The sequence below is a fragment of the Hyperoodon ampullatus genome (assembly GCF_949752795.1).
Source record: "Hyperoodon ampullatus genome assembly, chromosome: 8".
Classification (NCBI taxonomy): Eukaryota; Metazoa; Chordata; class Mammalia; order Artiodactyla; family Ziphiidae; genus Hyperoodon; species Hyperoodon ampullatus.
In genome coordinates, this window is record NC_136921.1 from 34788009 (window position 1) to 34924200 (window position 136192).

Here is a 136192-nt window from a genome sequence, read left to right on the forward strand (position 1 = left end):
TTAAATATTGAAATTAAAATGGCTTTCCTGTGGGGTTATTTCCATTTCTTTATCTGTAAATAAGGAGCTTTAAGGTGATCTCTAAGATACCTTCCAGCTGCCAAGACTGTGATTCTTTTTTGTAAGATGGGCAAATGTGTGAGTCCTTCTGTGCCGCCACACAGCATGCCATCATTCGAACCCAAATACTAGTTATTTCATTCATTAGCTTAATAAATGCTGTTGAGTGAGGGACTGAATTAATTAATGAATGTCTACTGGGTTCCCAGCCCCAGGGAACACGCAGATAAATAAGACAGTTTCTCCCGCTCTGAAGGGGGAGACAGATGTGTAAACAGATGTGCTGCTCAGTTCGACTTTCTTTGTTTTCAGTTAGTTTTACCTATTATGATAATAAAAACTTTAACTTATTTCATGCCTGCTCTGCGTCAAGCACTCTGCTGGGTGTTGTACAATGAGTCCTCATGTTCATTCTACAAAGTCCGTATTATTGACGCTATTTTAAAGATTAGAAAACAAAGGTCAAATATTTAGGTCTGGTTAACTCCTTGTCCACATTTTAATAGGAGCTACATGAGCTTTACTGTTTCTGGAAAGAAAAGCCAAAGGACACCATGATTCCATCTCAGTGAAAGGCAGCAAGTGTGGTTGATTTTATTTTCAATTTATTCACTTAAACAATGTTCATTGAGCATCTTCTCAGTGTCAGTAAAATTTAAAAGCTAAGTATTCTTCTGACCTGCTCCTGGTGCAGACAGTTTTAGCAAAGGAGAAAAAGAAGTGTCAACTAATGATTATACCAAATGGACCAATACTCTCATGTAAAAGCAACAGAGGGCTCTGATCCCAGAGGAGAGAGAAACTAACTCAGGGCTGGAGCAGTCAGGGAGGGTGACCTTTGAGTTGAGTTTTGAAGGACAGATGGGAATTTATCAGGCAAAAGGAAGAAGGATGCTCCTAGCAGAGGGAACAGAAAGTACAAAAGCCTAGTGATACGAACAGAACACTGCATTTGGGGAATGATGAGCAATTCTGGGTGGCTGAGTGTAGAGAGAGTGAATGAGCCTTGAGGATGGAGGAGCCAGATGGAGAGGTCGAGTGGGGCCATGTTGAAGGGTCCTGTTCAGAATTTCTCTTTTGACTGATGAAGTCTTTTCTAGGGGGGATGGTGACATCATCTGATTTGCTTCAGTGCAGAGCAGTGATTAGCAGTCCTGGCTACACATCAGAATAACATGGGGAACTTTAAAAAATCCGGATGCCTGATGCTGTACACCAGATCAATTAAATAAGAATTCCTGGGAGCAGGACTCAGGCATTTGGTATTTAAAAGAAAACGCTCCAGGTGATTCCGACGTGCAGCCAAGGTTGAGAACAACTGGTGTGGAGAAAACTCCAGAGAAGAAAGAAGTTGGTGACTGGGAGGCCAGTTAGGGGACTACTGGAGGCCTGGAGAACCCCTCCAGGGCAGTGGTTCTTGAACTTCAGTGCATCAGGATCACCTGGAAGCCTTGTTAACTTGCTGGGCCCCAGCAACCAGCTTCTGATTTGGGAGGTCTGGGGCGGGGCCGGAGAATGTGCATTTCTCACCATTTCCCAGGTGGTGCTGATACTGCTGGTGCAGGGACCCCACTTTGAGAACCACAGGTCTGTGGCCAGGCAGTGGGATGGAGAGGAGAAAATGGGCTGGGTGGTATTTTGGAGGCAGGGAGAAGGGGATCTGGCAAAGGGGTGAATGACAATGCAACGCAATTAATCAAAATGGAAACGGAGAAGACATTTTGCTCTGTTTATGATGTGGGGGGAGAAGATTTCAGACATGTAGGACTAGACATATTTGCTGGAAAGATCTAAGTGAAGGCACCTAGTCAGCAGCTGGGAATACTTCTCTAGCTATCTGGAAGAAGTGAGACAAATTCTGGAACAAATCAGGACCTCGGATTTAGCCTAACTCAAGATAGACATGAACTGTTGACTGTATATAGCTTGAGAATATATCAATATATTACTTCTATTGCTGCCATTTTTTTCTGATATGGTTAATCAATAAAAGATGGTGGTGATATCTTTGTAGCCGCTCTGCCAAAAAAAAAAAAAAAAAAAAGAGAGATCCACATGATACATAAGCCATTAAACCTGGTCGTTAAGTATACATAGGTCAAAAGTTAAAACTGCCTCCCCCAGTTTTTCCCATTTATCTTCACACATGAATTTGAAAAGCAAAAATAACCTCTATTTCTCTATTACATTGGTAATGATTACGTTTTCCGCTTATTTGTGAGAAGAATCCAAGGCATTTTGCTGAGCCTCAGTTTCCCCAGTGGGTTGGATTTAGTAACTGCCAAGTACCCTTCCAACTCCAGCGTTCCATGCCTTTGACTTGGTGTCAGTTTTGCCAGAAGGATCTCCAGGAGCTGGTAACACTGGAAAAGTGTTTTTTTTTTTTTTTTTGCTCATTTGAATTTAACTTTTTTAGAGTACATTTCTATCAAAAAAATAGTAAGGCCCTATTGTCAGAGCTCTGTCCTTAAAGGTATTTCCAAACTTGTTTCTTATTCCTCATTTGACAAGTGCTGTCACAGAGCTCCATCACTCCTGCACGAACAGCTACCAATAAACAGAAAATTATTTCCAACCAGCTAACATGCTGTTTACTTACCAGAAAAATTGCACTTTCCTATCTGACAGCTGATCAAGGGGTATCCCGCTGCTGTCAGCAGGGAGAAATGTTTAAACACAGGGATGGGAGTTTAAACATTTTCTCATTATCACAGAATAAGGGGAAAAAACCCCACAAATAAATAAATAAGTAAAAATGGCATCCAGACTCTCTAACCCCCTGCTGGGAGCGTAATGAAGCTGTGTCATGTGACCCAAAGGAGTGGGCTTTCATCTCTGGCCCCAGTACTGTTACTCAAGTGACACCTGTCACATGACCCAACTTTGGTCTTTTATCTGCCTTCCCCAGGCACCCTTGTGGGGAATTGTCTTTTCCAGAGATGTGTGGCCTGTGGTGGCCATTGTAGTGGGTTCTGTTAGTGCCATTAGCCTGGCCCTTTGCATTTCCTGCCTCAAATCCCCTGCACCTCTCCTCAAACATTGTTTAAACATAATAAAGTATGAAACACCTGCAAAACTAAAATAAAGACACACAAAAAAAAAACTCAGAAAGGACCAAAAAATTCAGTGCCATTATTATATTTCATGCAAGTTCGCAGGAATTGGAATTTGGAGAGAAACAAATTTTAAAGCACTAATATTCATGTCCGAATGTTTATTAGAGCAGGTGGTTGATAAAACCCGAGTACACTTCATTATAAAAATGCCTGCAATTTTAACTAGCCAGGCTCACCAGGGAGAACCACAAACAACCAGCACCAGGTGTTGTGGCTTTTCCTTCCCCAACTTCATTCTAAACCCCAGTCTAACCCTTTTACTCTTTTGCTTTGTTTCTTATTTTCCTCCTGGCCTCCTGCCTCCCCTTGCTAGCTAGAACCCCATGGCGCTGAACCTTTCATTTTCCTGGTCTATTTATCTTCCGCTCTCCTATGACGGCTACCGACGTCCGTCATGACCACCACCTCCATAAACATCACCCACCACCACAAGTTAGCTGATGTTCATGGTGCTTACTATCTTCCAGGCACTATTCAAAATACTTTAAATGTATTAACTCATTTGATCCTCGCAAGCAACTCTGTGACACAGATATTATCATCATCCTCATTTTACAAAGGAGGAAATGAGAGCACGGAGAAGTGAAGTAAGTTGCCCAAGGTCACACAGTTAGTTAGTGCAAAGCCAGATCCAAAAGCAGTCTGGATCTTGACCCTGCTCAGCGCTGAGCAATCTTCAGAACTTTTCTAAACTTTTACCCATGTACTTTTCTTTTTTCTGATCACAGAGGATACGTGTCTCTCATCCTCTTCCAGGCAAACGTGAACTCTTAATCTCATTTCCTTCAATCTCTGATTCTTCACTGGTTCATTCATTTATGTATTCCACAAATGGTTATTAAACACCGATTATGTGTCATGCACAATTCTAATGCTTGTGATATATCAGTGAAGAGAACATTAAAATTTGCTCCTGTGGGATTTACTTTCTAGGAGGGGGAGAGAGCAAATACACTTGACCCTTGAACAACATGAGTTTGAACATGGGTCCACTTATATGCAGATTTTTTTTCAGTAGTAAATACTACAGTACTACAAGATCTGCAGTTGGTTGAATCCATGGATGTAGAGGAACCACCAACAGAGTAACGACTGTAAGTTATTTTCAAATTTTTGACTGTGCAGAGGGTCAGCGCCCCTAATCCCTGAGTTTTTCAAGGGTCAATTGTAAACAATAAATATAAAACATCAGTATGTCATATATGAAAAAAACAAAAAAACCCAGATCAGGTCAAGGGAGTAAAGGAGTGTGGGGTTGCAATGAAACAAATGGCAGAGGAGTTCATTCACTCAAAAGATATTTATCAAGGGCCTACTATGTACAAGGGACTATTCAAGGTGCTTGAAATACATCAGTGAATAAAACAAAGTTTCCTATCCTCAAGGAGCTTACATTTTAGTAGGGGCGAGAAAAACAATAAACATTGTAAATCAGTAAACCATAAATTATACAGCATGAAATCCAGCAATAACAGGATTTAGAAAAAGCCTGTTCTTTGGGAATCACATCTTTGGGACTTCAGTGACATGTATGTAGGTGATGCCCCATATAGCCAGTCTTCATTTCCTAGTCCCAGGTCAGCAGTTCCAATTGTCTGATACACACCTCCAACTGAAGATGTCCAGAAATGAGTGCATAGCCTCCTCTCCTGAACTAATTGCTTGACTAAAAATGATATAACAAGTCATCCAGGCCCACAGACTGGAAACCTTACAGCCATTCTTCATCTCCCACCACTCCCTGCACCACTACGCCCCACAGACAGTTGCCGTGGCAGATTCTTTGGTCAACTGTTCAACAGTCATTCCTCACTTCTTCCCCAGTTAAGAGAAAACTGATTATTCAGGAACTTGCCCCTCAGGAAAGTGATTCCCACTTCAGATCAGTAGCAAATCCTGACCCTTCTAAAGCAGTCATCTAATTTCTCTTGCTGGCAGTTTAGGAGTGGATATGTGACCGTCTGTTCAGTAAGATGTGAAGAGAAGTATGCTTTCTTTGAAAAATAAGAACACAGGAAGAGACATCCTCTTCCTCTACCGGACATTGTCATACCCGTATGTGATGCCTGGGGCTGTGGCAGCATCTTGTGACCATGATAGGAACCAGCCTGAGAATTAAGACAATGAAGGACACCAAAGATGCAGTGAAGAAAGACGGAAGGAACCTGGGTTGTTGATGATGTCTTTGACCCATCAGTTAATTAATCCTGGAACCAGGTACTTCTAGATTTCTTATGTGACCTAATATCCTCATGGATTAAGCCACTGAATGGGGGTTTTCAATTTCTTACAGCCAAAAACCATCCTGTCCTTTCTTTACTTCCCACACACAGGGCTATCTTCTTTTCACCCGCCTCCCCACGCCCCCACCAATTGCCCGCCTGGAAAACTCTCACTTGAAGACAAAGATTAATTGTCATCTCCTCTATGACAGGGAGGACTGAAATGTCATTGGATCTTGTATTTATTTCCACCTAATGCCCCAGTTGACTATAGGATCCTTGGGGGAACGTTTTTATATTTCTACTGCAGATGTTTGTGGACTAAATTAATGAATAGATGGGAAAGATTATTTTATATCTTGGTTCAGTTTTGGGCTCCCGCAAGATTTTTCTTGTAATATCCAATGACAGTTCTTACAAAAGAAACAATTGTTTACAAGAATGCCAATAAACTTGGATGAATTCATTACCCAGCACCTCAGATCTTATACCAGGTGCCTATTAACCTACTTAGGGATGCAGAGGAGTTAGAAGTAGAAAATGTGAATAGATTCAGAGAGGATGGACTAAAATAAAACTGTTCTGGGAATTCATTTATGAAAGGCATTGAGAGTAACAAAAAGGTGTCAGTCAATGTAACCTTCAGGAAAGTCTGAGCACTTTGGTTCTAAGAAATGTAACTGCTCAGAGTAATTTATTTTCCTCCAGAAAGTAACTTCCATTGGATGTTCCCAGAGATTTCATTATAAAAAGGCAAAAAATTTTGAGAATAACTCCAAGGTGGTATTGGATGTGCACTTAAAATATCAAGAAATGTTAGAAGACAACGTTACCAACCCTCATAAAAATCCTACCACTCCATGTCAGCACTGTTCAGCGAAACTTTCTGCAATAATGGAAATGTTCTATATCTGCATTTTACGTTATGGTAGCCACTAGCCCCATGTGGCTATGGAGGCCTTGAAGTGTGGTTAGTGTGACTGAGGAACTAAATTTGATCTTGATTAAATTTAAATATAAATAGTCACATGTAGGTAGTAACTGCCGTGTTGGACAGTGACCAACATATTTTATGTGACCTAGAATAGTCAGGATAGGCTAGGTTACACTGCAGTAACAAATAATCTCCAAATATTAATGGATTAAAACAAAGTTTTATTTCTCTTTCTCACTATATATTCATTATACATCATCTGGGAACTCCGTTCTACATCCTTTCATTCTGGGACCATCTTGAATGCTGCTGGTCACTGTAACAGAGGGAAAAATAAAGAGAGATCTGGAGGGTCTTGCACTGGCAATCAAATAAATGCTTGATTCAGAAGTGATACATAACACTTCCACTCACAATTCATTGGCTAGCGCTAATCATACAGCCCTATTCATCCACCAGAGAGCCAGGAAGTGTCATCCAATTATGGAGTCTGGGAGACAGAAATACTAGGTGAGTAGCACTAGTGACTGAAAAAGTAAGCATTATTAAATAACTAATACACCTAATTGAACAAAAATAACTCATGTTTTTTGGGTTTTTTTGCGGTACGCGGGCCTCTCACTGCTGTGGCATCTCCCGTTTGCGGAGCACAGGCTCCGGACGCACAGGCTCAGTGGCCATGGCTCACGGGCCCAGCCGCTCCACGGCATGTGAGATCCTCCCAGACCGGGGCACGAACCTGTGTCCCCTGAATCGGCAGGCGGACTCTCAACCACTGCGCCACCAGGGAAGCTCCATGTTTTTTAAAGTCAGGTATATGCCTATACAAAGGAATCAACAAAAACATGGGAGGAAAAAAATATGCACAAACAGGAATGCTCCTTTGATAGAATCAAGGAAGAAACGAAGATTAGAATAATGTTTTGGTGTTTCACACATAATTTTTATTAAGCTTTTGAATAGGCAAATCCATTCATTAAAGGAGAAAAAGAAGGAAACACAAGCATGATTTATCTTCCATTATAATTAAAGAGAATAATTTTGTCAATTTTTACTTTTTAAAAAATCCCCAAAACAAGCCTACCTGTTCTTACAACAATAGGATCTTACTATAATTCCAAGTATAGTCGGTCCACAGCTCTTCAAAAGCCCTTATTAGACATCTTTGAATTAGATGGGAACTTAGGGGTCAGCTATTCTAATTTCCAATATGGGAATCCCTCCTACAGCTTTCTATCTCTTTGGGACCACAAAGGAAGTCCACTACTGCTGTGGGAGCTCATTTCATTGGTGGACAGGTGAAATTTTTGGAGAACTCTTCCTGCTGTATCAAAAATATCATCTCTGAGCTTTCAATGTACGTATTTGTCCCGGCTCTACAGCCACCCAGCAGAGAGCCAGCCCCTTTGCTCCACGAGAACCCTCAGTTCCTTGAAGGGAATTTCTCTGCCCCTGGGTTTTCCCTTTTTGGAGTATTCCTTCTTGTACCCTGGTCTCTGTACCCTCTGTTCTCCTAGCAGCCCTCCTTGGAGCATGCAGCCCAGACTTTGGGGACAGAGTCTGAGCATCAAATCCTAGATGCTTAAATTAAGTTCTGTGTTCTTCTCTGCAAGGCAGGGAATAATTACACCTACCTCTTACTTGTTAAGAGGATTAAACAGGATTAAATCTGTAAACTAATAGATGCACAATAAACATTTACTTCAATATGATGTTTCTTTTAAAGTGTGATGGGTAGAGTGAAATTTAACAATAATTTAGATGTGATCTGACTAATTCCCTTCTCTGGGACACCCTCTTATTCCTTCATTTATATCACCCACAAGTATTAGCATTATCTTCTGTGGGCAGCCAGACATACTATTAATTCATATTATACTTAAAAGTGCCAACTTCCACTAAGCCTTACTTAACTTGTTGACATTTTAAGCCCGAAGTGTAAGAAATTAAACCAGATGAAATTTGATAGGAATGTACTGGCTGTTGCTCATCAGCTTTTTTTATCTTCTGGGTTTTTTTTCTTTTGGTTTGGTTTTAATAGACTTTATTTTTCAGAGCAATTTTAGGTTCACAGCAGTATTCAGCAGAAGGTACAGAGAACTCCCATACACCCCTCCCCCTCACATGCACAGCCTGCCCCATTACCAACGCCCTCCACAGAGTGCTACGTTTGTTACACCGTATGAACCTACACTGACTCATCATTATCATCCAAAGTCCGTTTTACATTAGGATTCATTCTTGGTGTTGTATATTCCATGGGTTTGGACAAATTTTTGATGAATGATGTATATCTGTATCCACCATTATAGTATCATACATAGTTACCCTGTCCTGAAAATCCTCTGTGCACCATCTATTCAACATTCCCTCCCTCCCCTAGCGGCCACGATCTTTTACTGTCTCTATAGTTTTGCCTTTTCCAGAATGTCAAATAGTTGTAATGATGTAGTATGTGACTTTCAGATCGGCTTCTTTCACTTAGTAATATTCACTTAGGGTTCCTCCACGTCTTTTCATGGCTTGATAGCTCCATTTCTTTTTAGTGTTGAATAATATTCTATTGTCTGGATGTACCACAGTCTATTTATCCACTTATCTACAGAAGGACATCTTGGTTGTTTTAAAGTTTTGGCGATTATGAATAAAGCTGCTATTAACATCTGTGTGCAGGTTTTTGTGTAGACATAACTTTTCAACTCCTTTGGGTAAATACAAAGGAGCATGACTGCTGGATCTATGGTAAGAGTATGCTTAGTTTTGTAAGAAACTGCCACACGGTCTTCTAAAGTGGCTGTACCATCTTGCACTTCCACCAACAATGAGAGTTCCTGTTGCTCCACATCCCTGGCAGCATTTGGTGCTGTCAGTGTTCTGGAATTTATCATTCTAATAGGTGTGTAATGCTACACATTAGCTTTTAGCAAGATCTCAGCCTTTTGAATCATGATCCAATGCTAAATATCAGCTGCCTCTTCAAGAGTTGTGTATTCTACAGATTTGATAGGTATGTGATTACTGGAAAGATCATAGACATTGGAGACTGCCAGACCTCAGGTGTGTACCTTACCTCTGCTGTACTACCACAAAGGAGTTAATTAACTTCTCTGAGCCTCAGTTTCCTCTTTTGTAAAATGGAAGTAATAAATGAGTAATAACAGTACTTACTTTAATGAGTTATATGAATAAATTGTGTGCCTTCTCTAGTTTTATTCAAGTGATTAATAATAAAAACATTTGACCAGAATAGGACTTAGGGCTGAAACTTGTACCACACCACTGCTGGCCTTTCTCCAGTAAGGCCACTGTTCTTTGAGCACATATATCTGCCTCATCATCCAGCCCACACAGTTTCATCTTTCAGGTATATCTGGACAGGCTTTGTCAAATGCCTTACTAAAATCAAATACTCCATAAGGTAGATTTCTTTGGACTATCTGTGTACATTTTTCCTCCTTCCATCTCAGACTCTGAGTGCATAGGTACTATTTTTAAATTCTCTCTTAATTAGTTCCTCCTTGTTCTTCTAAAGGCTATATAGCGGTCTCTGGTTTCTAGGCTACTACATTTCCTGAGTAGATCATCCCCAGATGAAGTAATTTGAGTTTCCCCGGCTTCTTTTAGAAGGGCCCATTGTAGAAAATGAAACACATGTTAGCCGAGACAGATCTCTCATTTTATTTGAGGCTTATGTGTGTGCACACAAGCATGTGTATCTCATGGTGCAACAGGACTTGAATTACAACTTTGGAACTCTTTGCTCTTATCTATCTATTCAGTATCTCTGCCATCAAGTCAGAGCTGAGATTACTCATCACTTTTGCTGTCATCACAGACAATTAGGATTCAGTAGAAGGAGACAGCCTGAAATTTAATTCTAACCAGCAGCTCAATCCAAACTCCCAAAATCTGGCTGGGATGGGGTGGTAATGTGTTTTGACAATCCAGTTAGTGAAGGAAGAAGCGCCCCCTAGGAAATCATAACAAAGAGTCTTAAGCAAGACTCCTTTCGTTGACAACTTTATCCAAGAAACCACCTTCCCTGGAGACTTTTCTAAACTTTAGACTAATCCTCTCCTTGCCACAGAAGTCCTTTTGTTGCGGGAAATTGTAAGTGACTACAGGAGTGACAGGCCTCTGCAAGCACCACCTCTGTCTCCAAAGTCTTTCAATTGTTGTCTCCCGTCTGTCCTGTCCTCCTTCTGGCCCAGGGATCACTCTATCAAATAACGAAATGAATGAAATTGTTCAGAAGTTCTCTTCTCAGATGATTTCAATCTATGTCTAAATTTTGAGCCAATCACTGTTAAATTCTAGGCAAATGACAGCAGCTATAACCTTTCATTGCTTTTTCCTCAAGTATCATGCACTGTTGCCTTGGACATCATATTTAAAGTATTCCACATCACAGGTGATGGTGTAAAAAACCCTTGGTCCAATGTGGAGTTAGATTTGAAGCTTCTTAGTAAGTAGAAGCAAATTAAAATGGAAACAGCAATACAGTAGCCCTGGAAGTGAATGAAGAATAAAAAAAATCAGAATCATGAATAATAGATTGAGTAAGGAAACCTGTTAAATATTATAGCAAAGTTATTGATGGAATTATATATAAATATAGATGGATAGATAGATAGAAAAGGTGATAATAAATTTTAACAGAGGCAGCATCTTACCCCTGGTAATCAAAATCTATCTCCAAATATACAAAGTATCGTTATACCTCACCACACCCTAACGATTCAAAACACACCAAGCTTTGAAATAATATGCATAAAGTGCCTGGCACATTGGTATATACCCAGTAAATTTTAGTTCCATTTCTCTACTGTAGACATTAGCATACAGTTTTTCCACACCTGAAACTGACATTTTGAGGATCTTTTAAGAGTCTTAATTTTCAGGCATTGCTGCTAGTTATAAGTCCTAATATCCCAATTTACATTTTGAATCTCCTGAAAAGTGAATATTTTAACATAAATTCAATTTAGTGGAAAAGATTTACAGGCCCCAAGTGTCCATGTGATTACCACTTTTAGTCCCTAACTCCAGCACTCCCAGATTTTGCTGATCCCAAGCCGTTTATTAAACAGTTTAATTGCTCCAGCTTCTCCCTGTTGTGGTTCATCTCCTGTGGCTTTTATCTCCTTACATTAGTACCAAGGGCCCAGGGACATCGGGAGATTACTCCAGTGCACATTCCGCCGGCCCCTCCCTTCCTCAATGGCTGGCACAGACGCCAAGTTTGTCACGCTGCTTTTAATTGATTTTCTATTGTGACCAATTTACCTCTACAGGTAATGAATGATTCTTTGCGGAGACTGACTGTGGTTCAGAGAGGCAGGGTAAGCTCCCGACCTTCTGGCGGCTTTAGTAAAACAAAATAACGACAGAAATAATTGTAATTTCTTATGGGGCACCACCATCTGAGACCATTTCCATCAATGTCTCTGATAATTTTATGAAGGGCAAATCCTAAAGTATACCCTATTCTCATAACTGGTGGGTTTAAAATGCCATAATTACACAGTAAAATTTCTGCTCTAGAAAATATTTTACTTGGGAAATACCATGTTATTATTGTATTGCCCATTGTAATTCCAATTTTATATCGTCAAAATATAAACTTCAGTACATCCTAAAATGCTCTGACGAAGACCTATAATTCTCAACTTCCCTGATCTTTCCAAATTTCTAAATACAATGATCTTAGAAGATCCAAAAGGCAGACGTTCTTGATGTGTATATGCCTTTAACAGAGAAACTGGCAAAGAGCTGAATCCTGCCATGTGAATGACGTTGGGGCAGGGGTGGTGCAGGGAGTATGCCAGTCATTACCATCTAGGCCCCAAAAGTTCTGCTAGGAAGCACAGCAAGCTGTGGTTGCCAGATGCATGGCCAAATCATAGGTTAATGACTGTGGTCTGGGATATAGCCAGGGTCACTTACAGGGCTGGCTGGCTGGCTGTGTGCATGGGTCTCACCTTGATTCCTCTATCTAGATTGCTGTCCCCTCTACCCACCATGGAAGGCCCAGGATGAGTGCTCCTGTAAGATCTAGGGATGTCTATACTATGGTGGCTTTTGGAGTTGTCCCACCTGGCTTCCTGTGCCTACCAGCAGAACTCTTTAGGATATGGTAGCTTTGGGGAAATCCTCTACAGCGCCCCTTCCTCTTCAAGGTTACCTTGGAAGGCTGGGCTGCCCTGGGCTGATGGAGGAGACTCCTGAGAGCAGCTGAGTCTGTGACGTTTGTGGATGGGTCCTCCCTCCCTATCAGGTCCTCATGGTTCCCAGAGCTCACCCTGGAGAGGACTCCCTGTAAGCAATGGTGCAAAAAGGTGCAGCCTAAGAAGCCTGTAGCAGCGATGACTGGACACTCATAGGCCTCCGAAACCACCTCCTGGGTGGGGCTGGACTGAACCAGGTCTGCACTGGCACCTGGGGGTAGGCTAGGTGGTCATTTGCAGCACTAGGGTGACCAACCATCCTGGTTTACCCGGGACTGTGTTAATTTTGGCACCGAACATCCCACATCTCGGGACACCCCTTGGTCTCGAGCAAATGGGAACAGTTAGTCACCCTGACCTCTGATTTTGTCCTATCAGCTGACAGGGAGAACTAGGTAGTTAAGGGAATTTAACATGTCAGTGGAGTCCTATATTCCAATGTGTCAGCTCAAGGCCTTACAGGGACGTGTAAGGGTTGTCTCAGGAGTCTTGTCAGTCCCCTGGCAGTGGGAGCTGATACACACTGCCATCCTCCTTTCACAGCCTGTGAGGCCTAGGCCTCTGTGCCCAGAGTGGGAATGAAGAGCCGGGCACAGGAGAGAGGTGCTCTGAACCCATGAACCAGGTCTTCACTGGACAGTGGTTGATTTTCAATTCCATCCATAAGGAGCCAAACAGTTGGAACCACTTACCTGGAAAATCTTGGTGATCTCGACCTTTCTTTTCACCAGCATTTGCTAAACGCGGCTAGGTGGTGACCTTTCTGGTAGGAGACCAAAAGGTCACACATTTCTGGCTTTAGCCTCACTCCTGAAACTGTAAATAAAGACTCCACTGTAGGGAAGAAAAGAGAAAAGCACCAACATATTATTTCCTGGGATCTTTCACGGTGTTTTTTTTGTTTTGTTTTGTTTTTGCGGTACGCAGGCCTCTCACTGTTGTGACCTCTCCCGTTGTGGAGCACAGGCTCCGGACGCGCAGGCTCAGCGGTCATGGCTCACGGGCCCAGCCACTCCGCGGCATGTGGGATCCTCCTGGACCGGGGCACGAACCCATGTCCCCTGCATTGGCAGGCGGACTCTCAACCACTGCGCCACCAGGGAAGCCCCACGGTGTATTTTTTATGTCTGTTGTAATATTTGTCACCCGAAGAGACATCAAAATGTGAGCCAGACTCATACATCAATAATTTATACTGACTCATGGATAACTCACTTTACTGAATAGCTGTCAAGTGCCTCCTATTCAATTCACTTCAATTCAATTCACTTCAATGCATATTTACCAAATGAACCTTGGGTAAGGCACCTTGGTGCTGAAGGTGGTCAAAACAGGAGTAGAACTGGGAGCCACACACACACTAACAACAAGGGCCAAAATCAAGCCAAGGAGTCTGGACACGGGTCCCAGTGATGACAGGCAGTGAGCATGGTGCTGGGCTAGATAATGTTTTGGAAAGTTTCAAATTTCTGTTATATTAGATACATTTGGCAATCCATTTAAATAGACTCTAAGGTGCAACTTTTGTAGATTAGAAAATGTTTTTGAAATATATGTATATTACCTATGCCCTCAGACTCATGTATTTGGTTAGCTCAGAATGCTGACAGTTTGCATTTTTATAAATGCCCGTGTTTGTTAAATGTGTGCTGTCCCTGGGTGCTTTACTATGCTAAACTTATGGGCCATGTCCTCTAAAAGTTAACATGTTAAGGGGCTCATCTGCAAAATGGGGATAAGAAAACTTGCGGGCAGATTGCTCTCAGCTTAGAGAAGATAATACGTGCCAAACGTCTTGGGTTGCTCTGATACGCCATATATCTTTAATAACCAGTAGCCATTGTTACAAGCATTAGCACAGATACCACCTGAGAAAAACATCCGGGGCAACAGCCATATCATCACCAAAGCACATCCACAAAACCTGCTCAGGACATCCTTCCACTTGGGCACTGCTTTTCCAAAGCTCACAAGCTGCACAAACTGGGTTGCTCTAAATACCACAGTTTCACAAAAAAGAGAAGCTCCAGCTTTGGTGCACCGAAAGCATAAAATGGCGTAATAATATTGTTTGCTGGAAGCTATTCACACCCAAAGGGAAGAAATAAACCTGCAATGCTGACTCTGTCTTGGCTACCTTGGGTAAGCTGTGGCCCTGACTCCTTCAGTTTGGAGTTACATATTTGCTAGACTGGAAAGGGGAGACCTCAAGTCTTGTTGATATGCATAATGTATTTTCTCAGGTACATTATAACGCGCAATTTTGTAGTCTACTTTCTTTTAGCTTGGGTCATAGTGTAAACAGTCAAACAGTTCAAATAAACAGTGCATATTAAACTTTACAGATTACTCTCAAATCGACTCAAGTTCAAACCATTCTGGGAACGTCTCTCAGGAAGAAGTGTCCTCTTACCTTGGGGACAGTGGCATGAAGATGTCCCTCAAAAGCAATAGCTCCTCAATAGCAATGAGGGAGGCGGGGCGGGGAGGCGGAGAGGGAGAGGGAGAGAGCAAAAAAGAGTGAGAGAGGGAGGGAAAGAGACAAAGACAGAGAGAGGGAGAGAGGGAGAGAGAGAGAGAGAGAGAGAAACATGTGGCAGAACAGTGCTGGGAAAGCAACCAGTTAATCAAAGAGATTTCAATTTGGCCATGGACTGCCTGACTCTCCTTCCCAACTCACAGAGAAAGAAAAAGAAAACAAGAGGAAAAAAAAAAAAAAGAAAGAAGGAAAAAAGCAGCCAAGTGGTTCTCCTGTAGCAATCTCACAAATGCAAAACCCTCCATTTGCTGACTCCTCATTAGCTTTCTGAATCTGACAGCATAATTATTGCAGCTGCTTTGCGCTTAGAATAAATAAATACAAAAGTGGGTGTTTAAAAACTTTTTGAGAAGGGAAATTCAGTCATCTAGACAGTCAGTAGGACAAGTTTATTTAAAACTTTGAGATTCTTATGTATTTAGATCATTTCGGAATGAGATAATGAGATAGTTGTCTTTCAGTCTAATTGAGTTCCTAAGCTCCTGGCTGTTGGCTGTCACCGCTTTCAAACTTTGCTTTAACTTTCCTTCCTTTAGAAATCCGATCCTGGTGTCTCCATTTACTCTTCCTGGGCTGATAACCTGCTGAAGTCTCAGTGCACTGGAGTGCAGAAAGTGACTTAATGGCATTGAGGAGCTAAATAACCTTTCACAGGAAACAAGACAATCAAATCTCTTCTACTTGCCTGTAATGGCTGAAAGAGAAAGCACAAGTTGAAAAGAAAGCTTGGAAATTAAACCATCATTTCAAAATGTCTTGTAATTTTCCTTGTCACGTGGTTTTCGCGCTACTCTTGCACATCATCAATCCATCAGCTGGAGTTGCTTAGTGCATTTAATTATTCATAGTGCACACAGCCTCTGTGACTGAGCGGTAATTTTAGCTCATGTGTATGTATATAGGCTTCATATCTTCAAAGCCCAAAGGATCACACAGTACTTTAAATTGAAGTTGCTAACTAACATGGAGTGCACTTAAAACTCTGACTAGGGGCACAGCACACATGCATTTCCGATTAAAGCAGATGATCTTTCCGTTTAAAATTAATTAGTGCCTATTTATCTTTTCCTCTCCCTCCCTCCTCTCATTCTCCCAGGAGGGCATTTATGTGAACCCTTGAAATCAGTGAGTTAAAAGCTTTATAAAATAAACATTCTGTCAATCTGGGGTGCAGGAAACTAGTGTTAACCCATTGTGCAGACTGAGAAATTGAGGTTTATGAGGGCCAATAATGCATGTGATGCTGGGGGAAAAAAGAAGAAAACTCAAGTTTTTTAACTCTCAATCCAGAGCTTGAACTCCCTGTACCATTTGTCTTACTTTATTCCTTTAAACAATAAAGGCAATATAACATCAACATGAAAGAAAACTTTGAAAAAAGGAAAAAAATTACCCACAATTCCCCTCAACTAGAAGAGCATTTTTATTTTTGTACTCTACTTTCCAGTTTTGTTGATATGCATAATACATTTTCACAGGTGTATTATAATATGCAATTTTGTATCCTTTCTTTTAGCTTGTGTCATAAGGTAAACATTTCCATACTACCCCACACTCCTGTGAATTATCATTTTAAATGGTTACATAGTACTGTATGCTGAGTCAATATAACAATATTTATCCAATCAGTTCTCTTGTGTTGAATATTTAGAGTTTCTTTTATCTTTTAGAATTTAAAAAAATTATAGACAACACCACAATGAACATTTTAATGCATCTAGGGTTTGGTTTTTTTTTTTTTTTTTTTTCTTTTCTGTTCAATTGTTCCTTTGGATAATTTCCAGGAACCAAAGTATAGGGTTGAATGTTGTTAGCATTTTTATGGCTCCTGATAGGTATGGCAAAATGCTTTGCAAAGGTTGCCCCAAATTACACCACCATCTGCAGAGAATCATTTTACCACAATCTTCCCAGCACTGGGAGTTAGGAGTCACTAAGTTGAGGGGAAAAAATAACTACTTTAACAGTTATTTGTATTTATTTAATCACTAGTTAGACTGCCTATTTATCCCATGTGTTGGTATGTTTTTTTCATTTCCTTTGTGTAAGTTGCTATTTTGTGCCTTTACCCAATTTTCCATTGGATCCTGATATTTTTCTTACAAAACTGAATAAGTAATAGTAAGGAAAAAATAATAACCAGCACTGATTAAGAAATCTTAAAACCCAAGGGTGACTGTGTTACAAACAAAAAAAAAAAAAAAAAAAGAAAAAGAAAGAACAAACTAAGACCAGATGACATTAAGGATTAAGGAAGAGGTCAGGGGCTTGAGTCTTTATTAAACATAAAATTGAGCCCTCTTAATTGTGAGATATTGAACATGTTACCTGGGAACATGTGACATATTTCCTGGGAAGGCTTTAAAATAAACATAGGGCATGACGAGAGAGTGGAAAGGTCACAGGGCTGGGAGTCAAGATCTTGGTTCTAATCCTGGTTGTGTTACAGTACTAAATTTTCTCGTGATCTTTAGCAAGCAGTGATGAGAAGTGGAAGACAGTGGCTTGGGAGTCTGACTAACAGTCAAATTTTGCCTCTCCCACTTACTAGCTGTATGACTTTGAGCAATTAGCCTCTCTCAGCCCCAGTTTTCTAATATGTAATATGAGGATAATAACTCTAGATTTGACAGTTAGTATCTAGATTAAATGAGAATTTATGTAAAACACATAGACGCCCAATAAATGGCAGCCACTATTCTTCTCTGGGTATTAGGGACTCATCTATATAATGAAGACATGGAATAATGAGTCCCAAGGTCCTTTTCTTGTCAAAGGGTCTCTAACTCTTTCCTGAAGTATTTATCTTTATTTGGAGATTCTTTCAGTCCATGATGCTAACAAATTTAACCAAGTTAAGGGGTTGGTAGAGCTGAGGGACTTGGTTTACCCAGACTTTTGCTACCAACGTTAACTCTACGCAACATCTTAAGCCATGTCTCAACCCAACCTCTTGTATTCTAATGTATTAGAGTGGGTTGAGGACAACACTGAGCATAGAAGGTAAAGAAGTGTGTTATGGAGGACACTTCCTAACTTGCTTCTTAAGTACTGATTAATAGAGGATTTAAAAGGTAGACAGAGTGGTCTGAGTTAGGTTATAAACTCCTAGAAGCAGAATAGGATTGAGAGACCTGGCTCAGAATCTCCCTTCCCTCTTCCCTACGAAACCCAACCTCCGAAACCTGGCCTGTGGAATGACAAAATATTCTGGTTAAACTTTGAATAGACTAGACAATAAAAGCAATAAACAGAGTAGATTTGAAATCATTAGCACACAAAGAGCTAAACTAAGCTTTGCTGGTACATGTTAAAGAAGGTTTAAATTGTTGCAAGAAGGCATACAATGATGAGGAGTAAAACCTAGGATGGAATATGAGTCAGGATTGTACTACTATTAAAGAGAAGATACCTTCAGATAATATTAGACGGCATTCAGAGGAGGATGACACTCCTCTCCCTGGATATCCTTCCTCCCCAACCATCCAGACCCCAGAATCTTTCAAGACCCACTCACAAAGCCATCCTGGACCCCTACAGCTGGAGTTTAATCTCACCTCCTTTGAATTGTCAGAGCACTTCACACTTGGTCTACAGCCGTTTATATACTTGTATCCCTCAATCTCATATCTAATAGACCCTCAGTAAATCTTCCATGAATGAACTGGAAAATAACTCTCCCAGTATGTTAGAAACCTGAGTCTAGGGTGGGTCCATAGTCTCAGAGATAAGCAACATAACTGGAATAGGTTCAGAATAGAATAATGAAGCAAAATAGTTAAAAGGTAAAATAAACAATATATATTGGGTATGTTTGGTGGAGGTCAAAGGAAGTCAGACTAGAGAAGTGAGCTTTAGAAAGTGATATCAAGGGATCTTCAAATATATTAAAGAGATATTATTGAAAGAAGGCCTGAACTTCTTTTATTGGAGCAAAACAAAAAATTACTCAGATTTTAATGGAGCAATATGAATCAGGCCTGCTGAAGAACTAGCAGAGTATAGATACTAGGGTGATGTGATGAAGGGTAGACTTAAGTGCCATGCCTTCTTCCATCCCTATAGGTACCAAAGTATATGATGACAGGAAGGACTCTGGTAAATTATTTTTACAAAATTACAAAATCAATTGCAAGCTTTTAAGTTGTAGGGGTTTTTTGTTTTGTTTTGTTTTTTGTTTTAAGATGCTGAAACCTGTTTTAAAGGAGAAGGGGGATTTAGACCAGGAAGGCATGGGAGAGACTCACGTCTGGGATTTAGAAAGCAAAATGGGACCAACCCACAGAGAGAGACAGCCTTTGATGTCCTGACGATCAAGGACCATGGCTTAAGGACCAGACTCTTAAATCACGTGGCATTTACTGCCCGAGATAAAAAATACTTTTGTGGATCAGTGTCTGTGATTCAAAATGGCTAGGTTCCAAAATCAGTCTTAACTTTCCAAGGGAAACATTTGGAAGGCTCCTTGCAAGAAAGGAGCGGAGCCAGTTTCTAGAAGGGGCAGCTTAATAATCTTCTACTCCCCTCACTCTCAAGTCTTTAAGCAGCGTTCCTTTCCCAGAGCCCAAGTTCACGCTGAGGGCAAAGGGAATTAAAGGAAGAAGCTGAACCTGCAGCTAAGATTAGAGAGTTGCCAAGAGCCTAATTTTAGGTCCTAGCTGCCCCAGCTGATGTCCTGCACTGCTGGCTGAGCCGTGAGGACCACAAGTGTGGCCGTAGGCAGATGACTTGAGTGGGTAGCGTGTCTCCCAGGCCATCTGCAAAAGCAATTAGCTTGCTGTTGGGTGTGTTTAGAGAGAGACGACCAATTATTTCTCCTTCAACTAATGTTTCTTCAGGTGTTCAAGAGTCAATAAGGGAAAATGTCCGCGCTTGGCAGAAATTCCCACATGCTCGCCATTCTAGTATTCATGCTTCTCCACTTAAGAATGTGCTCCGAAAGGGAACTAAGCCCAGAACTCCTGGATTTTTGTGGCAAGTGACCCCCCGATTTCCTCTGGCCATAAGCTTACTGCCACAAACTAAGGACAGTGTTGTTTGGGACCTCTCGGCTTCGTGAAAACAGACATGGATGGATGAGAGCAACCCTTGCATTTTGTGGGGGAATTTCTGTGCCCTGCTTCCGCTGGGATTTAGGCTGTCTCTCCACTCTTCACACGGTTCCCAGCCTCAGGTTTCATGCTTAAATTGTCTTCGTCAGAGGGCAGACAATAAGAGCTGGAATCTCCCAGATCAAAGGGGAAACAGAATATATTTTAAAGTGACAACTTTGTTATCCTGCAACCGGAATAAAACCAGAATAATAAAATAATACAAATATAACCCCATAAGTAATTCCATCCTGCCACCAGAGAGCAAAATTTCTTGCATAATTATGGAAGGGAAACTCTCTTTACACACCACTCGCAAGAGCATGTCTTATTTTTGCACAGTTCTTATGCCTGGGGCAGCCCACCCCTTGCATGGAGACTGTGTGTCCCTGAGGGTTGGGAACTGTGATTACCGGCCGGTTCTTCCCGTCTGCAAAGGAGGCTCTTAATAAAGGCTCATTGCCATGGACAATGAAGAAGCAGGCTGGCACTGCCCGGCCAAGGGAGTGCACCCTTAGAAGACGTGCCCTTGGTGAGGGCCACTGTTCTCAAGGTGCACAAACTGGCCCCAGTGGCTGCTCTGTCTTACTCTATTTTTCTTTCCAATTTTCCTGGTACCTTTGCTTTCCCTGTCTTCTTGTCCATGTCCTATCTGTCGATCTGTCTCTAAACCTATTTCTGCACCCCCCCCCCACACACACACCCCGATCTGCCCCCCTTCCCCTGTCTGTTGGCGCTGGCCCTTTCATCTTCTCCCTCGGGGATTCGAGATGTCGCTGCAGGAAGTGCTTGTCGGCGGAGGCAACAGCAGCAGAGCCCTGTGGCTTTGACAAACCTCATTTAATTGGGAGGAAGCCAGGAGAATTTGAAAGAACTGAAACATCCACGAAACTCCTTTTATCAGGCATAATTTAAACTCTGCATGGAAAAACCCCTATATGTATAAAGAAAAGTCAACTTCCCTCCTGCTGTGAGCACTCCTTGTCTCCCCGACAGCACAGGCAGGCTCCTGCAAGATTCCATCTTTTCATTTTTCTAAAAGTGTCAAAGTAGATTTGGGCTCTGTGGCTGGGTGAACAGAGAAGGAATACAGATTGGTCCCTCTCCTACACCTGCATGTGCACGCACACGCATGCACACACACACACACACACACAACAGAGTCCCTCTGTTGGTGGCTTTGCTTCAGATGACCAGGATGAATCAAAACCCAGGTTTCTAACAACACATCAGTTTGCACAGTGATTTTCTCCTAATTACTCTTCATCAAGGAAAAGCTGGTGCCCAGAAAACTTTGAAGATCCCCAGTGGTTCTCAGTACACAGAATAATAAATCCTGGAGGAGGGCCCATGGGAGAAGTTTCTTTAAATGGAGAGAGGGAACGTGAATGTGTGTGTGTGTACACCCCCAGCGTGTATACTTGCGTGAAGTGGTAGCTGGAAGCCCCAAGCCCAAGAGGAGAAAGCTAAGAAGGGGGGATCTAGGGGTTCAGACTGGGAAGAGGGGATTGAGATGGGAGCGGGGGAGCGGATGGGGATAAAGCTCGGGGTGAGGTACCAGGAAGGGCGTAAGAATTGTAGGTCTGGTGGAATGTCCTTTATTCCACCCATATGCCAAGCCACGTCCCTCCCCTCCTTCCAAATTCTACTCCAGAGTCACCTCCAGTCTCATCCATCTTAACTTGAGTTATTCTAGTACCTCCAAAGAATTGCCTTTAGCGCACACGTATTCTCTGAACATCTGCAGCTGATTATGCACAGACTTTAGCTGTTTAGATATGATTTGTGCTAATATGTGTATGAGGGTGTCCTGTTTCCTCTTCCTCACCCTCTTTTCCTCCCACTGCATAGGATCCTTGAGGTCAAGGACAAGCCTCTTCTTTTCCTCAAATTTTATAGTACTTAATATGTTCTTGACACTTGATGGCAACTTAATAAATACTGATGACCGACTCTTCTTACAGGGTTAAGCAAGACATTAACCCCGGTTGTATGATTATGGTTATTTTTGGAGATCCTAAATGACTCACTTTAATAATAAAATACCTCAAAAAATCCTAAACTAAGAGCTTCGGGCTGTTGCAGGACAATGTCCCAGTTACAGTGGAGCTGCGTCTGCAAACCCTGGAGACTTTGGCCAGACCACAGGCCTAAGCCTACTGAACAGCAGCTCCCCACCCCATGCCCATCCTCGCCCCATCACACTCCCCAGCCCAGGACCCTCCCCCACCCAGTCTGAGCCCCTAGACCTTCCTTATTAGCTTTCTTCTCTCTGGCTTAGGACTTCTAAAAACTGTTTTCAGTTGAATGCTGGATGTTTTCAAAGAAACTCCACCTAAGGATAGTCCCCCGCAAACAGCCGGGGCCATGACTGCACTGCCCACAACTTCTGCACAGCCTTTCCTGGCCACGTTCTGAGAAACATGAGGAGCGCTCCAGCCACATGATCTCTCAGCAGTTTTCAGATTTGGAGGATGACTTCAGGCCCAGGCAGCAAAGCTGATCTCAGGGTAACTTGTGCTTCCCGTGAGCGTCCAGCCCGGGGGGACGCGCCCTCTCCCCAGGCCCCACCCCGTACTTCCTTGGGCAGCATCAGGTTCCCAATCAAGACAGGCCCAGCTCTCCTCTCCTGATACATCCGTGTCACCTATCATCTTACTCTACGGAAAGAGAAAAGGGGGTTGTTAGGAACTTTGGTTTTGCTTCTCCTGGCAGATGCTAGTGAAAGCAAACTCAGGGGCAACTTTCATCTCATCCAATTTCTAAGAGTAAGTGAGTACATGGGAAAAGTCTGGATCATTACAAGGAGATCTGTGTCACCTCAACCCTCAACTTTGGAGTTTTAGAAAATCGCAAAAAAAAACCTCAGGCAAGATTTGAACCCATCTCGCTTCTCCCAGCTCTAAGCTCACTTCTGGTTGCAAATTCTATCATTCTCCAGTGCACTGAGAAAATACTTAGACACCGAGACTTACATGTGTACATTTACACACCACACACACACACACACACACTCCCTTGCTCACCATCAGGAAGTTGGTGCAGCTGAGTAGGCAGGGCCCTGAAATAATTGTGAACCAGTGCTTCCTGGGCGGAGACACGGTCTCTTGGAAAGCCTTTCAGCATTTGGGAGGCCAGGTCTTCAGCTTCCGGAGCCCTGCCTAACCTGGAAAAGTGAGAGAGAAAAAGAGTTTCTCCAGAGGCCTCACTTCTGAAAAATCAAGGGGGAAAGAAGAAAAGTAAAGAAAAGGAGATGGCTAGGAGAGTTTCAAATAGAATTTTCCTGGGACTAGTAAAGTTGACGGCAAGTTGAAACTCTTACCTGTCCTGTTACTAAGATGAAGGGAAATTTCCAGCATTGCCACCACTCAGCCCCGCCCCGCCCCCTCCACCGTGGCTCTGGGTACCAGGTGCACATAAAGGACCTGGAATTGTAATAATAGAAACAGAAATAGATAATTAAGGATTCTTCTCTGAGGGACACAGCAGCCTCTAGCAAGCAGAAAAGCCCAGATGGAAATATGTTCCAAGGGTGAGAAGCACAGAATCCTGGGAGGGGAAGAGGGAAAGAGGAGACTCTGGAGGGTGAAACTTGGGTGGAAAAAACCCTTATTTACAGTGTTTCTGAAGCTCAGCTCCCAGGGTTTGTCTCTAAGAAGCTCTATTGGTTTCCCCTGAGATGGAGCATAGGCAAGAAAGATAATTAAGTATCCAAATGACAGTAAGGACAAATCCTCAAGTTGACCTTATGTTGAATGATAAATTTGGAGTTGAGCAAATCCATTAGCTGAGCAACTACTATGTAGGCGGTTGGATCTGGGAGATGCAGGGAAGCTGTCTTCTGGCAGCTTAATCTCGCAGAGGAGTCAGACACTAATCAAATGGTCATACAGATGCATAAGCACAATTGGGAAGAAAAAGGTCCAGACTTGGGAGGTGGTCAGGGAGAACTTTCTTGAGGAAGCAGCATTTGAGCTGAGAGCTGAAGACCTGGGGCAGGGGAGGGGCAGGCGTTGCAGACCCCCAGGGTGGGAGGGAGAAGAGTGATTTTAAAGAAAGGAAGAAAGGCCAGTTTGCTGGCCTGGGACAAAGAGGAGAGGGGCCTGATATGAAGCCAGGGAGGGTGGCAAGGGGCTGACCCTGCAGGCCCTGTGAGTCTTCCATGCTTCCTATTTACTTACAGTGGCTGAAAGTCTTTGCTAATCTAGTGCCAATCATTTAAGTACACCCATCTCTAGAGACACAGACAGGTTTACAAGTGGAAAGCACAAGACAGAAAACTGTGCTGATCCCGAGACACAGTTAACTTCCGAACTGATGCCTGATGTTCAGAATTCAGTTGCATGGCCGTGCAACTCCCCAATTAAGCAAAAACAGATGGGCTTCCTTAAGGTTGAATGTACATATCAACCTGAAGCCACAGATACCCTTTCCCTCCCCAGGTGCCATGATGCAGGGATGCAGGAAGCCCTGGCCCAGAGTTGGAATTTGCCTAATTTTTGCATAAGATTTGCATTAAAAACTTTCAGGTATCTGATTCCCATGACATAAAACTGTTTCTGCAAACAGATAGCTAACTCTACCCTCAAACTCAAGAGTAAATGCTTCACAGACTTAAAATAGAAAAGAAATCTGCAAATCCCCGGTCCTTACAAATTTCCAGGCCAGCTGGAAGAGAAGGGAACCTGGGGTGGAGGCCTGCTTAGTAGTTTGTGGCCTGAAGTGCTGGCGGGTCTTTTCTCCATCTAGGGTGACCTGCCCAGGCGCAGATTTTCAGGGCCAATGAAATAGGAGTCCAGAGTGCGGAAGCTGGTTCAGATCAGCAGGACCCAGGACCAGTCTGGAAGGAGACTCAGGGAAAATCTCGTGAAAAAGATTTTAGCCAGTCCGTTTTCACGACAGGGTGGTGGAGTGGGATGCGTGCGGAAATTAGGGCCTGAAACCTCTCTGAACTTCCGGGGGTGGGCGGGTGGACAGGTGGTTATGGGGGGGAGGGGAGCGATGCATCCACCTCCACACTGCACCCCAGTCAGAGATGTGTTTTCTCTGCACACTCCCACCCAGCTTGCTCTTAACAACTGAATTGTTACAGAACTGCTCTGGAGAAGGGGCTTAGGAGCTGCGATCTGATTGGGCAAGGAAGGCTAGGGGACTTGTTCCAACCCGTGTTAGCCCGGGCGTACATACTGGTTTTATTTAGACTGTATCTAGGTGGGGTGGCTGCCGAAGCCAGGAAAGGCTGATGGAGCTTACGGGGCTTGTGGGGACACACAGAAGCAGAGCAAGGCCACTTCCGGGGACAAATGAAAGAAAGGAGAGTGGGAACCGGTCAGTAATATGGGGACTTCTTCTTGAGGACTTTCCTCTTCAACTAACCAACCTTCCCCCGACCCCACCCCACCCCCCGGTCCCCGCCCTTCCCACGAGGTTGTGTCAAGGCTTTTAGTGGTGTTGGGACTTATTTCAATCTCACGGCCTCCAAACTGTGACCGCCACCACCTACTTCTGCTCCTCAGCTGGCAGAGGCGGAGTATACGCATGAAGCCTTTTCCTCGGGTGAGACAATTTCACGTTGGTCTTCCCTGTATAAACCAAATACGTGCCCTCCTGACTACGAGCCTTTACTCGTAGCATAGTAAAGGCTTATAGTAGGACCACCTGATCTGGACAAGCATCCTAAGAATCTCCACCTTGCTATGATCTCTTATTTGGGAGCTGAGAAAAGAGCCCTAGGGATACAGACGTTGCTTCTTTGGGCACAAATGTTAATTTACCTCCATGTTTGTATAATTCTGCTCCTTTCTGCCATCTATAGTCTTGTTTACTATCCATTGCCTTTATTGGCAACTTTCTACAATTTCCCACTTCCTCTAACTCCTACCCGAACAATTCTTCACTGGTTACAACCCCTGCTTTGGAAATGAAAGTTGACATGAAAAGCGAACATCGCAAAATTAATTTGCCGACTAGCACATTTCCATATAGGCTAAATGTTAATAGATATTATTTGTTAGGCTTGTGATATTAGCTATGGAACATGCCAGGAGTATCTTGCAAAGTTAAGAGAACCTACCACCCAATTAATGAGAGTCTGTTAATCAAGACAAAGAACCCTCTGGTGAACCTCTCCTACTAGTAACATTTCCAGAAGTGAGAAGTGTTCCATTGCCAGAATAATACATTTGCTGTAGAACACTTAGAAAATGCAGAGAAAGAAAACTGAAGCTATCTCATCACTCTGAGATGATCCTTTTCACTCAGATAATCACCATTGCTTTAGTGTTTAGTTATTCTTTAGTCCTTTATTTTTATACAGATATATTTTTTGTTTTACAAAAATATGGGATCATACTCTACATGCTGTTCAACCTACTTTTTGCACTTGACTGTCTTGATCATCTTCCCAGGACTTTGAATAGCCTTCTGGGACATAGTTTTAATGACTGCAGAGCATTTCACTATGTAGCTATACCATAGTCCACATAGCCAAACGCTTATTGAAGTTGTTTCCTTTCTTGTTGGGGTGTAAGGGGCTACTATTAAAATCATGCTGTGACAAATATCCTCAAAGAGAAACCATTGTGTACTTGTGCAATAATTTCCTTAGTATAAATTCTGGAAATTGAAATTCCCAGGTTGAAGGATACTATACAACATGTTACATTTTTTGATTATCAGCTAGTTGTCCCAATTTCCATTTCCATCAGCATTCTGGGAGAGCTCCTGTCTGTGTGTGCAAAGAAAACAAATTCATTCCAGCCAACCTGAATTGCCACGGGCCCCACTGCTCATGAAAGTGGTAAAAAGGATTATAATTGTAAATCAATCCTGAAAGATGTGCTGGGTGCGAGGACATCCGCATTTAATTTTAGAAGTCCAGAATAGAAACATGAACAATAAGAAAGAGTCACTCAACATATCTGGAATCTGGTGGCTCTCAGGGGCCTAAGGCAACAGCCTTGATTTCTCTGCACAGCCTGGCGCTGAGTATAGAACTCTCCCACTGCCATTGTTGCCAGCAGGTGGATGGGGGAAGGGCTTTATCTGTTTGCAGCACAAGGCTGGTCACGGTGAGTTCAGCTGGGTTCTTTGTTGTTTTCCCCTAGATCCATAGAAAGAGAAAAAGGGCAGGGATAGAGCGGTCACTATCTTTTTTCCAATTTTTCAATTTGTTTTTATTTTGAAGTGATTTTAAGTTTACAGAAGAGTTTCAGGAGTAATACTTGTATGTTTCACTAGCTTCCCCTAATGTTAACATTTTAGATAATCATAGTAAAATGATCAAAACTAAGTAATTAATAGGCACAATATTATTAACTAAACTGCAGACTTTATTCAAACATCAAATATTGGTTTTTTTCGATGGTGACCTTTTTGTTGTTGTTGTTTCAGGGGAGTGGGTACTTTTTTAGTGCTGTCAGTTTAGGATGTGGTAAAGCAGATATGCCCAATAAGAAATATCTCCAATAGGGCTTCCCTGGTGGCGCAGTGGCTGAGAGTCCGCCTGCCGATGCAGGGGACACGGGTTCGTGCCCTGGTCCGGGAAGATCCCACATGCTGCGGAGCGGCTGGGTCCGTGAGCCATGGCCGCTGAGCCTGCGTGTCCGGAGGCTGCGCTCCGCAGCGGGAGAGGCCACAGCAGTGAGAGGCCCGCGTACCGCAAAAAAAAAAAAAAAAAAAGAAATATCTCCAACACTAGAAAGAAACAGCATCAGAGAAGCTGTCCTATGATTTCCTAATCAGTCTAACGAGTGAGTGTGCACTTACTAGGCCCATGTTAATCGCAATCCCATCAAACCCCACAAGGCCTCGAGGTGCGTTTCCAGTCCGCTCACAGTTCCTCTGCTCCTTGGCAGAAATATTGTAAAAAAGCCCGTGACAACAAGGCTACTCTTTACTCATCACATTTGCAACTTGACTCAACTGACAAAGCCACAGAGACCTGGGTACCAGATGAAGCCCAGTCCTACCGCTTACTTAGCTTGATGACTTTGGCCAAGTTACTGAACTTCTTTGAGCTTCAGTTTCCTTCTCTTTGAAATGGGAATGAGATTTGTGAGGCATAAGTGAAATAACACGTGCAGCCCCCTACTAGGCACACAGCAAGCATCCCACCTAACCTTAGTCCCCTTTCAATGACAAAGCCCTTCTCAGAGCCAAGAGTTTTCTCATGTGATAACTTAGGCCAGTGCTGTCTAATGGAACTTTCCGTGCTGATGGAAATATCCTATTTCTGCCCCGTCCCATACGGTAGCCACTACTCACATGTGGCTATTGAGCCCTTCAAATGTGGCTACTGCAACTGAGCAGCTAAATTTTTAAAAATTGAAGTATAGTTGATTTACAATATTGTGTTTGTTTCAGGTGTACAGCGTAGTGATTCAGTTTTGGGGGTTTTCTTTTGCAGATTATATTCCATTATAGGCTATTACAAGATATTGGATATAATTCCCTGTGCTATACAGTAAATCCTTGGAGTAACTGAATTTCAAATTTAATTTTAAATAATGTAAATTGAAATAGTCACATGTGCTTAGTGGCTATGGTATGAGACAGCACATCTCTAGCCATTACTCCTTGCTTTGAGAATCTGAGCAAAGAGAAGCCAGGAGTCTGAGCTAAGGCAGAGGTATTGCTGGGAACAAGGCAGTGGGCCGAGGTGTTGCCTATGGTCAGAAAAGCCAGCGGGATATTCAGCGACTCCACGTCCTGCTCAGCCTAGAAGGAAGGGCTGGCTGGGCGGCTGCAGGCGCTTTCTCCTGCCGTGCGACAGTGCCAACAGCAGCAGTGCAGGGTAGTAAGGCGGTCTGCAGGTTTGGAGTTACCGTTTATTTTGGAAGCCAGTGGTGAAATGGAAGAAAGCCACAGGGCAGCATGAAAATCCAAATCCCCCTAGTTAGGGGTTAGGGAGCCTGACTATGCGGGCAAGAGGAAGTTTGCACGTCTTGCATGAAATGATAAACAGCAGTTCCCTGGAACCTGTCTCCAAAACAACGGGGAGTTTCAGGTGATACAGCGCGTTTGAAAATGAGAGTGCAGCGTGCGGACGCCCTGGGGAGAATCGTGTCCCTCCCAAAAAAAGATCCTTTGCTAGTTCATAGTTCTGTGTTCCGACCTATTTCACTCTTTGTGCTCTGATATCCACTCTCCGTGGAGGCTTTTTAAAGCACATGAACAGTAAGTATGGGAAAAAAAAATCAAACAAACTTTGGTTGGGTTAAACCCTACCACATTTTCAGGGAAGAGCAACGTTCAAACGTTCACTGAGGGTCTCTTTCTCTTCTCCCCACCTGCGGGAGGGTGTTTTTCTTTGACATTTGAGCCCCTTTCCCCTGTCTCTGATGTTTTCCTCACTGCCCTGTTTGTCTCCTCACTGAAGCAAAAAGAACAGAGCCTTGGCTAATTACTCTCAGATCAAATAATACTGGTTATTGTAATTGGTCATTGTCCGAAAACACTGAGTTCTTCTTAGCTCTGAGGTTGCCTGGCACGGCTTAGTTAGCTAACTATTCCGGGAATGTCTCTATTATCTGTTTTACTTTGCAAAAGAAACTGGGGACTTGTTGAAAGCTGGTAATAAAAGTCTGCCCTGGTCCGAGCCGAGGCTGCGTAGAGAGGGCCTGGGAAAGCGTGGCCTCCGTGAATCACGTTGCCCCCCAACAGCTGCTCAGTGACGTCATTTGGTTTCTGTGTCGGAGAATAATAAACCCACTAGGTCTTCTTACAGGCCAACGCTCCCTCGTTCTCAGGGCCTCGGGCAGGGTGGAAGGGCACAAAACAATTTTAATGACCAAACTCACAGGAAGTAAAATGGTTCACAGAGAAAAACTAACAGACTCACAGGTGGCTGCCTGTCCAAGAGGCGTCTTCCTGGGGCTGAGGGCCCCCAGATCAAGGTGCTCAGGGGCTGGATGTTCATCAGTTTGAGACCCAGGGAAATGTCCCTTCAACCCTGCTGCAAGATAAGCTTTCCAAGGCGGTACTCACCGGTTGCAGACATTCTGAAGGCTCTGAGGCTTAGGCAGTGGGAACCATTCTGGAAAGCATACACAGACACGTTAAAAGACAAAAACAACCCTAAAATCCTGTGGCCAAAAATATTATTAAAATTCTAAATGCTCTTCTTGGCTTGGGGTAACAGGGAATTCAGTTATCAGGTAGGCAAACTAAGTGAGTTTAAGTTTAAATGGAAGGTCACTATTCTGGGTTGAGTTGTGTCCTTCTCCCGAATTCATATGTCAAAGTCCTATAGGCCCAAGTACCTCAGGATTTGACCTTATTTGGACACAGGGTCATTGCAGATATAATTAGTTAAGATGAGGTCATTAGGGTGGACCTTAATTTAATATGACCAGGGCCCGAATAAAAAAGGAAATTTTGGACATAGAGACGGACATGTATAGGGGAAGACAAAGAATAGACAGAAGGAGAAGACAGCACGTACAAGCCAATGAGAGAGGCCTGAACAAATCCTTCCCTCAGAGCCCTCAGAAGGAACCAATCCTGCCAACACCTCAAGTTCAGATCTAGCCTCCAGAAGCGTGAGACGATAAATTTCCGTGGCTTAAGCCACCCAGTTTGTAGTACTTTGTTACAGCATCCCTAGCAAACTAAAATAATACAGTCACAATATTTAATGTCTGCTGGGTGCAGAACATGTGCCGAGTGCTGGGAGAATACACAAGTAATCACGAGAAGCTTCCCCACTCTTACAGAGCTTACAGTTCATTTGAGAGAACAAAACGTGCTTGCCCCGCCCCCCTCCAAGAAAACGCGTGACAAATGAGGGGGCAAAGTCTTAAAAACTCAGAAGTGGTTAAAAAGTTAACGGGACTAATTTTATATGTCACTTACCATAAAGGTGGAAGTGAATCCTGGCTTGAATAATCCAAAATGGATGATAATAAGATTTGTAATTTTCTTTGGAGCACTCTTTACAACGTTACATGTGGATACATGTATTTCTATTATTATTTTTTTTTATATTGACACTATTTAACCCAAAATAAAACCACTATAAAAGGAGACAATTTCTTATTCATTCAAGAAATACTAATTAAATGCTTACTCTATGTAAGGGTGCTAAAAGAGGCTGCAAGGATGTAAGCTTATGCTACTTATCAAATCCTTCTATTTCGACTCCAAATTGAGAAAAGAGTATTTCAACTCTCATGTAAAAGGATGTTTTTGCTTTATATTTTCCTTGGGCCTGAAGTATAATTCTCTTGGTTTTAAAACCTCTCTTCTTCCAGCTCCTATAGGAATGGAATACAGCAAGACTGTTTATCCAACAAAGAATTTAATCATAGTTGGGCAAAAAATGGTTTTGATAATACTGACCTATTCATGTCTGTATGTGTATGTAAAAAGCCCTGGAAGACCACTCACCTGATCGTGATAATGGTCACTAGGGCTTACCCTTCTCACTTCTATGCTAATTTTCTTAAATTTATTTATTTTTAAATAAAAAGCACATATTACTGTGTAACTTCAAAAATATGTTCAATTAAAGATGGACATTATGGTGTTAAGAGCTGTAGAATGAAAGCTGTGATCGAAGAACATAATTTAAGCTGAGTTTTCAAGGTCAGATGCAATCAAATGTGAACTACTCTGCTGGCAGTTTTTTAAAAAAAATTATTTATTTATTTATTTATTTATTTATGGCTGTGTTGGGTCTTCGTTGCTGTGCGCAGGCTTTCTCTAGTTGCGGCGAGCGGGGGCTACTCTTCATTGCCGAGCCAGGGCTTCTCATTGTGGTGGCTTCTCTTGCTGGGGAGCATGGGCTCTAGGTGCAGGCTTCAGTAGTTGTGGCTCGTGGGCTCTAGAGAGCGCAGGCTCAGTAGTTGTGGTGCAGGGGCTTAGTTGCTCCGCGGCATGTGGGATCTTCCCGGACCGGGGCACGAACCTGTGTCCCCTGCATCGGCAGGTGGACTCTCAACCACTGCGCCACCAGGGAAGCCCTGGACTTGGGTTTTGAATACACACTATGCCACTTAACCAGCTGTATGACTTGAGGGTGTTGCTTAACCTCACCGGGCCTCAGTTTTCCCATCTGCAGGAGCGAGATAATTATAGCTCCTACTGCACAGGGTTGTTGTGAGAATTAGAGCAGTGAGTGAAGTATAAGTATTTCCTCATCCTTTGCCTTTTTTCTTTCTGCCTCTTTCTCTTGTTTGATGTACCATGTATTTCTCCTCTCAGGTTTCAATAAGGTTTCTGCTTATTGTTCTCCTTGGAAATCCATAATTTGCTGTTTCATTCTACTGAAATTCTAACGTGTTCCAAGCTTGAGTTCTTACAAGCCTAGCTTAATTTCTTTTGAGTTTTCAGTGTGGGCCAGAGGTGTGTGCCTTAGCTCTGTGGTGTAGTAACATGAACACAAGCCCAGGCTTAAATCTTCTTTCTGCCACTTATGAGCTCTGGGCTTTGGGGGAAATTACTTCACCTCTCTGGTTAAGTAACTCAGAAGTTTCTCAATCTGTAAAGTGGGAACACTTTTCCAGTTGCCTGGGAGGATTAGATAAGATTAAGCACTTGGCCTGTAGTAGGGGCTCAATCAATGTTAGTCTTATTCCTTTTTCTTTTTCTTCTTCTTGTTTCTACCTCTCATTTTGGAGAAGCAACCTGGTCTCACACAAGTGGTCCTCAAGCCAAGCAGCACACTAGCATCACCTGGGAGAGTTTTTGAACAAAAAGGAGGTGCTGGCTCCACCCCACAGAGTCTGATTCAACGAGCCTGGGGAGGGCCCAGCATTGGTCGGTTGTTGTGTGGTTGTTATTATGTTTAATGGTCTCCAGATGTTTCTAGAATGGCACTAAATGAGGCAGAGGACACTGGTCTATCAAGGAGGGCAGGGTCGACCAGCAACTCCCAGCAACTCCCACACACTTCTCTGGGGCTCATTTCCTCAAGTAGGCTTGTGAAAATTCAGTTAATCAATGTACATAAAAATCGCAGAACGCCGTGTCTGATGCATACTTCACATGTTTTTCAAGGATGTGAAAGAGGAAGCATGATGAAGGAAAAAAATCATTCCTCATAAATTCTACCAGTAGAGGATGACTTGTAAGAGTTGGCCCCAGGGCTTCCCTGGTGGCGCAGTGGTTGAGAGTCCGCCTGCTGATGCAGGGGACACAGGTTCGTGCCCCGGTCCGGGAGGATCCCACATGCCGCGGAGCGGCTGGGCCTGTGAGCCATGGCCGCTGAGCCTGCGCGTCCGGAGCCTGTGCTCCGCAACGGGAGAGGCCACAACAGTGAGAGGCCCGCGTACCGCAAAAAAAAAAAAAAAAAAAAAAAAAAGAGTTGGCCCCAGGAGGCAATGTGACAACATTGAACTTGAGGTTCCGTGTCTTGCATAGACTGTGCCTGACTCTCTTCCCACATCTATTTTGTAGCTACGTTAGCCCAGATAGCGGATTGATGTGTCCAGCGTCAGCCAGGTTGCTGGTTATGAAGCGGAGCCAAAGCCCAGCGCCCATTTGTGGCCAGCCCTCTGCTCTTATGCAGATAACCTGATGCTGGGTGACCTTGCCTCGTTCCCATTGATTTTTCCCAGTAGTTAAACCGCAAGCGATCAATGAGAGAATGATCCACAAACAGGCATTTTACCCAGCGCCATTTCAAGAGAAGTCTGTTTCTCTGGCTTCAGTAGCCTCTCAAATCGTAGGTCTGTAGGTAGCTTATTTCCCTTCTCCTTCCAAAGCTGATGGTTAATCATTAGACCAGATTCCTCTCCATCTGCTCCTTCTGCAGTTCTCTTTAAAGGGGTTCTCGTTTGAGTTCAGTTGGAATTTGAGGCAGGAGGAGCAAAGTAAACTTCGCTTTTGTAAAAGCCAAGTTTAAAAGCTGAACATTTTAATTTCCCAACTGAACAGAGTAAAAGTAAAATGAGGGCCAAACTGTTGCTACCATAGTAAAATAATGCATTTTTTCATAAACCTTTAAGAAAGCTCATTTCACAACTGATTCAAGTCAACAGAGATTTGTTGGTTGGTTGATACAATATCACCAGGACCATTTTGAGCCTTAGCTCAAGGTGAAACATTTTCTAGTTACTATAGTCTTTACCACAGTCCCCCTAAGGTTATCTTATAGTGCGGTCTGCTGAACGACACCTCTGGAATTTCCCGAACACAATGCATTCTTGAGATACCACATATTTAGATAGTTGATAATGCTGTTAGCCTTACTGCGCTATCTCAGAGCAGGAACTTTGCAAAAACCTGTAGCTCGTCTAACTCACCCCCAGCCTCACCCCAGATATACACACTCAAGCCCTCACAGCTGCTCGCCTCCCTCTTCCTCAGGTAGCTGGCTTAGTCTTTTGCTCAGGGAGTCTGAACTTGGCATTCCTGTTGGAGTGTCATCGGGACACCAAAAGCCAGTGCTGTCACGGAAGGCGCTCCTTGGCATTTGAGCCTGGCACTTCAACGCTCACTGGGGGCTTATCACTTTTCTAACCCTGCATCAAAACTTTTTGTGGATTCTAAGGAAATATCTATCCTCGGAAGCCTGTTCCTAAGGTAATGGTCTCTGGAGAGGAAGGGGAAGCCAGGCCTGGCTCCCGGCGCGTGGATGGAGAAGGTGGAGGTGATGGGCTCGGTCAGGAGTCTCCCCTCTCCTGGGGGCAGTGTTTAATGTCTCTCCACACCTACAGACGAGGTTTGAGCTATAGCTCGATCATGCCATTCGGTGTTTATGGTATTTAATGACACATCATTTGACATTTATCACTCCCCTGTAGCCTCTACAAATGTTTAAGGGCCACACGTGCAGGTGGTGTGCTCAGCACTGGAAATGCACAGACATGGTACTGGGTGCTCCCCCAAGTTTACAGCCGTATGATTTCCATGGGATGATGATGACGACAATGATGGTAATTATCGCAATCTTTTGGTCTTTTCCAGCCTCTCTGACCCTTCCTTCTCAGCTTCCAAAGAACCCTTTCCCTCTACTGGATCCTTCAGCACTGGTCCCCCTGGGTGCCATCATGGTCTTCTTTCTCCACACGGTCTCCCTTGCACGATTGAACTCACACCTGGAGCTTTAAATACCACTTTAAGCAGATGACTTCCAATTTCGTATTTCTAGATTAGACCCCTATAATCACAGGCTTGTATTTCTTTTCTTTTTTTTTTGCTGCACTGCATAGCTTGTGGGATCTTAGTTCCCTGACCAGGGATTGAACCCGGGCCCTTGGCAGTGAGCGAGGAGAGTCCTAACCATTGGACCGCCAGGGAATTCCCCACAGGCTTGTATTTCTAATTGCTTTTCAGATATCTCCATTTGGTGGTCTCACAGATATCTTCATCTTGAAATGTTCAAACCTTATACTCATTACATTCTCCACAAATCTGTTCCTTCCCCCTTTTATTTCCTGTGCCAGTAAATGGTATGATCATTCTCTCACCCACTGGATTTAGGTTTCTCCTTCACAAGTCAAATCCAATCAGTTACAACCTCCCCTTGACTCTACCTCCTTCATGCTTTTTAGATTTGCCCCAACATTCTTCATCCATTGCTACTGCTCTAGTTGACACTTCCTATTTATCTTCTAGAATCTAGAGCATTGCCACACTGACTAACACCAATTTAATTCTACATATAGTCTTCCAAGCAATTTTTTCTAAAATTTAAATCCTGCCATATCACTTCCCTGCTAATAATCATCCGATGCCTTCTCTTTGCTTATTAGTCGAGTCCAAATCCTTAGGATGATTACAAATCACTTTCCAATCTGTTCCCCATCTGTCCTTCCAGGTTAATCTCCGACAATGGTCTGCCACAAAGCCAACATTCTAGCTTCCCTGAGCAATTCACCTGCTTGTATATTACCAGGTACACCAGCTTTCCTACTCCTCTGTGTCAAGTTCCTTTGTCTGGCATGTCCTTCCCCCTCTTGCTCACCTGGAGAAAGCCCACTTCATCATGCCTGAAACCGAGCTCATGTCTCTTTCTCCCAAACAGTCCCTAAATTCCCCAGACAAACCAAGGCCTTTTTCCAAGTGTTCCTAGAGGTCCTTAGGGGATCCTGCTATAATAATACTTTCCACATTGCAGAATTTATTTGTTTCTCCCTCTAGACCGTATGCCTTGAAGGCAGGTATCAATGTATTATTTATTTTTGAATCTTAGTCTCAGCACCTAGCATTAAATAAATATTTGTTGAATGAACGAAAAATTGATGCTTAGGTGAAAAATAGAAAATGAAATTTACTAAACCTTATTCTTAAGAGGTAAAAGTGACTCAAGAGAGCCCACTTTTTTTTTTTTCCACGGTATGCGGGCCTCTCACTGTAGTGGTCTCTCCCGTTGCGGAGCACGGGCTCTGGTCGCACAGGCTCAGCGGCCACGGCTCATGGGCCCAGCTGCTCCGCGGCATGTGGGATCTTCCTGGACCGGGGCACGAACCCGTGTCCCCTGCATCGGCAGGCGGACTCTCAACCACTGCACCACCAGGGAAGTCCTAGAGAGCCCACTTGTGATTCCCACTCTGTATCTTACAGAGATCGATGATGCCAGGCACAGGCCACTAAGGTGTGGAAGAAGTCTCTGATCTGACCCAGATCCATGATGTTTGCGACCTTAAGGCCTTTTTCCTGAACTGGGAAGAAACGTAGCAGGGTTTACTTGAAAAAAATTTCTTTTAACCTGCTTTCCTTCATTTGTAATTTTTCCTAATCTTAACTACTTTAAGATTATCCAGTCCCCCTCAATAAAAACTAATAATTGCTACCAAATAAGGATGAGAAAACTAAAAATAAATGTAGAAACTATTAATGAAGATCAAAGTGGGCCATGTATCTAAATGAATTTCACTGCTTGATGTGGGGGATGGGTTAATAAAGGTGTTAATAGTAACTCCCACGAGCTTTTGCCGAGCTCCAGAAGTGGGACAGCAACGCGCCTGATGGTGGTTCATAGATTCGGTGAACATCGTGGCTTCATTACCTGAAGCAGGTGGGGTTGCCTGCTGGAGTCCCAGGGCGGGAGCTCCACTCACATTACACTTCAGAAACATGTCACCAAGCTCACAGATTCTAAAAGCAAGTCTGGGTTAAAGGACATAATCATTTGGGAATGAACTTGGAAAAGTGTTATTGGCTGATGCCAGCCTAGGGCATTGTTTTATTACCAAATTATATTTGCCCTTGGAAGGTACTGTGGAATTACCTATGAGCACCAACTTGGAGTTCAACAGGCTGGATATTCTGGGTCACCCCCTTCCTGGCCAGGTGACCCTGGGCAAGACACATACCTCCCCAAGCCTTAGCTCTCTCGTCTATAAAGTAGGAATGATAACGTTGCCCCTGTTGGATAGAGCTATTGTGAATCCAAGTAGTATGATGTATGAAAAGTGCCTAATTCATAGTTAGTGCTCGATAAACGACCGTTATTTTACCCAGCAATAAGGTGAATAATAACTTACATGTACCTTCTTGGCAAAGCAGGCAGAACAAGGATTATTAGTCCAGAAGGTGCTAGAACCTGGAACTAGAACCCAGGTGGCCGTTGATTTCATCTAACAAATATCTATTTACTATTACGTGCCAGTTATGGAGGCAGGTGTAAAATACTAGAAACACTGGAAGTGGTCAGGTTTGCTTTGTAGAAAACCTCAGCACTCTTTCCGCTGTACCATGCTTTGGGTGAAACCAACAATGACAACATGAATACTGTCTGTGATTCAGTGGCCCTTACTGGACACCATTATGTAGATAATGAGGGTTCTCCCAGGGAAGAGGCCTGTGGCCACAGCGTGGGCAGGCATCTCACAGCAGTTTAGGACGGGCAGCAGAAAGGAGCCTTCACCAGAAGGGGCAGCTTTAACAGGCGCTCACACTGACTCAGGGAGGTGTTTGAAAGCTGCAGGTCAGCTCTTAGGGTATGTGAACTCAGGCAGTGTTTAGGCCCAAGCAAGTAAAAACCAAAGTCAGTTCTGGCCTAGGAGGTGTGCCTGACATCTATAAGGAAGCCAAGAACTCTAAGGGAGCTAAACAGGAAGAAACAGACATTGCATCAGCTCTCATACAACTACCGTTGAGTCTGAACCCTGATGAGTCACTGAGCAGCTGAATGAACTTCCACCCTGTATAAAAAAAAAAGGATGGGAACTAACTTTTATGGGGCATTGCCTAAAAGTTAGGGACTGTGGATGTTAACTATTGTTTTATAATATATACATATATCAAATCATTATGTTGTCTGCAAAATGAGACAGAGGGACATAACATGGTTAACACAAGGAGAACAGGTTTGCTGTGGACTGACCCATCTCCAACCTAGGAAATCCCTCTGTGTGGAACTGGGAGAAAGCCTCGGTTTCCTCAGGTGTAAAACTGTGCTACTCCAACCGGCATGGACCCTAGCAGACAGTATAAGGATTAGCTATTATGTATGTCCTGTGCCTGGCACACAGCGGACACTTTTTAAATGATAGGATTGCTCCCATTTTGCAGATTAGGGAACTGGGAAAGAAATCACTTCCTCAAGTACCCCCAGAGAGTACAAGGTGGAGTGTGGATCTGCCGCTCCATGAATTGATGCCAATAATGAAAACCTCTCTTATCAGTATCCTTTCCCTTAGTTCAGCCCACTGATTAACTCACTTGGCTAATAGCTCATTCTATTGAGTGGATGCTGATGCACAGCTTAGATTGTGTTCACAGCAGGCACACAAAGACACGCTCAGAATTCTTTGAGCCCAAAGCGTGGTAGCTCTATGTAATCCCAACATGGACAAGGATCATTTTAGATTTTTAATTATCATCTGTCCTGTAATGATGTCAGATGAAGTGAAGCTCTCACACTAGATTTCAGGTCAAAATAAAACGTTCCCAGGGTAAGGCTAGATTGCTGTATTGTGAGCCTGTCTGATGCCAGTATTCCGCCCCCATTATTTCTTGCTTCCACCTGGTGGTCAAAAGTTGAAAAAGCAGGCATACTGAAAATAACTAGGTGTCAGCAGGATCCATTTGCCTATCGTTTATAGGACATCTGAATCTGGGTCGCTGCAGGGCTTTTAGTACTGCTTTCCTGCCTTTTGATTTCTACCAAGTTCCTCCAGTGGAAAATCTTTCCATGTGCAGTGTTCTTTCCTGGGGCTGAAAGGACCAAGATAATCCCGGATGCTTCCCTGCAGCTGAGCTCATGTCACAAATCAGGCATGATTTTCAGCAGATATTTCTTTAAAAGTTTGAAGGCCTCTGTGGACTCTATTCCCTTCTCAACGGGAACAGGCATCAAAGAGACAGGAATAAAATGCTTTGCACTCACATCACGAACTAATTGCCAATTTGGCAAATGCATTGACTAATGTCATGCACTGTTATTTCTAAATCCTCTCCTGTCCTTGACCCCCAGTATCTAGATGTAAACTTGGGACCATTAGTGGAGAAGGATAAAGTCTTCTGGTGCCTCAAATGGAATTGAGAGGGATTTAAACTAGGCGCTTTTGAGTGTGGTGAAATGAACCCAGCAGTACATTAATGCTAGGATTTGAGCTCACACAGCATGAGTGCTTTCAAAAACCGTGTTTAAGGAAGCAAACAGAGCCACGACAGACCCTTTCAGTGGAGCAAAAGGAGTTGGATGAAACAATCAATGACACATTAAAAAACCACAACTGGGCTGCAATCATGTGGGCAGAAAAAAAAGTTTTTCTTTATCACAGGATCTTTGCATCTAATGAGATGGTGCCTGGACAACCTCCAGAGGGGTAAGGCCTCTGTTTACTTTAGCTGAGAAATGTCTAAATATTTAGTTGGTTCTCTTAAAAGCCTTACACCAGTCTGTAGCAAACTGGTCTTTAAGGTATGATCTTATTGGGTCTATATTGCCATCGGGAGAGCTATTTAAAGGGAATTTGGAAAAGTCAGAAGATATTACCACTGAAGGTGCAAATGTTAACTTCCCCCCCCGCCTCAAAATTAACTCTTTTTAATGTCCTCCAAATATTTAGTTTAGGACCAATACCTTGCCAGTCAATACTTTCTCTTAATTCATCCTAAATGGTTCTCTGCTTCTTACATACACTTTATTCTTATTGGTTCCAGTTGGGCCGAAGTGCTTGAGGCTAAAAAGGGGAGGGACTCCTGAGCGCATTTTCTTGGGAGCGGGAGGGGAAGCTAAGAGGGCTGAGAGAGCTTTGTAAAAATGTCTGTAGGGGTCCATCCTTTAAATTCACACTACTGTCATGTATCAGCAGATTTCAGTCAAGACCAATATCCAGTTTGCTCTAAGCTTCTGGGATCCTCTGTGTCACAAACACAGTGCATCCCAGATATGGCATCAGTTGGGGCTTTAACCTTTTTAGACTTTCTGATAGTAGAATCCCCTCCAGCATGCCTTCTTTATTATTGCTTCCTGTGGACTCTCACTAAGGATCCCCGAACTGCTTCCCTCCCCCGCTGCAGGAGGCCAGCACAGACCCTGTTCTGCCCGTTTGATGAATGTGTCTTGGCTAATTGTGTGCAAGATGGCAGGCCTTTAGCAAGTGTGACCAGTTTATTGTTCAGCCAATCACAGGCGCCTCAGTTAGCATGTGAAAAGGGGGTGTGTTGCCGGGGAGGGTGAGTGTTCTGGCGGCTGAGTCAAAGGAGGAGCGTTTTGGGGGGTCACAGAGCAACACCCACTTCTTTGAGGGGATGTTACTATGCTCTACTAAACCTGTAAACCTCTTACTCAAAGCACTTTTTTTCGCTTCCCTCTTTTTTCAAGGATATCTTTTTTTCCCATGGTTCAAGCAAGGCAAGACACTGGCTACTCTACAGATGGAGCTCACGTTCCAGGGTTTTTAATATTTCACTTTTATATTTCTGTTAGAGAATGATCCTGCTGAGAGTCTGGGAGTCCGTGCTCGTCAGAACCCCTCACTGACACTTGGATATATTGCTCTGAAAGCTATCCCAGGAGAGAAGATTAAACAAAAAAAAGCCTACTTTTCAAAGCCTACCTCTCAATCTGCCCACATCAAAATAAGACAACTGGCCCTTTGAAGTGGGAGACACAAGAGTTCTCAGCCAGCTTGCTTAAAGCAGGGGGTGGGGCTGGGGGAGATAAGGAAAGAAGGAAGGAAGGAAGGAAGGAAGGCAGGGAGGGAGGAAGGAAGGAAGGAAGGAAGGGAGGGAGGGAGGGAGGAAAGAAAGAAAGAAAGACCAGTGTCTAAAATTATATACCTTTCTTCCCTCACCCAGATTTAATCAGGCACAGGAGTCTGAATTGCTGGCGAGAAAACTTACAGCCCTGCTCATCAGCGTCCCAAGAAAACAGGTAACTGGTCAGAGAAACCTGTCCAGCGGGGTCAGCACCAGGTGTTTTTTTTAAAACCTGTACAAACAGAAACTGTGTTGTTCATACATAGTCGAGACAAGACCTGGTAAGGGCAGCGTGGGCACAGATGGCCACTGGATGGTCCTCTAAGTTCTGAGCTCTCCAGCTCCCTCAAAGTTGTTGTGCAGCTGAATTCAAAGTTTGGGGACTCTTAGAGTGAAAAGGAGAGGAATGAAAATCTCATCAAGAATGGCTTTAACAGTTCTCCTCTGTGACATTCTACTGGCTCCCATCCCCTCTTCTGGTCCCTTAATCACTGGAGCTCAAGTCCCTGGAAGCAGCAGCAACAGCTCAGGGAAGGGGGTGGGTGGGAGGCGGCCTGAAGGAACTTCTTAATTCATATAAGGGGATGTTCCTGGAACACGGATGTGGGTGACTGTTTTAAAACATAGTCCTTGTAATTGAGTTATCAGTAGTACTGACCCCATGCCCAAGATATGCTGGACTTTTAAGATTTACAAGTAAAAGTTGAGATATCTTGGCTGTGACTAAGGTTACAATGCCCTTCCCTTCGTAAGCCTAGCCTGGCCCACAGCTATACACTGCCCAAGCCCGTGGAAGTTGGGCTCACAAGTGAGCACCCCCCCCATAAGGAGAGCTGGTGAAAGAGTGTGGATGAATGAATACAAACCCAACCTCTTAGAGATCCATGAATGTGCCGAATTCATCTATGCAGACCCAGCACGTTACACAGTGCCTGGCAGATAGTAGGTGCTCAGAAATTTTTGACTTATTTGAATTAAATTGAATCCTTACTAGAAAAACAATGCAAAGTATGAACCCTATTGATGTTGGGCCTGGAGAATTCTCTTCATAAATAAAAAATTGCATATTACTTTGAAATGACAGCAAAATAAAAAATGCAACATATTTCTCGATGTTTTATTGGAACCCAGTTATCTTATTTAGTACAGAATCTGGCAGGGAAGCATTCTGGACAAGTTTCTATCATTATCGTTCTCATCAAGGATCACTGTTTATTGCCTGAATCAACCTGAAACCCAAACATTTCAAGTTTGGGGGAACAGCATATGCTCACCATGGCAGCTTTGTACTGAGATCATTCAAATTCTTTTCTACAACCCATCTGTGACCCTAAACTTCTGCTTGCATCCATGTTAGGAAGCTGAGGGGTCCCATTTCACTCAGAGAGTGAAAGGGAAAAGGCGTTATTCCAATCCCTGCAGCGAGAGGGTGGCATTTTGCTCAAGTAGTAAACTCAAGCAAAATCATTAGAAATGATAAACTATTTGGAAATCCGAACATCATTTAGCAATGCATACAGGTCATTCACAAAGCAGCTGAAATGACTCTACAGTCGGTCTTTAGCTGGTGTAGGTTTTCCACAGTCCTGGTCAGTTCAAGGTGCCTGAACCGTATGTATAGCTGTTTGAGCAAAACTATTAGATGCTGGAGAAAAAAGTAAAAAAATTCCCATCCTCCTATGTCTTTTGTTTTCCTTTTTTTTTTTTTTCTTTTTCGGTACGCGGGCCTCTCACTGCTGTGGCCTCTCCTGTTGTGGAGCACAGGCTCCGGACGCGCAGGCTCAGCGGCCATGGCTCACGGGCCCAGCCGCTCCACGGCATGTGGGATATTCCCAGACCAGGGCACGAACCCGTGTCCCCGGCATCGGCAGGCAGACCCTCAACCACTGTGCCACCAGGGAAGCCCATGTTTTCCATTTTAATTGTCTTTGAAATCTCCTTACAATTTCTTGCTCTCATAAAACCCTTCCAGGATAACCTCATACCAAAGTTAGTAATGACAACAATTTGGGGAAATTCCATTTTTAGTTACGGGACAATGGAATAATATAGAGACTGGAAAATCAGACTTGGGCCACATTCTCCCTAATTTGTACATATTTATACCTCCCCTTTAATCCTTCCTGCAAGAGTCCAGCTCTGGTATGGCCATTACTTGCTTCTCAACCTCTGATATGGTCCTTCATCCTATAGCTCATTGCTTGCCTCCTCTCTTCTGTCTCAACATCCTTAAAGTGACAACTGGGTAATCTGACCTCTCTGGCATGTCCTTGGGACCATTTCTCAAAGACATCCCCCATGGCAACACTTCCACCCCCAGGAGCCAGTATTGGAGGACAAAATGTGTGACAGAAAATGACCAAGTGTTAGGTTTAGAGACAATGGATGAACTCTGATACAATCTAGAGACATGTTACCTGGCTTGTCCTAGGCCCATTGAGCCTCTACTTCCCCCCTATTGTATTAGCTTTCTTTTTATACTTTATGAGATACAATAACCTAGCAAATAAACTCAATGATAGTCACTGGGCTCAAAAATGAGACCATCTTTTGAGTTGTCCTTTTAAGCCATTGGGTATTTGGAAATGGTTGTGGAATCCACAGTAACAGTCATTCCAGATTGTTATTCAGCTTGTTACTTGTGTTTTACAGAGTTGGAGAACTGATCTAACCTCAACTACTATTTCAGTGATGTCCTCCTTGTAAAAAGATTAGTCAAGGAATATGAGTCTAAAGATCTGTCTAGGGCTTCCCTGGTGGCGCAGTGGTTGAGAGTCCGCCTGCCAATGCAGGGGACATGGGTTCGTGCCCCGGTTCGGGAAGATCCCACATGTCGCGGAGCGGCTAGGCCCGTGAGCCATGGCCACTGAGCCTGCGCGTCCGGAGCCTGTGCCCCTCAATGGGAGAGGCCACAACAGTGAGAGGCCCGCGTACCGCAAAAAAAAAAAAAATCTGTCTAGAGCTATCTACACTGTTAACAATTAAAGAGGGACACCCTGTTTGTGTGGCCAGTGCTCTCACACTGCGAATTCTCAGAGCTTTCGGAAGCTCAAGCCAATATTACCTGGATTGTAGTTAGGTAGCTTGGAAACTCCAGGCCAGCTATCCTCTGTAGGGACTCCCAGCACCTATATAAAGCCAAAGAAAGACAAAGAAAGATGAGGGGGCGATAAGGTGGATGGAGCAGGTATGGAGACATGAAGGACACATCAGGGAGGAAGAAGGAAGAAATGAATGTATATCACATTATGCCAGCTGATGTGTAAGAGAAAGAAACTTTAGTGTTTCCAACATTTGCAGTTTCGTGGGCAAAACTGCAGTGTATTTCTACGGTCCTGTGTGTCAACATGACTGGGCTAAATGATGCCCAAGATAGCTGGTAAAACATTATGTCTGGGGTGTCTGTGAGGGTGTTTCTGGAAGAGATTAGTATTTGAATCGGTAGACTGAATAAAGAGATTGGCCCTCACCAATGTGGGAGGCATCATCCAATTGATAGAGGACCTGAATAGAACAAAAAGGTGGAGGAAGGGCAAATTTTCTCTCTTTCTTCTTGAGCTGGGACATTGTCTTCTCTTGCCGTTGGACATTGGAGCTCCTAGTTCTCTGGCCTTCAGATTCTGGGACTTAAACCAGTGGTCCCCTTAGACTGAATTATACCACCAGCTTTCCTGGTTCTCCAGCTTGCAAAGGACATATCTCAGCCTCCATGAAATCACATGAGCCAATTCCCATAATGAATCACAAGAGATACACACACACACACACACACAAATACATACATATCTCCTATTGGTGCTGTTTCTCTGGAGAACTCTGACTAATACAGATCATAAAACCTTGCTTAAAGTCATATTCTCATCCCAAAATATCTACAGACATACCTCGGAGATATTATGGGTTTGGTACTACAATAAAGCTAATATTGTAGTAAAGTGAGTCACACAAATTTTCGGTTTCCTGATGCATATAAAAGTCATGTTTACACTATACTGTGGTCTATTAAGTGTGTAACAGAGCAATGCACATACCTTAATTTAAAAAACCAATGTACATACCTTAATTTAAAAATGTTTCCTCACTAAAAATTGCTAACCATCATCTGACAGCGCAGGGTTGCCACAAACCTTCAATGTGTTAAAAAAAAAAAAAAGCAATGTCTGCAAAGTGCTATAAAATGAAGCACAATAAAACGAGGTATGTCTGCTGTACTGCATGATCACCATACATTAGGATGCTGCATTGGGAGTTAGGAATATAAAAAGACAGGAGTGGTAAAGTGTCCCTTTGCCTTACATCAGATGACTGTATTTATATATATATGTCTCAACAGGAGACACTTGACAATTTAAATTATGCCTCAGCATGGGCATTCAGCTGTTCCCCGATGTGCTCAAATTAAAAAGGATTCAGATTACTGACCTTTAAGCAGTGGAATGTTGGCTAAAAATGATCCCAAACCTAACTCTAGTCTTTTCTACCAAATTCATCTCATCTGCTTGTTTTCTCTGTGGCCCAGCAGCTTGGAACATGGTATTTGGTTTTTAACTGGTGGATAGTGATATTAACACCATCACTTGAAAAAGAGCCCACTTGTACTTTGGATTACCAAACTGAAGCTTTAGTTTTTAATTACTATAAAAAGTCTTTGGGAGTATAAAGACAAACACTTCAGATTTTAGATGGTGCTGTTACTGTGAGTTCCCTTGTAGGCAAAATCTTACCGTTCTTTTAAGATAATCATAAAAGCCCAATGTCAGTTATATCAAGGAGCCAGAATAATACTGTTTTGTGAAATATTAATAAAACACTAGTAGTTTTCATACACCACTACAATATAACTCTTCTTAGAAGCATATCTCAGTACAAGTCTTTATAGAAGCATCTCTCATAGAAAAAGCCTAGTGAATCCATTTGTAAAATGCTGGATACAGATGCTGGCCCAATTGTTATGGCAGGAAGTCAATTGCCCAACAATGACTGATAATAATCAATGAGGAATCCAGTAGGCTCTTAATATTTACCAGCTTGCTGACTAGGACTCTAGCCGAGAAGTACACGTTGTGGTGTCTGTTAAGCTTGTCCTCAAACAAAAGACACTGAAGCGCCATTTTCCCTCACATAATAAAAAAATTAAGCCACCCAGTAGAAGCTTCTTTCTTTGATCCATTCCCTAAACAAACTGAAAAGCCACTGAGAGGATTACAGGCTTTTCCTAGCAGCCACCCTGAGCTGGAGGAAACACTAAGAATCCTGGAATCCATTTTGAAAAACCAACTGGACTAATTCTTCTTTTGTGGGAGAGAGCCAGAGGATGGGAAGCTAATTCTTCTTTGTTAGCCTACCATGTTATGTATTTGCACAGATGTGCATGTAAACAGGTGGGTGGGATGATTCACACGTACCCCTACATCTTCTGTTGCCTGGCAAAGCACAATGAAAGAAAGTAAAGATAATGAAGAGAAAGCGATAAAGGAAATAAATAACGACCATATCCATATTTTCACTAAGGTGAAAGTTACCAGAATGGTTGGTTACTTTGTATTATTGTGTAATTAAAGCCAACAAAATGGGTACCAACAATTTTGGAATATTGTGCTAAAAGCTTTAAGCCTGAGATTTTGAAAGTTCAAACAAAAATTCAATATCCTTTATTTGGAAATTTGATGCTCAGTTTTTATTTGAAAGTTATTGAATTCATTTTCACTTGAGAAAATTACTCAATCTCCGCTTCACTGACTGGGAAACTGAAAACCAAAAATTGTTGATTTACTCCCTCCCTGAAGGCTCTTAAAAGGCAGCTAGTGAGTGCTGTGTTTGAAACCACAGTGGGCTGCAAGGGCTGTTTTCTGCCTTTGTTGGAATGGAAACTGAAGGCATTTTGATTAATGGCTTTAAAGTCTGCATCATTTATTTTATTCTGATTTTAGAACCACATCTGGTATTATTTGCTAAAAATACTTATTGAAAGAATTAGATTTCTAAAAAATTGATTAAAAATCGATGACAGCCATTCAGATGTAAACACACACACACACACACGGAGGCATTTCAGAAAGATGGTAAAATAAAAATTCAGGACTTATTATTATGTCTTTATTCCTAAGTGTGAGATCTCAGAATAAATGTAAAGAAAAGTTGTGATTAGAGGTTGGGAGATGTAGACTAGACCATTACTTTCAAAGAAGCAATTCCTACATCAAGTATCATAGAACCCGAAATAGACCACCTTTAGTAAAACACAACTCAGGAGCCATTTGTAATGTTTGAATTTCCAAGCTGCTTGGGATGTAGTAGTGTAAGAGATAACACACTGTTGAATGTGGTTCTCTCTTTGTCCTCAGAGCATGGAACTACAGATGTGGTAACAAAACTGTGGCCTCTACCTGCTTGGACAGAACCAGGGGGGAAAAGAGATGTAATGAATCTGACCTCTTGGTGCCCATAAAGGAGAACTAAGCAATATGGAACTATCTCCTGATAAGCACAGATTGAAAATCAACAATGAGCTATACAAGTCAATAAACCTGAGAAATAACCATGGGGCTTGTGGGGAGGGGACAATAAACAGAGAAGAATATTATGATTAAAAATGATAGAAGCTACAATATTCTCTTAACACTTTGTTCAAAGAGGTCACAAGTTCATGGAGTCAGAAAATCAAATATACTTTAAGATGCTAGAGACCCAGGGAGATAAATTATGAGACTTGCGTTACCACCTAACCTGAAGTTAGGGCTGGGTTCAGAACTCATGTCTACTAACACCAAGCCAGTGTTATTTCTAATGTGTTTACTTGTTTTATATTTGTAATGAGTTGTCATAAATGTCAAAATAAAGTCCTTCTGATTTATTGCAGTGTGATAAGAATAATGGTAGACGTGAACATGGCTTCCTGGGCGGGACCTGTTGGACCCATTTGTTAAGACACATTTGTTTTGGCTGCATCACTCATGTTTTTTTGGTACTTTATGTCCAGATACAAGTCCAAAATTTTCACTTAGTGAATTACCTAAAACATCTTCAGATGGCCAGTGTCAGCCACCAAGACCAGTCCCAGAAACTTGAACCAATAGCTAGAGAGCCATCAGGTCCTGGGAAACGTCTAACTCATTCTTTCTGTCCCATGATTTCTAAGTGCTATGCTAAATGCAAAGAACTGTAAAATGATTGCTTTTAAGAACACGATCATTTAAAAATAGGAAGTAATGTAAAAAAATCAGTTTATATATAACTCTTCAAATATCCTAATAGCTTACCTTAGCTCAGTATTATAATTTTTATTAACTATCTATATATACATACATCATTTTGCATCTATACATAGTTTATGTTTGTTTTACATATATTTACTTATATTCCACCCATCACCCCACCTAGACTGAACAACAGGTGAAAGCATAGATCATGCATTTTTCCTATTCTTTCCATTTTTCCATGCCTTGTAACATCTTATAAGACAATGAGTGTCCAATAAATATTGTGTCCTGATTTAATGGCTAGGAAAAACTTTTCAAATGTGTAAAAGATCACTGCAGGGTCTGGTCTAGGCAGTGCTAGCTAAGCTTCCTCTAATGTGGACAAGAAGTGATATTAAGTGGAAGAACAGAACAATTAGGTGAAATATTAGGAAATGCCTGTTAACGGTTTGGTCATTGAAACACCTCTATGAAAATAATTTCTATGAGAGAGAAAGCAAACATTTATCGAGCACTTATGGCACATGGGGCTTGTTATGCATTTGATCTTATGAAATTCTCACAGCAAGGTTAGAAAGTCATTATCACTAGCCCCATTTAACAAATGAGGAAACTGGAGTTCAGAGGGACTACATAACTTGCACACGTCCGTCTCGCTAAAAAGTGGCTAGAATTCAAATGCTGGTCTTCGACTCTAAAGCCATTAATTACATTAGGCTGCCTCCAGTTTAGATGATGATATCATCCAGTGATACTTTTTGAAGGTAGCAGTTCTTGGTCTTGCAGGGTAGTTGTTTTTTTTTTTTTGCGGTACGCGGGCCTCTCACTGTTGTGGCCTCTCCCATTGCGGAGCACAGGCTCCGGACGCGCAGGCTCAGCGGCCATGGCTCACGGGCCCAGCCGCTCCGCGGCATGTGGGATCTTCCCGGACCGGGGCACAAACCTGCATCCCCTGCATCGGCAGGCGGACTCTCAACCACTGCGCCACCAGGGAAGCCCCGCAGGGTAGTTTTGAGAGAAAACAAACAAACAAAACTTTTGGCTTGAAAAATGTTTTTTTTTTTTAGTTTGTGAATGCATCCCAATTTTTCCTATGTTCCTCCATAATATCCCCAATGTTTCCAAAAGAAAGCTTAATGGCAGTGATTAATCTCTATAAAATGTCTTAATTTCACAAAGGACATTTTACTTTATTTTGACATTCACAAAGCACAATGTTTTCTGGGTCATGAATCTGTAGCACTAGACTGGTTTGCACAGAATATCTTCATAAAGGTGAGCCATTGACCCTCCAGACACTAGCAACTAACTCTTCCCTTTTCCTAAATGTTCCCTGAGGATTTTCCTCACCTTCATGTGTGCATTAAAGATAAACTCAGGTTTTTTTTTTTAAATAAATGAAGGACTCCACAGTGGAGACACAATTCAAAAATGAAACTTTAATACCATTCCTGGAAAGGCAAAATATTTGGGGCCACTGAATCAAAATCATAAAGAAGTTTGAGAAAAGACAAGTTTCCTCACCTGCACACAAAAATCCCACTCTGCAATAGTTCCCAAGATACCTGATTGGGAAGCTGTTAGCAAGTATGCTCTAGATGCCTGCTTGAAGCAAGCAAACTTGAAAGGGAGCAGAATCCAGGATACAAGCGATACCCTCCCCCCACCCCAGTTTAAAGCACTTGACACATGCTACAATGTGGATGGATCTTGAAAACATTACACTAAGTGAAATAAGCCAAACACAAAGGACAAATCCTGTTAAGATTCTACTTTCATGAAAACCTAGAATGGGCAAATTCATGGAGACAGAAGGTCGATGAGAGGTTACCAGGGGCTGGGGGCAGGGAAAATGGGGAGCTGGCTGAGTGGATACAGAGCTTCTGTTTGGGATGATGAAACAGTTTTGGAAATGGATGGTGGTGATGGTTGCACGGCAATGTGAATGCATTTAATGCTATGAACTGTATCCTTAAAAATGGTTAGAATGGTAAATTTTATGCTATATATATTTAACCACAATTTAAAAATCATCAAAAAAAAAGACAGCAATATATAAATGACTATAGTACATGGCATACAAGCTACCAGGGACATAAAAATGAAGTACATAATGGTGCAAATGAGGGAGGGATAAATAATGAATAAAGAAATGGAACCACACACACAAAAGCACCCTGTTACCTTAGGGATCTGGTTTTGGAGGAGCATGATACACAGCATACTTCTCTCACACTAACATGGGAAGCCTTTGTTTTATCAGGGTTCTATGAAAATTCAGTGTCTTGTCTTCAGTTGACAAGGATCCAGGGCCAAATATATGGTAGACTTAGAGCTGGGGGTGGCCGGGCAGGGATGTGTTTAATTAGTAATGGCAGAAATTGCCCTGGGAGGTTGAGACCATAATCACCAGAAGCAAGTGGATTCATGGGCTGCCACGGGACAACGGGGGGGTCCTGACCACTCATTCCCAAGGTACTCATGCCCCTGGCAAATACCACAGTTTCCACAACCCTTAAAATATGGCTTACTCTCTCAAAGCAGGTGGACTGCTTCGTTTGTCTCTAAGGAAAATTTGGTTCAAAGTTTGTGATGCATATATTTTTTTCTTCCTAAGAGGAATTCTTCTCTTACCTCCCAGATCTTCTCCAGCTGTTCAAGGATGTTGGAAACCCCAGGAAACAAGGGTTGACCCTGGAACATTTCAATAAAGATGCAGCCTGCACCCCTAACAAGGAAATAAGAGTCAACCCAATGCTTTCAAGGAACCCATACATGCAAAACTGAACTACTAGCATTTCACCTCCCAAGAAATACTCTGAGGACAATTAGATAGGGGCCACATACTATGAAAAGTCTTGGCAGAAAAAGTCCCTATGTTAAACAAAAATAAAAACAGCATGCAGCTTTTTGTTAAAATGGAACGCAATGGGCATTTAGGAACACAGTATAGAAAGCAAACATTTGAGTTCATTCAAGCTCATTAACAGTCTATGAGAGGAGGGGAAAGTACTGAATCTCCAAACTGAATACCCTCTTTCACTGAAACTAAGATGCTATCATTGTAAGAAGCATCATTATTGTATGTACTTTTAAGAAACCAAGAAACAAACAAACAAACAAAAAACCCACAAGTTAAACTGTGATGATCAGAATGTTTCTTTCATATTCATTGAAAGGGCTGTTACAAATTTAATTAGACAGATTATTTCACCATATAGCATACTTATACATGCAAAAAAAATGGAATATTAAGTGGAAGAAATTGGTTTCGGTACTCATCAAACTTTTTTTTTTCTTTTTTTTGTTTTTGCGGTACGTGGGCCTCTCACTGTTGTGGCCTCTCCCGTTGCGAAGCACAGGCTCCAGACGCGCAGGCCCAATGGCCATGGCTCACGGGCCCAGCCACTCCGCGGCATGTGGGATCTTCTCGGACCGGGGCATGAACCCGTGTCCCCTGCATCAGCAGGCAGACTCTCAACCACTGTGCCACCAGGGAAGCCCTCATCAAACTTTTTGACATTCAGCATTTGACTCAGACTCTTTGATGTCTGTATTTATCCATGGTATCGTCCTTTGACGGTATCGTCAGCAGTTTGATGATACAGCATTTCTTAGAATAATCCATAAAACAACCAAGAGTCATTGGTGCTGGGGCTCCTAAGCTGACCTTGCAGTTATGTGTTAGCCCACTTTTGACTCCAGCTTAAAGAATGTTGCTAAACATGTCTGATTCACACCTTCTCCACAATCATTTTGTTCCTAGGGGTTAAAAAGAAAAAAAAAAGAGGTCTCCTGTCTTCCAAGTTACTGACACCCATTCTGCAAGTTTTGATGCTGCCATGTTTGGTGTCCACACATGTACAATGGTAACTACAGTCATAACTGAAGCATGGCTGACGGCTACTCTAAGATGCTACTGATTTTAAGACGCATCCTGATTTAACAGAGAATGTGCACCTTAAAATAGATTAAATAGGGAGAAATATAAATTTTCTTTCCTACTTAGTCAAACTGGAGGATAATTCCTCAGGAACAGTAAGAAGTAAGATCTATTTTGCTAATAATGCACATTTTTACTCTTACAAATCTTTATTTATTTATTTATTTTTAGCTGTGTTGGGTCTTCGTTGCTGCACGCCGGCTTTCTCTAGTTGCGGAGAGCGGGGGCTACTCTTCGTTGCGGTGCACGTGCTTTTCATTGCGGTGGCTTCTTTTGTTTCAGAGCACGGGCTCTAGGCATGGGGGCTTCAGTAGTTGTAGCACGTGAGCTCAGTAGTTGTGGCTCGTGGGCTCTAGAGCGCAGACTCAATAGTTGTGACGCACGAGCTTAGCTGCTCCGCGGCATGTGGGATCTTCCTGGACCAGGTCTCGAAACCCTGTCTCCTGCATTGGCAGGCAGATTCTTAACCTCTGTGCCACCAGGGAAGCCCCAACTCTTACAAATCTTTTGAGAATGGTTCAGGTGACTGATTACAGAGATTATCCCCATGGTCTAATACTTCCCGAGTTTTGATGCCAAATCCCTTTCACCATAACACATAATCTTGCAAACTCCCTTAATCGTCTAGACGTTTTGCTGTGGCATGATAAAGAAGACAATTTCAGTAAAACTTTTTTTTTTTTTTTTTTTTTGGCTGTGTTGGGTCTTCATTGCTGCATGGGCTTTCTCTAATTGAGGTGAGCGGGGGTTACTCTTCGTTGCGGTGCACGGGCTTCTCATTGCGGTGGCCTCTCTTGTTGCAGAGCACGGGCTCTAGGCGCGTGGGCTTCAGTAGTTGTGGCACGTGGACTCAGTAGTTGCAGCTCGCGGGCTCTAGAGTGCAGGCTCAGTGGTTGTGGCGCACGGGCTTAGTTGCTCCGCGGCATGTGGGATCTTCCCGGACCAGGGCTCGAACCCGTGTGCCCTGCATTGGCAGGTGGATTCTTAACCACTGGGCTACCAGGAAAGCCCTCAGTAAAACATTTTATTATAGATCATCAGATTATTAAAGAGTTATTATGAAGTTCATTTTAAAATGGTCCTTAATATTATTCATACGTATTTATTACATATGATAAATTTTTACTTTTTCCATCTGACTGTAGACACATGCTATTTAACTTACTTTGTGTAGGAGAAAGCAGATTTCTTGATAAACAAGTTTAAGAATAATTTTTATCTTGTGTCTAGTTTGGGGAGAGAATATATATTAAAAGAAAGACTGACATTTAACTGTATCTTATCACCTCAAAAGACACAAAAACTATTTTCATGACCTAATATTTGGTTTGCATGTAAAATAATCAATTAGCTTATTCTTAGAATTTTGTATACATATAAATAAGAGGTATCAGACTAAGTTTTGCAGGTAGTTTTTTGTTTTTTTTTTCCTCAAACAACAGGTTGTCTTTATCCCTAGTTGTTAAAAAGCTAATTTAGATTAAATGGCCACCGTATTTTCTTTTTACTGATTTTTCATGTACAAGAGACATCTTGATATGTGACACAAGAATTTTGGGAATTCCCTGGCGGTCCAGTGGTTAGGACTCGGCACTTCCACTGCCGGGGCCCGGCTTCAGTCCCTGGTGGGGGAACTAAGATCCCATAAGCCATGCAGCACGTCCAAAAAAAAGAAAAAAGAAAAGAATTTTGATCAGGCAAATATAGCTTAAGAATCTGGTGCACAGTATCTTGAGGTGAATTTTTAGAATTATTATCATTTTAAGACTGCTTACTAGCTTGTTTTTAAATATCCATGGTCTTTTTGCTTCTTGCCTTTAAAGCAACAGATATAAAAGGTAAAAATTAAACAATACATGGAGAATAATAAAAGTAATAGGAAACTGCCAAATGGTTAAAAAACATCCTGGTTGCTAGCAATGGTCAACAGTGAGATAAGCCAGCTGAAAAACTGAGGTGGTGAATACCATCAAACTGTCTCCATCCACCTCCCCTCATGCCTTGTCTATGCATACTTGAAAGGTCTCAAATCATTTCATTTTGAAGGAAAACACACACACACACACACACACACACACACATATTTATGTATCTGTGTGTATAAAACACATGTAATTGTTTATTAACTGACACAAAATAGAAATGGAAATGTAACAGCTTTTGAAGACTTAAACCAACCCTCCATCCAGTACCCTAACACCTTCCAGAAACCCAGGGGCTCGCAAATCACCAGAAGGCCTGCGGGCATTTTAAACAAGGTTCAAACCATAGTCATTGCTAGGTAGTGGACCTGTAGTCCACTTTTTTCCCCTCCCCTCAAAAGGCTTTCATGGCTTAGAAAAAGCTTGTTGCCTTTTTATGTCCTTTCATACTGGTGGCTCTGGGGAGCCGAGAAGGAAGCCCTTTTCGTTACAGTTTCTTAGTGCCCTTTACCTTCTGCACCACTAGAACAGTGTACACAATGGTGTAAACATATTGGAGAAAGCTGGATTTTAAGGCCATTGTGCAAGTACTGCAATCTAACACAAGATATTTGCACTAAGAAATAAATGCTAATATTTGGTTGAAATTCCCATTTGTATTTGCATTTGTATGGTTGGTGCCATATAGGCATTCTCTTGAGTCTTTCTTTTTAAGCTTCACTTAGGGGCAGGTTAAAACCTTTCTCACCTAACAATCTGGAGTCTAAGGTTATATATATATAGTGTGTGTGTATGTGTGCACATGTGCAATGCACTTAGAACACTTATAAGACAAACAAAATTCCTAAATCAATTGTATTTCAGGACCTAGAATATCCGTATCATAAACATCAGTGCACTGGTAAGAAAATAAGGCTGTACACCTTAAGTTTGAAAAGGAAAGATATTTTTCAGGTAAGCATTGTTCTTTAAAAACTATATGATTCATCTTCCTATTTTTCTCATTTATTCTTCAGAACTGTTTTTTTTCATTTGCTTTGTAAACAAGTATTGTGGCTTTCATATTTTTTATTTGCTTCTTAAACAAGTTGTGTGGCTATCATCTATTTTGCCCATCCCAGACTAGCCTTAAAGCAAACTTTTTTTTTTTTTTTTTGCGTTACGCGGGCCTCTCACTGTTGTGGCCTCTCACTGTTGTGGCCTCTCCCATTGCGGAGCACAGGCTCCGGGCGCGCAGGCTCAGCGGCCATGGCTCACGGGCCCAGCCGCTCCGCGGCATGTGGGATCTTCCCGGACCGGGGCACGAACCCGCGTCCCTTGCATCGGCAGGCGGACTCTCAACCACTGCGCCACCAGGGAAGCCCAAAGCAAACATTTTAAATAATCTGGACATTCAGGTCTAGATAGGGAACCAGCTCCTATTTCCTTTTACTCCTCTGTTTTGTTCTTAAATCTTCATTCCTGTGGCTCTTCTTACCCTACATATCTTTAGGCTTCTCAGAGGATTTCTGCTCTCTGGAGATGCCCTTGGGGCAGCTCATGTAGATGAAGCAGAACTTCACATGCAGGAGAAAAAAAGACCTGGTGATATCAAAGAGTGAATCCTTCCAGAAGGGAGAGATGCAATGGGTCATTTTATTGCTCCAACTGTGGTTCTTCAGTCAAGTTAGACGAGACAGCTTACGTATTTTCTGCTTTTTCTGGCTCTCTTCCTAGTCTTTTCTCTATTCTGAGCATGAACAAATTCTTCCATAAGAAAGAAAAAGATTCCTCAAATTCCTTAGGCAATCTCTGGAGAAATAAACCATCTCAGGAGTTTTAGGTTTGGGGAGGTGCAAGGAGTACATAAGAACATTGTTGGGAGAAGTGAATCAGTATTTCATTTTCCACTATTGACATTAATTCAGAACAGCATGATATATGGCAGTGACATGATATTTCCATTTGCTTTCCCTGGGCCACTCTTTATATTTGGAAGTTTTCAGCAAGAAATCTGACCACAAAGAATCTCTCAGGCAGTGACAACTTTCCATAGTCCTAAATCCAGCAGCTGCCTGTGGTTAGTTTTGAATAGAGGACTTGTCTACCAAAATAAATCCTTCTTTAAAACCCAGTTCACATGGTTCTGAAGAACCTAGGGGCAGGACAGGAATAAAGATGCAGACGTAGAGAATGGACTTGAGGACACGGGGAGGGGGAAGGGTAAACTGGGATGAAGTGAGAGAGTGGCATGGACATATATATACTACCAAATGTAAAATAGATAGCTAGTGGGAAGCAGCCACATAGCACAGGGAGATCAGCTCGGTGCTTTGTGACCACCTAGAGGGGTGGGATAGGGAGGGTGGGAGGGAGATGCAAGAGGGAGGAGATTTGGGGATATATGTATATGTATAGCTGCTTTACTTTGTTATAAAGCAGAAACTAACACACCATTGTAAAGCAATTATACTCCAATAAAGATGTTAAAAAAAAACAAAACCCAGTTTACTACAACATGGATGAACCTTGAAAACATTATGATAAGTGAAATAAGCCAGACATGGAAGGATAAATATCGTATGATTCCACTTATGTGAGGTTCTAGCGTAGTCAAATTCATAGAGGCAGGAAGTAGAATAGTCGCTGCTAGGGACTGAGGGGAGGGAGTAGCAGGGAGTGATTGTTTAATGGGTACAGGTATTCATTCTGGGATGATGAAAAGTTCTGGAGATGGAGAGTGGTGATGGCTGCACTCGATGCCACTGAAATGTACATTTGAAAATAGTTGAGGGCTTCCCTGGTGGCACAGTGGTTGAGAGTCCGCCTGCTGATGCAGGGGACACGGGTTCGTGCCCAAGTCTGGAAAGTTCCCACATGCCGCGGAGCGGCTGGGCCCGTGAGCCATGGTCGCTGAGCCTGCGCGTCCAGAGCCTGTGCTCCGCAATGGGAGAGGCCACAACAGTGAGAGGCCCGCGTACCGCAAAAAAAAAAAAAAAAAAAAGAAAATAGTTAAAATGGTAATTTTTATGTTATATATATTTTAACACAATACAAAAAAGTAAAAACAAAACCAAAAACAGTGTAATCATCCTAAAACACTGAGGTTTTCTCTTCACTGAAGTTGCTAATGGAATCTTTTAAGGTCTGAAAAAGTAGCAGAAAGAGAAGAAAAGATGTTGGGAGATTAGAGGATGGTGGTTGTAAGTGTTGGGAATAGCCAGTATGTCTTACTTGTATAGTTTCCATAATCTAACAGTTTGCTCTGGGCTTCCCACGGACTCTGCTGTTCCCCAGGGTTTACTGTGAATGAGAGGCTCTTGCACTACATGTTATAATTAGTTTCATTAAGACAAAGGCTCTAACGCTCACCCAATGTCATCTGCCTCCTACAAAGGCATTCAGTTTGTATCCTACAGGGTTGCATGCCTAGCAAGATAGGATTTTTTTCCCCTTTTCTTCTGTTGTAATCTTTTCCCTGCCCATTTCCCTCTTATCACTCTGAAAAGAAAAAAAAAGGGGGAAGAGGAATCCCAGGGTAAACACTCAATATCTAACAGTTACATAGAGAGTGAACAAATATAGTAAACAGTGGAAAATGCCTATTATTCTATTTCATTACTTTTTGAGTTTTACTGGACAAACAATAATAATGAAATCAATAAGAGTAATGACAATAACTCCAACTTACAGCTGTACTTTTATTCTGTAAGTGTCACCATTATTCATCAATGGAATAACATACGCTTTTGTATATGTAGTAAAAAGTAAGGGATACATAGTTTAAAAGAGATTTAAAGAATTGGTGCATGAGCTGAAGAAATTATCCAAATGCAGCACAGAAAGTCAAGGAGACTGAAAATATGAAAGAGAGGATAAGAACCATGGATGATAGAAAGACATAGTCTAATAATCTTTCATTGGAGCTCCAGAAAGAGAGAATGGAATAGAGGCAACACTCAAAAAGAAAATGGCTGATGAAAAACATGAATTCATAATTGGAAGAAGCACCATATGCAACAAGCAGGGTAAGTGAAAAAAAAATCCACGCTAGACACCTTATAGTGAAAACTGCATAGTAACAAAGGCAAAGAAAAAATTCTTTAAAACATCCAGAGAAAATGGGAGATCACCTGAAAAAAGGGAAAGACAATAAGGCTAAAAGTAAACTTCTCCACAATTAGGCTAAGAGCAATCTTCACAAGAGCAGCAATGGAAGACAAAGCTGGGGAAATGGTATCTCCAAAGTTCTGAGAGAAAATAACTGTCAATCTACAATTAAAACCTTAGCATGACTACCTTTCAACAATCAGAGTTTACCTTAAGAAACAAAAGCAGAGTTTGCCACCAACAGGCCGACACTAAAGAAAGTTCTAAAAGATTTATATCAAAAGAAAGGAAAATTATTCCAAAATTAAGATTTAAAGTGCATGAAGGAATGATGAACAGTTTTAAATTTATTTGCACTTAATGAAAGTAGCTTCAAAGTATACAAAGCAAAAATGAATAGAATTGTTCATTGTTGACAAATCAACAATATATCAAACAACTTCAATACATCTTTCCCTGATAACTTAAGCAGACAAAAATTATATAAAGACAATGTGAATAACACAATTAACAACCTTGAAGTTTTGACCATATGTAAAACCCTGTACCCAACAATTCAGGAATACACACCCTTCTTGAACACACAGGAAATAATTGAAAACACTGATCACGTACTGGGCTAGTGCTTCTAACAAAGCCAGTGCTACTTCACTATCTTTGGTGAAACACCAGGTTTTTCTCAATTTTTTGGTAACCTTTAATTTTGAAATAATTTAAAATTTAAAGTTGCAAGAACAGTAGAAAGAACTCTTTTATATTCTTCAAACAGATTCACCAATTGCCAACATTTTGCCTCTTTGGTTTTATCATTTTATCTGTCTATCTATCTATCTATCTGTCATCTATTTTTTCTGAAACAGTGGAGAGTAAGTTGCAGATACAATGACTCTTCACCCTTAAATACTTCCGCATGTATTTTCTAAGTACAAAAGCGTTCTCTTACATAACAACAGTGCAATTATCAAAATCAGGAAATTTAACATCAATCCCAATAGTACTATCTAATCTACAGTCCATATTTATTTATTTTTATTTTATTTATTTATTTATTTATATTTTTTTTACATCTTTATTGGAGTATAATTGCTTTACAATGGTGTGTTAGTTTCTGCTTTATAACAAAGTGAATCAGTTATACATATACATCTGTTCCCATATACCTTCCCTCTTGCGTCTCCCTCCCTCCCACCCTCCCTCTCCCACCCCTCCAGGCGGTCACAAAGCACCTAGCTGATCTCTCTGTGCTATGCGGCTGCTTCCCGCTAGCTATCTACCTTACGTTTGGTAGTGTATATATGTCCATGCCTCTCTCTCGCTTTGTCACAGCTTATCCTTCCCCTTCCCCATATCCTCAGGTCCATTCTCTAGTAGGTCTGTGTCTTTATTCCTGTCTTACCCCTAGGTTCTTCAGTTCTTCATGACATTTTTTTTCTTTCTTTTTTTTTTTTTTTTATATGGGAACAAAGCTATGAATTCTTTTTTTTTTTTTTTTTTTTTTATTTTTTTTTATTAGTTTCTGCTTTATAACAAAGTGAATCAGTCATACATATACATCTGTTCCCACATCCCCTCCCTCATGCATCTCCCTCCCTCCCACCCTCCCCATCCCACCCCTCCAGGCGGTCACAAAGCACCGAGCTGATCTCCCTGTGCTCTGCGGCTGCTTCCCACTATCTATCTACCTTACGTTTGGTAGTGTATATATGTCCATGCCTCTCTCTCGCTTTGTCACAGCTTACCCTTCCCCTTCCCCATATCCTCAAGTCCATTCTCAAGTAGGTCTGTGTCTTTATTCCCGTTTTACCCCTAGGTTCTTCATGACATTTTTTTTTTTTTAAATTCCATATATATGTGTTAGCATACGGTATTTGTCTTTCTCTTTCTGACTTACTTCACTCTGTATGACAGACTCTAGGTCTATCCACCTCATTACAAATAGCTCAGTTTCGTTTCTTTTTATGGCTGAGTAATATTCCATTGTATATATGTGCCACATCTTCTTTATCCATTCATCCGATGATGGACACTTAGGTTGTGTCCAGCTCCGGGCTATTGTGAATAGAGCTGCAATGAACATTTTGGTACATGTCTCTTTTTGAATTATGGTTTTCTCAGGGTATATGCCTAGTAGTGGGATTGCTGGGTCATATGGTAGTTCTATTTTTAGTTTTTTAAGGAACCTCCATACTGTTCTCCATAGTGGCTGTACCAATTCACATTCCCACCAGCAGTGCAAGAGTGTTCCCTTTTCTCCACACCCTCTCCAGCATTTATTGTTTCTAGATTTCTTGATGATGGCCATTCTGACTGGTGTGAGATGATATCTCATTGTAGTTTTGATTTGCATTTCTCTAATGATTAATGATGTTGAGCATTCTTTCATGTGTTTGTTGGCAGTCTGTATATCTTCTTTGGAGAAATGCCTATTTAAGTCTTCTGCCCATTTTTGGATTGGGTTGTTTGTTTTTTTGCTATTGAGCTGCATGAGCTGTTTATAAATTTTGGAGATTAATCCTTTGTCAGTTGCTTCATTTGCAAATATTTTCTCCCATTCTGAGGGTTCTCTTTTGGTCTTGTTTATGGTTTCCTTTGCTGTGCAAAAGCTTTGAAGTTTCATTAGGTCCCATTTGTTTATCTTTGTTTTTATTTCCATTTCTCTAGGAGGTGGGTCCAAAAGGATCTTGCTGTGATTTATGTCATAGAGTGTTCTACCTATGTTTTCCTCTAAGAGTTTGATAGTTTCTGGCCTTACATTTAGGTCTTTAATCCATTTTGAGCTTATTTTTGTGTATGGTGTTAGGGAATGATCTAATCTCATACTTTTACATGTCCCTGTCCAGTTTTCCCAGCACCACTTATTGAAGAGGCTGTCCTTTCTCCACTGTACATTCCTGCCTCCTTTATCAAAGATAAGTTGGCCATATGTGCGTGGGTTTATCTCTGGGCTTTCTATCCTGATCCACTGATCTATCTTTCTGTTTTTATGCCAGTACCACACTGTCTTAATTACTGTAGCTTTGTAGTATAGTCTGAAGTCAGGCAGCCTGATTCCTCCAGCTCCGTTTTTCGTTCTCAAGATTGCTTTGGCTATTCGGGGTCTTTTGTTTTTCCAAACAAATTTTGAAATTTTTTGTTCTACTTCTGTGAAAAATGCCAGTGGTAGTTTGATAGGGATTGCATTGAATCTGTAGATTGCTTTGGGTAGTAGAGTCATTTTCACAATATTGATTCTTCCAATCCAGGAGCATGGTATATCTCTCCATCTATTTAAATCATCTTTAATTTCTTTCATCAGTGTCTTATAATTTTCTGCATACAGGTCTTTTGTCTCCTTAGGTAGGTTTATTCCTAGATATTTTATTCTTTTTGTTGCAATGGTAAATGGGAGTGTTTTCTTGATTTCATTTTCAGATTTTTCATCATTAGTGTACAGGAATGCCAGAGATTTCTGTGCATTAATTTTGTATCCTGCTACTTTACCAAATTCATTGATTAGCTCTAGTAGTTTTTCGGTAGCATCTTTAGGATTCTCTATGTATAGTATCATGTCATCTGCAAACAGTGACAGCTTTACTTCTTCTTTTCCAATTTGGATTCCTTTTATTTCCTTTTCTTCTCTGATTGCTGTGGCTAAAACTTCCAAAACTATGTTGAATAAGAGTGGTGAGAGTGGGCAGCCTTGTCTTGTTCCTGATCTTAGTGGAAATGGTTTCAGTTTTTCACCATTGAGGACAATGTTTGCTGTGGGTTTGTCATATATGGCCTTTATTATGTTGAGGAAAGTTCCCTCTATGCCTACTTTCTGCAGGGTTTTTATCATAAATGGGTGTTGAATTTTGTCGAAAGCTTTCTCTGCATCTATTGAGATGATCATATGGTTTTTCTCCTTCAACTTGTTAATATGGTGTATCACATTGATTGATTTGCGTATATTGAAGAATCCTTGCATTCCTGGAATAAACCCCACTTGATCATGGTGTATGATCCTTTTAATGTGCTGTTGGATTCTGTTTGCTAGTATTTTGTTGAGGATTTTTGCATCTATGTTCATCAGTGATATTGGCCTGTAGTTTTCTTGCTTTGTGACATCCTTGCCTGGTTTTGGTATCAAGGTGATGGTGGCCTCGTAGAATGAGTTTGGGAGTGTTCCTTCCTCTGATATTGTTTGGAAGAGTTTGAGAAGGATGGGTGTTAGCTCTTCTCTAAATGTTTGATAGAATTCGCCTGTGAAGCCATCTGGTCCTGGGCTTTTGTTTGATGGAAGATTTTTAATCACAGTTTCAATTTCAGTGCTTGTGATTGGTCTATTCATATTTTCTATTTCTTCCTGAGTCAGTCTTGGTAGGTTGTGCATTTCTAAGAATTTGTCCATTTCTTCCAGGTTGTCCATTTTATTGGCATAGAGTTGCTTATAGTAATCTCTCATGATCTTTTGTATTTCTGCAGTGTCAGTTGTTACTTCTCCTTTTTCATTTCTAATTCTACTGATTTGAGTCTTCTCCCTTCTTTTCTTGATGAGTCTGGCTAATGGTTTGTCAATTTTGTTTATCTTCTCAAAGAACCAGCTTTTAGTTTGGTTGATCTTTGCTATCGTTTCCTTAATTTCTTTTTCATTTATTTCTGATCTGATCTTTATGATTTCTTTCCTTCTGCTAACTTTGGGGGTTTTTTGTTCTTCTTTCTCTAATTGCTTTAGGTGCAGGGTCAGGTTGTTTACTCGAAATGTTTCATGTTTCTTAAGGTGGGATTGTATTGCTATAAACTTCCCCCTTAGAACTGCTTTTGCTGCGTCCCATAGGTTTTGGGTCGTCGTGTCTCCATTGTCATTTGTTTCTAAGTATTTCTTAATTTCCTCTTTGATTTCTTCAGTGATCACTTCATTATTGAGTAGTGTATTGTTTAGCCTCCATGTGTTTGTATTTTTTACAGCTCTTTTCCTGTAATTGATGTCTAGTCTCATAGCATTGTGGTCGGAAAAGATACTTGATACAATTTCAATTTTCTTAAATTTACCAAGGCTTGATTTGTGACCCAAGATATGATCTATCCTGGAGAATGTTCCATGAGCACTTGAGAAAAATGTGTATTCTGTTGTTTTTGGGTGGAATGTCCTATAAATATCAATTAAGTCCATCTTGTTTAATGTATCATTTAAAGCTTGTGTTTCCTTATTTATTTTCATTTTGGATGATCTGTCCATTGGTGAAAGTGGGGTGTTAAAGTCCCCTACTATGATTGTGTTACTGTCGATTTCCCCTTTTATGGCTGTTAGTATTTGCCTTATGTATTGAGGTGCTCCTATGTTGGGTGCATAAATATTTACAATTGTTATATCTTCTTCTTGGATCGATCCCTTTATCGTTATGTAGTGTCCTTCTTTGTCTCTTCTAATAGTCTTTATTTTAAAGTCTATTTTGTCTGATATGAGAATTGCTACTCCAGCTTTCTTTTGATTTCCATTTGCATGGAATATCTTTTTCCATCCCCTTACTTTCAATCTGTATGTGTCTCTAGGTCTGAAGTGGGTCTCTTGTAGACAGCATATATATGGGTCTTGTTTTTGTATCCATTCAGCCACTCTGTGTCTTTTGGTGGGAGCATTTAGTCCATTTACATTTAAGGTAATTATTGATATGTATGTTCCTATTCCCATTTCCTTAATGGCTTTGGGTTCGTTATTGTAGGTATAGTCCTTCTGTTGTGTTTCTTGCCTAGAGAAGTTCCTTTAGCATTTGTTGTAAAGCTGGTTTGGTGGTGCTGAACTCTCTCAGCTTTTGCTTGTCTGTAAACGTTTTAATTTCTCCATCAAATCTGAATGAGATCCTTGCTGGGTAGAGTAATCTTGGTTGCAGGTTTCTCTCCTTCATCACTTTAATTATGTCCTGCCACTCCCTTCTGGCTTGTAGAGTTTCTGCTGAGAGATCAGCTGTTAACCTGATGGGGATTCCCTTGTGTGTTATTTGTTGTTTTTCCCTTGCTGCTTTTAATATGATTTCTTTGTGTTTAATTTTTGACAGTTTGATTAATATGTGTCTTGGCGTATTTCTTCTTGGATTTATTCTGTATGGGACTCTCTGTGCCTCCTGGACTTGATTAACTATTTCCTTTCCCATATTAGGGAAGTTTTCAACTATAATCTCTTCAAATATTTTCTCAGTCCCTTTCTTTTTCTCTTCTTCTTCTGGAACCCCTATAATTCGAATGTTGGTGCGTTTAATGTTGTCCCAGAGGTCTCTGAGACTGTCCTCTGTTCTTTTCGTTCTTTTTTCTTTATTTTTCTCTGCATCAGTTATTTCCACTATTTTATCTTCCACCTCACTTATCCGTTCTTCTGCCTCAGTTATTCTGCTATTGATCCCATCTAGAGTATTTTTCATTTCATTTATTGTGTTTTTAATCGATGCTTGATTCATCTTTAGTTCTTCTAGGTCCTTGTTAACTGTTTCTTGCATATTGTCTATTCTATTTCCAAGATTTTGGATCTGGGAAATAGAATCTTGGATCAGCTTTACTATCATTATTCTGAATTCTTTTTCAGGTAGACTGCCTATTACCTCTTCATTTGTTAGGTCTGGTAGGTTTTTATCTTGCTCCTTCACCTGCTGTGTGTTTTTCTGCTTTCTCATTTTGCTTATGTTACTGTGTTTGGGGTCTCCTTTTTGCAGGCTGCAGATTCGTAGTTCCCGTTGTTTTTGGTGTCTGTCCCCCGTGGCTAAGGTTGTTTCAGTAGGTTGTGTAGGCTTCCTGGTGGGGGGGACTAATGCCTGTGTTCTGGTGGTTGAAGCTCGATCTTGTCTTTCTGGTGGACAGGTCCACGTCTGGTGGTGTGTTTTGGGGTGCCTGTGGCCTTATTATGTTTTTAGGTATCCTCTCTGCTAATGGGTGGGGTTGTGTTCCTGCCTTGCTATTTGCTTGGCATAGGGTGACCAGCACTGTAGCTTGCTGGTCGTTGACTGAAGCTGGGTGCTGGTGTTGAGATGGAGATCCCTGGGAGATTTTCGCTGCTTGATATTATGTGGAGCTGGGAGGTCTCTTGTGGACCCGTGTCCTGAAGTTGGCTCTCCCACTTCAGAGGCACAGCACTAACTCCTGGCTGCAGCACCAAGAGCCTTTCATCCACCCAGGTATGTGGGGAGTTTCTTGCCTTTTGGGGGGTCTGAGGTCTTCTGTCAGCGTTCAGTAGGTGTTCTGTTGGAGTTGTTCCACGTGTAGATGAATTTCTGATGTATCTGTGGGGAGGAAGGTGATCTCCGCGTCTTACTCTTCCGCCATCTTCCTCCGGCTTCCTTAAATTCCATATATATGTGTTAGTATACGGTATTTGTCTTTCTCTTTCTGACTTACTTCACTCCTACAGTCCATATTTAAATCTCACTGATTGTCCCAGTAGTGTTCTTTAGCTCCATCTCCCCCAGCATCCAATCTAGGAACATGCATTGTGCTTAGTTGGCATATCTTTTTTTAGTCTCTTTTAATCTGGAACATTTCCTCAGCTTTTCTTTGGCTTTTAAAACCTTGACTCTGTAGGGGAATGGAAAATGTCACCCCAAAATATGCCACCCTGCCATAAGAATTGTTGTGAGCTGAAGGCAACTGAGAAAAAGCAAACACCAGATGAGCTCTTTGCCTCTCCCTAGCTGCCTGAAAGGAGGGCATAAAATCCCCTTATAAAGATGTCCCCCATTCCCATCCCAGGAGGGGAGAACAACCTTATCACCATATGTAGAGATGGCACCAAGAAGAATCTATGTAAACAAATCTTGCTAAGTAACCCTTATCTACCACCAGGGTGCCCCATATACATATTCACCTTCCACAATTACCACCCCTAAAGAGTCCAGAAACTCCTTTCCGGGACTTCCCTGGTGGTCCAGTGGTTAAGAATCTGCCTTCCAATGCAGAGGACATGGGTTCGAGCCCTGGTCAGGAAATTAAGATCCCACATGCCAGGGGCAACTAAGCCCGCACATTGCAACTACTGAGCCCACACACTCTAGAGCCCACGCGCCACAACTAGAGAGCCCACACACCGCAACTACTGAGCCCATGCGCTCTGGAGTCCGTGAGCTGCAACTAGAGAGAAACCTGTGCACCACAACGAAGAGCCCTCGTGCCACAATGAAGATCCCGTGTGCTGCAACTAAGACCTGACACAGCCAAATAAATAAAATAATAATAATAATAATAATAATAATAACAAAAGAAACCCCTTTCCTTTGTCTTGTTCCTTCTCTAAAGTGTATTGTCCTTTGTAAGAATGGTATAAAAGCCTCCAAGGCTAGCTGTTTCTTTGGGGATTTTCTCTTCTTTCCATGAAGTCACTTCCTCTGTGTCACATAAAACCCTTAACATAAAATAAAATGTGTGTGCTTTTCTCCTGTTAATCTGTCTTTTGTCAGTTTATTTCACAGACCCATCCATTGAACCTCAGGGGACAGAGGAAACTCCTTCCTTCCCTACAACGCTTTTAAAGCGTACAGTCTAGTTACCTTGTAGAATGTTACTTAGACTGAGTTGATCTGATGCTGCCTCACGATGTGACTCTGGTTATGCTCTTTTTCTGCAGGAAAACCACGTATATGATACTGTCTCTCCAGTGTGTCCTATTAGGGGGCACACGATGTCAGTCAGTGCCATTATCAACAATACTAACTCTAATCACTTGATTAAGGTGATGTCTGCCAAGCCTCTCTACTATAGTTACTATTTTTTTCTTTTGTAATTAATAAGTAATTTGTAGAGAGGCACTTTGAAACTATGTAAATAAATATTTTATTCCTCATCAAACCTTCCCCTCTAGTTTAGCTATGATGCTTCTTGTTTGAACCAACTATTACTATATTGCAAAATAGTGATTTTCTAATTCCGTCATTTCTTTTCCAGTTATTATTTGGCATTCTACTGTATAAAGGAGCTTCCCTTCCTATCTATCTATTGATCCATCCATCCATCCATCCATCCATCCATCTATCTATCTACCTTCAGTATGGACTTATGTATTCTTATGTTATTCAGTGGTAGAATACATTACATTACTCTCACTATTAGGATGCTCAGAAGGTACCAGCTTTGGCCAGTGGGAGTCTCTTCAAGCTGCTTCCCACATCCTTTTACATATTTGCATCATTTTTTGATCACTTTGTTAAAAAATATTCTGGCTTAACAAGATGTTCCTAGCTCATCTTATACTTTCCCTGACCCAGCCTCAGTATTGGCTACTTCTCCAAAAAGGCCTAATTCTTTTCAGTAGGGAATGGCATTATGAAAGCAATATCTGAGTAGCAGACCAACACTTACGTAAAATACAATAATATATTTCTTTTTAAAAAAAATGTACCTAGAAGAATCAAATGCGAATCCTCTCTGAGAGACCACACTTCATCCGAGCCCTCAGAAAAAAAAAAAATCCCACAAATAAAATTCCAAGGATACTTAGCATATCATTGTCAAAAACAACAAAACACGCATGGAAAAAAGATACCATGTGCAAGAACCAAAAGAAACAATAAACAACAGAAACAGACTTACAAGGAAGGACCTTTGCTCTAGATATGTAAGAGCTTAGAGAGGAAATTATAAAACTTTACTAAACGGCATTAAAAATGAGCTAAACAGATGGAGAATTATACCATGTTTAAAAATTGAAAGAGGATATTACAAAGGTGTTAATTATCCTCAAAGTGTTCTATAATTTCAATGCAATTCCAATGAAAATCCCACTAGGGTTTTTCATGAAACTTGAAAGACTGAGTGTAAAATTTATATGGAGAATCAAAGGGGAAAAATAGGCAAGATACTCCTGAGGAAGAAGATGAAGTAAGTGGTGAGACTTGTCCTAGCAGATATCAAGTATTATTATAATGGTATAGAAATTAATACAGTAGGATGTTGGTACAGGGACAGATAAATTGACCCCAGTAGAACAGAGTAGAGAGCTCAAAACGGACCTATGCATTTATAGAAACCTGATATATGAGAGGTTTGGCATGCAGATTGCTGAAGAAATTAGGGTGAGACCACTGGGTTAGCATAGAAAAAGTCAATTTCCAATGTATTAAGTATTTAAAGTGAAAGGAAAAATTTTACAACTTTTAAAAGAATGTATTGGGGGCTTCCCTGGTGGCACAGTGGTTGAGAGTCCGCCTGCCGATGCAGGGGACACGGGTTCGTGCCCCGGGTCAGGAGGATCCCACATGCCGCGGAGCGGCTGGGCCTGTGAGCCATGGCCGCTGAGCCTGTGCGTCCGGAACCTGTGCTCTGCAATGGGAGAGGCCACAACAGTGAGAGGCCCGCGTACCGCAAAAAAAAAAAAAGATTGTATTGGATATCATTTTGGCCTCAAGGAGGGAAGGATTTTTTAAACAAGAAATAAAAGGGCTAACCATAAAGGAAAAGACTGATAAAGTCAGCAGTATTAAAATTAAGAAATTTTGTTTAAAAAGACAACATAAAGATATGAAAACATAAGCCATGAACTGGGGAGCCTGCTTGTAGCACTCATAACTGATAAAAGATTAGTATCCAGAGTATAAGAACTCCTATAAATTAATAAAGAAAGAAAGGGAGGAAGGGAGAGAAAAGGAGAGACAGACAGAGACATAGAGACCAAAAGAAAATAAACAAAAGACACACAGAGGTATTTCATAGGAGAAAAAACACAAATGGCAAATAATCCATGAAAAGACATCCAACCTCATTAGTAATTAAGGAAATGCAAATTTGATCACAACATGCTACCATTCTACCCACTAACTTAGCAAAAATTAAGAAATCTGATCTTATGAAGTTAGTGCAGATGTGGATAAGGGACTATGATACACTGCTGGTGCATAAATTGTTACAACCACTTGGAGAACAATTTGACACTATTTCATGAAGTTGAACATTCATATACCCTGTGACACAGCAAATCTACACTTAAGTAAGTACTCTAGACATATCCTTAAATATAAGTACCAAGTATATTCAAAATAGCAAAAAGAAATAAAACAAAAGGCAAACTAAATAACTGAAATGTTCATCAACAGAAAATAAAGTATAGCCACATAGATCAACAGAGATGAACCTTAGAAACACACTGAGTTAAAAAAAAACCAAGTCACAGAAGACTAAAAACAATGTAATATCATTTTTATAAAAACTCAAAAGCAAGTAAAATAAAATATTTTAAAAATACATAAAAATGTAAAAAATATTATTTTTAAAAAGGGTAAGGGAATGACAACAAGAAAAAAAAATTCAGGGTAGAAACCCCTCTGGTGGAGGGGCAGGCTGATGGGAAAGGGACACGAGTGGATGTGACAGGACTGATGATGTTTCTGGTTGTTACATCAGGTAGTGGGCTCGTGGAGTTCACTTTACTATGCTTTTTTTTTTTTTTAATTTTTTTTATTTTTGGCTGTGTTGGGTCTTCATTGCTGCACATGGCCTTTCTCTAGTTGCAGGGAGTGGGGGCTACTCTTCGTTGCGGTGCGCGAGCTTCTCATGGCGGTGGCTTCTCTTGTTGCGGAGCATGGGCTCTAGGCACGCAGGCTCAGTAGTTGTGATACTCGGGCCTAGTTGCTCCGCGGCATGTGGGATCTTCCCGGACCAGGGCTCGAACCCGTGTGCCCTGCATTGGCAGGCGGACTCTCAACCACTGTGCCACCAGGGAAGCCCAAATGTTTATTTAGCGAGGTAGTTTTTTTTTTTTTTTTTTGCGGTACGCGGGCCTCTCACTGTTGTGGCCTCTCCCGTTGCGGAGCACAGGCTCCGGACGTGCAGGCTCAGCGGCCATGGCTCACGGGCCCAGCCGCTCCGCGGCATGTGGGATCTTCCCGGACCGGGGCACGAACCCGTGTCCCCTGCATCGGCAGGAGGACTCCCAACCACTGCACCACCAGGGAAGCCTACTATGCTTTTAATCTACATCAGTTTTCTCAATCTTGACACAATTGACATTTTGGGCTGGATACATCTTTGTCATAGGGGGCTGTCCTGTGCATTATAAGATACTTAGTAGCATCCTTGGCCTCTACTGACTAGATGCCAGGAGCAACCCACCACCACCCAGCTGTGACAATAAATGTCTCCAAACACTGCATGGGCCCTGGGAAGCAAAATTGATCCTGGTTAAGAATCACTGATGTGCATATTTATATATTTTGAATGTTTTAAATGTTCTATAATAAAACAAAGTTTAAAAGTGACGAGAAGAAGTTTCACTGTCTGTGAAGCACAACTAGGAAGTGATCATTAAGAGCTGAGAAAGCCAGAGCCTGCTGAAGGCCTTTGAAGTGACAGTGCAGAGTGGTGAGAGCTGACAGTTTCAGGGGGGTTTTGACTAGCAGGTGTTATTTCAAGAAGTGCGACTGGGTATCAGGAAATCAATGACTCCAGATACACTGGAGGAAATTCTCTTCAACTTTTCTCAATTCTTTGGGAAATTCAAAAGCTTAGTTTAGCCTTTTAGTGTTTTTTATTTTTAAACAGGGCCTTCTGTTTATATAAGACCATCTAAGGAGTTGAAGGAAGCCCATACATTTTGTTACCTTTGAGGAGGTGGCTGTGACTGCAAATTTACCACACAAATGACTGGGATATTTCCAGGGATCAGAGCCAGATTACATAACACCACTGCTCTAGGATGATGAGTGGCTGAGAGCCCATTCTCACCACTGCACCCGGTTAATCCAAGAGTCTCTACAACAGTGTGGCTCTACTTGATAGCATCTATCTGGTTCTTACATTTGCACTACAGTCCCCTTTAACCCCTCATGGGGAGAGTTTATTACCCTTATTTTAAAAACAAAGAAGCATAGACACAAAGAGGATACATGGCTTTTTTGAAGATAACGTAATCCAGAGTAACTGATTAGAAATATTGGCATGAAAATCAGGTCTACCGAGTCTTGGTATTTATGGTTTTTTCACCAGGCTCTGAACGGTGTTTGGGCATGTGCAGACAGGGGTGTGTGTGTGTGTGTGTGTGTGTGTGTGTATCTGTGCTTTGGGAGTGTATGTATGTTTCCCTGAGGACAAGGGAGAAGACAAAGGATTGAAGAGAAGAGCTAGAAGGAGGGGCATTGTAAAAATCAAATGAGATATGTATTTGAAAGTACTTTCTATTTCTGTATACAAATGTGATTGTCATTATTAAAATGATTATCTAAAATGTAATACAGGTAATAAAACAACCTTCACGGGTAGGATGACTCACATTTTCTTGGCACTAGCTCTTACCATATGTCCAGTTCAGAGGAATATTCAGTGGCTCCCAGCAAGGCATCAGGAGGGCGGTACCAGAGAGTCACAACTTCTGAAGAGTATGTCTGGCTGGGAATGGACTTGGCCCGAGCAAGACCTGACCAAAGGGGGAAAGCACAGAACTCACTGTCCTGAGACCTTCTGGAGAGCCACAGTGATACAGTCTGCCAAGGAGAGTATAATTGGCAGAGTAAACAACATTTAAAAAATAATACACAAACTTTGGTGCTTTTAATAGAGCTACTCAACTATCTTGATTCTTGCGTACCTCTTCATCAAATGAATTTCTCAAAATTTGGCCTACTTTGCAGCTAGATGTGGGTTTCCTGGCAGCTAAGTGTAGCAAGGCAACTAAATTTTTGCCTATTTGATATGAATAGAAGTGATGTGCGAACTTCATGGAGGGGTTAAGTGTTGGTCTCTTTTCTCCTTCCTCCAGGCTGTAGTGAGGTGGAAGTGGCTGCCATCTTGAAATAGGCCGTGGGGCAATACCTAGGGGTGGTGGGGCCTCATGACAGAAGGAGAGTGGACCAATACACCATGGAGCCACTACAGAGCTCTGACTGCTTAGGTCAGACTGTTACATGAGAGAATGTGAAGCTTCGAGCACGTATACACCTCTGTAATTTGGGCTCCCTGTAACAGCAATGGAAAATCGATTCACTACTACTAGGGCCACCCTCCATTTCTGCAGTCCAGGAATCCCCAGTTTAGTAGATACAGGGTGAGGGCTGTTGATCCACATTACTTATTTGGCAGGACCTTAGCTGGATCATTCTTAAGTACTCCTCTACAAAAATGAGAGTACTTTCATCAGTTAGCTATTTATCTCACTGGATCACATGATCTATAGCTAGAAAAAAACCTGAATAGATGAGTTCACTGTTGTGGGGAATTTGATAAATGAATGTCTGTTAAAGGCTTACTGCAGCTATAGTAGCATCATTTGACATCTGCCAAACAGAGAAGAGTGGTTCCTCAGCTTACACAGAACCAGTTTTTCAACAAAAATTTATTGAGCACCTGCTATGGTGCCAGGCACTAGGGATATAATGATAAGTAAAAACGGATCCAGGCTGCCCTCATAATGCTTATAGGCTAGTGGAGGAGACAAAATCATCACAGAAGTATATATGTGTGTATATATGTATAATTATAAACTGTGATACGTGCTAAAATGGAAAGACACAGTGATACTCAGGGGAAATCTGCATCACTTTGATGAGAATAAAAGCCTCAGGTACCCATACAGTCCCACCTATATGGATACATAGGTGAGCAGGAACAGGTGTCCTGGAGCCTCCATTCCAGCAGGAGTCCATCCTACAATCTGGGCTTAACCTCCTTATCCTGTCATCCTGGGATAACTTTGATCTAGTCTGATGGAATTTGTACCTCCACCTAGATTTAGGGAAACCTACCAAGTACGTTCACTCTACAAAAGTCTTTACATCAAAAATGGCAGTGAGGTAGTAGGGGTAACCAAGCTTTAGGATCTGATTAGACTGAGGCTTGATGGAACCCTAAGAAGTTACCAATCTCGTCCTATTTCTTGCCTCAATCTTCCTATACGGTTGTTTGAAATCCTGACAAAGCATCATGTTCCCCGGTTCCCACTTTTCAAAAGCCAGCCCTAGTTGATGCTTTAAACATGTGCACACAAAAGCATCATTGTTCATAGCCCAGGAAGAGACTCCGGAGGCGACTTACCAAAATCAGCCAGTTTGAGCTCTCCCAGGTGACTGATGAGTAAGTTCTGAGGTTTCAGGTCCCTGTGGAGAACGTGTTGGTGGTGGAGGTACGCCAGGCCCTGCAGAAGTTGAAACATGAAAAGCTGGAAGGAATGAACACCTTATCTAAGCAGATTTGAGCCACTATGTGTTGATTTCTCCTCTAAATCAAAAACAGTCTTCTGAAAGAATATAGTAAAAGGGTCTCTTGAGAGACCAAAAAAAATGAAGATTTTGCATTCGAACAGGAAAAAAAGGACAAGGAAAGTCAAGTAAGTAGACCATGTCCTAAACAAAGGGATTCTGGTTTTTCCTGACATCTCATTTCTTTGATACTGAAGGAATTACCCTTCCTTAAAAATCTAAAGCGAAACTTTGAAGTTTCCATTGGAACACTAGTTATTGATTTAGATGTGAAAGATTTAATTTTTTTCCCACTGATGAACTTGGCATATAAGATCAAAGTTGACCTGGAAATGATATTCTAACATTTACAACTGCTTAAGTTTTCCAGGCTCTCTGATATAAAACCCTTTTAAAAACAGAACACAGGGAGACCAGACTGGGAAATATATCCTTAGATGGTATTAGGAAATAAAGGAACCATTATCTTTTTAAATGAATTTTTAAAGTATTAAGTTCAAAGTGAAAACAAGGGAAATATACAGTAGAGATTCAGAGGGAAAAGATACCAAAATAAATTAGACCAAAAGAAAAAAAATCAAAAGAGAATAAGGAATAAATAGTATAGAGAAGAAAAAAGGGGGTGGGGGGAAACAAAATGAAAAATACATTCTAGGCCTAAATTTTAAAATGTTGCTTGTGGTTACAAGGCACAGAAATGAAAGACATTATTAGGTTCCCATCAAAACACAAGCTTAAGGAAAAAAAAAAAAAAAGAATGCTAGTATTCCAAGTGTCTTTTGCTATTTTCCAGTGCCACTGGCAACTGAGAATTCAAACACCAACATTAGTGTTTACAAAGACCTATGCCAACTGAGAACATGTTCTGGCAGTTTTGAAAAGAAAAGGCCAGCCCCAGTATTCCTGGGACACGGGCAAAATAGTAAATGCAGAGCCATGCGGATAAATCCACTTTTTTCATCACATCTTGGAAACTAGGAACTTCAGAGATGCTTGAACCTGCAATGACCTAGCAATGACTTGGACACATTGGAATCAAGTTGATGGGTGCCATGGTCTGACCAAAGCAGTATCCTGGGGAGTTTACTTCCCACTGCACAGCTGTGGCTGCATGGGCTCCATGCTGTTCCCATATCAGGGTCCCCAAGCCGTTTAAGAATGTTAACATTTTCTTGAGGCTCCTACTTCAAATGTTCGCTGGTTCTATGAGTCTTTCTCATCCCAATTCTTTCTCTTCCTGGTGCTTCAAACACACACACTGTATTATTCATTTTACCGTTTATCACATCACTCAGCTGCCAAAGCACAAAAGTCCCATAACAACATTTCAACCCTCTGATCGGTTATAAACATAAATGTTCGTGGAAAAGACAATATAAAGGACCAACTTAAATTCCAGGTAAAAGATAAGATGCCATAGTAGGTGCTTAAAAATATGTTTTTCAACGTGATAGTAGTAAGGAAAGAGGGAGATGAAGACAGGTGAGAGACAGAAGACAGAGAGATGGTGACCAGCAAGGAACAGAGACAGAGGGAAGGGAGGGAAAAGAACATGTACTGAATACCCAGGACCTTTTGGAATCCTCAAAACAACCCTGTGAGGAAGATAGGCTCGTCCTTGATTTATATATAAGAAAAGTAGGGCTCAGGGAAACATTCAAAACACGTCTAAAAAGAGTCAGGGCCAGGTCTCAAATTCAGACCTACCTGACACCATGACGCCATCCTGAGAAACCAGAGAAAAGTTAGAAAATTAAAACCCGACAGGGAAGGAGAGAATTGGCTAGCTGAGTCAGAGACAGAGCTTCACAGTGGGCCAGCCTGAAATCCCTTTCACGTCCCAGGCATAGACCATCTCACTGATGAGTCACACGCCCGCCGCTCACCTTCTTGCTCTTTAGCTCCTTTCCTCCCTGGCTCCGCATGTCTACAAGCATTTGTAAATGGCAAAACACTGCAGTCTTAAGGTATGGGATTTCATAGCCACACTTGTCAAAACTGCAGTGTGTGCTGAGTGACCTCACCACCCACTTACTCTTTAATCCCTTACAGCCTGTATTCCTCCTTTCCCACTGCCAAAACTTCACCAGTAATACGACCCAATCTGATGGTGTTTTCTCAGTCACCATCCAGATCGTGACTCTTTCCAGAGGGGTTTCCCATAGCCCAGGGGTTAGTCCTGTTTCCAACACAATGAGGCTCTTGGGAACAAAATAATTCCATTGGGCTAGTACCATCTGGGCTAGGACTCCCGCAAAAACACAATCAGATCACTCAGCCAACTCTTCCAGGGAAGCCTGAGTCCTTCCACTCACGAGGGAATTCCTGGGATTTGTTCTATTAGAAATCTGACACAGGCTAATCTCACTATGATCCCCATCCTGTCTTCTGTGGTCACTAAAAATATAAGCCTCTCTGACTATTCCTTTTTCTTCCCTAAAGCTCATCTCCATACCGCTCTCTGCTTCCTCTCACTTAACCCAGCATCCATCGTCCCTCTCTCCCCCAAATCTTTTCATTGTTCACTTTTCACTCCTCAATCCTGGTTTTAAAACTTCCTAAAACCCACCCTCTGATGAATTTCCTTCTGTCTCCTTTGGCTTAAATTAGACCTTGAGTTCACTGCTTCCCTACAGCATTCTCAAGTGGATGTTAGTTCTTCTACAACTTGCTCATACCTTTGATTACTGCGAGGTGGGGTACTGGGTGACTTCCCAATACCACTTCAAAACCATTGCTTCTCCACCCTCAAGTAAAAACCCTCGTTGTTTGGACTTTCATGCCATTGAGCCACATCTTCCTCTATCTCTCTTCTCACTGTCATCCACACGACTCCCTACCGTTCTCCATCATTCACTCAGGACTTGGGCACCCGGATCCCAGCTGTTGCTTCCCTAACATCAGTGCCCATGTGAACATGTCCAGTCACCCGCCACACTCCGACGGTCTGCTTCTCCAACACACTTCAGCCCCTCACTCTCCACGGTCACACACTGGGCCTTGCCATCATATGGAATTGTTTTTCCTCTGAAATGTGAAATTCATCCCCCTACAAAATGGCTTCTGCTACGATCACTTTATTCATAATGTTTTTACTGTGGTCACCAATGTCTTTTGCTACAAACATCCAATGGATACCTTTCACTCCTTCTCTTTGCAGCATCTGGCTTTGTTGACCATCTTCCTTCCTGAAGCTCTCTCCCCACTTTGGTAACACAATCTCTTAATTTTTCTCCTACTTCTCTGACTGTTCTTTTTGTAGGTTCCACTTTCTCTACTGATGTCTAATATATTCATATTCCTTAGGGTTCCATCCTTGACCTTCTATTATCACCTTACATGCTCCCTTAGCCATCTTATCCACTAACCTTGCTTCAATTAACAACTGTATTCTGATTATTTAAAAGTCTTCAGCTCCACCTCAGATCTCTTTCTTGAACTGTTAGACCCCTATAGTCTGAAGTTCACCTGGACATCCCATAATCACCTCAAGCTCAGTATGCCAAAACTTAACTCACTATATCCCTCCAAAATCTATTTTCCCATTTCTCTGTTTCAGTGAATGGCACTATCATCCATCTAATTACTTAAAGTTAGAAAAAGGATTGCTGATTCTTCCATCTCCCATTCATTCTGGCTAAGTAATTAATTGCACATATATCCAGTTTCCTCCACCATCAATTCACATCTGCACCACTGTTGTCCTCATTAGTCTCACTGTCACGGTTGGAACCCTAATGGACACCAGCATTTAGAGAATGACTGGAGGAAATGAGAGTATGGGGTGGGAGTAGAGAAAAAAAAAACAAGGGGAGAGTGAGGTCAGGGGACTATAACATTCCAAAAAAATCCGTATTGCTCACTTTCCAATCTATTCACCACAGTGTCATCAGAGTGAGCTCTACAAAAAGGAAATCTGAATTTATCACCTCCTATTAAAATGATTGAATGGCTCCTCATATGGAATAGCATGACATAGCTGGGCCCTTCATGCTCTGGCTCCTACTTACCTTTCAAGTCTCAGCTCTAACCACCCTCAACTCTGTTCATTCTAATCCAGCCTTAACTCTTGAGTTATCTTCAGTTCTTGGAATATACCATACCCTCCCTGGCATCCCAGCATTTTCACTGCTGCCTCTACTGTGGGGAACTCATCCCTAGCCCTATCTGCTTTGATTGGATAACTTCTTCCTTTGTGCTTCCATATACCCCTAATAAATTCCTCTATTTATTAGTGTATCCCTCACAAACCCACAAAGTCCTTGTTATCAAATATGATTTTCAACTTTGTGACACTCTCAACCATGCCCTCCTTGAAACTGTCTCTTGCCTTGACCTCCATAAAAATGCATTTTTCTGGATCTTCTATATTCCTAAAAGCTGCTTCCCTCTGCCCCTTGCTGTCCTGTTCCTCTTCTCACCCCCAAAAGCAAAAGTTCTACCATCAGTTCTTTTCTCTTTGTGTTTGCTCTTTTGACTATCCACTCTCTCGTCTTTAACTACAAACTCCATGCATCAATTACCCTCAAATCTACATCTCTAGCATACACCTTCCTCCTGAGAACCAATCTCCTCTTCAGTTGCCTGCTGCTCATTTCCTTTGGCTATCCCACCTCAACGAGAAGCTCATCATGTCTAAAACAGGACTCTTCTGCCTTCTCTCTAAGTCGACTTCTTTTATTTCTGTTAATAGAGCTATAATTCTCCAGGTAAATCACACCCCAAATCAGTCATGTTTGACCTCATCCTTTCCCTCCACAAGCCCAGTTAGTCACCATGTCTTGGCTGAACTCTTGTTTTTGTTTTTCACATTCCTTTCTATTTGTACCTTCACTATCATAATTTATCACTTCTTACCTAGAAATTTGTTACTCAAAGTTTGGTCCTCAGCCAGCAGCATCTGTATCACCTTGGAGTATGCTAGAAATGCAAAGCTCAGGCTTCACCCTAGACTAACTGAATCAGATCCCCAGGTCATTCATCTGCTCACTGAAGCTTGAGAAGCACTAGGCTAGCCCACATCGATAAACTCTTAACTGGAATCCCTGACTCCAGTCTCCTCTCTTTAATCTATCCCACAGACCACAATTACATAAATTTCCTTCTGATCGTGTCATTCTTTTTCAATCAAACCCCTTTAATGACTCTACTGTCTAAGGAATAAAGTCCACATCTTAGAAAGTAAGGCTCTCAGCCACCTACCCAATCTATTTCTCTGGACTAATATACTCCATTTCACTAAGATAGTCTCTATTTCAGGCCAACAGGACCAGAGATGCAGTATGGCACTGGTAGAAAAGAATCTTAACCAAGAATCCTTTTTAGCAATGGCAAAAGCTGGTTCTACAATTTCAGGCAAAACATTTGTCCTGGGGCTTCCCTGGTGGTGCAGAGGTTGAGAGTCCGCCTGCCGATGCAGGGGACATGGGTTCGTGCCCCGGTCTGGAAAGTTCCCACATGCCACGGAGTGGCTGGGCCCGTGAGCCATGGCCGCTGAGCCTGCGCGTCCGGAGCCTGTGCTCTGCAACGGGAGAGGCCACAACAGTGAGAGGCCCGCATACCACACACACAAAAAAACCAAAAAAACAAAAAAACATTTGTCCTTTCAAACCTTGGATTCTAATTCTGCAGAAAAAGAAAGTTAGACCAACCCAGTGTTTTTAAGGCTTTTTTTTTTTTATTGCATCCCCCAGTAAGAAATATATATGTTTCCAGTTTTCACATTCATACATAGATAGAAGCACAACTTCAAATGGAAAAAAAGTTGCACAAAATAATACTTATTCTTACTAAATGTAATATACTATAATATTTTCTATTCTTTTCTTATCCATTCCATTTCATTTTTTTAAATGCTGGTTGCTAATCACCAACTGATTTCACAGCCCACTAGTGGGTCAGAGCCTGAAGAGTGAAAAACACTGTGGTCCCTTCAACACTAACAGTCTATGGCTCTGGGGTCCTCTTCCTTGAACGCATCCTCTACTTCCCTGCTCTGTACCTTTGCTGAAAACATTCCTTCTTCCTCTAACATCTTCCCCTATTCCAGCCTCTTGAAATGCAGTTCAACTTTAAAGGTCTGCCTTATTAAAACCTCTTAAAATGAGAAGATATCTTTTACTTCTTTGCATGTCTACAACATTAGGTCTTATTTCTTACTTGGTGTTATTCACAAATGTCCTGTAATAGTATTGGTGTGTATGTCTTATCTCCTGTTTTTGGCTCTATGTCCCTTGAGGAATCATGTTTTCTATGTCTTTCTATTTTGCTAAGCACTTAGCACAGTGCTTGGAATGAGAGTCACTCAACCCTGAAAATGTTCTATCTTTCTCACAGTTACTCTTCCTCCAACTGTTCTTCTATTTAATCAAACCTCTAGTCCCTTGACTCTTCTGCCCTCTCCCTAGCTATCAGCAACCTGCCTATCTTCACTTCCTTCCCTCAGATTGGACTCAGTTTAGAAGCTTCTGACCATCCCTTTAACCTCTGTCTTGACAATCGCCAAATATCTTGCCCACTTGTCTTTTCCTCTCACATGTCTGGCAAAGCCCCAAATCTCAATCAATCCAACTATCTACTTTCTCTGCTCCTCTATTTGAACTGCTAAGCACTGCCAGAGAGAGAGAAAGAAAGAAAGAAAGAAAGAAAAAGAAAGAGGGAGGGAGAGAGAGAGAGAGAAAGAAAGAAGGAAAGAAAGAAAGAAAGAAAGAAAAGAGAAAGAAAGAAAGAAAGAAAGAAAGAAAGAAAGAAAAGAAAGAAAGCTATCTCATGATCATGCAAATAATTTAATGGGTTTCATCCTCACCAGCGTCCTTAACACACTACTAGACATTCCTTCTTGGTTTCCCTAGTTAGTTTTCTATTTCATTTTCCTCTAACTATTTTAAAATGTTTTCACTCTTTTCAAACCCCTGTCTTCAAACCTTCCTTTCCCCCTTGCCTCCACGACTGGATTAGGTCCCCTTACTATGAGTCCTCATAGTATTCCTAGTTAACATGGTCATAGCCCTTATAACTTTGCTTCTCACTACCTATTTAAGTCCATATATCCTACTGGGCTTTAGCTCATTGAAAATAAGAAACACAACTTATTCATTATTGAAACCTCAGGATTTAACATGGCACTAAGTAGTCAATAAATATTTCTTGAATGAATGAATTAATAAACACATAAATATTAGTTAAATGAATGAGTACATCATATACAAATCTCATATGGTTATGTTAAGGGCCAATCAATTAATTAATGCCAATAAAACCTTAGGGAATGAAAAGTATGAAATACAAATGCTTTCTAAAATTTATAACAGATGTAGAATTACAGCTAGTTAAGAGTTTATTATTATTTCTATTCCAATGACTGGAAAAATGGAAGTTGGTCCCACGTATAATCGGATCTGATAGAACAGGCAAAAGGATAACTGATAAAGATCCAACAAAGGTACTTTGTTTGCTAGTTGTTGTGGGGAACTATAGGTACAACACAAACTTTATCACAGACCACAGTAGTCTGCTATGAAGAAAGTATTTATTTTATGATGGCCTAACTTCACATTTTTTCTTGTAATGCAATTCTTTTTCATTGGTTTATACTTCTAAAGACATATTTGCATGATGACAATGACTGACAGGGTTAGGCTGCCCAGAAAACAGCCAGACATTGCTCCATATCTTGAGGCAAATCTTTTTTGTTTTTTTTTTTTACTTTCTCCTAGAATATCAGTGATATCCATGTTCTTATCAGTATCATGGAACTTCAGTTTGTGATGGCAGTCTGTTTCAAGATTCTTCTGCTGTGGGCAAGCCAGAGGAGAGTCCCGACCCTCAAAGTACTCACCCTGACATTGTGAGGATGAAGCCCTCCTGGATGCTGAGACATATACTGAGCCAGGTCTGTGTGCTACACAAAATGGTGGAGAGAGTGACATTAGCAGTGCTCGGTCAGTGTCACAAAGCAGACCACAGACTTGACTCTCAAAGGTATTACAAAGTTCAGAATTTTTGAGAATAAGGTGCAAAGGTACACAACCAGGTTTTCTGAGACACCACTGTTAAAGTCAAACACAGTGTGCCTTCCTAACTGGCTGCTCTTAGAAGGAAGCCTGTTTCTCGGCACAAGAGAGGCTCATTTTAAATGACTTCCCCTGAACACAATGACATGGGGATTTTGTACTCTTCAGGGTCCTTGGAGGCAAGTCAGGTACACATGCCTTATGATTCCTTTCTGCTAATATTTGAACAGTTTTTTCTTTCAGAAATACAAAATGAGGTATTCTTTAGTAAACTTGTATACAATTTTTTAAAACCTTGTGGTTTATGTCTTTATTGTTGATGAAAAAATGTTGGGTTCTGCTCGGATAGTGAATAAAATAGATTAAAAAAATAGGTGCAAAAGTTTTATTTAGGAGGCAAACTCAGAGTGTTTATTATTGCTGGTGAGGGGGGGAAAAGGCAGCAAATATAGCAGGTAAAGGAGCAGGACTAAAGAATGAGCATAAGAACAACAGGCTCCACTAATCACAATAATGAAAAGTTCCATGACACTTTCCACATTGTAATGAAAGTTTTATCATGCCATAAAATATTAACAGATTCATTATACAAGCACCAGGCTTTTCCTTTCTGCTTTATAAAATGCTGGGGCAACTCACCATGTATTCAAAAACGAATGTCAGTGTCTCTTTGGTGTGGATAATGTCATGGAGCAGCACAATACTGGCATGTTTCAAACCCTTCAGCAGAGAAGCTAGAAAAATTAAACAAAATTTTAATTCAATCATTGATCATGAAAGTACTGCTTTAAAAATATCAAGCAGTATTTATTTTTTAAACATTTCAAATCAACCATTCTGGTTTTTTAATGTTGGAAAAAAATCTCTTGTTGTGAAATAATATTTAAAGCTATAAAACAATCTTCATTATTTATTAAATGGTGAATCATTGCATTTACATAACTTATTTTTCTTACAGGCTAAAGCAGTTGCAAAAAATATGTTTCCATTTACCCAATCAATTTCATCAAAGCACTCAGAGCGCTTTGCAAATGCCTTCCTCTGGGAAGCTTATCATCTCTGCTTCAGAGCTACAGGAGAGGAAGCCTGGAGAGATAAAGGCCATTGGAGGAGCAGGAAAAGGAGTGCTGTGCCTTCTAGAGCAGGACTTTGCAACATGTGACCATTCTCTAAAATTCAAAGTCCCACAGGGGGTCAGCAGGGCCTGTAGATATGACTGATGGAAGGCAGGGATAAGAACATGGGATGAAGGATTGCTGAATCATAATATAGAGAGTGGATGGGATTTCTTAATAGGAGAATTGAAAACTTGTGGAAAGGAGGAAATTCACACTTAAAAAGAGTAGAGGGCCAAACTTGGGGAGCCCGGATGAGTGGCAAGGGGTGAGGACTGTCTCTGCATCTTCGATAACAGGTTATTATTAGGTCACTAAAGGCAGCTCTAAAGGGGAGAAGTCACCACAAAAGGCCAGTGAGTGGCTGGGAGAGGGTTTGAAAGGTTGACTCTGGGGGCTCCAGAGACAGGAAGACCTTCAGGAGGGTGGAGACCAGGAAAGGCACAATAAGGAGATGGTGAGTCTAAGCTCAGGGCATCCCTGCATGAAGAAATGATGTCTTTAAGACTTAAAGGAAAGGAAAAGTGAAGTGTAAAAACTCAAATCAATGTTCTGCAGGGTCTGCCTGCATATCATGAATCTCTTCCACCTACTCCCTCCCAGAATTCCATAAGATTCAAAACAGACTAACTCAAATACTCAAATTTTTACAATTACTTCCTTCAGGAATCTTATCCTGTTGTAATCATCCTGTTGTTTTATGTCCTGGCAGCCATTCTCCTTTCTAGTGGGGACACCTCTATTTTACTCTGGGGAACCAACCCTCTCCCTACTCAGCCCATGCTATTCTGACGGGGCTGATACCACCCCGACCTAAGATTGGGCATGTGACCTAGGTCTGGCCAATCAGAGCACAACATCCCCCCAGCCACAGTGATTGGTTCAGAGACAGGCACAAAATCCAAGCCTTAAGAGAGCTTTAACTTTGCTTGTGCCATTAGGAAAGACATGCTTTCTTTTCCACTGTAAGGGCTGAGTTTGTAGGATTTAACCGGGAGCTGCTGTGGCCAGATTACCAATGCCTGGGACTAAACCTAAGGCAGAGAAAAACAGTGTTGGGTGATGGACAGATTCCTGGTGATGTCCTTTGCACCCTGCAAGACTGTAGTTATCAGATCTGTGAGCCAGTGAATTTCCTTCTTTACCTCGGTTTGAGCTGGGAACCTTACCATCATAGGAGCCCTACTGCACCTGCTAGCCCTACTCTGCTTGAATGACTAATGTTCTAACTTACAGTTTTTCCCCCCTGAATTCTTATGAGCTAAATTTATTATTTCACTTTCACAAGTACATTGCTTTGTAAACGTAGTAAATTGTCTCACAGGCATCTGTTTACTGTCCCTAGTCCCAGACCAAAGACTACGTGGAAATGGAGCAACTTTCCCTCTCTTTCGGATGCTGCCACATTACCTAGTACAATGCTCAGCCAAGAGTAAGCACTTAATGTTTTCAAATATATTTACTGGGTGTCTTAACAGAGAACTGACTGTAGAGCCACGGGCCTAATGTGAATCCTGGCCTTGTCACTTTCTACCCGAGCGAGCTCAGGAAAGAATCCCAACCCAAGTCTCCATTCACTCCCTGTGAAAAGGAGATAATGCCTTTCCTGACCTGACTTCACAGGGTTGACATGTGGATGGAATCAGATCCCATGCATAAATATAAAGCGTCACCCCTGTTGCAAATTAGAATATCCCAGCCATCAGCTTCTAAGCCTCCCTATCAATTTGAACCTCACTAAACCTCCATTCCCAGATTAACATCTTAGAATTTTGTTTATGTCATGTTTCTGCTAGAGTTTTCAACACCATCCATACTTACAACACTGACTTCGGACAATTGGTTGAGAATGCTTATATTTTTATTTATAAATTACGTTCATGAACTTCTCTCTCTCTTTCTTTCTCTCTCTCCCCCTCCCGCCCTCCCGCCCTCCCGCCCTCCCGCCCTCCCGCCCTCCCTCTCTCTCATCGCTCTTTCTCTACACACACACATACACACACACTACAAAGCACATACCAAATTAGATTTTTGTTTGTTTGTTTTTGCGGTGCACAGGCCTCTCACTGTTGTGGCCTCTCCCATTGCAGAGCACAGGCTCCGGACGCACAGGCTCAGTGGCCATGGCTCACGGGCCCAGCCGCTCCGCGGTATGTGGGATCCTCCCGGACCGGGGCACGAACCCGTGTCCCCTGCATCAGCAGGCGGACTCTCAACCACTGCGCCACCAGGGAAGCCCCCAAATTAGATTTTAAAAGGATATGATAAAGCTTAAATGGCTAAGAATATTATTGACATTTTAATTTTATTTTAATACAATTTTAGTCTTGCTTAAATATGATATTACTAAAACTCCTGATGCTTATTTTTAACCATGATGGTATGTTTTGTTAATCACAATGGCCTCACACGGTCATTTGGTAAAAAGCTCAAGGAACAATATCTACTTAGGATGAGGCTCACTGCTAATGACAACACTGGGTATAAATCTTTATTTCATATAGTTTTCTCAATAATTTGTTTTATAAGAGTAGGAAAAGTGTCACTTTTGCATTTCTCTGTTGTTCTCTTACATTTGCATTATTCGTCTTATCTTCACAATTTTTCAGACATCTTTTGAAGCCATTCATCCATATGATGAGGATTCCCCACTCCAGTAAGTGCTCCTCTCAACTCCTTCTCACACCCTCGTCCCATCCATCAGCAGATCTTCTGGCGATGCCTTCAAAACACGTCCAGAGTTCCTCCCTTCTTACCGACTCCTCTGCTGCCATCCAGGGCCAGGCCACCATCATGTGGGGCCTGAATCACTGCAAATGTCTCCTAACTAGTCTCCCTGCTTCCTCCCTTCCTTCCGACAGTCTCTTCTCCACAGAACCCAGCCACTGTGACCCTGCTCAAATGGAAGTCAGGACATGTCCTCCTGGCTCCAAACCTTCCCGTGGTGTCTCATCTCACTCAGAGTGAGACGGAAGGGACATACAGTGCCTGTCCACCCTTGGTACTGCCCTGCCCTCCTCTCCTCACTCCAGCCTCATTCACTTGGCTCTGGCCACTGTGGACATCCAAGGCTGTTCCTTGGATGCTTCCAAACACATTTACACCCCAGGTCTTACACTTGCCCTTGTCCCTGCCAGTAACCTTCTTGTCTCAGCTCAGCATGCTTCTTCCCTCACTTCCTTCAGGTCTCCTCTCATATTATATATATAAGTCCGAGCCCCTGCCCCTGCCCCACCCTCAGGTGTCCTCTATCCCTGTGCCCTGCTGTATCCTTCTCCAGAGCACTTATCACCCCTGACATATTATCTGTTTGTTGTCTGCCTCCACCTTTCAGAGTATGAACTCCAATGAGAGCAGGCACTTTTGTCTCTTTTGCTTATTGCTGTATTGGCAGTGGCTACAACAATGTCTGGGATATTATAAGCACTCGGTAAATATTTGCTATTGAATTAGTGGTCACTAATTACCTAATATTTCTATGCATACTATTGGTTGGCATAGAGTATTTCTGTTGAAGATGCTTTTATTCCATGTTTATTTTAGTTATAAATGTCGGGTGTGTTATGACATGTCTACTACTGCTTTTTTTTTTTTAACACCCCAGAACCATTGAAATACTTATACAGAAACTGTGACTTTTGACGAGTAATAATAGGGAATTTACGTGAAAGAGTAGATGATGTTTAAAGCAGTTTTCTCATGATATTGGTATGTTGTTTGGTCCATCCAGCAGAGATATCTAAGATGCCTACACCTCAGATGTGTGGGTCTGAAACCCAAGAAGGAAAGGTCTTTTCTTCTAATTTCAAGGCTACCTCGTAAACTTCACAGCAGAGTATGGTGTGTTCTACAGGATAAATAGCTGAGGGATGCAAAGCCAAATGAGAAGAGGAAAAATCCTAAAATCAGAGCATTCTGATTCCTCTCAAATTATTGTTTTTATAATTCACATAGTCTAGATATACTTATTTTTGTTCTTCTTCAAAGTAGACACAAAGATAAACAAGGGAGTCTTTAAAGCTCCAGACAAATGGAATCATAATAGAATTACTTTTAAGTGCTTCTAAAATACTTTTATAATGATAATGATGATGATGATGATCGCTAACACTCATTGAGCATTTACCACATGCCAGGCACTGGTCTAAGAATTTTACATATACTAACTTGGTATGATCATGAGAACACCCAGAAATCCAAAGAGAAAACCTGAAGAAAACAACATAATCCCAAAATCAGAAAAAATGACCCATGACGAAACGTTAGTCAGCTCATTTAAAAAATGTAAAGTATTTCTTTCTTTAAGTGTCCCAAAAGGTGTTTAATATGACCAACTAAATACCAATGAAATTCCAGCTAATGAAATTTAACCTGATTCTAATATATGTAAGAGAGTAATAATTTAGAAAAAAATTATCATTTTCATCTTGCAATGATATGAGAATATTTAATTTCTTTGTTTTGTTAATTTCATTGGGTTTGTGGTTTAGTGAAGTTTTAGGAAAATTGAAGCTTTGCAAGTGAAATGGGTCTGGATGTTTGATGTTACTCTCTGTTCTACTTTAGAAGAAAATGTAAAGATGACAATGACAAAGAACAAGGCTGATTCTCAAAGTCCTGGGGCACAGCTATATAGAGTGAGTGCCTGGTAGTCAAAGCCCTCCTAGGCTCTGAACTCCTTAAGCACCTAGCATATGCCTGGCATGTGGTGCTCAGTAAGTGCTTGTGAATTAATGAAGACCAGACAGTTGTCATGAATTTATGTAGCAGTCAATAATGGAGCCAATTCTCAGGCCCAACCCACATTGGGCATTGAATTGAAAAGAATTTGTAGTTCCTGATGCCATGTTTTCTCTGGCCTGAGTGTCACAAATCAAGTCAATGAGCTGAGTTATGCATTCCAAGAAATCACCTACATAAATTTAGAAAAATATGAAGACAAATGTTAGATAATAGTTATCATCTGACTTCTTTGGAATTGTTATCCCAATCACATGGCATTATTTTGTTTTATAAAAATACAACTATGCACATATAAATGTGTTATGTCCCTGATGTGATTTGATTGCATTTAACGGAGGACTTCTTGACAACCAGGCCTATCGTAATCTATATGTGGTAACCAGCAACTCAGTACTTCTAATTGCTATCCTCCACCTCACTGTATGACCTTGCAGAGGTGCCTCTATTTTTGGCTCAGTTTTCTCATATATGGACTGGGAATAATTATTTTGTAATGTTTTCTACTAGAGAATGGTATTAAAAGATTCTCAGCTGACACAGTTTTCTAACTTAAAGACTTGCAGTTACAGTGCTGTAGAGTGGATGAAAGAATCAGAATTGACAAATATACAATATTGTATAGTATTTTCTTTAAAATGTCTCTCCTGTATTTTGCTTAACACTTATACAAAATGTATCATAAAAATAGATTTCTATTTTTATTTTAACTGTTGCAAAAGGAAAATGCTTGAGTTAAGGATTTCTAAATTTATCATAATAAAGTAGAAAGGATATTTTGAATATAATAGAATGGATTTGAATAAGTAATGACTGATTACTAGCTCTGTGACCTCAGATGTGTAACCTAACCTCTCTGAAGTTCATATTCCTTCATCACTATGACAAAAATAACACTTTACCAACTAGAGTTGATGTAAAGTTTCAAAAAAAAGACTGAATTGGGAGGAAGATTATGTCATGTGCCCTTCAAAAAAGATTAGTTCTATGATTGCTTCCTCACTAATTCTGCTAACAGGCTGAAAGTCCTGGAAGTTCTTTCTAAACCAAGTTTCTATTTTTATAGAAAGATATTCAAAATAATGCACATTATTAAGACATTTGTACATAGGTTAATAAAACTAGGGAACTTGTTCTTATATAAAACCTTTTAATATTTGCCTATTCAAATGAAAGTGTTATCTCCTAGTTGCAAAAATAAACATTTAAAATATAATTATGGGGGGCAGAGTCAGGATGGAAGCATGGGAAGACATGGAGTTCATGTCTCCCCACAACTAGGGAGCCTGCCAGATGCTGGTGGGGGACCTCAATGCCCAAGGAGATGGGAGGAACCCCCAAGCAAACTGGTAGGACATGGGGGAACCAAGAAGGAAGGAGAAGTGGAGGCCAGACAGGACCAGTGCCCCTGAGGGATGGCTGGAAGTGGGGAGGGGTTCCCATTCCTGGAGGGACCCTCGGGGTCTTGGATCAGGGGGGAGTGTGACGAGCATTTCCACTGCCCAAAAGGCCTGGGAGCCTGCCTGGCTCTCAGGCCAGGTCCTATGCTCTCAGAGGCCCCCTCCAGGCCACAGTGGTCCTGGGGGCATAGGAGGGAGGGCAGGGGAGAACAGGAGGGGCAGGTGGGAGGGGCCCTCCAGGACCGGGGGAGCAGGAGAGGAGCAGAGGGTGCTTGCCCCACCCACTCGGGCCCAGGAGGCCTGCTGGCCTCCCAGGCCGGGTCCCCCACCCTCTGAGACCAGAGGCATGCCTGGGCCCCTTCTGTTGAGCCTAAGCCTCACCCCTGCCCCCATCCCACAGGGCCTTTTCCAGCCCTTTGGGTCCTAAGCATAGGCCCTGCCCACTGCCCAAACCCTGCCCCTGCCTAGGCCTCATCCTCCACAGCCAAGGCCTTTTCCACCTTTTTTTTTCTTTTTTCCTTCTCTTTTTTACAATTGTGGTTCTGTTTTACCTTCATCTATATTTTTATTTTTATATTCTTTCTAACATATGTGTTAGTTTCCTAGTCTAAGTTTATTCTTTACTCTTTGTTATTGTTCTCCTTTTTTCTGTTTTTTCTTTTTTTTTTTTTTTTGCCACCCCATGCGCTTGTGGGATCTTGGTTCACAAGCTTCAGTCAGGCCGAAGCTCCTGCAGTGAGAGCTCTGAGTCCAAACCACTGGACTACAGAGAACCTCAGACCCCAGGGAATATTCATCGGAGTGAGGTCTCCCAGAGGTCCTCATCTCAGCACCAAGACCCAGCTCTACCGAACAGCCTACAGACTCCAGTGTTGAAAGCCTCAGGCCAAACAACCAGTTAGACAGGAACACAATCCCACCCAACAACAACAACAACAAAGAGACAGAAAAAAAAATATGTCACAGATGAAGGAGCAAGGTAAAAACCTACAAGACCAAATAAATGAAGAGGAAATAGGCAATCTACCTGAAAAAGAATCCAGAGTAATGATAGTAAAGATGATCCAGAATCTCAGGAATAGAATGGAGGCACGGATTGAGAAAATACAAGAAATGTTTAACAAAGATCTAGAAGAACTAAAGAACAAACAAACAGAGAGGAACACTACAATAACTGAAATGAAAAATACACTAGAAGGAATCAATAACAGAATAACTGAGGCAGAAGAACGAATAAGTGAGTTGGAAGACAGAATGGTGGAAACAACTGCTGAGGAGCAGAATAAAGGAAAAAGAATGAAAAGAATTGAAGACAATCCCAGAGACCTCTGGGAAAACACTAAATGCACCAACATTCAAATTATAGGGGTCCCAGAGAAAAATAAAGGGTCTGAGAAAATATTTGAAGAGATTATGGAAAACTTTGCTAACATGGGAAAGGAAATAGTCACCCAAGTCCAGGAAGTGCAGAGAGTCCCATACAGGATAAACCCTAGGAGAAACACGCCAAGACACATATTAATCAAACTATCAAAAATTAAATTCAAAGAAAAAATATTAAAAGAAACAAGGGAAAAGCAACAAATAACATACAAAGGAATCCCCATAAGGTTATCAGCTGATTTTTCAGCAGAAACTCTGCAGGCCAGAAGGGAGTGGCAGGATATACTTAAAGTGATGAAAGAGACAAACCAACAACCAAGATTACTCTACCCAGCAAGGATCTCATTCAGATTCAAAGGAGAAATCAAAAGCTTTTCTGACGAGCAAAAGCTAAGAGAATTCAGCGCCACCAAACCAGCTTTAAACAAATGCTAAAGAAACTTCTCTAGGCAAGAAACACAAGAGGAGAAAAGGACCTACAAAAACAAACCCAAAACAATTAAGAAAATAGTAATAGGAACACACATATCAATAATGACGTTGAATGTAAATGGATTAAATGCCCCAACCAAAAGACACAGACTGGCTGAATGGATACAAAAACAAGACCCATATATATGCTGTCTACAAGAGACCCACTTCAGACCTAGGGACACATACAGACTGAAAGTGAAGGGATGGAAAAATATATTGCATGCAAATGGAAATCAAAAGAAAGCTGAAGTAGCAATACTCGTATGAGATAAAATAGACTTTAAAATAAAGACTGTTACAAGAGATAAGGAAGGACTCTACATAACGATCAAGGGATCAATCCAAGAAGAAAATATAATAAATATAAATGTTTATGCACCCAACATAGGAGCACCTCAATACATAAAGCAAATGCTAACAACCATGAAGAGGGAAATCGACAGTAACACAATAATAGTAGGGGACTTTAACACCCCACTTACACGAGTGGACAGATCATCAAACCAGAAAATAAATAAGGAAACACAAGCTTCAAATGACACAATAGACCAGATAGATTTAATTGATATTTATAGAACATTCCACCTGAAAGTGGCAGAACACACTTTCTTCTCAAGTGCACAGGGAATATTCTCCAGGATAGGTCACATCTTGGGTCACAAATCAAGCCATGGAAAATTTAAGAAAATTGAAATCATATCAAGCACCTTTTCTGACCACAATGCTATGAGGCTGGAAATCAATTACAGGAAAAAACTGTAAAAAACACAAATACATGGAGGCTAAGCAGTGCACTACTAAGTAACCAGAGATCACTGAGGAAATCAAAGAAGAAATAAAAAAATACATAGAAACAAATGACAACGAAAACACAATGACCCAAAACCTATGGGGCGCAGCAAAAGCAGTTCTAAGAGGGAAGTTTATAGCAATTCAATCCTACCTTAGAAACAAGAAAAATCTCAAATAAAGAATCTAACCCTACACCTAAAGCAACTAAAGAAAGAAGAACAAAGAAAACCCAAAGTCAGTAGAAGGAAAGAAATCATAAATATCAGAGCAGAAATAAATGAAATAGAACAAAGAAAACAATAGCAAAGATCAATAAAACTAAAAGTTGGTTGAGAAGACAAACAAAACTGATAAACCCTTAGCCAGACTCATCAAGAAAAAATGGGAGATGACACAAATCAATAAAATTAGAAATGAAACAGGAGAAATCACAACTGACACCACAGAAATACAAAGGATTATAAGAGACTACTACGAACAACTATATGCCAATAAAATGGACAACCACAAATTCTTGGAAAGGTACAATTTCCCAAGACTGAACCAGGAAGAATTATAAAATATAAACAGACCTATTGCAAGTAATGAAATTGAAACTGTAATTAAAAATCTTCCAACAAACACAAGTCCAGGACCAGATGGCTTCACAGGCAAATTCTATCAAACATTTAGAGAAGAGCTAACACCGATCCTTCTCAAACTCTTCCAAAAAATTGCAGATGGAGGAGCACTCTCAAATTTGTTCTATGAAGCCACCATCACCCTGATACCAAAACCAGAAAAAGATATCACAAAAAAAATTATAGATCAATATCACTGATGAACATAGATGTAAAAATCCTGAACAAAATACTAGCAAACAGAATCCAACAACGTATTAAAATGATCATACACCATGAGCAAGTGGGATTTATCCCAGGAATACAAGGATTCTTCAATATACGAAAATCAATGTGATACACCATATTAGCAAATTAAGGAATAAAAACCATATGATCATATCAATAGACGCAGAAAAAGCTTTTGACAAAATTCAACACCCATTTATGATAAAAGCTCTCCAGAAAGTGGGCATAGAGGGAACCTACCTCAACATAATAAAGGCCATTAATGACAAACACACAGCAAACATCATTCTCAATGGTGAAAAACTGAAAGCATTTCCCCTAAGATCAGGAACAAGACAAGGATGTCCACTCTCGCCACTATGATTCAACATAGTTTTGGAAGTCCTAGCCATGGCAATCAGAGAAGAAAAAGAAATAAAAGGAATGCAAATTGGAAAACAAGAAGTAAAACTGTCACTGTTTGCAGATGACATGATACCATACATAGAAAATCCTAAAGATGCCACCAGAAAACTACTAGAACTAATCAGTGAATTTGGTAACATTGCAGGATACAAAATTAATGCACAGAAATCTCTGGCATTCCTATACACTAACAATGAAAAATCAGAAAGAGAAATTAAGGAAACAATCCCATTTACCATCACAACAAAAAGAATAAAATACCTAGGAATAAGCCTAACTAAGGAGGCGAAAGACTTGTACTCAGAAAATTATAAAACACTGATGAAAGAAATCAAAGATGATATAAACAGTTGGAGAAATATACAATGTTCTTGGATTGGAAGAATCAATATTATGAAAATGACTCTACTACCCAAAGCAATCTACAGGTTCAATGCAATCCCTATCAAACTACCAATGGCATTCTTCACAGAATTAGAACAAAAAATTTTACAATTTGTATGGAAACACAAAAGACCGTGAATAGCAAAAGCAATCTTGAGAAAAAAAAAAACGGAGCTGGAGGAATCAGGCTCCTCAACTTCAAATTATACTACAAAGCTACAGTAATCAAGACACTATGGTACTGGCACAAAGACAGAAATATAGATCAATGGTACAGGATAAAAAGCCCAGAGATAAACCCATGCACATACGGTCACTTAATTTAAGACAAAGGAAGCAAGAATATACAATGGAGAAAAGACAGCCTCTTCAATAAGTGGTGCTGGGAAAACTGGACAGCTACATGTAAAAGAATGAAATTAGAACACTCCCTAACACCATACACAAAAATAAACTCAAAATGGATTAAACACCTAAATGTAAGACTAGACACTATAAAACTCTTAGAGGAAAACATAGGAAAAACACTCTGACATAAATCACAGCAAGATCTTTTTTGACCCACCTCCTAGAGTAATGAAAATAAAACCAAAAATAAACAAATGGCAACTAATTAAACTTAAAAGCTTTTGCACAGCAAAGGATACCATAAACAAGATGAAAAGACAACCTTCAGAATGGGAGAAAATATTTGCAAATGAAACAATGGACAAAGGATTAATCTCCAAAATATACAAACAGCTCATGGAGCTCAATATCAAAAAAACAAACAACCCAATTAAAAAATGGGCAGAAGACCTAAATAGACATTTCACCAAAGAAGACATACAGATGGCCAAGAGGCACATGAAAAGATGCTCAATGTCACTAATCATTAGAGAAATGCAAATCAAAATTGCAATGAGGTATCACCTGACACCTGTCAGAATGGCCATCATCAAAAAATTTACAAACAAAAAATGCTGGAGAGGGTTTGATGAAAAGGGAACCCTCTTGCACTGTTGGTGGGAATGTAAATTTGTTCAGTCAGTAGGGAGTACAGTATGGTCGTTCATTAAAAAACTAAAAATAGAACTACCATATGACCTAGCAATCCCGCTGCTGGCCATATACCCTGAGAAAACCATCATTCAAAAAGAGACATGTACCACAATGTTCATTGCAGCGCTATTTACAATAGCCAGGACGTGGAAGCAACCTAAACGTCCATCGAAACGTTTAGGTATATGTGATGTGGCACATATATACAATGGAATATTAGCCATAAAAAGAAACGAAATTGAGTTATTTATAGTGAAGTGGGTGGACCTAGAGACTGTCATACAGAGTGAAGTAAGTCAGAAAGAGAAGAACAAATATTGTATGCTAACACACATATATGGAATCTAAAAAAAATGGAACTGATAAACCTAGTGGCAGGGCAGGAAAAAAGATGTAAACATAGAGAATGTACTTGAGGACATTGGGGGGGTTGGTGGGAGGTGGAAGCTGGGACAAAGTGAGAGAGTGGCATGGACATATATACAGTACCAAATGTAAAATAGTTAGCAAGTGGGAAGCAGCCGCATAGCACAGGGAGATCAGCTCCATGCTTTGTGACCACCTAGAGGGGTGGGATAGGGAGGGTGGGAGGGAGGCTCAAGAGGGAGGGAATATGGGGGTGTATGTATGCATATGGCTGATTCACTTTGTTGTACAACAGAAACTAACACAGCATTGTGAAGCAATTATACTCCAATAAAAATGTATTAAAAAAAGAGAAAAAAGAAAATGTTTGCAAACTTGGAAAAATATATATAATTATACAGCTAGTTATGAAAGATTCTCTAAGTTGCTATGAAGGTGGCTAATCTTTTTAATTAGCAGAGGAATAGGGTAGGGAACACGCCTATTGTGTCTGCTGCTGTGTATCTAGCAGCCATCAGAGTACCTGGCCAAAATAGGTGCTCAGTAAATACTCATGGAATGAATGCTAAGAGATTGTATGGATTTTTTTTTTTTTTTTTTTAATGTTGCACAAATATTTATTTATTGCTTTCAAATAAGTTATGTTGAACTGTAAAGCCCTGAAAGACTGTTTTATAATATATTTGCATCTAAATTACTTATATCTAAATTATTCTTTCTTAGGCTAATATCAAAATTAACCTTAGCATCTCTATCTCTTGGTGGAGATGATTTAATAAAATCCTGTGCCATAGGAAATTGGCTGAGTTTTAAACATTTTCTCATGAACTACAGAAAGTAAATAATCAATAATGACTGTACACAGACACAGGACACTTGTGAGGTGATTTTGTGACTTTAAACTGTAATAACTTTGTATAAACACAGGCAATTCCTAAACTTTTTCTAGAATAGACAAACATATTATATTAGCTATCTGTCAGTATGATTTTTCAACCCATTATAAATACACAGTATACCTTTTGGCTGCTGAAAAGTTTTTTTTTTTTTTTTTTTTTTATCACAAATTTAATCAGTTATATGTATACATATGTTCCCATATCCCCTCCCTTTTGCGTCTCCCTCCCACCCTCCCTATCCCACCCCTCCAGGCGGTCACAAAGCACCGAGCTGATCTCCCTGTGCTATGCGGCTGCTTCCCACTAGCTATCTACCTTACGTTTGGTAGTGTATATATGTCCATGCCGCTCTTTCACTTTGTCACAGCTTACCCTTCCCCCTCCCCATATCCTCAAGTCCATTCTCTAGTAGGTCTGTGTCTTTATTCCTGTCTTACCCCTATGTTCTTCATGACCTTTTTTTTTCTTAAATTCCATATATATGTGTCAGCATACAGTATTTGTCTTTCTCTTTCTGACTTACTTCACTCTGTATGACAGACTCTAGGTCCATCCACCTCATTACAAATAGTTCAATTTCATTTCTTTTTATGGCTGAGTAATATTCCATTGTATGTATGTGCCACATCTTCTTTACCCATTCATCCGATGATGGACACTTAGGTTGTTTCCATCTCCGGGCTATTGTAAATAGGGCTGCTATGAACATTTTGGTACATGTCTCTTTTTGAATTATGGTTTTCTCAGGGTATATGCCCAGTAGTGGGATTGCAGGGTCATATGGTAGTTCTATTTGTAGTTTTTTAAGGAACCTCCATACCGTTCTCCATAGTGGCTGTACCAATTCACATTCCCACCAGCAGTGCAAGAGTGTTCCCTTTTTTCCACACCCTCTCCAGCATTTATTGTTTCTAGATTTTTTGATGATGGCCATTCTGACTGGTGTGAGATGATATCTCATTGTAGTTTTGATTTGCATTTCTCTAATTAGTAAAGATGTTGAGCATCCTTTCATGTGTTTGTTGGCAGTCTGTATATCTTCTGTGGAGAAATGTCTATTTAGGTCTTCTGCCCATTTTTGGATTGGGTTGTTTGTTTTTTTGTTATTGAGCTGCATGAGCTGCTTATAAATTTTGGAGATTAATCCTTTGTCAGTTGCTTCATTTGCAAATATTTTCTCCCATTCTGAGGGTTGTCTTTTGGTCTTGTTTATGGTTTCCTTTGCTGTGCTAAAGCTTTTAAGTTTCATTAGGTCCCATGTGTTTATTTTTGTCTTTATTTCCATTTCTCTAGGAGGTGGGTCAAAAAGGATCTTGCTGTGATTTATGTCATAGAGTGTTCTGCCTATGTTGTCCTCTAAGAGTTTGATAGTGTCTGGCCTTACATTTAGGTCTTTAATACATTTTGAGCTTATTTTTGTGTATGGTGTTAGGGAGTGATCGAATCTCATACTTTTACATGTCCCTGTCCAGTTTTCCCAACACCACTTATTGAAGAGACTGTCCTTTCTCCACTGTACATTCCTGCCTCCTTTATCAAAGATAAGGTGACCATATGTCCGTGGGTTTATCTCTGGGCTTTCTATCCTGTTCCATTGATCTATCTTTCTGTTTCTGTGCCAGTACCATACTGTCTTGATTACTGCAGCTTTGTAGTATAGTCTGAAGTCAGGGAGCCTGATTCCTCCAGCTCCATTTTTCGTTCTCAAGATTGCTTTGGCTATTCGGGGTCTTTTGTGTTTCCATACAAATTGTGAAATTTTTTGTTCTAGTTCTGTGAAAAATGCCAGTGGTATTTTGATAGGGATTGCATTGAATCTGTAGATTGCTTTGGGTAGTAGAGTCATTTTCACAATGTTGATTCTTCCAATCCAAGAACATGGTACATCTCTCCATCTATTTGTATCATCTTTAATTTCTTTCATCAGTGTCTTATAATTTTCTGCATACAGGTCTTTTGTCTCCTTAGGTAGGTTTATTCCTAGATATTTTATTCTTTTTGTTGCAATGGTAAATGGGAGTGTTTCCTTGATTTCACTTTCAGATTTTTCATCATTAGTATATAGGAATGCCAGAGATTTCTGTGCATTAATTTTGTATCCTGCAACTTTACCAAATTCATTGATTAGCTCTAGTAGTTTTCTGGTAGCATCTTTAGGATTCTCTATGTATAGTATCATGTCATCTGCAAACAGTGACAGCTTTACTTCTTCTTTTCCAATTTGGATTCCTTTTATTTGCTTTTCTTCTCTGATTGCTGTGGCTAAAACTTCCAAAACTATGTTGAATAAGAGTGGTGAGAGTGGGCAACCTTGTCTTGTTCCTGATCTTAGTGGAAATGGTTTCAGTTTTTCACCATTGAGGACGATGCTGGCTGTGGGTTTGTCATATATGGCCTTTATTATGTTGAGGAAAGTTCCCTCTATGCCTACTTTCTGCAGGGTTTTTATCATGAATGGGTGTTGAATTTTGTCGAAAGCTTTCTCTGCATCTATTGAGATGATCATATGGTTTTTCTCCTTCAATTTGTTAATATGGTGTATCACGTTGATTGATTTGCGTATATTGAAGAATCCTTGCATTCCTGGGATAAACCCCACTTGATCATGGTGTATGATCCTTTTAATGTGCTGTTGGATTCTGTTTGCTAGTATTTTGTTGAGGATTTTTGCATCTATGTTCATCAGTGATATTGGCCTGTAGTTTTCTTTCTTTGTGACATCCTTGTCTGGTTTTGGTATCAAGGTGATGGTGGCCTCGTAGAATGAGTTTGGGAGTGTTCCTCCCTCTGCTATATTTTGGAAGAGTTTGAGAAGGATAGGCGTTAGCTCTTCTCTAAATGCTTGATAGAATTCGCCTGTGAAGCCATCTGGTCCTGGGCTTTTGTTTGTTGGAAGATTTTTTATCACAGTTTCAATTTCAGTGCTTGTGATTGGTCTGTTCATATGTTCTATTTCTTCCTGATTCAGTCTTGGCAGGTTGTGCATTTCTAAGAATTTGTCCATTTCTTCCAGGTTGTCCATTTTATTGGCATAGAGTTGCTTATAGTAATCTCTCACGATCTTTTGTATTTCTGCAGTGTCAGTTGTTACTTCTCCTTTTTCATTTCTAATTCTATTGATTTGAGTCTTCTCCCTTTTTTTCTTGATGAGTCTGGCTAATGGTTTATCAATTTTGTTTATCTTCTCAAAGAACCAGCTTTTAGTTTTATTGATCTTTGCTATTGTTTCCTTCATTTCTTTTTCATTTATTTCTGATCTGATTTTTATGATTTCTTTCCTTCTGCTAACTTTGGGATGTTTTTGTTCTTCTTTCTCTAATTGCTTTAGGTGCAAGGTTAGGTTGTTTAGTCGAGATATTTCCTGTTTCTTAAGGTGGGATTGTATTGCTATAAACTTCCCTCTTAGAACTGCTTTTGCTGCATCCCATAGGTTTTGGGTCGTCGTGTCTCCATTGTCATTTGTTTCTAGGTATTTTTTTATTTCCTCTTTGATTTCTTCAGTGATCACTTCGTTATTAAGTAATGTATTGTTTAGCCTCCATGTGTTTGTATTTTTTATAGCTCTTTTCCTGTAATTGATATCTAGTCTCATAGCATTGTGGTCGGAAAAGATACTTGATACAATTTCAATTTTCTTAAATTTACCAAGGCTTGATTTGTGACCCAAGATATGATCTATCCTGGAGAATGTTCCATGAGCACTTGAGAAAAATGTGTATTCTGTTGTTTTTGGATGGAATGTCCTATAAATATCAATTAAGTCCATCTTGTTTAATGTATCATTTAAAGCTTGTGTTTCCTTATTTATTTTCATTTTGGATGATCTGTCCATTGGTGAAAGTGGGGTGTTAAAGTCCCCTACTATGATTGTGTTACTGTCGATTTCTCCTTTTATGGCTGTTAGTGTTTGCCTTATGTATTGAGGTGCTCCTATGTTGGGTGCATAAATATTTACAATTGTTATATCTTCTTCTTGGATCGATCCCTTGATCATTATGTAGTGTCCTTCTTTGTCTCTTCTAGTAGTCTTTATTTTAAAGTCTATTTTGTCTGATATGAGAATTGCTACTCCAGCTTTCTTTTGGTTTCCATTTGCATGGAATATCTTTTTCCATCCCCTTACTTTCAGTCTGTATGTGTCTCTAGGTCTGAAGTGGGTCTCTTGTAGACAGCATATATATGGGTCTTGTTTTTGTATCCATTCAGCCAATCTGTGTCTTTTGGTGGGAGCGTTTAGTCCATTTACATTTAAGGTAATTATCGATATGTATGTTCCTATTCCCATTTTCTTAATTGTTTTGGGTTCGTTATTGTAGGTCTTTTCCTTCTGTTGTGTTTCTTGCCTAGAGAAGTTCCTTTAGCATTTGTTGTAAAGCTGGTTTGGTGGTGCTGAACTCTCTCAGCTTTTGCTTGTCTGTAAACGTTTTAATTTCTCCATCAAATCTGAATGAGATCCTTGCTGGGTAGAGTAATCTTGGTTGCAGGTTTCTCTCCTTCATCACTTTAATTATGTCCTGCCACTCCCTTCTGGCTTGTAGAGTTTCTGCTGAGAGATCAGCTGTTATCCTGATGGGGATTCCCTTGTGTGTTATTTGTTGTTTTTGCCTTGCTGCTTTTAATATGATTTCTTTGTGTTTAATTTTTGACAGTTTGATTAATATGTGTCTTGGCGTATTTCTCCTTGGATTTATTCTGTATGGGACTCTCTGTGCTTCTTGGACTTGATTAACTATTTCCTTTCCCATATTAGGGAAGTTTTCAACTATAATCTCTTCAAATATTTTCTCAGTCCCTTTCTTTTTCTCTTCTTCTTCTGGAACCCCTATAATTCGAATGTTGGTGCGTTTAATGTTGTCCCAGAGGTCTGTGAGACTGTCCTCTGTTCTTTTCATTCTTTTTTCTTTATTTTGCTCTGCATCAGTTATTTCCACTATTTTATCTTCCACCTCACTTATCCGTTCTTCTGCCTCAGTTATTCTGCTATTGATCCCATCTAGAGTATTTTTCATTTCATTTATTGTGTTTTTAATCGATGCTTGATTCATCTTTAGTTCTACTAGGTCCTTGTTAACTGTTTCTTGCATTTTGTCTATTCTATTTCCAAGATTTTGGATCATCTTTACTATCATTATTCTGAATTCTTTTTCAGATAGACTGCCTATTACCTCTTCATTTGTTAGGTCTGGTGGGTTTTTATCTTGCTCCTTCTCCTGCTGTGTGTTTTTCTGTCTTCTCATTTTGCTTATGTTACTGTGTTTGGGGTCTCCTTTTTGCCGGCTGCAGGTTCGTAGTTCCTGTTGTTTTTGGTGTCTGTCCCCAGTGGCTAAGGTTGGTTTAGTGGGTTGTGTAGGTTTCCTGGTCGAGGGGACTAGTGCCTGTGTTCTGGTGGATGAGGCTGGATCTTGTCTTTCTGGTGGGCAGGTCCACGTCTGGTGGTGTGTTTTGGGGTGTCTGCAGACTTTTTATGATTTTAGGCCACCTCTCTGCTAATGGGTGGCGTTGTGTTCCTGTCTTGCTAGTTGTTTGGCATAGGGTGTCCAGCACTGTAGCTTGCTGGTCGTTGAGTGAAGCTGGGTGCTGGTGTTGAGATGGAGAGCTCTGGAAGATTTTCGCCGTTTGATATTATGTGGAGCTGGGAGGTCTCTTGTGGACCAGTGTCCTGAAGTTGGCTCTCCCACCTCAGAGGCACAGTACTGACTCCTGGCTCCTCAATTTGGGATGATTTGTTGTCTATTCATGTATTCCACAGATGCAGGGTACATCAAGTTGATTGTGGAGCTTTAATCCGCTGCTTCTGAGGCTGCTGGGAGAGGTTTCCCTTTCTCTTCTTTGTTCTCACAGCTCCCGGGTCTCAGCTTTGGATTTGGCCCCGCCTCTGCGTGTAGGTCGCCGGAGGGCGTCTGTTCTTCGCTCAGACAGGAAAGGGTTAAAGGAGCAGCCTCTTCGGGAACTCTGGCTCACTCAGGCCGGGCGGGAGGGAGGGGCACGGAGTGCGGGGCGAGCCTGCAGTGGCAGAGGTCGGCGTGACGTTGCACCAGCCCGAGGCGCGCCGTGCGTTCTCCCAGGGAAGCCGCCCCTGGATCCCGGGACCCCGGCAGTGGCGGGCTGCTCAGGCTCCCGGAAGGGCGGTGTGGACAGTGACCTGCGCTCGCACACGGGCTTCTTGGCGGCGGCAGCAGCAGCCCCAGCGTCCCACGCCCGTCACTGGGCTCCGCGCTTTCAGTCGCGACTCGCGCCCGTCTGTGGAGCCCCTTTAAGCAGCGCTCTTAATCCCCTCTCCTCGCGCAGCAGGAAACCAAGAGGGAAGAACAAGTCTCTTGCCTCTTCGGCAGCTCCAGAGTTTTCCCGGACTCCCTCCCGGCTAGCTGTGGCACATTAGCCCCCTTCAGGCTGAGTTCTCGCCGCCAGCCCCAGTCCTCTCCCTGCGCTCTGACCGAAGCCCGAGCCTCAGCTTCCAGCGCCGCCCGCCCCGGCGGGCGAGCAGACAAGCCTCTCGGGCTGGTGAGTGCCGCTCGGCACCGATCCTCTGTGCGGGAATCTCTCCGCTTTGCCCTACCCAGGTATGTGGGGAGTTTCTTGCCTTTTGGGAGGTCTGGGGTCTTCTGCCAGCGTTCAGTAGGTGTTCTGTAGGAGTTGTTCCACGTGTAGCTGTATTTCTGGTGTATCCGTGAGGAGGAAGGTGATCTCCGCGTCTTACTCTTCCGCCATCTTACCCGGAAGTCGAGATTGTATGGATTTTTGAATCAGAGAGATTTGGTTTGAATCATAGCTCTGTACTGGAATCGTAGTAATCTCTATCTCCAAAAGTTATTAAGAAGATTGAAAGAGGTAACACATGAAAAATATCTGGCACATGTATTTTCCTCAGTGCTGTTCATACTTTTGCTAATTTTATAACATTACATGTTACAATCAAATAGTATTCCAAATGACCAGATTAATAAACTGCTGCATGTTTTCTACCTGTATGTAGAGAGACTGTACATGTAGTAAAGTCCTACTCAATAAATCTTTGGCTGATATACCATTAGAGCAGCCAGAGTGTTCAGGAAAAGTATTTCTTACTTCAAGGTTTTTTAGAGAAGTCTGTATTGTTCATTTAGTTTTTCTGCACATGGCTTTCAGTTGCCTTTTTAGCTAGTGACCCTGGATTTTAACTAATGAACTCCAGCTGTTCTTATTTTTGCCTTTCAGCCCTTCTCATGTAACCTCCTGTCTCCCTGGTCTCACATCCTTAAAGTTCTTACAGGAAAAATGGGACAATGCCGAAGTTTTCAGATGAGGCCTCATGTCTTCTTGAGGGGAGAGGGCTCCTCTATGAAGGGCTCCCAGCTTTTACACTGGTGGAAAAAGAAACATCCACTGTTGGAAACTGGATGCCTAACAACCTCAAATGTGTCAAAAAAAATCCTTTTGTGGTTTTTCATATTAAACAAGCAAAGCATTCAGTAAGGTAAGTCCATAAAACAAACCAAGAAAGTCCACAGTTGAATACTAAATGTAATTGCAAACACCTGTGATGGAGAGGCAATTCCTCGGTAAATATGCAATAAAAGAAACACTTAGCATACAGAGCAATACACATCCAGTTTTTCTGAACCATGCTAAGAACCATCTGTTAGCAAAACCGGCAGAAGTTTTCACTGTTAAACTCAAATGTCATCCCGAAAATGTTGGCCGTGGGCAAAATCTGAGCGAGGCAGGCCTGAAGCAACAGGCAAGCTCAGCTCACAAAGGAAACACCATGAGAACAGGGTGAACCTGGGCCTAGAGACCCTCCCCTTATGCTGGTGACCTGGGGATGTCTATTATGCTCAGAAATCCTCTTTAGCCTATCCACACATCTCTTTCTAAATCTGATCATCCTTTCAGGGGGACCACTAATACATACATCAGTAAGTACTGCTTCCATTATATTAAACACTTAAGGCCACACTTTCCTCCAGAATGCACCTGATCCTACCAGGCTAAATCCCCGGCTAACCTGATAGCCATTTGGCCCTTCTCCTGAAATTCAAAATGATGTATTTCCCAGGGGCTCTGGAAGACTTTTGAAAATGGCATCAAATTCAGTTATAAACTCATTTTCTGAATTCCTTTTTCCATGCCTGTTTGCATGACCCATCCTCCCAAGCTCAGTTCAAATTCTATTGACTCTATTAGCCACATTGAGATTGACTTGTTCTCATCTCAGTTTACAAGGTCTTTGTTACCTCCATCATAACACTGGTTGCAACTTGAATCATCTGCTCTGTTACAACTGAAAAGATAGAGAGCAAAGATCAGGCTTTTTCTTCTCATTCTTCACAACACCCAGCAGCATGCTTTGCGTACAGGATGTGCTCCATAAGGAAGGGAAGATGAAGTAGTTAAAAGGGAAGAAAGAAAGACCAGGGAGAAGCCATTTCTCTGGGTTTTTGATGAAATGAATAGCAATCCTGTCATCATTTTTTTTTTAAGAAGATGTTGGGGGTAGGAGTTGATCAATTTATTTATTTTTGCTGTGTTGGGTCTTCGTTTTTGTGCGAGGGCTTCCTCTAGTTGTGGCAAGCGGGGACCACTCTTCATCGCGGTGCGCGGGCCTCTCACTATCGTGTCCTCTCTTGTTGTGGAGCACAGGCTCCAGAAGCGCAGGCTCAGTAGTTGTGGCTCATGGGCCTAGTTGCTCCGTGGCATGTGGGAATCTTCCCAGACCAGGGCTCGAACCCGTGTCCCCTGCATTGGCAGGCAGATTCTCAACCACTGCGCCACCATTTTATTTCAAATGGCTTATGTAAAAAGGTTAATAGATTGCATTTTAATGATTTATTTTCACTATACTGGCTTCTTGATTTTTAAATTATAAATTGTTAGTTATCTTGATAGTGAACAAGACATCACTAAGGGAAAGTAAAAAAAATGGAATAATAATAATAGCCAACGTTTGTTGAACTATGAAGATAAAACTCTGTGATTAGTGTTTTATATGTATATTCTCATTTAAGCCTCATAACAGCTCAATGAAATAGGTACTATTATCCTCTTTCTGCAATAAATTGAGTCTTAAATAGGAAAAGTAATCTACCCACGGTCACACCACTAGTAATTGGTATATCTAAGACTGAAGCTCAAGTCTATCTGATGCCACCAGACTTCTCACCCACTTGCTCTACTGTCCAGGGTTCAGAGAAAATACAGGCCTAACACTAAAAATACATGTTTTCCTAAGGAGTTTTTCAAATGCTATCTCAACAACTTATTTTCAGGCAAACTGCTTACTGAGAATTTGTGTGAGTATATTATTTACTTTCTCTTTTGTATGGCTTTTTCTAGGGTTATATAGATACAGCCTTAGCACTTAGCATGGGACCAAACTTGCAGAAGATATTTAGTAAATACTCACTGAGTTCATAGTTTGGGTCAACGAATATAATAGTTTTGAATTCTAATTTCCTCAGGAATAAGTAATAAAATGATTTGGAAAACTGGTGTGAAGAATAAAATTGCAATTATAACATTACTTCTATAAATATAAAAAGCTAGATGCTGAATGGATAGGCTCAATGCATTTTTATCAAATCAAAAACTTAAAATATCTCTTGGGTCCACTCTACTGTTCTTACCTTCCCGGATGGCTGTAAATGGGACTCCTTCCTCTGCATTCATGCTGATGACTTTTAAAGCCACTAGTTGTCCATTTATCCTAGAAGAGTCGGGGGAAAGGGCGCAGATTTGTTGACATGGCCCATAGCAGCAATTTATACTAAGGATGGTTTAGCAAAAGTAGCTTTCCTTCAAAATTTATTCCAGTATATGAAATGTACAAGTTTCTCAAAATAAAAAAGTTTTAAAAGTCATATGTATATATCAAGCCATTGTTTTCTCTTTACCAAAGTGATATATATTTATTACAGAAAATATGGAGAATATGGGAAAGCACAGAAAAAAATAACCCAACAAAGCCAGCTTCATATTTTGATGTATATTGTTTCTTTTATTTCCCTTTGTGCACTTGTTTGACCCATTCTTATTTTTCATCTGAATTATTGTAATGACCTCCTAACAGTCTTTCTGCTTATATGTTTGTACCCCTACTGTCTACTTCCAACAGTAGCCCAGGGCATCTTTTTTAAAGTGAAAGTCAAAACAAGTCACTTCTGTGCTCAAAACCCACCGTCATCTCCACATTTCATTCTGAATAAAAGCCAAATTCTTACAATTGCCTCCTAGGTGCTACCAGACTTGCCCAGTCCCACCTTTCTCTCTCTCTCTCTTCATCTCTTACTCTCCCCTTATTCATTGTTCTGTTTGCTGATGTAAGCTCAATGCCAGAGAACAGAGAAGATTTTAATGTAAGTATAAGTACATTGTTTTTAATACAGTGGGATTCACATCGTATTATTAGGAACCTGTTTTTCCTCCATTTAACTTTTTCTGTTAGTCATTCTTGTATTATTTGACATTTAATAGTAACATTTCATCATATAAATACGTACAATGTATTTTGCCAATTCCAAATATTTTAACATTGTTTCTAACTTTTGACTATTATAAAAATACCTGGACGATCATATTTGTTCATATTTGTAGATAAATCTTTTCATACAGCCTCTGTTATTTTCTTAGGGTCGTGGTGGAATTGCTAAATCAAAGAGTATGCAGTGCACAAATTTTTATTGTTTTGAACACATGTTCCCAAATTGTGCCACAGAGTGATCACACCACTAACTGGTCGTGAGCCTGGCCATTCCAGCACCCTCTCGCCAACAGCAGGCAGCGTTGTTTGTTTTTTGTTGTTGTTGTTGCTTTAAGATTTCATATTTTAGAACAGTTTTAGATTTACAGAAAAGTTGAGAAGATAGTACAGAAAATTCTCATATACCTCACATCCAGTTTCCTCTGTTGTTAACATCTTATATCAGTATGACACATTTGTTAAATTAATGAGCCAACATTGATATATTATCATTAACTAAAGCCCTTAGTTTATTAGGAATTCTTTAGGTTTTTTTTTTTTCAGTAAAATTGTATTGCTTGTTGTGGGTTGCATTGTAAATTGGTAAAATTTGGGGGAATGCAACATGATCATATGTGTGAAAAGCCATAAAACTACCACACTCAGGAATTTTTCTCAATAGTTACTTAACAAAGATTTCAATAATTCCAAATGCATGAAAGATATCATTCATTGTGTTAGTTACAATAGAAAAAAATAGAAATAGCTGAAATGTTCAACATTAGAGAAAAAACTGATTTGATACATATACATATTGCAATATGATTACCAGGACTTCTTTAGTTTTTACCTGACGTCCCTTTTCTATTCCAGGATCTTTTCTAGGACACCACATTGCATTTAGTTGTCATGTCTCTTTAGGCTCCTCTTGGCTGTGACAGTTTCCCAGACATTCCTTGTTTTTGATGACATTAAAGGTTCTGAGGAGTACTGGTCAAGTATTTTGTAGGATACCTCTCTATTGGAATTTTTCTGATGTTTTTCTTATGATTAGACCACAGTTATGGGTTTTGGTTTTATCACATCATATTAAAGGTACATACTGTCATCAGAATTTACAGCTTTTGATGTGGCCTTAATCACCTGGCTCAGGTAATACTTGTCAGGTTTCTTCACTGTAAAGTTATTCTCCCCCCGCCCCCTTCCATACTGAACTTTGGGAGAATGTCACTATGAGTAGCCCACACTTAAGCACTGGAAAGTTACACTCCACCACCTTGAGGGTGGGTTATCTGCATAAATTATCTGGAAATTTGTCTCTTCTCTCCCATTTATTAATTAACTGAACCACTTATTTACAGTACTATGGACTCATAGTCACTTTATTTATTTATTTTTTTTGCGGTACGCGGGCCTCTCACTGTTGTGGCCTCTCCCATTGCGGAGCACAGGCTCCGGACGCGCAGGCTCAGCGGCCATGGCTCACGGGCCCAGCTGCTCCGTGGCACGTGGGATCTTCCCGGACCGGGGCATGAAGCCGTGTCCCATGCATCGGCAGGCGGACTCTCAACCACTGCGCCACCAGGGAAGCCCTCATAGTCACTTTATACTTTGGGTTACAACCCAATAAATACTATTTTATTTATTTTGTTGCTCAAATGTTTCCACCTTTGCTCTTTGGGAGCTTTTTCAGTTGGCTCCTAGGTATCTTTGACATATCCCCATAAATGTGGGGTTTCTTTTTGGGGGGCATGTTTTTATCTTCATTTTTTGGCCTATTTAATAGGTAAAAAGGATTATCACATTTTAATTTCTATTCCTTTAAATAATTGTGGAACTGAGTTTTGATAAGGTTATTGGTCTTTTCTGTTCTTTTGTGGTTTACCTGTTTGCCCATTTTTTATTGAAATAATTTTGCATATACTTTTCACCAATTTCTTTTGTTTGCCTTATCATATCTTTGAAATTTTAAACTTAAAAATTTTTATGATGCTCAGTATTTTCCAAAATGTTTTACCCAGAACATAGCTCTGTGAAATTCTCCCTATCCCCTACCCTAAATTTTTCTGTTCAAATATGTTTAGAAAATGCTTTATACTTTAAAATTTTTCTTCATCTTTTTTAGAGTCATGGTACACATCAACATTTTAAAGATGCTGAGAGCACCTACAATAAAGGATCACATTTTATTTTGTTCTAGGGTTACCCGTGTCAATTGGACAATGGTAATGGTTTCAGTGAAACTTCTATTAAGGTGTCTCAGAACTGGGGGGGTCCCTAGAACGTACTTGGATAGATGGGGCACTGCGGACATGTCCAATCTTCCCTTACAGGTTCTGACTTAAGTGTTACATATAGACAGACCTTTCCAGTCCAAAAGTTACACAGACTTCCCCTGTTTATTCTTCTAGCTCTTGTATGTTTCCTTTTTCATTTAACTCTTTAATCCACTGGGAATTTATATTGTATATTTACCTTTTCCAAATTGCTAACAATCGTCCCAACTCCATTTATTGGACTGTTTATTTATTTATTTATTTTCCCTGCTGATTCGACATGCCACCATGATTGTATATTAGATCTTACTAATACTTGGATTTGTGACTGTTCTGGACTTTTACAGATCATATTTCTTTGATCTGTCTTATACTTGTGCTACACTATTTTAATTATCGTAGCTTTTGAACATACTTAGAATACATTAAAACTCTAAATTACAGAATCATTGACATCTTTGTACTACTAGATATTCTAATCCAAATATCCTTACAAGGGTCCCTGAAATGATCTACAAGACCCCATATAAGGCCCTACTGCATCTGCAACTCCTCACTGTCCTCACATCCTTCCATTCTCCCAGCCCAGTGCCAGGCCTGCTCCTGCCTCAGGGATTTGCTACTTGCTATTCCCTCTGCCTGAAACTCTCTTCCACTACACACTCACACAGGTCACGCCTCACCTTTGTCAGTCTCTGTTCAAGTGTTCCTTTCTCAGTGAGGCCTCCTCTCTATTTAAAATAGTAATTCACCACCCCACTCTGGCACTCCCTATTCCTCTTCCCTGTTTTATTCTTTTCCAAAGCATTTTCACTCTTTGACAAACTCAGTCAAAGAGTTCATTTGTTTATTGCCTCTCTCAGCCCCACTAGAACGTACACTCCATAAGAGCAGGGATTTTTGTCTCTTTTGTTTTCCAATGAGTCCTTATTGGCTAAAATAGTGCCTGGCACAGAGTAGGTGCTTAATAAATATGAGTAGAATGAATGAATGCCTTTCTGGCTTTTTCTTCAAGTCTTTTGTGTCCCTTACTAAATCTTTATATAAATCCTGCCCTTTTTTTTTTTTTTTAATTTTTGGCTGCGTTGGGTCTTCGCTGCTGCACGTGGGCTTTCTCCAGTTGCGTTGAGCGGGGGCCATTCTTACCTGTGGTGCACAGGCTTCTCATTGCGATGGCTTCTCTTGTTGCAGAGCACGGGCTCTAGGCACGTGTGCTTCAGTAGTTGTGGCACACGGGCTCAGTGGTCGTGGTTTGCGGGTTCCAGAGCGCAGGCTCAGCAGCTGTGGCACACAAACTTACTTGCTCCATGGCATGTGGGATTTTCCCAGACCAGGGATTGAACCCATGTCTCCTGCATTGGCAGGTGGATTCCCAACTACTGTGCCACCAGGGAAGTCCCAATCCTGCCCATTTTTTATTGTAATGATTTTTTTGTTGTTGCTTTTTGAGAATAATTTCCCCTACAGTATTTTCTATTAAATGGTTATTGCTAATACATAAGACAACTTTTGATAAGTATATTTTGATTTTGTAACTGATCACCTTATTGTTCTATCTCACTACTTCTAATAGTTTCTTAAATGATTCTCTTGGGTATTTTTAGGTAGACAATTCTATAATCCACAAAAATTATATTCAGTCTTTTTTTCCTCGTTGCATTGGCTAGAATGCTTATGATAATCTTTAACAACAGAGAATAGTGGGCAGTCTTGCCCTACCTCTAACTTAATGGTGATGTCTCTAGTATTTAACAAAGAAAAAGTATGTAGGCTATTGATTTGAAATTATTCTACAACATAATGAGTAATTATCATTCTAATCCTATTTCGTTCAGAGTTTTAAAAACTAGAAATTGATGTTGAATTTATCAAATGCCTTTTTGACATCTATCTCTATATGTTTTAAAATTATAAATGTAATGCTTTTGTGGTAAGAAATAAAGTGAAAAGTTTGAGTGACCTTTCTCCATTCCAGTCTCAACCACTAGAAGGAGCTACTTTTAATAATCCCTTGTATATTTTTCCAGATTCCTCTAGGCACATACAAATTTATACATGAACAGTGCTTTTTTTCTAAATGAGATCATATATTGTTCTGTAACTTGCTTGTTTCTCATAAAATATTGGGCATCTTTTCATACATCTTATACTCTAGATGGTTGCATGCTATTTCATTATATAGTGATAATTTAGCCAGTCCTCCATTAATGGATATTTGTAACCAGGTTTTTACTTTTTCTATTATAAATCTTGCTGCAATTAATACACTGTTACATATATCTCTGTGCACTTGGACAGGGTATATATTTGTAATGTATTTTTCATTCTATTACTAGGCTGAATCCCTTGGAGGAAATCTTTTATATTCTTAGTACCTAAGATAGTTTATGGAAGTGAATTAAATCCTGTTTTTACATCATATATTTAAAATGGTATCTCCTCCAAAATCCTCTTTAACAAGTAAAAATTATAACACAAGTCCTAAGATAAATAATAGTCTTGTATTTATATTAAATTCTTAAAATTAACATTTAACTACTTTGAGCCATTATTTTTCTCCATTGGAGTAACATAAATTAAAGAAATCAGACCTTCTGACTATCCCACCTTGACTAAAAGCTGTGGAGTTCGTGAATCTTTCAAATACGTTTAACAAAGTTTTTATTAGCCAAAATGGGCACTTGCTTTCTGGATTAACAATCTTTTTATTCTCCAGCCATTTTGTGTAGAATTGCAAGTGTAGAATACCCAGGATTAATCATTCTTTGCGTAATATGTCATACTTTGTAGAAACCAACTTCAGTTTCTTCTACAAAGGCCAAGTGGAAGAAGGAAGGAGAAAACTCAAGGCTGCCATTGCAAACCTCTGTCATTGTGTTTTGGGCTGAATGGGGGGATATGAAAATATCTGTAGAGACACCTTATCAACTGTACTTCCCACCAGGTGAAGAGCAGTAATTGTTCTTTGGGTCAATAGTTGAGAAAGTTTAATTTGAATTGAATCAAAAAAAGGAAAAGCTGATAAATTAGTGGGCTGATTTTAATTGGGGCAGGGGAAGTTTGTTTTCTTTCAAGGCTACTTCAATAATCATGTCTTCCCCTATTGACTATGGGGTCTTGCATAGGTCCCGAACTTCTGTCCTGTGTCATCTGGCTTCATAATGTCAAATCCTGGGGGTGAGAGCCTCATCTCTAGTCTCTCCCAGCTAATGAGTCACTCACCGGCTAATGCCCTTGTAAACTGTAGCGTAAGAACCTTCACCCAGCTTCTCCAAGTTCAAGTAAGATGAGGCTGCCCCAAAGGGGAGGCTCTTCCTCTGCATAAGGGGAATGAGGAGGAATGAGAGGGGGGAAAGAAAAGAGCATTTTTTTAGTGTTGCCTTTTTCTCCCCCCAGAGAAATTAGACAGCATTGCAGAATGTACTTGGGAAGGTCTGCTCAGTAATTGCCCTGGAAATAAGGCCCAGCCTCTCTAGACAAGCACACATTAAATTCTTGATCAACATCAGCTGCTCACTCACCCACTGAAAACCCTGACTCAGATCCTCTTCCTGAAAAGAATCGCTGTTACTCCGTGGCCTTTTACTCTTGAACTTCCGGGCACGGACAGCCTGAAGTCCCCTGGGGTGAAATGAAGTCATGGAACATGATGCTTCTTTTAGGTCTGTTAGCTAGAGAAAAGGGAAAGTGCAGGAATAAAATTTATGCAAAGTCAAGACTCAATGGCTAGCATAAACCACTTTTTCTTTATTTGCCTGATGTTAACTCTTCAAATGTTTTCCAAGCTTCCTACACACCCAAAAGGCACCTTTCCTGAACATCAGTTCCTTAAAAAAAATAAATAAATAAAATAATGATATCAACTGCTGAAACACAACATTTTCTCTTCACCTAAAAATATATCTTTAAACACTTAGGTTAACCTAAATTTCTTTGATGGATGGTTTCAAATTTTTCTCTGTTAAACCTACACTTTTTTTTTCGTGTCCCCTTAATTTCTCTTTTTAGGAGAAAAATTTTCTAGTATAACATTGCTAATAAACATGAACTAATTACTGAAATTTTTAATCCGTAGGGTACCGTTACTGCAGCTTGCTTTTTGAGGTTCAGCTCTCTAATTTAGTACTTCAGGGATTTCAAGAGAATAACTTTCTAGACTTCAAGTCAAGTGAGTTTCATGCAGCCCAAAGCATAGGATTATTTTTCCCTTTTGGCTTAAAAGGATATCTCCAAATTTGATAACAACAGTCACAAATCCTCTGTGACTTTAATAGAATTTTCTTTTTATTGCTTTAGACCTAGTGCAGGAAAACCAGACCCTGCTACAGAAAGGGAGCCTCTGAACTCCTCGGTTTATGGATAGAGGAGGATGCTGCTCCTGGAATACAAATACCTCGATCGCAGCCTCCATCATCTCCGGAGCACTCCTCTGACAGCTGTGTGCATCGCCTCCCTCCCAACAGCAATGGCAGCTGCATCCAGGCTGCAGAGTCTTTGCACACAGCTCTTGACCCATAATCTTCTAGGTTCAAGGAGAAAACCCGGCACTTGAACCTCTCTCCCTCTGCCTCTCCTGTCCTTGTTCACTCCCTTTGTGCCAGGGGTCAGCAATGCTGGGGCTTTCATATGACTCACATGAGGGCTCTGCTTGGAGCAGCCTCATGACTTCAGCAGTTTTTCTTCATCAGTGCAAGAAACTACACATCAGAAAGGCGGCCGCCTGCATTCATATGTGCGCAACTGAAACCAGGACAGCTAATATTGGCAAGAATAAAACTTGGCACAATTAAAGTTCTTATTCCAGTCACAAGTTAGTGCTACTGGTATACACAGTTTTTATGAATTTACATTGCTTATCCATATTATTGATAATATTTATTAGGCTTTCCTGGTGCTAAAGCAGATATGTTAAGGAGTATTTTCCTCCTGCCCTTCATCTGAAAGTATTTTGTTTTTAAGACTTCAAAATAAATTTGTAACCTAGCCAACTTTTAGTAGTCAAAGAAACCACAGAACCCTAAAACAGGAAGAAAGCTGAAGATATCTACTCCATCTCTTTGCCTTTATGCAATAGTGTAACTAAGAGTCCCAACGCGTACTCATTCATTCACCAATCAAAAACTATCTAGTGAGCACCTGTGTTGTTCTTATTACTAAACAGGTAACAGTGTTACACAATGGTGGAGAGAGAGAGGTTTGCATGAAATAGCTCCTTCTCTCCCTCTCTCCTCCCCTCTCCCTGCCTCCTTCCTTCCACATAAATGTAATTAACATTTACTATATTAATACCATGACATATCAAGGAACTACCTCAAGTTAGTTTGCAGTCTTTGAACAGAACTTTTCTCTCTCATAGACTCCTAAGGTCATTGTCACTATAATGTGCTAATTAGAGTGAGACGGAAAATAAGACACACATAAACACACACACAATCATTAAGGAAAAAATAAGTCATGTCTATTATCACAACAATATTTATATATATTTGATATCTGAACCTTGCAAGAAAAGCCTTTCAGATAATTTAATTATGAGCATGTATGAAGTTTCATTTCAAAATTGCCACAAGAGACCTAAAACAAGTCAATTCAAAGATTCATTCCAATTAGAGACATTTAGTAAACACAACAGCAACAACAGACTAGTTACACTAATACAAAAAAAGAATATTTTGTTAAACGATTAAACTTTTGCCTGATAATCAACAGAGAGTGAGAGAAGCTAGTTTCCCAAAATGTTTAATTCCATTAGAATTGAACATAATTTGATTATAATACATTTTATCAGAAATGCTGATTTCTTCCTAAAAGATTGTGAATTTTGTTATAGAAAAGTTATACCCCAGACCAGGTTTGAGGCAGTTATTCTTTATCACCCTCTAATTATTGTAAGTTTCAGAATTTTTAAAAGATTAGCATTTTTATTAGCCTAGGGGTAATTGACCTAAGTCTCAAGTTGCTAAAATAGAATAGTTCGATTTTTTTTAAGTTTAAAATGGTATGTTTAGATACTAGAATGGGCTACTGAGGGAAATTGTGAAATACCCTTCAGAATTTTCAAAAATAAAATAATTTATGGTCTTGTTTAAAGTCAAGGAAAAATATTAGATGACAAGATATTTTCTAGCTCTATGTGATAAACAATTTTTGTTACCAAAGATTTCTGAATAAGGACAGAAGACTTCGATGATTTCATTTTGAATTGTGAATCAGACCCAGTTTATGTGTCACTCCAGATTGGCCGGACCTGCCTCAGGGTCTGGTTGGCTTCTTAGTAGGAGAAACCCACTATGCTGTCTTGAAGCATGGCCACTCTTACTCATAGACCAAAGATCGCTCACACCAGAAGCTGACAAGGAGAGACCCCTGTGTCTGGCCACCAGTCTGAATGGACCAACAGAGGCTCTGGCTTCTCTAGCAACTACCTGCAAGGGCCAGGTGACACAATAGAGGAATGCAGGAAGTCCCATGGAAGGACTTCCACTATGAAACTAGAGATGTTTGTTGTGGAGCTGAAGCCAGCTCAGAAACATGCTCCATTTATGCTCTCCTTTCTTCCCTCCTTTACTTCCCTTTCTCTCTCATTTCTACTTCCCTGGGATTGCAATGACCCCTCCCCCTCAAAATGAAGTGTTCGCATGTAAGCTTTTTTTTAATATAAATTTATTTATTTTATCTATTTTTGGCTGAGTTGGGTCTTTGTTGCTGCGTGTGGGCTTTTCTCTAGTTGCAGCGAGCGGGGGCTGCTCTTCATTGTGTGTGTGGGCTTCTCACTGCGGTGGCTTCTCTTGCAGAGCATGGTCTCTAGGCATGTGCGCTCAGTAGTTGTGGCTCACGGGCTCTAGAGTACGGGCTCAGTAGTTGTGGTGCACGGGCTTAGTTGCTCCGCAGCATGTGGGATCTTCCTGGACCAGGGCTCGAACCCATGTCCCTGCCCTGGCAGGCGGATTCTTAACCACTGTGCCACCAGGGGAGCCCTGCATGTAAGCTTTTGCTTGAGGTTCTGTTTGCAGGGAATCTGTTTTGACAAATGGCAGCCATTTTTTTAAATTAGCAGTAAAATTATAGGTTATTAATACTTTCAGACTAGATACTCCCACCCTACAATTTTGGAGTCTTTTTTCCTTTCTCAATTGGTGTGTATTCAAACAGCTATGTTTAGTTGAGAGTTTGCACTTTTTCTAATCTTGCATTCTGTCTTTATTTGATTTAGCCAGATCATTAGGAATTTTGGTCTAATTATAACCTTTCTAGAATATGTAGATAATCATAAACATTCAACAGATATTAACATGAGAAATAATGTGAAGTCTGTGTCAGAAACATTAAAAATAATCTACCTACAGCCAATGGAGTGCAGCTGTAAAAAAAAACAACTCTATATAATGACATGCAGTGATCATCAATATATACTTTTAAGTGAAAAACAGACAAATATATTACAAAAAAAGAAAATTACAGACTAATGTCACTGATGAACATAGACACAAAAATCCTCAACAAAATTCTAGCGAACAGAATCCAACAACACATTAAAAGGATCATACACCATGATCAAGTGGGATTTATCCCAGGGATGCAAGGATTCTTCAATATATGTAAACCAATCAATGTGATACACCATATTAACAAATTGAAGAATAAAACAATATGATCATCTCAATAGATGCAGAAAAAGCTTTTGACAAAATTCAACACCCATTTATGATAAAAAAACTCTCCAGAAAGTGGGCACAGAGGGAACCTACCTCAACATAATAAAGGCCATATATGACAAACCCACAGCAAACATCATTCTCAATGTTGAAAAACTGAAAGCATTTCCTCTAAGATCAGGAACAAGACAAGGATGTCCACTCTTGCCACTCTTAACATAGTTTTGGAAGTCCTAGCCATGGCAATCAGAGAAGAAAAAGAAATAAAAGGAATACAAACTGGAGAAGAAGTAAAACTGTCACTATTTGCAGATGATATGATACTATACATAGAAAATCCTAAAGATGCCACCAGAAAACTATTAGAGCTAATCAATGAATTTGGTAAATTTGTAGGACACAAAATTAATGCACAGAAATCCCTTGCATTCATATACATTAACATTGAAAGATCAGAAAAGGAAATTAAGGAAACAATCCCATTCACCATTGCAAGAAAAAGAATAAAATACCTAGGAATAAACCTACCTAATGAGGTAAAGGACCTGTACTCAGAAAACTATAAGACACTAATGATAGGAATCAAAGATGATACAAACAGATGGACAGATATACCATGGTCTTGGATTGGAAGAATCAATATTGTGAAAAGGACTATACTACCCAAAGCAATCTACAGATTCAATGCAATCCCTATCAAACTACCAATGGCATTCTTCACAGAATTAGAACAAAAATTTTACAATTTGTATGGAAACACAAAAGACCGTGAATAGCAAAAACAATCTTGAGAAAAAAAAAACCTGGAGCTGGAGGAATCAGGCTCCTCAACTTCAAATTACACTACAAAGCTACAGTAATCAAGACACTATGGTACTGGCACAAAGACAGAAATATAAATCAATGGTACAGGATAGAAAGCCCAGAGATAAACCCACGCACATATGGTCACCTAATCTGTCATAAAGGAAGCAAGAATATACAATGGGGAAAAGACAGTCTCTTTAATAAGTGATGTTGGGAAAACTGGGCAACTACATGTAAAAGAATGAAATTAGAGCACTCCCTAACACCATACACAAAAATAAACTCAAAATGGATTAAAGACCTAAATGTATGACCAGACACTGTAAAACTCTTAGAGGAAAACATAGGAAAAACACTCTGACACAAATCACAGCAAGATCTTTTGACCCACCTCCTAGAGTAATGAAAATAAAAACAAAAATAAACAAATGGGACCTAATGAAACTTAAAAGCTTTTGCACAGCAAAGGAAACCATAAACAAGATGAAAGGACAACACTCAGAATGGGAGAAAATATTTGCAAATGAAGCAACTGAAAAAGGATTAATCTCCATAATATACAAACAGCTCATGCCCATGTCCCCTGTATCGGCAGTGGCCTCTGCGCCACCAGGGAAGCCCCAAGGCTCATCTTAAATAAGTGGAGTCACGTCAAAAAGGACACGGGGACTTCCCTGGTGGCGCAGTGGTTGAGAGTCCGCCTGCCGATGCAGGGGACGCGGGTTTGTGCCCCGGTCCGGGAGGATACCACATGCCGCGGAGCGGCTGGGCCCGTGAGCCATGGCCGCTGGGCCTGTGCGTCCGGAGCCTGTGCTCTGCAATGGGAGAGGCTGCAACAGTGAGAGGTCCACGTACTGCAAAAACAAAAACAAAAAAGGACACAGGAACCAACTTGAAAGGACTCCCATTTGCCTTAACATGGGACAATTTGAACACCAAAAAGAATAATGACTGCAATGGATTGAAACACACCAAATATGTAAAATCCATAACTTCATAGTGATTCTAAATAAAAATGACCACTTGGAGGTTTCTAGTGCAGCAATTCATTACTCAGAATATTGATAAATAAAGGGGAAAAATCAAGTGTTTATTTTGTCTTTTCTATACAAATTATTTTTCCAGGGTTATCAAGTAGTTAATGAGGGGGAAATTCTTCTTCACGGAAGAATTCCAGCTAATAAGTACAGAAGAAACGACAGAAGTAGAAAATTCACTATTATGCAATCCTTAATGCAATAATACTTCTAAGCAACAATCATCAATGGATGCTAAAATGATTAGGTGAAGGACTGATAAGGAATTCTGCAATGAAGGGTCATGTTGACACCATCTGAGTCCTGTGATCAATTTTAGCCTCACTAAATTTGGGACATCCAGACAGTATGTGCCTCCTGATGTGATACAACAAAAATTGCACAGCATCACCTGTGAAGTATTTTTTTTTAACTTTTTAATTTATATTGGAGTATAGCCGGTTAACAATGTTGTGATAGTTTCAGGTGCACAGCAAAGGGACTCAACCATACATACGCATGTATCCATTCTCCCCCAAACTCCCCTCCTATACAGGCTGCCACATGACATTAAGCAGAGTTCCCTGTGCTATACAGTAGGTCCTTGTTGGTTATCCATTTTAAATATAGCAGTGTGTACATGTCGATCCCAAGCTCCCTGACTATCCCTTCCCCCCATCCTTCCCCCCGTAACCGTAAGTTCGTTCTCTAAGTCTGTGAGTCTGTTTCTGTTTTGTAAATAGGTTCATTCATATCATTTCTTTTTAGATTCCACATATAAGGGATATCATGTGATATTTCTCTTTCTCTGTCTGACTTACACCTGAGAAGTATTTTTGACTAAGGAAAAAAGTTTAGCCCGAATCTAATTAAATATCTACATCTAAAACCAAATTACGAGAAATACAGAGGACAGAAAAGTTAAATAATACCACAAGGAAGCAAACAGCTAAATCAGAAAGGACAAATAAACTGATTTCTCTTAAAATATTGATGGCAAAAAAAAAAAAAAGAAACAGTCAGGAGACATGACAAACAAATGCAATATGTAGACCTTGTCTGGATCCTGATTTGAATAAACTGACTGTAAAACAATGTTTCTTTTTTTCCCCCCAGCTTTATTGAGGTATAATTGACAAAAGAATTTGCATGTAATTAAGATGTACATGGTGATGTTTTGATATATATATACATTGTGAAATGTCTACCACAAGCAAGCTAATTAACATATCAGTCCCTTCACAGTTAACTTTTGTGTGTGAGAACAATTAAGATCTACTCAGCAAATTTCAAGTATACAATACAATATTGTTAATTATAGTCACCCTGCTGCACATTAGAGTTCCAGAATTTATTCATCCTGCATACCTGAAACTTTGTACCCTCTGACCAACATTTCCCCATTTCCCACTCCACAACCCCTGGTAACAACTGTAAAATGACATTTCTTAGACAAGTATGGACATTTAAATATTGTATTAGATGACCTTAAGAATTCATTTTCAATTTTGCACAATGATTATGTTTTTAAAACAATCTTATGGTTAAAGATGAATACTAGGGGGCTTCCCTGGTGGTGCAGTGGTTAAGAATCCGCCTGCCAATGCAGAGGACATGGGTTCGAGCCCTGGTCCCGGAAGATCCCACATGCCACAGAGCAACTAAGCCCATGCACCACAACTACTGAGCCTGCGCTCTAGAGCCCACAAGCCACAACTACTGAAGCCCGTGCACCTAGAGCCCGTGCTCCATAACAAGAGAAACCACCGCAAAGAAGAGTAGTCCCTGCTTGGCACAGCAACAAAGACCCAATGCAGCAAAAATAAATAAATAAATAAGTGGATGAGTTAAAAAAAGAAAAATCTACCTTAAAAAAAAAAAAAAGATGAATGCTAAAGTATTTGCAGGTGGAATGATTTAATTTCCTTGCTTTAAAATATTCCAGAAAAATAATGCTGGGGATAAAAAAACAAAATTGATAAAAATGTTAATTGGTTAAGCTGAGTGATGGCTATATGGAGGTTCATTTTTGTTTAAGAATTTTCTAAACAAGAAAGTAGAATAAGAATAATAGTTTTGAAAGTACATTCACATGAAATCCATGTATTTTGATTATTTATTTATTTTCTTATATCCCTGCCTATTTCCAACAAGGCAGGGCAGGGGAGGCTTTAGATAAAAGTCAAGTAGTAATAGTAACAGCAACAGCTACCATGTCAGTGCCTGCTCTGTGCCAGACTTCATGCTGATCCTCCAACTCCATGACCATGAGAAGGTATCATTATTATCCCCACTTAATCACGAGGGAACTGAATCTTAGAGAGTTTAAGTAACTTTCCCAAGATTACTAAACTAGCAAATAGTAGAATAAAGCTGCTCAAAGACTACTAAATTCCCCAGATTTTATTTAATGAGGACATACTGATAATTGTATCTGCATAAAGAGCATAAAATCTCTCTGTTTGGTCTCATTGTTTATTCATTATTAGGCTTACATTTAAATTAGTTATTATATTTAGGATAAATCAGTAATAGGTAAGTGACTCTAGTTTGTTAATCACTAGGCATGTGACATCATCTTCGGTCCAAATACAAGCTAGAGTACGATTCTGAAATATCATGCCTTCCTTCTTCCTGGAGTTCTTTAACTTGACACTTCCATATGCTGAGAGTGCTGTCTGCTGACAGTAAGCAGAACTGCAAACACATGGCATCCGGGTCTCCTTTGCACCTTTACATACATCTGTGGTCTTTATTTACATCGTACTATTATTGCCTATTAGTGTGCTATTTGTTTACTTGTACTCAGTTTTCACAATGAAGCTGATGGTGTAAATCCTAGTGTTATATTTTACTTCTATTGCCTTCAAGAAAGAGTAAAATTCAAAACTGATGAGTTAATTAGGAATTATGTGGAGCAAGATGGCCATATTTCCAGATTTCACAAGTTCTCGTTGATTTAAGAAGACAATTTTGGAGCCCCGGGAATTTCTGCTCAGAAATGCCAGATGCCCCAGTCACAATTTTCTAGACTGAAATTCTGTGCCCCTGACTCTGATACTAGGCTCCTCTCATCCTGGCCTTATGTGCTGTGAATCAAAACTGTGAACTACAGATAGAATGCTGAGGAATGCTGAGTGATTCCATATGTATAGGTCCATATCTTAAAACCACTGGAAAGCAATGACAGGTTAAAAGAGACATTTCACAAGCAGGTAAAGAAATCTAATTGCAAGGTGTTCCTGTGACAGAATGGCTTAGCCTATGAAAGTATAAAATTACACTGAACGCTATACCTAAAGAGGACCCTTTGTCTAAAACTTTAGGAATCCTTGGGATATCTGTAGACGCAGGGAAAATGGAAAGACGCTATTTCCCGTATAAGCAAAAAATAAAATTATGCTTCTACAGACTAGATGTTTTCTCTGTTGTTATTTGCATTTGTATGATTGTTTGTTTGTCTTAATTTCTTGAGTCTGAATGTATTAAGGGAAAATTCCAGAAATGACTTGAAGTGATGATTTGGTGCCCAATAAAATGGGGGACACCAATTTTATATTTTATTTTTGATTTTTAATATATTATGAAATAATACGATTTTTAAGAAGAGTGATTTCACGTTCTTTTTATAAAGAATAGATTTGTATTTATAGCATAAACAGGTTCCATGGTGAGGCAACTAGTCACATATTTAGTCCAAGTCTTCTGGCTAAAGGTAGAAAACAAATGACAATAATAATAAGGCAAACACATGGTTTACTTGTATTTCCTCATAACTGTTCTGTAGTCAGAAGCATTAAACAATTTGCCCAAGGCCACACAAGAAAAAAGTGGTGGAACCAGGATTTAAACCAAAGTAGAAAAGCTCTGATGTCTATACCTTAAACCTACTTGACCATTTTCCTTCTTGATATAAATTAAGAGTTGGGAGATAATGTCATACCAAAGACTTACCACGCCTGTTCTTGGTCCTCTGTTCTTTCATTAGGCATTGCCACCTAATATGGCTACCATTTTTTGATCTGTTCTAACCAAGCACTTCATATATATATTATCTCATTTAATTCTGTGACATATTTATTCCCCCAATTTTAGATGAGAAAACTGAGGATTGCCCCACATTTTTAGAGTATAAAGTGTCACAATTAGAATTTAAACCCACTGGTATTGATTCTAGGATCTGTGCTCTTAACCAGTCTCCACACAATGAGCACCCAGGTGCTATGAGCACCCTTTTCCCTGACACACAGTGGGTCCATTAACTCAGCACAGTGTTCTCTTGTACATGGACAGGAATTTTGTTTCTTGGTACCCAGAATGGTACTCTAAGCCATGTGAAAGAACTTCCTCTCTGACAGGAAACATGCATCCCTGAAAGCAGAGGCTGAAGTGAGTGTCTTCCTCCTGTGGTCTTCAGCACAATCTGCACCTCTTCCCAGTAGCCCCTAGCAGTCAGTTTACAGTGGGAACAATTAGTCCACTAAAGAAGTGCTCAGGCCGGTGACTAAAAATAATGCTACCGCTGTACAACTTGCCATTGTTAATTTCTGTGAAAAATGGACTAAAATGCTCCCATAATCTTTAACATTGTCCTAAGGTTTCTTGCTGTCAGAGTAAAATGGTCTAGCCCGAAAACCCATCCTTTTTCATGCTGAAGCGTAGCACTCTCCAGAGTACTAAAAGTATTATAGTAGTTTTAGAACTGTTTGAAACTGTCTCCTGCAATTTACTATTACTTTATAATATGTGTATATTGTGGGTCTGTAAATACAAATAAACACAACTTACAAAAACCTGACTTGTAAATTTCTTATACCCACAAACTGTGTGGCCCACTCTGAGACTCCCTCTCCCCATCTCTGTTCCAGGATGCCTGATCCCCATCTAGTCTTTCATTCCGGAAAGCAGCCAGCCTTGTACCGACAGCACCACTAGGTGGCCAGGATGGAGAACTGGCCAACTCGACTTTTCCTCCCTCCAAACGTCTTTTTTCCTCAAGAGAATGCCCCAACCTCCTCCACCACACACTCACCTCAATTTTCTTTGGACATTGCCACTCACAGCCACGGTGATTCCACTTCAGGCAATCTTTCTCCAATTTACACGTATCCGTTTTAAAAAATCTTTTTTTTTTCCTTCTCCTCACCCAGTTTCTTCATAAGTTTTTCTTAATCTTCCAACTTGCCCTTATCATATACACAAGCCTAGCAGTTACTAGGGCTGGGCAAACCAAACTTGGCTCCAAGGTTCTGAAATTTAGAGGATTTAACCACATTAAAAAAAATTAAGTGTTTTTAAACCTGTACAAATCGATTAGGCCTCTTCCTCTCAGAAATACTGAGCCCTCCCCAGCTCCCAGTCCCCCAGAAGCCAGTTAGCTCCTGGCCAGGCAGAGCCTTCAGTAACAGCTAGGGGAAAGCTGATGGGCTGGAGACCCAGAGTAAGAAAAGTATTTTAAAAAATTAAAAAGAAAGGGAGGGAGGGAAAGGTGGGGGTGGGGAGAGGGAGAGAGGGAAGAAGCAAAAAAAGGGGGGAGAGGAAGACACAGAGACAGAGAGAGAAAAAGAAAGAAAGGAAGAAAAGTTTAACCTGGGGAGACCCTTGTGCAGTTTTGTTTCTTTTTTTTGCGGTACGCGGGCCTCTCACTGTTGTGGCCTCTCCCATTGTGGAGCACAGGCTCCGGACGCGCAGGCTCAGCGGCCATATGGCTCACGGGCCCAGCCGCTCCGCAGCATGTGGGATCCTCCCGGACCGGGGCACGAACCCGTGTCCCCTGAATCGGCAGGCGGACTCTCAACCACTGCACCACTAAGGAAGCCCCGTGCAATTTCCTTTCTCATTGCTTCCCACCAGCCAGTGCCCGATTGGGGAAGAAGGGGGCGGGCACCAAAAATGAACAAACCAACCAACCCTCAGTAATCAAAACAAATGAAAATGATAAATAATCTTGATGCAATATTTTTGATGCAATATTTTTAAATATAAAAATTTTTTAATTAAAATAAAAATTAATGCAAAAAATCCATGATGAACAGAATACAGTATTAACATTTTAAACAAAGACAAGCTGTTGCTTGTTTATTTACCACCGCTCATCTCTGCACACACAGAGCAGTCATTTCCAATCAACCCCTGGCCCCTACAGCGTGGCTGCTGACCCCCGTCCTTCCTCCCACACCCCAACCAGCTGTGAGTTTATGAGGGCTGATTGACAGGGGTGTGCAAGCAGATTGGCAATGTGGCATTTTATCCCTATCTATCTATCTATTATCTATCTATTTATCTATGTTTTTCCAAATTATAGGGTTTTTATTAACTTTTTCTGATTGATTAAAAAATATGGGAGGATATTTAGATCCATGTAGGTATAAGGGCGCAGGTTTTTCCTGTTGCTCGGGTTCCAATATGGGGCGCTGCTTCCCACTCTGGAAATCCAAAACTTTCATCCAACTTTTCTCCTTGACCCTTAAAACCTGCCTTTCTTTAACTACCAGCATTCATGAAAAATTATTCATTCAATACCAAGGGGTTTTCCTTCTTGTTTTTTAAATTGTAAAATATTGCAGAAGTATTGATTTCAGGTATATATATATACACATATACATAGGCCCCATGGCATGGCATGTGGGACCTTAGTTCCCCACGAGGGATCCAATCCACACCCTCTGCATTGGAAGCACAGAGTGTTAACCACTGGACCACCAGGGAAGTCCCTCAGGGATATATATACATATATATATATTTGTTTTAATTAATTAATTTATTTTTGGCTGTGTTGGATCCTCGTTGCTGCGTGTGGGTTTTCTCCAGTTGCAGCGAGCAGGCTTCTCATTGTGGTGGCTTCTCTTGTTGTGGAGCACAGGCTCTAGGTGTGCGAGCTCCAGTAGTTGTGGCGCACGGGCTTCAGTAGCTGTGGCACGTGGCTCTAGAGTGCAGGCTCAGTAGTTGTGACGCACGGTCTTAGTTGCTCTGTGGCATGTGGGATCCTCCCGGACCAGGGCTCGAACCTGTGTCCTCTGCACTGGCAGGCGGACTCTTAACCACTGCGCCACCAGGGAAGTCCCACCTCAGTTATATTTTTAATTGCAAATGCACATTATTTGAATGACATCATAAATCAAATAACATTTGTAGATTAGTCCAGGACTAATCCATTATTTACCTCACTGTTACTATGGGAAAACATGTCCTAAGTTTCAAAAAGCTCATCTGCAAATAAATATTTGAGATGCTATTTTTTGTAGGCTGGGGGCTAAATGCTTTCTTTAAATATTTATAACAATTTACATGTTATATGTGTAATACACACCAAGGAAGGAGGCCCTTTAGCCCAAACTACTGCTCTTTACTTTTAGGAAAAACAGTGACTTGTAATGCCCAGCTTGAGATCAGAAAGCTAAGCTATGCCAGTAGAATGGGTTTCCTCAAAAAACTAAGGTAAGGAAAGAATAAGAGAGAGAAGTGTAACATTATTAGGCACATATTACACAACAATAACTCAGATCCAGAAGAATTTGTTTTTAAAGAAATTCAGGCAAGGTTTTATTTCATTTAAACATAGATATTTACTTTTTAATTAAAATATGCTTGCTCTAATGGTTACTTCTGTCATAATATAGGATTTATTGATATATGTCTCAACATATCTCATACATCTATGTGCTTCCATTTAAAAAATAACAAGTTAGCATCTGCTTACCTACATCTGGTGGTCAGTCATTTAATCCACTATTTTTGTTATGAGGTGAGTAAAAGCATTTCTTTTTAAACCATTCCCCCAAATTACAATATGTCGTCAGCAGGTCTTTGCTCCTCATCTTGGTCATTATCTTCTTACATGAAGTTCAGCCACAGAGTAAAATGCTCCCAGATGTCAATGAGATTTGGGTGCCCCTTTTCTAAAATCTCAGCCACTTAGAATCTCAGCATCCTTTTTTAAAAACACAGGGGTAAGTTGTTTTAAACTACCTATTTAACTTGGGAGAGAAATGTAATCTAATTCAGTAAGAATAAAAAGTGTAACACACACACACACACACACACACAGCCTCTGTTTTAATGGTTAAGTAGAATAAAAAACACAGACTACAGCTTTACTTTGAAAGCCCAGGAGATGTTTCTGTGGTATACTTTTAAAATTCCTCTTTGATCATTTCTGATTAAACATCCTCACAGACCCTTAGTTACCTATGAAATCAAGTCTAAATTCCTGAAGCTTGGCTTCAGACAACCTGACTCTATCCTGCCTCACCCACCACTATTCCCCACTCATCCTTCTACTCTTCACTGTAGTCACACCAGTAGCTTCACTGTCCAACACACCTTCCCTGCTGTTCTGACTCAACCTTCATGTGTCTCTCCACTGACGTGTTCTTCCCTCCCCTGTACCTATCCATCCTTCAAGTCCTGGCTGAGGTTCTATTTCTGCTGGAAACCTTTCCTTGCTTCTTTGATTCTCCCCACTCTGCACCCCCATCTCTTCCAAGGATGAGCTCCCGGATCACTGATTGTCTGAACACTCTAATAACTACTTTTAATGTTTTCCTAACAAGTTGAGAGAAACATTCTTTGAGGGAATGAACTATATCTTATACTCCTTCCAGATTCCTATTAAATGGCTGTTAAATTAAATAACAGCATGTACATATGTGTATGAATGCACCCCTACACATATTCACATTCATACAGAGGATGGGAGCCTAAAATCAGCGTTCACTTATTGTTCATTCTGATCCTACTCTGAGGCATATCCCTGAACCCTGCCCTCCCATGGGTCTTATTCTCAGTTTCTAATACTGGCCTTCACTGCCTCTGTTACTTCTTTTCTGTCATCCTCTGTCATCCTCTTTTGGAACCCTACTTTTTAATCTTAGTCCTGAACTCTATATTCAACACATTGATCCAGTTGGAGTTGAAGTGGGGGACAAAACAGAGAACTTGGAGTTTGGAGATCCAGATTTGGAGACCTGGGTTTGAATCCCTCTGCCACTTAAGAGTAGTTAGATTAACTTGGACAAGTCAGTGGGCCTCAGTTTCTTCATCTGTATTTTAGGAATAATTACCTATCATGGGGTTGTTCTGAGGATAAAGCACACATATGAAGCATTTTGCAAATTGTATATTACAAAATATATTATATTGCAATATTATTAAAATTAGTCCAACTATCATTACCTTCAGAGAGTGCATTACCACTAATCACCCCTCACACACATTCACACACTCACCCATGGATTGCTTCAGGGCAGGTAAACCATCACCTTCAATCCTTTTGCCCTTTGAGCCCAGAAGGATTCTTGTAGGACTTTCGCCAACAGAAACATTAGTCAACAGCCAATCTAAGAAAGAAATAGAAAATTTTATTCAAGCTAATCTGAGGATTATAACCTGGGAGACAGTCTTCCAGAAAGCTCTGAGGACTGTTCCACCCATTAGAGGGCAAAGTACAGTTATACAAGTTTTTGAGACAAAGGGTTATATTATACGTCAAATGACATATGTCAAATGACATATTGTTGACAGTTTACACAATACAGATCTACATGTACGAAGTGAATAGTGGGTCATGGATCGTCATGGCCCCTTACAAGATTTAGAAGGAAGGTTATCTCCTAAGGAGTCATGACCCTTGATGAGATTAAGAAGGAATGGTATCTCCTAAGGAGGTCCGGTTAATATAGATGCAAAATACACACTAAAGGGAAGTGAGGAGGCCCAAATGGGCAAAGAAAAATTTTATGTTTTAATTTTCCTCATCTTGCCATTAAATATGAATTTTTTTTTAAAAATAAATTTATTTTATTTATTTATTTGGCTGCGTTGGGTCTTTCTTCGTTTCTGTGCGAGGGCTTTCTCTAGTTGCGGAGAGCGGGGGCCACTCTTCATCGCGCTGCGTGGGCCTCTCACTGTCACGGCCTCTCCTGTTGCGGAGCACAGGCTCCAGACGCGCAGGCTCAGTAGTTGTGGCTCACGGGCCCAGCCGCTCCGTGGCACGTGGGATCTTTCCAGACCGGGGCACGACCCCGTGTCCCCTGCATCAGCAGGCGGACTCTCAACCACTGCGCCACCAGGGAAGCCCCATATGAACTTTTTTAACTGGGAAAAACGTGTAGTCAAGCATCAAAAGATTACTGCTAATCACAAAGAACAGATAATTGAAGTTAATGATTTTAGTGCTTTTCTGTGTATGGGAATAAGCAAGAATCTGGGGTCATTTGAGGATTTTCCTTAGATATGCATCTTAATTATCTAAGGGCCAGTATATCCAAGGCACAGAATGTTTCCTGTTTTTGTCCGTCCTGAATTCCCCTCAGGGTGCACTGTCAGTGGGCAACTGCAGTGGCTAATGGCTTGATTCCTGTAGAATTGGAATGGCAGGCAACATTTCTTTTCTTCACACCAAGTCACCAGAGATTCCACCTTATCAGATCACTTCTCATACCTTATCTTACTTTACCGTTTAGCAGCGTTCAACACCGTTTATCATGCCATCCTTCTTGAAAGTCTCTTTGATTTCTGGGAAGTGGGCACTTTCCTAGTTTTCCCCCCTACCTCTCTGGGACTCCTTTGCAATCATCCTTCCTGGCTCCTCCTCCTCTGCTCAACTTCCAAGCTTGGGCAACCCAGTACTTAATCCCAGCCTTATTTACACCTTCCTATCAACACTTTCTTCCCAGGTAAGTTCATCTAGTCCCTTTAGCTCTGAATGGCACCTATGTGCAAATGACTCAAATCTCTATCTCCAGACCTGACTTCTTTCTCCCTAGAACCCCAACTTCCAACTTGATATTTCCATTTGGATGCCAAAAAGGTATCCCAAAGTCAATATGCCAAAAACAGACCTCTGGAACCATGCCAAATGCTTCTCCTTAGCCTTCTCCAGTTTAGAAAACAGAATGCACATGAATCACTTGCTCAAGAAAAAACCCAGGCAGGATACGAATCAAAATTATGTCTAATCCATCACTAAATCATGACAATTCTACTCTCAAATCTACCTAATTCTCAATTTGTACTGCTATCACCCTAGTCCAAGTCATCATCATCGCTCATTTGGCCTAATGAAATACCTTCTCCTTGGTCTCCCTGCTTCAATTCTTACGCTCCTGTAAACTATTCAGTCAGAATGAAATTTAAAAATATTAATATTACTAAATCTCAACCCTTGAGTAAACTTCTTTTTAATATTCTGTGTAATGAAATTGGAGGTATACATAAAGTACCAGGCAGAATGAACTTTCAAAAATATAAATATAGGGCTTCCCTGGTGGCGCAGTGGTTGAGAGTCCGCCTGCCGATGCAGGGGAAGCGGGTTCGTGCCCCGGTCTGGGATGATCCCACATGCCGCGGAGCGGCTGGGCCCGTGAGCCATGGCCGCTGAGCCTGCGCGTCCGGAGCCTGTGCTCCGCAATGGGAGAGGCCACAACAGTGAGAGGCCCGCGTACCACAAAAAAAAAAAAAAAAAAAAAAAAAAAAAAAAAATATATATATATATATATATATATATAAATATAATCAGGTCACTTCCCCACTTAAAACTGTCTGATGATTCCCCTTGCATTTAGAATAAAAAACAAACTCATATCCTGGCCTACCAACCCTCACATGATCACTACAACTTCACGTTCTACCACTCTTCCCTCTGTGCTAGATACTTTTGCCTTCTTTCTATTTCTCAAACACAAGTAAATTCTCCTCTCAAAGAACCTAGCAGGATTCTGGGCTAGATCCTCCCTATCTTCTTAATCTCTAAATAGAGTTTGGGCCTCAGGCTGCTTATCTTTTCCGTGGACAACTTCCTAAATTTTATCTCTAGCCCTGATCTTTCGTCTCAACACAAGACTTATATATGCAATTGTCTACTTGGCATTTCCATTCAGATGCTTACTAGCAATATAATCTATAACATGTTCAAATATGAATACTTGGTACTTCCTCCCTATATCCCCAGACATACTCTTTTCCCCAGTCTTTTCCATCTCAGTAAACAACAGTGCATTTTTACCAATAACTCAGGCCTTAATTCTTCTTTTTGTCTCAATTGCTCATTTCTAATCCATGAGCGAATACTGTAGGTTCCACTTTCGAAATACATCAGGAATCCAACTCCTTTTCACCTTCTCCTCCCCTGCCATCCTAGGCCAAGCCATCGTAACTATTTGCCTTGGCCCTCCTGTGTCTGCAGGCTCTGCATCCACCGATTCAACCAACAACAAATCGAAAATATTTGAAAAAAAAATTCCAGAAAGTTTCAAGAAGAAAAACTTGAATTTGCTGTTCCAGGCAACCATTTATATAATGTTTACATTGTATGAGGTATTATAAGTAATCTAGAGGTGATTTAAAGTATACAGGAGGATGTGCATAGGTTATACGCAAATACTACACCATTTTCTATAAGGGACTTGAGTGTCTGCAGATTTTGGTATCCACAGGGGTCCTGCAACCAATCCCCCATGGGTACTGAGGGACAACTGTACTGCAATAGCCTCTTTCAGCTCTCCCTGCTTCCGCTCTTAAACTCCTACACTACGATCACTCTCCACAGAGCAGAAGAATCATCCCTTTAAAACAGAAGCCAGATTACAACACCCTCTGCTCAAAGCCCCAATGGTTGCTCTTATCATTCAGATAAACCTAAAGTCCTTTCCATCCTTTGCATGGCCCAGAGGATCTGCTCCTACTACCAGATCATTGTCCACCTGATCTTATCTCTTACCTTTCAACCTCTTCTCATTTAACTCTAGCCTCATTCAGCCTCTTTCAATCTCTTCTCATTCAGCTCTAGCCACACTGCCCTCCTAGGCTTCACAGTTACTTATTCCCTTTGCCTGGAGTGTCAGATAGTCACATGGCTTGTGCCCTCACTTCCTTTTAGATCTCTGTTCAGATGTCTTCTTGGAAAAGGGGCTTTCCCTGCACACCTTATATGAAATTGCACTCTTCCCTGTCTATTCCCTTACATTTCTTTATTGTTCATACAAAATAACAACATTTATATAGCACTTATATGCCGGGTAGCATTCTAAGCACTTTATATTTAGTCCTCATATCACCCTATAAAGTAGCTGACTTTGCGATCCCTGCTTTATGGATGAAGAAACAGCAGTACATAGAGGTTAAATAACTTGTGCCAAGGTCATTAAGCTAGTAAGTGCTAGAGCTGAGATCTGAACCCAGGCTGTGCTTTTAGCTGCTATACTATTTTGCTTCTTTGTAGCCCTGGTCACTGCCGTATTTGTTTACCTCTCACTCTTCCCACTTGTCTCAGTTATTGCTGCATAATCAACCATCCCCCAAACTTAGAGGCTCAAAGCAACAAGTTACTATTTCTTGAGAATGTGGGTCAGGAATTCAGGCAGGGCTTAACTAGGCTGTTACACTCACCTTGATGTCAGCTGGTGTCACTCACTCAGCTGCATTCAGCCAGTAACTGGGCTGGCTTGGAGGGTCCCAGAAGACTGGCACCTTAATGCTCTTCCATGTGGCCTATCTCTTCATATTGTCTTTTATCAATCTATAGTATAGTTGGAGCATGGCAGGCAGCTGGCTTCTCAGACGGGGATGTGGAAGCTGCCAGTTCTTTCTAAGGCCTTGATTCAGAAGTATCAGAACTTCATTTCTGTCACGTTTTATTAGTTGGGAAAACGACCATAGGCTAGCCCATATTCAGGGGAAAAGGCTATAGACTTCATGTCTTGATGTCAAGAGTGGCATTTCTATACATGAAGGGGAACTGATGGTGGCCATCGCTGGAGACTATCTTCCACACCACCAGAGTGCAAGTTCCATGAGAGGAGGCACTCTTATCTGTTTTGCTAATTGTTGTGTCTCTCTAGTGTTTATGTGCCTGGCACATAATAAGTGTGTAATAAATATTTATTTAGTCCATGTATATAAGGGACAAGTGAAAGAAAGAGTCTGAAAATGTAAAGGAAAGGTCTGAGAAGTAGGAGAAAACCCAGAAGGAATGCATCCCAGAAAACAAGGAGGAAAAGAGGGAAAGGAAGATAAGAATGAAAATTGTACCTTTTTTTTTAGATTTAAAAGCTTTAAAAATAAGTTTAAAAAAGCATATTCAAACTATATTTGTAAAGTTACAAGTTCAAACAGTGCAATATGGCATAGAGTGAAAAGTGAGTTTTTTTCCTACCTTTGTTCCCAATTTTCCTCCCCAGTGTCAGTCACTTTAATGCATCCTGTCAGAGCCAAGATATGAATATACAAAGACAAGGATATATATCCTCTCTCTTTCTCTTCCTGTGAAAAGACATACATAACATGTAACTGGTAGAATACAATTCACATGATTCAGCATCTAGCATTTCTTCTCTTAACCTAATTTCCAGATCATTCCACATCAATACATACAGAGCATTCTCCTTCTTTTAAATGGTTGCATAGAATGGTTCCATCCTTAGAATGTATCATTAGCTTTCAAAATTAGAAGGTGATTACTGGTTTCAGTAGACCTGAAAAAGCAGAGACTGCAGATTGGGAGGAGGAAGATTGGGAGGTCAGAAAGTAAAAGAAAGGAGGACAAAGGAAAAAGAAATTAAAGATGGAAATGCAGGAACAGGCTCATGTCCTTAGCAGTAAGAGTAACAAGAGACAGGGAGGTTGAAAATACACAAAAGAGAAGCGATAAGTAAAGGAGCAAGCCTCTAAGTGGATTGGAGGGGATTAACCTTGAGAGGCCAGAACACTTTTAAGGAAAAAGAGGGCGAAGGAAAGGAAGGCTGGGGCTGCAGGTAGGCTTTGTGATAGCGGCTGCTGGGAGTTAAGGAAATTCATCCCTGGGGGGGGGGGGTGGTCTCATTTTCCTTAGAAATGTAGGAGGCAAAGTTTATTTTTTAAAATTTTTACCAAAGAGGGTGGGTGGGTAGAGTTCAATAAGAAGTTAGGAGAGTGTACAGGTTGGGAAGAACAGGGGATAGGGATAGGAGAAATTCTGAACAGCAATGTGTTAAGGACAATTTGGGGCTTAACAAGATTGCCTGGCCACATGGTAGTCCTGACTGAAGCTGGACACCCTTGGTCTGCAGTGGTACCAATCCTCAGGGTTATGTTTTTTCCAGCAGTGGTGCAAGAGTGTACAAGGTTGGTTGAACTGTTGTAGACTAACGGTTTTGCAGGTGATGGAGGATCAAGGAGGCAATCGAGTTGAGGATGTTGGTGAACTTAACAGACCATTTATGCACAGGAGTTTCAGACCCTGACTGCACATCCTTCGCTGATGGTCTGAATACAGGTTTACAGGTCCAGCGATGGCACACTGCCCAGCAGTAGAGTTTGCACCCGCTGTCATGAGTGGCGGCTCGGGAAAATCTTCACGAGGGGACTTAGGGGGCGCGAGCTGAGTCGTGGTGGGGCTGTGACTGCAACAAGCAGACAGTCGTGAAACTCTGTGCTGAGTAAACAAACTGCCGTTACTCAGATTGTATACGGGAGAGCTCAGCGGGGATCACAGGAGAGGCCAACTCATTCCTTCCTACCACACTCCATCCTTCGGGGTTGCAACGAAGTAGTAAAAAGTGCGGATACTAGCGCCAATCCCAGCCGCCTGGCGATGACGTCATTCTCGGGGGAGGAAGTGGCTACCATTAGGGTACAGTCTATAGAAGCAGTCTGAAGACATTTTAGCCTTTTCACTGTCAAGAGTAGCGAACTTACCCTTCGGACTACAGCAGTCTGGGGTAGCAGCAAAATGACTGCAGCTCCCAACCACTCTCCTCACCATCTGTTACCATGGAACCGCTCGGGTAGTTAGGCCCTGGCGACGCCACGTTACGTCATTGCCCAAGTGCATTTTAGGAGTCGTGACTCTGCCTGGTCCTAAGGGAAAGGCAGTACCTCGGGAACGTTGCACGCGGTGTCTAACGCCCCCTTAGTAATTTTGATCCCTACCAGACTCCGTTGGCATCTAACCCCACCTACGTCGGGAGTGATCGGCCTTCACACTCGCCCGCCGCCCAGCCCCTGCCCAGAAGCCCCGCCCCCCGTGAATCAGCTGATCTCACGGGCCCGCGGGACTGCCAGGCTCGCGCCGGATGCAGACCGGGGTGCTGTAGCGGGAGCGGCAGGTGAGCGAGCGCGGGTCCTGGGTTGACCCGTGGCTTCGGAGGGCTGATCGGCCGGGGCCTCCAGCGTGCGGGAGGCCGGGGTCCGGGAGAAAGGGGGAGGCGCAGGCCGAGGCCCGGGAGCGCGCTGCGGAGACCCACGGAGACGGCGCCCGCGTCTTCCCAAGCCAGCGTCCGACCAACAGACCTGCCTGTCGAGGAGCACCCCACGGCTCCAGGTTCTCCCAGTCGCCCCGGTTCCTCCTCCCCAGACCGGGCGCCACTGCAGAGATCTCAGGGTCGTGAAATTCCTTCGCGCCCTCCTTCCCGCCTCCCCCCACGCTGCCTTCCACCAATTCATTCAGGAGGATTTATTGAATGCCCGCTCTAGGCGCCGACCAGATAAACCGGGGTCCCTGGCGGCGAACCTTGGTGAGTGTCCCAGGTGGGTTTGTTCCTAGATGCAGATCGCGGTGGAGGGTGAACCGAGGGTTTTGCTGGCTTGAAGAGGCGGTTGTGGAAAAAGAAAATGACTTTGATATTAAGCATTAGTAGTTTAGCCTTAGTCCTTTGTCGTGTCAAGTTATCCAGCAGAGGGTGGTTAAGTTCTTTTGAGAAGTGAAGATAGGAACAGAATAACATAGGGGCTGTCGTAAGGAAATGGTCCTGACGGTGGTGTTGGTCCTCTGTGTAATAGGGCTACTTTGAAGACAGACAAGTGTAGGTTCGCCGAAGTGTTGTACTGCTTAGGTCTTTGTTGATGAGGGAAGAGCAAAAGCACACGGGCTGAAGTGGCTTATCCAAGTAGAGTATTCTCTTTTTGATTTAGAATGGAAAAGGAAATCACTGTTGAACACAAACGCAGATCCTTAGTCTGTTGCCTTTTGGATTTGTTGGTGGCTGTAAATGTTCTTTAAAAGGCTTTAAAGAATAAAATTAAGAATTTAAGCAGTGAAAAATTTGCTCTTGCAGTAGATTACAGTATTTTAATCTTGATAATACAAGCATAGTGGTGAGGTGCTTTAGACCTGAGCATACCTGGAGTCACATACACTTACATCTTTGAGTTTGGGCAAGTTACTTATCTGCCTCCATTTCCTTATCTCTGAATCGGGTATAAAAGTACTTTCCTCATAATGGTACCTTTACATGTAATGGTTCATGTATCATATTTTTTTTGTAGTGCTTGGCACTGTATGTAGATATTCAATACATATTAGCCATTTTTATAAGTCATTTCCTTTTCCACTACATCATGATCCACTGACTCACTGTTTTCTAAATGATGTGAAAGAGAACTGAATACTTTTTTAGAAAAGAACTATAGTTTACTTTTTAAAATCAAGGGATAGTTTCCAGATAGGTTTATGATATAGAGGTATATTTAGAGAAAATATAATTTCAAGTTGGTCTGTAGCAACTTTGGTGTTCCATTAGAACCTTTTAATGTGGAAAATGCTGATGGAATCTATACCTAGTTTGAATTTATTACTTAGTTTCCAAACTATGACTAGTATTGGCAGACTTAAGATTCATAGCTATAGCAAGAAATGTTAAAAGCTGTTGCACAATATTAAAATTTGAAAAGATGATGCAGAACATAAAGAACCAAACACGTAATTTGTTGGGGGGTGATTTGAGTGGCATTATGTGAGCCCCTTATTTTTTAAGTTGATTTATACAATGTGAACTGGAATCTCTTTTCTCCAAATTTCAGCCTTTCAGAATTTAGGTCGTCATTGACTTACTTTGGGCATTTTGACTGTCAAAGAAGCAAAAGGTATGGTAACAACCTCACTGAGAACTGATTTTAGTTTTCATGTGATTAGATGGGAAGAGTACTATCAATCTTACACATTTTCATGAAAAACATGGGTTAAATGCAGTATTGCTGGGTCCATTCTAAAGGTATTTCCAAAGAATATGACTGAGTTGTAAAAACCTTTTATAATTCTTTATTAATATGAGACTAAGTAAGGTATGAGTTAAAAATTTAGGAAGGAAGGTAGAGAGTGGTGATTTTTGAGCTGGTGTAGAAGAAGCCTTGCTTTGGTGTAGTGTGAGGTTGAGCCCTTTTCTCCGACACTCAGAGGAATGCTGTGAAGATTTTAATAACTTTGTGGAATTAAACCTACCACATACTCTAACTGTATTAGGGATATAGATATTTCTGGTAGAGTTTTTTTTTAAACATATTTTTCTTTTAACTTTTCATAAATGACCAATTAATTCAGTCATCAGTTATGAGAAAGTAGATTTCTTAAGGATATCAATCCTTAAGAAAATGCGTGGAAACCACAAATAGCAACCAATTATGACGTGGTCCTTTTTAGCATTACATTTATTTTCCTATTCCCATTTCCCGTTCGTCTATAGATGTAATGGTGCCATCTTTACATTCTGTCTTGATGTTTGCCAGCATCACACAAGTGACAGAAGAGCTGAACAGTTGGTGAAGTAGGTGAATTAATTGATCCACATGAATAGAGCACAAATATTCAAATCAGAGATGTATTGAGTACTTTTG

At 41.0% G+C, this 136192-nt stretch overlaps 1 protein-coding gene across 4 annotated transcripts; it reads right to left on the reverse strand.

Annotated features, from left to right (window-relative positions):
• Window positions 1-13283: 13283 nt before the first annotated feature.
• CDK15 (cyclin dependent kinase 15) lies at window positions 13284-112645 on the reverse strand (the record flags this gene model as incomplete). Of its 4 annotated transcripts, none has more annotated exons than XM_079709778.1 (13): window positions 13284-13393; window positions 23215-23354; window positions 30176-30224; window positions 44352-44415; window positions 51121-51214; window positions 71662-71782; window positions 73396-73519; window positions 81397-81459; window positions 82211-82305; window positions 105021-105100; window positions 111352-111443; window positions 111651-111794; window positions 112523-112645. In XM_079709778.1, 13 exons carry the CDS (start codon window positions 112643-112645, stop codon window positions 13284-13286), a joined length of 1299 nt encoding a protein of 432 aa, XP_079565904.1. The 4 variants fall into 4 exon arrangements, with proteins under 4 accessions (XP_079565904.1, XP_079565903.1, XP_079565902.1 ...); XM_079709777.1 differs by having other exon boundaries at window positions 111352-111446; XM_079709776.1 differs by having other exon boundaries at window positions 13284-13375; window positions 111352-111446; window positions 111651-111800.
• Between the last annotated feature and the right edge of the window lie 23547 nt (window positions 112646-136192).